Source organism: Embiotoca jacksoni, unplaced genomic scaffold (assembly GCF_022577435.1).
Source record: "Embiotoca jacksoni isolate LCO1_2020_lvr unplaced genomic scaffold, fEmbJac1.0.p SCAF_12, whole genome shotgun sequence".
Taxonomy (NCBI): Eukaryota; Metazoa; Chordata; class Actinopteri; family Embiotocidae; genus Embiotoca; species Embiotoca jacksoni.
The window spans coordinates 1,027,038-1,170,362 of record NW_027185252.1 but is presented as its reverse complement, the minus strand read 5'-3'; the positions used below and the strand labels follow the sequence as shown (position 1 = coordinate 1,170,362).

Sequence of the window (143,325 nt, the reverse complement as noted above, 5' to 3'; positions counted from 1 at the left end):
TCCCAGCAGGATCTTCAGTTTCTTCTCCAGTTTCGCTGCTCGCCGGGCCTCCGCTGTCATGTGACCGCGGTTCACCTGGAGGGTCCCACAGACACCACAAACTCTCAAGACAACATTTCATAAAGACGTAGCAAAATCAAAAAAAATACAGAAAAACGTTCTCACCTCTAGTTTTTTCTCCAGGCTTTCAATACGGTCTTTCTTTGAAGCCAGGTTGGCTCTGGTGTACCTGTTCTGAGCCGGTAGATACAACACCTGTGCAACGGGAGGGGCGGACAATATTATTATTATTATTATATACAGTTAAGAAGGACCAGACGGAGCAGAGGGTGGCCTGTAGAAAAACATGGCTGGTGTCTGTTTCCCGACAGGAAAATGAATAAATTAGTAGTTAAATCAAGAAAAATAATTCAGTCCTGCTTCGTGGCAGCAGAATTTTCTGCAAACAATTATCGAGGCGTGTTGGTGCTAATTGTGTTTTACGGGGAGATAAAAGTCTCTCGGGACTCGGACGCTCACCTGTCCGTAGCACTCCTCCCACACCTGGCTGTAGGCCTCCATGCTGAGGTCCCCGTGGCCCATTCCTCCCTTCACCACCTCCATTTCTGCAGCCAGCATCGCCTTCGCCTGTTCAACGGGTACGCAACGTCGTCAGCAAACACTTCAAATAACGTGTATTTGTGTGTGTGTGAGGTGGAAACAGCAGGTGATGTTGTACCTGATCCATGTCCTCCGTGCTGATTGGCTTGTAGCTGTGCGTCTCCAGGTAGGAGATGTGCGAGGCGTTGTTGGACGCGGAGGCGGGGCCTCGGGCCTTGAAGCGCTGCAGCTGGCTGGCCGCGTTGGCCGACGGGTGGTGCAGGCAGTCGTGGTGCAGCATGGTGATCATCTCCTGCTTGATGAGCTCCTCGGCCACCTGCAGGTCGGAGAGCGGCTCCATGGAGGCGGGACGGAGGACCGACTCGTTCACCTGCGGACGCACGACGCAAGTGGGGTGTTTTTAGAAAGAACTCTTTTCTACTTTAGTGCTCAACGTGACTTGTTTTAATCACTTGAAGTTGGTGAAACTCTTTAAATTCAGTCACAACATTAAACATCAGTTACTTGAAGGAACTCACTTTCTTTGAGGGTTTTATTTTCTAGGTTTTATTTTTTGGGGGGGATCAGCTCGACACAACGTTTAAAAAAAACAACTTTTAGACGCCGTGAACTCGTGTGTGTGTGTGTGTGTGTGTGTGTGTGTGTGTGTGCGTTACCTCGGTAGGTCTCGGCAGACTCCTCTGGACAGCAGTGTGTCGCAGCTTCAGCTCCTTCTCTCTTTCTGCGTCCCGCACAGCCTGAAACACACAAGAGACGTGTTGAACTTCGGCGAGTTTTATTTTGAAAGGCAAAGATTTCATGAATCCAGAAAACAACATTTTTAAGTAGAGTTTGTGTGTTCGTGTGTACTCGTGTGTGTGTTCGTGCGCTTACCTGCTTGCGAGCCTCCACGTCGGCCGAGTCCTCGATGAATCCCGTCTCCGTCTCCGTCTCTTCCAGTTCTTTCTCGGCGTTTTCGGGAAGAACGATCTCGAAGTCGTTCTTGGGAACAGGAAGTGACAACAGTCCCTGTCTCAGCTGCTGAAGGCTTTCCCTTTGCTGTGGAGGGGAAATAAGAGGGACGGCTTTAAATTAGAGCAGAAATAATTAAGTCAATTAACAAAACAAAAATTGCTATTCGGTTGATCAATTAATCGTTTTGAGTCATTTTATAATGAAAAAAAAACACATTAATTCTCAGATTTCAGCTCCTGAAATGTGAATATTTTCTGGTTGTATTAAAACGATGCTGAGCTGAATATCTCGTGGTGTTTGGACGTTTGGCGTTTACCATGTGTTTGGTGAACGCCGGGTCGGCCAGTTGCTCCTCGCTGTTAATATTCAGCTTGTCTCTCAGCGGCGTGCGGCCGGGGGTCAAACCCGGGGTCACCGCCCCGCGTGGGGTCATCACACCTCCGGCTTGAGGGGTCATGCCCTCTGAACCCTGACCTTGCCCAGGAGTTCTGAACGGCGTGCTGAGGACGGTGTTGGGCGTTTGGATCTGCTGCCCTTTCGGCGTCACGCCGCTGAAGTCGCTCTCGTGCAGCGGCGTGTTGAGGCCGCCCTTCAGAGGCGTGTCGATGTTGGTCAGAGCCATCAGGTTCTGGGCCTCCTGAAACACACACACACACACACACACACACACACACACACACACACACACACACACACACAGATGGTAAATATTACCAGCGGTAATTTCTTTTATGGCTAAATTACTTGGAACATGGAATCAATTCAATACAATGGTGAGTATCGGCTAATGAATTTCACAATTCATGGGTGTGATGGGTATTATTATTATTATTATTATTATTATTATTACTGTTCTGTCATCTATATTGAAATAATCAAATGAGCTTATCACCTACGAAAACACGCCTCATTATTTTTTGTGATATAAATATGTTAATAAGTAATTTGTATATTTGGTCCCCTGTTGTCCCTTTTAAATCAAATACTGTAAATGATGATTTTGTTTCATAATCTATATAAAATAATCACAGACAAAATAAAATGAGTATACACGTGTTTCCGTCTCACCTGAAGTATCCTGTCCTGGACGGTCGGGGTGCGCGGGGTGCGTTGTCCCAGCGCCTTGGTGTTGGCGACGCTGTACTCCGACAGGAGGGCGGAGGAGGCGGAGTTACCGCTTTCGCTCTCCTCGGCGGCTTGACGGGCGACCTCGCTGGCCACGCCCAGTTTGACGACTTCCTCTAACTCGGTGTCGCTGATCTGCGGACGAATCGGACCGATCAACCAAAATACGGCGTCCGAATACCAAAAGTTTGAAATCGTGCGTAGCGGGACGGACTCCGCCGGTCCGGCGGGTTTGTTACCTGCGGTGCCGGTAGGACCAGTTTGGAGCGTTTCTTGGTGAACTCGGCGACTCCGCTGGTCTGCAGGATGGCGGACGGCAGGTCGCTCTCCTTCTTCTTCTTGATCTTCTGTTTATCTTTCTTCCTGTCTCTCTCCTCGCGCTCGCTGCAAACAAACAGCAGGATTGACGGATGAAGACGGTGAGTTTTATCGGCCCGTCCAGGAGGGTTGGTTTTTTTTATGTGATCAGAAATGCTCGATTTTGCAGGTGATTTTCCTCATAAATTACAATTTAATTTGCATTTGAGGGTTTTATTTGCATAAAATTGCGGGAATTAGAAAAAGTTCAGAAAGAAAAATCTGATTTTAAAGGAATAAATATGGTAATCGCGACTTCCTTGAAGGGGGCTTATTCCTTATGATGTACATCGTTTTTATCCAACATGTATTCGTGTACATGAAGTGACCGTGTTTGACAGTATTACTGTAAACTGTGTAAATAAAACCGTGTTCGTCGTTACTGACTTGCGCAGTTCTCCCTCCAGGTGCTGCTGTCGGAGCCGTTTGAAGTTGGGCTCCAGAGCGTTGTACTGCTCCATGCTGGTGTCATAGAAACCCTGAAAACACACAAAAGGTTAATACTGTGACTTTGGATTCATTTTGAAACGCTTAAAAGGTGAATTTGTGCCAAGTTTTACTTACCGGTGTGGCTTTCTTTTCGAAGGGGATCTCGGCGTTGTAGTCCACTCCTCTCTTCTTCTTCCTCTTCTTCTGAACGTCGATTCCCGCCGCTCTCAGCTCTCTGCGTTTCTGCAGAGCCGCCAACCGTCTGCAGCAGAACACCAGTAAATACAAACCGTCCTGTTCTGATGAATACTTCCATCGTCCTCAGTTTGTGTGTGATTTTTAAAAGCATGAAATGAGTTTAACCTGGCTTCCTCCAGCTGCTTCTCTCTGGCCTTCCTCTTGGCCTTCTTGCCCTGGGTGTTGGCCAGACGAGCTCTGGCCTCCGACAGCATCTCCAACTCATCTTCAGACACAAAATAAAAATTCGCCCATTTTTATTACACGACTCGCTGCGTCACTAAATTCTCCCGAGGAGTGGATGAAAACTAAAACCAGTGAATGTAAAAAGTCAGTCGTGAGTTGCTCAAATGTATAAACTCTGTTTCTCCGTCAGTATTAAGTGTGCTGCTGTACCTTCGTCCATGTCCACCGGGTCGGGTCTGGCGGGTTTAGTTTCAGGATTGGGGTCGATTTCTCCCGGTTTTAACTTCCTGGGATCGTCTCCCACTTCCTCCTCGTTGTCTCTTTGTGCTGCTTTGTCTCTAAACAACCACAAAAACACATAATCACACTTACTATTTATCCTACAACGGTCAACGAGAGTCTGCTCTAATCTTATAATGAAACCATAACTCTAATGAACGTGTCATTTCAAACCGTACAGCAGGTATTCGTAGTGCTCCAGACACTGGGCGGCGGTGCGTCCTATGATGGGAGCGATGGTCCTCCACTGAGTGGGCATCAGCTTGGCCAAGTGAAGCAGCTTCTCCTCCTCTTCTCTGGACCATTCTGTCTTCTTGATGCTGGGGTCCAGCCACTCGTACCTGCGGGACAGAGGCGACGCCGACGGGATGTCAGCGGGTCATCTTAAATTTAACTCTCTTTTAGTTTTTGTCTCTCCGTACGGTTTCTGTTCTTTCTTTGTTGCAGATGTCCACCGGCCGTGGAGCTCCAACCGTCCACGTTTTGGTTCTCTACGCTGCCCTTTTCTCTCTCTGCTCTCCTCTCACCAGGCAGATCTTCTCGTTCCCTCCGAAGCTTACGTGGGAATAATCGAATTGTTGTGGTTTCTCTGCGCGATGCTGTAAAGTTCGGCTGTTGGGACTTTTTTTTTTTTTTAACGTGTTCAGTACCTTTAAATAACCCGCGCTGTGATTGTTGGCTCTACATAAACCAAATTAAATTAAACAGCAGCTTTGGATAAAGATAAAGATAAATATAAAGACTCACCATCTGGCTTTACACTGTTTGGCAGACTTGCGGTGCAGCAGGGAGGCGATACGGGACCACTGGTTCTTCCCATATTTCATCACCGCCGCCTTGAGGATCTCATCCTGGATGAAGGAGGACACGAGTATGACGTCACAAACCATCATTCAGTCAGACTTCATTATTCATCTATTTATTCACCGACAGGTTGATCTCTGAATCTTTTCTGTTCTCCATTTCAAACTTTTGTTTTAATTTCATTCTCTTGGAAAAGAAACTTGGGAGCTCGAACCGGTGTTTGTTTACTCATCACGTGACATTTACTCATCACGTTACATTTACTCATCACGTGACATTTACTCATCACGTTACATTTACTCATCACGTTACATTTGCTCATCACGTTACATTTGCTCATCGCGTTACATTAATTGCTCATTAACTATGTAAATATTCGACAGTAGCCGGCTGAGACTAAACTCTTTTCCTCACGACGACACAAATAAACAGAATAACTTCGCTGTGAATCCTGTAAACGAGCAGCTAGCTGAGATGCTAACTCGACCGCATCGGTTCACCGTGAGCAGTTAGCATCGTGCTAGCCCAGCTAGCCGTGTAAACACGTACCTCGGTGTTGCGCCACACGCCTCCTTTTATCATGATTCGCGGCATCTCGACGGCCCCGTTGGTGTCTCCTCCTTCACCGGATCCGTTCGCGAGTGACTCTCGGCCAGTTTCACGGAGCCGCGCGGTGGAAGTTCAGTCCGGGAACACTTTAAAAAAAACGGGCAGAAGAAAACCGCCGGAAGCTAGCGTCGCAGAATTCAATGGGTCCGCCGCAATGCATTGTGGGTGTACGTCAGGGGGGTTTTCTGACGTCATGCCGGTTTTCTGTTTCTTCGCCGCCGTCGTGTTTCCCCTTACCGGCCACCGTAATCCCGGTACCGATTACCGGAGATTCAGCCGTGCGTTTGAACTCAACACATTTATGTTCGCCGGAACACGTTAATAAGAAATATATCTTTGAGTCGTCGCCGTTTAGTGTCGACACGGATCGATGGTTTAGATATAAATATGACTAATTCAAAATAGTCCGCGTTTATCCTCCTTTGGTCGTTTCACAGATTAGTGTGTGTGGAGGAGGCTGATGGTCAAACAGCTGCTCCTCAAAACAAACCCTGAAGACTGAAGACACTTTTCATATTGGACACAGGAAGTTTGGACCTTTTTTATCATATTTTTAACGACATGATATAGTGTGACTTTTTTTTTAAAATTTTTAACGACTTGATATTGTCTGACTTTTTTATTTTTAACGACATGATATAGTATGACTTTTTTTTATTTTTAACATGATATAGTATAACTTTTTTTTTATTTTTAACGACATGATATAGTATGACTTTTCTATTTTTAACGACATGATATAGTTTAACTTTTTTTATTTTTAACATGATATAGTATAACTTTTTTTATTTTTAACGACATGATATAGTATGACTTTTCTATTTTTAACGACATGATATAGTATGACTTTTTTTTTATTTTTAACATGATATAGTATAACTTTTTTTTATTTTTAACGACTTGATATAGTATGACTTTTTTTTTATTTTTAACATGATATAGTATAACTTTTTTTTATTTTTAACGACATGATATAGTATGACTTTTCTATTTTTAACGACATGATATAGTATGACTTTTCTATTTTTAACGACATGATATAGTATGACTTTTTTTTATTTTTAACATGATATAGTATAACTTTTTTTATTTTTAACGACATGATATAGTATGACTTTTCTATTTTTAACGACATGATATAGTATGACTTTTCTATTTTTAACGACATGATATAGTATGACTTTTTTTTATTTTTAACATGATATAGTTTAACTTTTTTTTATTTTTAACGACTTGATATAGTATGACTTTTCTACTTTTAACGACATGATATAGTTTAACTTTTTTTATTTTTAACGACTTGATATAGTATGACTTTTTTTATCATATTTTAGACGACATGCTATAGTATGACTTTTTTTATCATATTTTAGACGACATGCTATAGTATGACTTTTTTATTTTTAACGACATGATATAGTATGACTTTTTTTAAATTTTTTAACGACATAATATAGTGTAACTTTTTTTTATTTTTAACGACATGATATAGTATGACTTTTTTTAAATTTTTAACGACATAATATAGTGTAACTTTTTTTATTTTTAACAACATGATATAGTATGACTTTTTTTTTAAAATTTTTAACGACATGCTATAGTACGATTTTTTTTATTTTTAACGACTTGCTATAGTATGACTTTTTTTTAAAATTTTTAACGACATGATATAGTATGACTTTTTTTTTATTTTTAACGACATGATATAGTGTAACTTTTTATTTTTAACGACATGCTATAGTATTACTTTTTTATCATATTTTAGACGACATGCTATAGTATGACTTTTTTATTTTTAACGACATGATATAGTATGACTTTTTTATTTTTAACGACATGATATAGTGTGACTTTTTTATTTTTAACGACATGATATAGTATAACTTTTTTTTATTTTTAACGACATGCTATAGTATGATTTTTTTTTAATTTTTAACGACATGCTATAGTATGACTTTTTTATTTTTAACGACATGATATAGTATAACTTTTTTTATTTTTAACGACATGATATAGTGTCACTTTTTTTATTTTTATCAACATGATATGGTATTACTTTTTTTTATGTTTAACGACATAATATAGTATAACTTTTTTATTTTTAACGATTTGACATAGTATGACTTTTTTATTTTTAACGCCATGATATAGTATAACTTTTTTTTTATTTTTAACGACATGATATAGTATGACTTTTTTTATTTTTAACATGATATAGTATAACTTTTTTTATTTTTAACGACTTGATATAGTATGACTTTTCTATTTTTAACGACATGATATAGTTTAACTTTTTTTTATTTTTAACGACTTGATATAGTATGACTTTTTCTTATCATATTTTAGACGACATGCTATAGTATGACTTTTTATTTTTAACGACATGATATAGTATGACTTTTCTATTTTTAACGACATGATATAGTTTAACTTTTTTTATTTTTAACGACTTGATATAGTATGACTTTTTTTTATCATATTTTAGACGACATGCTATAGTATGACTTTTTTTTTTATCATATTTTAGACGACATGCTATAGTATGACTTTTTTATTTTTAACGACATGATATAGTATGACTTTTCTATTTTTAACGACATGATATAGTATGACTTTTCTATTTTTAATGACATGATATAGTGTAACTTTTTTTTTATTTTTAACGACTTAATGTACTATGACTTTTTTTTATTTTTAACGACATGATATAGTATAACTTTTTTTTATTTTTAACGACATGCTATAGTATGATTTTTTTTTAATTTTTAACGACATGCTATAGTATGACTTTTTTATTTTTAACGACATGATATAGTATGACTTTTTTTATTTTTAACATGATATAGTATGACTTTTTTTAAATTTTTAACGACATAATATAGTGTAACTTTTTTTTTATTTTTAACGACATGATATAGTATGACTTTTTTTTAAATTTTTAACGACATAATATAGTGTAACTTTTTTTTATTTTTAACAACATGATATAGTATGACTTTTTTTTTTTATTTTTAACGACATGCTATAGTACGATTTTTTTTATTTTTAACGACATGCTATAGTATGACTTTTTTTTTAAATTTTTAACGACATGCTATAGTATGACTTTTTTTTTATTTTTAACGACATGATATAGTGTAACTTTTTATTTTTAACGACATGCTATAGTATTACTTTTTTATCATATTTTAGACGACATGCTATAGTATGACTTTTTTATTTTTAACGACATGATATAGTATGACTTTTTTATTTTTAACGACATGATATAGTATGACTTTTTTATTTTTAACGACATGATATAGTGTGACTTTTTTATTTTTAACGACATGATATAGTATAACTTTTTTTATTTTTAACGACTTGATATAGTGTGACTTTTTTATTTTTAACGCCATGATATAGTATGACTTTTTTTTTTATTTTTAACGACATGATATAATATAACTCTTTTTTATTTTTAACGACATGATATAGTACGACTTTTTTTTATTTTTAACGACATGATATAGTGTAACTTTTTTTTATTTTTAACGACTTAATATACTATGACTTTTTTATTTTTAACGACATGATATAGTATAACTTTTTTTATTTTTAACGACATGCTATAGTATGATTTTTTTTAATTTTTAACGACATGATATAGTATAAGTTTTTTTTATTTTTAACGACATGATATAGTATGACTTTTTTATTTTTAACGACATGATATAGTATGACTTTTTTTATTTTTAACGACATGATATAGTATGACTTTTTTATCATATTTTAGACGACATGCTATAGTATGACCTTTTTTTTATCATATTTTGGACGACATGCTATAGTATGACTTTTTTATTTTTAACGACATGCTGTAGTATGACTTTTTTATTTTTAATGACATGATATAGCATAACTTTTTTTTATTTTTAACGACTTGATATAGTATGACTTTTTTATTTTCAACATGCTATAGTATGACTTTTTTATTTTTAACGACATGATGTAGTATGACTTTTTTTTTTATTTTTAACGACATGCTATAGTATGACTTTTTTATTTTTAACGACATGCTATAGTATGACTTTTTTATTTTTAATGACATGATATAGCATAACTTTTTTTTATTTTTAACGACTTGATATAGTATGACTTTTTTATTTTCAACATGCTATAGTATGACTTTTTTATTTTTAACATGCTATAGTATGACTTTTTTATTTTTAACGACATGATGTAGTATGACTTTTTTTTTTATTTTTAACGACATGCTATAGTATGACTTTTTTTTAAATATTTAACGACATGCTATAGTACGACTTTTTTTTTATTTTTAACGACATGATATAGTATGACTTTTTTTTTATTTTTAACGACATGATATAGTATGACTTTTTTTATTTTTAACGACATGATATAGTGTCACTTTTTTATTTTTATCAACATGATATGATATTACTTTTTTTTATTTTTAACGACATAATATAGTATAACTTTTTTATTTTTAACGATTTGACATAGTATGACTTTTTTATTTTTAACATGGTATAGTATGACTTTTTTATTTTTAACGACATGATGTAGTATGACTTTTTTTAAATATTTAACGACATGCTATAGTACGACTTTTTTTTTATTTTTAACGACATGCTGTAGTATGACTTTTTTATTTTTACCATGCTATAGTATGACTTTTTTTATTTGTAACGACATGATATAGTATAACTTTTTTTATTTTTAACGACATGATATAGTGTAACTTTTTTTTATTTTTAACGACATGCTGTAGTATGACTTTTTTATTTTTAACAACATGATATAGTATGACTTTTTTTTATTTTTAACGACATGATATAGTATGACTTTTTATTTATAACGACATGATATAGTATAAGTTTTTTTATTTTTAACGACATGATATAGTATGACTTTTTTTTTATTTTTTAACGACATGCTATAGTATGACTTTTTTAAAATTTTTAACGACATGATATAATATGACTTTTTAAAATTTTTAACGACATGATATAGTATGACTTTTTTTTATTTTTAACGACATGCTATAGTATGATTTTTTTATTTATTTTTAACATGCTATAGTATGATTTTTTTTTTTATTTTTAACATGCTATAGTATGACCTTTTTTTTATCATATTTTGGACGACATGCTATAGTATGACTTTTTTATTTTTAACGACATGCTGTAGTATGACTTTTTTATTTTTAATGACATGATATAGCATAACTTTTTTTTATTTTTAACGACTTGATATAGTATGACTTTTTTATTTTCAACATGCTATAGTATGACTTTTTTATTTTTAACGACATGATGTAGTATGACTTTTTTTTTTATTTTTAACGACATGCTATAGTATGACTTTTTTATTTTTAACGACATGCTATAGTATGACTTTTTTATTTTTAATGACATGATATAGCATAACTTTTTTTTATTTTTAACGACTTGATATAGTATGACTTTTTTATTTTCAACATGCTATAGTATGACTTTTTTATTTTTAACATGCTATAGTATGACTTTTTTATTTTTAACGACATGATGTAGTATGACTTTTTTTTTTATTTTTAACGACATGCTATAGTATGACTTTTTTTTAAATATTTAACGACATGCTATAGTACGACTTTTTTTTTATTTTTAACGACATGATATAGTATGACTTTTTTTTTATTTTTAACGACATGATATAGTATGACTTTTTTTATTTTTAACGACATGATATAGTGTCACTTTTTTATTTTTATCAACATGATATGATATTACTTTTTTTTATTTTTAACGACATAATATAGTATAACTTTTTTATTTTTAACGATTTGACATAGTATGACTTTTTTATTTTTAACATGGTATAGTATGACTTTTTTATTTTTAACGACATGATGTAGTATGACTTTTTTTAAATATTTAACGACATGCTATAGTACGACTTTTTTTTTATTTTTAACGACATGCTGTAGTATGACTTTTTTATTTTTACCATGCTATAGTATGACTTTTTTTATTTGTAACGACATGATATAGTATAACTTTTTTTATTTTTAACGACATGATATAGTGTAACTTTTTTTTATTTTTAACGACATGCTGTAGTATGACTTTTTTATTTTTAACAACATGATATAGTATGACTTTTTTTTATTTTTAACGACATGATATAGTATGACTTTTTATTTATAACGACATGATATAGTATAAGTTTTTTTATTTTTAACGACATGATATAGTATGACTTTTTTTTTATTTTTTAACGACATGCTATAGTATGACTTTTTTAAAATTTTTAACGACATGATATAATATGACTTTTTTAAATTTGTAACGACATGATATAGTATGACTTTTTTTTATTTTTAACGACATGCTATAGTATGATTTTTTTATTTATTTTTAACATGCTATAGTATGAATTTTTTTTTTATTTTTAACATGCTATAGTATGACTTTTTTTTTATCATATTTTAGACGACATGCTATAGTATGACTTTTTTTTTATCATATTTTAGACGACATGCTATAGTATGACTTTTTTATTTTTAACGACATGATATAGTATAACTTTTTTTATTTTTAACGACATGATATAGTGTAACTTTTTTTATTTTTAACGACATGATATAGTATGACTTCTTTTTTATTTTTAACGACATGCTATAGTATGATTTTTTTTTAAATTTTTAACATGCTATAGTATGACTTTTTTTTATCATATTTTAGACGACATGCTATAGTATGACTTTTTTATTTTTAACGACATGATATAGTATGACTTTTTTTTATCATATTTTAGACGACATGCTATAGTATGACTTTTTTATTTTTAACGACATGATATAGTATGACTCTTTTTAAATTTTTAACGACATGATATGGTATGACTTTTTTTAAATTTTTAACGACATGATATAGTATGACTTTTTTATCATATTTTATACGACATGCTATAGTATGACTTTTTTTATCATATTTTAGACGACATGCTATAGTATGACTTTTTTTTATCATATTTTAGACGACATGCTATAGTATGACTTTTTTTTATCATATTTTAGACGACATGTTATAGTATAACTTTTTTCAGACATGCTATATTTCAGACATGCTATATATAGTATGACTTTTTTGTCATATTTCAGACGTGCTATAGCATGACTTTTTAGTCATATTTCGGATGACATGCTATAGTATGACTTCCGTTCAAGTTATGGAAGTTAACACGGTGGTGCAGCTGTCAGAGTTGATGCCTCTCAGTTGAAAGGTACCGGGTTCAACTCCTGCCTGTGACTTTCCAAGTGAATTCATTATTCCTGCAAGACTAATGACCAGAAAGTAAAGTTTGTTTTCCATAACATGGATGACTAACTTATGCATGTTGTCAATAATGTAAAACATTACATTCAAGCAATAACATGCAATCCTCCACAATAGGTTCCAGACCCCCCATCGAACCCAGAAGCTCCTGATTGTGAGATGACAACGCTGGATTGGAACTTCAACATTTTTGATGACTCTCTTGCATGCTTGTCTGACTTATATGACTTATATAACTTTTAAACATGTTAAGGAAGAGAGTTCTACGGTGCAGTGGTTGGTGTTGTTGCCTCCCATTCAGAAGGTTCCAGGTTCGAGACTCTCCGGGGAAAGGATGACATTAACATCCTAGATGAAAAGCCAGGGCAAGGGCAAGAATTGAACCTGCAACCTTCTGACTGGGAGGCAACAACACTAACCACTGCACCACCGTGCTTTCTTCAAGAAAATGATTAAAAGTCATATAAGTAATATAAGTCAGACGAACATGCAGTAGAGGCAGCACAACTTTGCAGTTGCTAGCGTTGTCATCTCACAGTCAGGAAGTACTCGGTTCGATCAGGGGCTTGGAACTCTGTCTGTGGAGGATTGCATGTTCTTGCTTGGAGTGTGACTTTGTCACAATTACGACTACATGATGTTTGTTTTACATCATGGACTATATGCATGATAACATGCATAAGTTAGTCATCCAAATTTTGGATGACATACTTAAATTTACTTATTACCTATGCAGGAACATGCAAATTCCACATAGAAAGTCCCAGGCGGGGATCGAACCACGGACCTTTAGACTGTAAGACAACAACGCTGACAACTGCACTGTTGTGTTGCCTGAAACAATTTAAACGGAAGTCATATTTATAGTACGTCGTTTAAAATATGACAAAAAGTCACACTATAGCATGTCATCCGAAAAATGACCAAAATGTAAAACTATGTCGTGTCCTCCGAAATATGACCGAAAAGTCAAGATTTCATTTTTCGGACGACATGTTATAGTATGACTTTTTTTTTTTATCATATTTTAGACGACATGCTATAGTATGACTTTTTTATCATATTTCGGACGACATGCTATAGTATGACTTTTTTTATTATATTTTAGACGACACGCTATAGTATGACTTTTTTATCATATTTTAGACGACATGCTATAGTATGACTTTTTTTTTATCATATTTTAGACGACATGCTATAGTATGACTTTTTTATCATATTTTAGACGACATGCTATAGTATGACTTTTTTATCATATTTTAGACGACATGCTATAGTATGACTTTTTTATCATATTTTAGACGACATGCTACAGTATGACTTTTTTTATCATATTTTAGACGACATGCTATAGTATGACTTTTTTATCATATTTTAGACGACATGCTACAGTATGACTTTTTTATCATATTTTAGACGACATGCTACAGTATGACTTTTTTTATCATATTTTAGACGACATGCTATAGTATGACTTTTTTATCATATTTTAGACGACATGTTATAGTATGACTTTTTTATCATATTTTAGACGACATGCTACAGTATGACTTTTTTATCATATTTTAGACGACATGCTACAGTATGACTTTTTTTATCATATTTTAGACGACATGCTATAGTATGACTTTTTTATCATATTTTAGACGACATGCTACAGTATGACTTGTTTATCATATTTTAGACGACATGCTACAGTATGACTTTTTTATCATATTTTAGACGACATGCTACAGTATGACTTTTTTATCATATTTTAGACGACATGCTATAGTATGACTTTTTTATCATATTTTAGACGACATGTTATAGTATGACTTTTTTATCATATTTTAAACGACATGCTATAGTATGACTTTTTTATCATATTTCAGACGACATGCTATAGTATGACTTTTTTATCATATTTTAGACGACATGCTATAGTATGACTTTTTTATCATATTTTAGACGACATGCTATAGTATGACTTTTTTATCATATTTTAGACGACACGCTTTAGTATGACTTTTTTATCACATTTTAGACGACATGTTATAGTATGACTTTTTTATCATATTTTAGACGACATGCTATAGTATGACTTTTTATCATATTTTAAACGACATGCTATAGTATGACTTTTTTATCATATTTTAGACGACATGCTATAGTATGACTTTTTTATCATATTTTAGACGACACGCTTTAGTATGACTTTTTTATCACATTTTAGACGACATGTTATAGTATGACTTTTTTATCATATTTTAGACGACATGCTATAGTATGACTTTTTTATCACATTTTAGACGACATGTTATAGTATGACTTTTTTATCATATTTTAAACGACATGCTATAGTATGACTTTTTTATCATATTTTGAATGACACGCTATAGTATGACTTTTTTATCATATTTTAAATGACACGCTATAGTATGACTTTTTTATCATATTTTAGACGACATGCTATAGTATGACTTTTTTTATCATATTTTAGACGACACGTTATAGTATGACTTTTTTATCATATTTTAGACGACATGCTATAGTATGACTTTTTTATCATATTTTAGACGACATGCTATAGTATGACTTTTTTTAATTTTTAACGACATGCTATAGTATGACTTTTTTATCATATTTTAGACGACATGCTATAGTATGACTTTTTGATCATATTTTAGACGACACGTTATAGTATGACTTTTTTATCATATTTTAGACGACATGCTATAGTATGACTTTTTTATCATATTTTAGACGACATGCTATAGTATGACTTTTTTTATCATATTTTAGACGACATGCTATAGTATGACTTTTTTATCATATTTTAAACGACATGCTATAGTATGACTTTTTTTATCATATTTTAGACGACATGCTATAGTATGACTTTTTTATCATATTTTAGACGACATGCTATAGTATGACTTTTTTATCATATTTTAGACGACATGTTATAGTATGACTTTTTTATCATATTTTAGACGACATGCTATAGTATGACTTTTTTATCATATTTTAGACGACATGCTATAGTATGACTTTTTTATCATATTTTAGACGACATGCTATAGTATGACTTTTTTATCATATTTTAAACGACATGTTATAGTATGACTTTTTTATCATATTTTAGACGACATGCTATAGTATGACTTTTTTATCATATTTTAGACGACATGTTATAGTATGACTTTTTTATCATATTTTAAACGACATGCTATAGTATGACTTTTTTATCATATTTTAGACGACATGTTATAGTATGACTTTTTTATCATATTTTAAACGACATGCTATAGTATGACTTTTTTATCATATTTTAGACGACATGCTATAGTATGACTTTTTTATCATATATTAAACGACATGTTATAGTATGACTTTTTTATCATATTTTAAACGACATGTTATAGTATGACTTTTTTATCATATTTTAGACGACATGCTATAGTATGACTTTTTATCATATTTTGGACGACATGTTATAGTATGACTTTTTATCATATTTTGGACGACATGCTATAGTATGACTTTTTTATCATATTTTAGACGACATGCTATAGTATGACTTTTTTATCATATTTTAGACGACATGTTATAGTATGACTTTTTATCATATTTTGGACGACATGTTATAGTATGACTTTTTTATCATATTTTAGACGACATGTTATAGTGTGACTTTTTTATCATATTTTAGACGACATGCTATAGTATGACTTTTTTATCATATTTTAAACGACATGCTATAGTATGACTTTTTTATCATATTTTAGACGACATGTTATAGTATGACTTTTTTATCATATTTTAGACGACATGCTATAGTATGACTTTTTTATCATATTTTAAACGACATGCTATAGTATGACTTTTTTATCATATTTTAGACGACATGCTATAGTATGACTTTTTTATCATATTTTAGACGACATGCTATAGTATGACTTTTTTATCATATTTTAAACGACATGCTATAGTATGACTTTTTTATCATATTTTAGACGACATGCTATAGTATGACTTTTTTATCATATTTTAGACGACATGCTATAGTATGACTTTTTTATCATATTTTAGACGACATGTTATAGTATGACTTTTTATCATATTTTAGACGACATGCTATAGTATGACTTTTTTATCATATTTTAGACGACATGCTATAGTATGACTTTTTATCATATTTTGGACGACATGTTATAGTATGACTTTTTATCATATTTTGGACGACATGCTATAGTATGACTTTTTTATCATATTTTAGACGACATGCTATAGTATGACTTTTTTATCATATTTTAGACGACATGTTATAGTATGACTTTTTATCATATTTTGGACGACATGTTATAGTATGACTTTTTTATCATATTTTAGACGACATGCTATAGTATGACTTTTTTATCATATTTTAGACGACATGCTATAGTATGACTTTTTTATCATATTTTAGACGACATGTTATAGTGTGACTTTTTTATCATATTTTAGACGACATGCTATAGTATGACTTTTTTATCATATTTTAAACGACATGCTATAGTATGACTTTTTTATCATATTTTAGACGACATGTTATAGTGTGACTTTTTTATCATATTTTAGACGACATGCTATAGTATGACTTTTTTATCATATTTTAAACGACATGCTATAGTATGACTTTTTTATCATATTTTAAACGACATGCTATAGTATGACTTTTTTATCATATTTTAGACGACATGTTATAGTATGACTTTTTTATCATATTTTGGACGACATGCTATAGTATGACTTTTTTATCATATTTTAAACGACATGCTATAGTATGACTTTTTTATCATATTTTAGACGACATGCTATAGTATGACTTTTTTATCATATTTTAGACGACATGTTATAGTATGACTTTTTTATCATATTTTAGACGACATGCTATAGTATGACTTTTTTATCATATTTTAGACGACATGCTATAGTATGACTTTTTTATCATATTTTGGACGACATGCTATAGTATGACTTTTTTATCATATTTTAAACGACATGCTACAGTATGACTTTTTTTTATCATATTTTAGACGACATGCTATAGTATGACTTTTTTAAATTTTTAACGACATGCTATAGTATGACTTTTTTATCATATTTTAGACGACATGTTATAGTATGACTTTTTTTTATTTTTAACGACATGATATAGTATGACTTTTTTTTAATCATATTTCAGACGACATGCTATAGAATGACTTTTTTATCATATTTTAGACGACACGCTATAGTATGACTTTTTTTATCATATTTTAGACGACATGTTATAGTATGACTTTTTTTTATTTTTAACGACATGATATAGTATGACTTTTTTTTAATCATATTTCAGACGACATGCTATAGAATGACTTTTTTATCATATTTTAGACGACACGCTATAGTATGACTTTTTTATCATATTTTAGACGACATGCTATAGTGTGACTTTTTGATCATATTTTAGACGACATGCTATAGTATGACTTTTTTATCATATTTTAGACGACATGCTATAGTGTGACTTTTTGATCATATTTTAGACGACATGCTATAGTGTGACTTTTTTATCATATTTTGGACGACATGCTATAGTATGACTTTTTTATCATATTTTAGACGACATGCTATAGTATGACTTTTTGTTATTTTTAACGACATGATATAGTATGACTTTTTTTTAATCATATTTCAGACGACATGCTATAGAATGACTTTTTTATCATATTTTAGACGACATGTTATAGAATGACTTTTTTTATCATATTTTAGACGACATGCTATAGAATGACTTTTTTATCATATTTTGGACGACATGCTATAGTATGACTTTTTTATCATATTTTAGACGACATGCTATAGTGTGACTTTTTTATCATATTTTGGACGACATGCTATAGTATGACTTTTTTATCATATTTTAGACGACATGCTATAGTGTGACTTTTTTATCATATTTTAGACGACATGCTATAGTATGACTTTTTTATCATATTTTGGACGACATGCTATAGTATGACTTTTTTATCATATTTTAGACGACATGCTATAGTATGACTTTTTTATCATATTTTGGACGACATGCTATAGTATGACTTTTTTATCATATTTTAGACGACATGCTATAGTATGACTTTTTTATCATATTTTAGACGACATGCTATAGTATGACTTTTTTATCATATTTTGGACGACATGCTATAGTATGACTTTTTATCATATTTTGGACGACATGCTATAGTATGACTTTTTTATCATATTTTGGACGACATGCTATAGTATGACTTTTTTATCATATTTTGGACGACATGCTATAGTATGACTTTTTATCATATTTTGGACGACATGCTATAGTATGACTTTTTTATCATATTTTAGACATGTTATAGTATGACTTTTTTATCATATTTTAGACGACATGCTATAGTATGACTTTTTTATCATATTTTGGACGACATGCTATAGTATGACTTTTTATCATATTTTGGACGACATGCTATAGTATGACTTTTTTATCATATTTTAGACATGTTATAGTATGACTTTTTTATCATATTTTAGACGACATGCTATAGTATGACTTTTTTATCATATTTTAAACGACATGCTATAGTATGACTTTTTTTAATTTTTAACGACATGTTATAGTATGACTTTTTTTAATTTTTAACGACATGCTATAGTATGACTTTTTTATCATATTTTAGACATGTTATAGTATGACTTTTTTATCATATTTTGGACGACATGCTATAGTATGACTTTTTTATCATATTTTAGACATGTTATAGTATGACTTTTTTATCATATTTTAGACGACATGCTATAGTATGACTTTTTATCATATTTTGGACGACATGCTATAGTATGACTTTTTTATCATATTTTAGACATGTTATAGTATGACTTTTTTATCATATTTTAGACGACATGCTATAGTATGACTTTTTTATCATATTTTAAACGACATGCTATAGTATGACTTTTTTATCATATTTTGGACGACATGCTATAGTATGACTTTTTTATCATATTTTAAACGACATGCTATAGTATGACTTTTTTATCATATTTCAGACGACATGCTATAGTATGACTTTTTTTTATTTTTAACGACATGATATAGTATGACTTTTTTTTTTATCATATTTCAGACGACATGCTATAGTATGACTTTTTTATCATATTTCAGACGACATGCTATAGTATGACTTTTTTTATTTTTAACGACATGATATAGTGTGACTTTTTTTTATCATATTTTAGACGACATGCTATAGTATGACTTTTTTGTCATATTTCAGACGTGCTATAGCATGACTTTTTAGTCATATTTCGGATGACATGCTATAGTATGACTTCCGTTCAAGTTATGGAAGTTAACACGGTGGTGCAGCTGTCAGAGTTGATGCCTCTCAGTTGAAAGGTACCGGGTTCAACTCCTGCCTGTGACTTTCCAAGTGAATTCATTATTCCTGCAAGACTAATGACCAGAAAGTAAAGTTTGTTTTCCATAACATGGATGACTAACTTATGCATGTTGTCAATAATGTAAAACATTACATTCAAGCAATAACATGCAATCCTCCACAATAGGTTCCAGACCCCCCATCGAACCCAGAAGCTCCTGATTGTGAGATGACAACGCTGGATTGGAACTTCAACATTTTTGATGACTCTCTTGCATGCTTGTCTGACTTATATGACTTATATAACTTTTAAACATGTTAAGGAAGAGAGTTCTACGGTGCAGTGGTTGGTGTTGTTGCCTCCCATTCAGAAGGTTCCAGGTTCGAGACTCTCCGGGGAAAGGATGACATTAACATCCTAGATGAAAAGCCAGGGCAAGGGCAAGAATTGAACCTGCAACCTTCTGACTGGGAGGCAACAACACTAACCACTGCACCACCGTGCTTTCTTCAAGAAAATGATTAAAAGTCATATAAGTAATATAAGTCAGACGAACATGCAGTAGAGGCAGCACAACTTTGCAGTTGCTAGCGTTGTCATCTCACAGTCAGGAAGTACTCGGTTCGATCAGGGGCTTGGAACTCTGTCTGTGGAGGATTGCATGTTCTTGCTTGGAGTGTGACTTTTTCACAATTACGACTACATGATGTTTGTTTTACATCATGGACTATATGCATGATAACATGCATAAGTTAGTCATCCAAATTTTGGATGACATACTTAAATTTACTTATTACCTATGCAGGAACATGCAAATTCCACATAGAAAGTCCCAGGCGGGGATCGAACCACGGACCTTTAGACTGTAAGACGACAACGCTGACAACTGCACTGTTGTGTTGCCTGAAACAATTTAAACGGAAGTCATATTTATAGTACGTCGTTTAAAATATGACAAAAAGTCACACTATAGCATGTCATCCGAAAAATGACCAAAATGTAAAACTATGTCGTGTCCTCCGAAATATGACCAAAAAGTCAAGATTTCATTTTTCGGACGACATGCTATAGTATGACTTTTTTTTTATCATATTTTGGACGACACGCTATAGAATGACTTTTTTATCATATTTTAGACGACACGCTATAGTATGACTTTTTTTTTATCATATTTTGGACGACACGCTATAGAATGACTTTTTTATCATATTTTAGACGACACGCTATAGTATGACTTTTTTATCATATTTTAGACGACATGCTATAGTATGACTTTTTTCATTTTTAACGACATGATATAGCATGACTTTTTTTTAAATTTTTAACGACATAATATAGTATAACTTTTTTTATTTTTAACGATTTGATATAGTATGACTTTTTTATTTTTAACGACATGATATAGTATGACGTTTTTTTTTATTTTTAACGACATGATATAGTATGACGTTTTTTTATTTTTAACGACATGATATAGTATGACTTTTTTTTATTTTTAACGACACGATATAGTATGACTTTTTTTTAAATTTTTAACGACATAATACAGTATAACTTTTTTTTATTTTTAACGATTTGATATAGTATGACTTTTTTTATTTTTAACGACATGATATAGTGTAACTTTTTTTTAATTTTTAATGACATGATATAGTATGACTTTTTTATTTTTAACGACATGCTACAGTATGACTTTTTTATTTTTAACGACATGATTTAGTATAACTTTTTATTTTTAACGACACGCTATAGTATGACTTTTGTATTTTTAACGACATGATATAGTATAACTTTTTCAAAAATTTTAACGACATGCTATAGTATGACTTTTTTTTAATTTTTAACGACATGCTATAGTATGACTTTTTTATTTTTAACGACATGATATAGTGTAACTTTTTCAAAAATTTTAACGACATGATATAGTATAACTTTTTTTATTTTTAACATGATATAGTATGACTTTTTTATTTTTAACGACATGATATAGTATAACTTTTTTTATTTTTAACATGATATAGTATGACTTTTTTTTATTATTTTTAACGACATGATATAGTATAACTTTTTATTTTTATTTTTAACGACATGATATAGTATAACTTTTTATTTTTAACGACATGATATAGTATAACTTTTTATTTTTATTTTTAATGACTTGATATACTATGACTTTTTTATTTTTAACGACATGATATAGCATGACTTTTTGTTATTTTTAACGACATGATATAGTATGACTTTTTTATTTTTAACGACATGCTATCGTATTTTTTTTTTATATTTTTAACGACATGCTATAGTATGACTTTTTTTAATTTTTAACGACATGCTATAGTATGACTTTTTTATTTTTAACGACATGATATAGTATAACTTTTTTATTTTTAACGACATGATATAGTATAACTTTTTTTATTTTTAACGACATGCTATAGTATAACTTTTTTATTTTTAACGACATGATATAGTATAACTTTTTTATTTTTAACGACATGATATAGTATAACTTGTTTTATTTTTAACATGATATAGTATGACTTTTTTATTTTTAACGACATGATATATTACAACTTTTTTTATTATTTTTAACGACATGATATATTATAACTTTTTTTTTATTTTTAACGACATGCTATAGTATGACTTTTTATTTTTATTTTTAACGACATGCTATAGTACGACTTTTTTTATTTTTAACGACATGATATATTATAACTTTTTTTTTTATTTTTAACGACATGCTATAGTATGATTTTTTTTATTTTTAACGACATGCTATAGTATGACTTTTTTTTAAATTTTAAACGACATGCTATAGTATGACTTTTTTTTATTTTTAACGACATGATATATAGTATAACTTTTTTTAAAAATTTTAACGACATGATATAGTATGACTTTTTTATTTTTAACGACATGATATAGTATAACTTTTTTTTTTTATTTTTAACGACTTGATATACTATGACCTTTTTTTATTTTTAACGACATGATATGGTATGACTTTTTTTATTATTTTTAACGACATGATATAGTATAAATTTTTATTTTTATTTTTAACGACATGATATAGTATAACTTTTTATTTTTAACGACATGATATAGTATAACTTTTTTTTAATTTTTAACGACATGATATAGTATAACTTTTTATTTTTAACGACATGATATAGTATAACTTTTTATTTTTATTTTTAACGACTTGATATACTATGACTTTTTTATTTTTAACGACATGATATAGTATGACTTTTTTTTAATTTTTAACGACATGCTATAGTATGACTTTTTTTTAATTTTTAACGACATGCTATAGTATGACTTTTTTATTTTTAACGACATGATATAGTATAACTTTTTTATTTTTAACGACATGATATAGTATAACTTTTTTTTATTTTTAACGACATGATATAGTATAACTTTTTTATTTTTAACGACATGATATAGTATAACTTGTTTTATTTTTAACATGATATTGTATGACTTTTTTATTTTTAACGACATGATATAGTATAACTTTTTTATAAATTTTAACGACATGATATAGTATAACTTTTTTTATTTTTAATGACTTGATATAGTATGACTTTTTTTTGTTTTTAACGACATGATATAGTCTAACATTTTTTTTTATTTTAAACGACATGCTACAGTATGACTTTTTTTTATTTTTAACGACATGCTATAGTATGATTTTTTTTATTTTTAACGACATGCTATAGTATAACTTTTTTTTAATTTTAAACGACATGCTATAGTATGACTTTTTTTTATTATTTTTAACGACATGATATAGTATAACTTTTTATTTTTATTTTTAACGACATGATATAGTATAACTTTTTATTTTTATTTTTAACGACATGATATAGTATAACTTTTTATTTTTATTTTTAACGACATGATATAGTATAACTTTTTTTTTATTTTTAACGACATGATATAGTATAACTTTTTTTAAATTTTTAACGACTTGATATACTATGACCTTTTTTTATTTTTAACTACATGATATAGTATAACTTTTTATTTTTATTTTTAACGACATGATATAGTATAACTTTTTATTTTTATTTTTAACGACATGATATAGTATAACTTTTTATTTTTATTTTTAACGACATGATATAGTATAACTTTTTTTTTATTTTTAACGACATGATATAGTATAACTTTTTATTGTTAACGACATGATATAGTATAACTTTTTATTTTTAACGACATGATATAGTATAACTTTTTATTTTTATTTTTAACGACTTGATATACTATGATTTTTTTTTTATTTTTAATGACATGATATAGTATAACTTTTTTATTTTTAACGACATGATATAATATAACTTTTTTATTTTTAACGACATGATATAGTATAACTTTTTTATTTTTAACGACATGCTATAGTATAACTTTTTTTTATTTTGGACGACATGTTATAAGATGACTGTTTTATTTTTAACGACATGATTTAGTATAACTTTTTTATTTTTAATGACATGATATAGTATAACTTTTTTTATTTTTAACATGATATAGTATGACTTTTTTTATTTTTAACGACATGATATAGTATAACTTTTTTATTTTTAACGACATGCTATAGTATAACTTTTTTTTATTTTGGACGACATGTTATAAGATGACTGTTTTATTTTTAACGACATGATTTAGTATAACTTTTTTATTTTTAACGACATGATATAGTATAACTTTTTTTATTTTTAACATGATATAGTATGACTTTTTTTATTTTTAACGACATGATATAGTATAACTTTTTTATTTTTAACGACATGATATAGTATAACTTTTTTTTTTTAACGACATGATATAGTATAACTTTTTTTATTTTTAATGACATGATATAGTATAACTTTTTTTATTTTTAACATGATATAGTATGACTTTTTTATTTTTAACGACATGATATAGTATAACTTTTTTTAAAATTTTAACGACATGATATAGTATAACTTTTTTTATTTTTAACGACATGCTATAGTACAACTTTTTTTTATTTTGGACGACATGTTATAGGATGACTGTTTTTTCATTTTCAACTGCTTGATAAACCTCCGTGACGCTTCAACAGCAGCAGGCGAGAGCCTCACATCACCTCTTTGTTTTTGAGTGACGTTTTGAAAGTATAAAACTGGTTGTTTTGGCGACTAAACAACAGAATAAACTGGGTTATAAATGATTGTTTTAACAGACAAAAACATAATTTGATTCACTGTAGTTACGTACAACTTGTATTCATAGTTTCCTGCTTCTGTACAACACAGAAAATAAACAAAAAGAAAACAAATTTCTATAAAACGGCTGAAATTTCTTCCACAAAAGCAAATGTTCAATCCATGACAGAATGTTTAACAAGAAGGATATTGTAAATAATAATAATAATAATAATAATAATAATAATAATACTCAGATTGAGCCAGTTTTCATAATTCTTAATCTCTCTTTATTGCATTAGAACATACATTTCTCATATATATCTATATATATATATATATATTTTATAAATGTGAATTTGTACACTACAATCTTTTATTGTAACATGTTAGAAAATACTCGTAACGCTCCAAAAACATAGCACTAAAAACAGTTACCAAACAATGATTATTACATTTCCTCGTTTTGTTTTGTGTTTTTGTTTTGGCCACCAAGGACAGAAAAACGTGACGGTGGAGATGAGGCTGTCGGTCGGTGTTCGGTCGGTCGGTCGGTCGGAGAGGAGGGGAGGAGGAGAGGAGGAGACGGGCGGAGACGGGCGGAGACGGGCGGCTGGGCTGTTGTGGGTTTTTAAAAAAAATATTTTTTAGTGGCAGCCATTTTGGAGCCAAACGGGGAAGGGGGGGGGGGGGGGGGCGACACAATATCTGCAGCTTTAATTATTTTACCCAGAAATCAAGGTGTTGTTTCTTTTGGAGGGTTTTGAGTGCATCGTCCTGGTACTTGTATGTTTCTGTACTCGACAGCTGTGAACGCACCGATGCGCTCAGAATAGTGAGAGTTAGTACACAAGTACAACATCTGGAACAGAAATACAACATCTGGAACGCAGCAGGTGGAAGAGCACTATTTGTTATTGCACTAAAGGGAAGTGTTGTCATTTGAAACGCAGCCTTTTTGGCTCGTACATCATTTTGGCTTCTTTGAAACAGAATTTTTAAACGGTTTCGTTTCAGCGAAAACGTCTCGTTTTCTTTAGATTTGTTTTTTTCCGACTGAAAACGACGACGATCTGGAAAATAACTCGGGAGCGACTAAAGAATCTAAACAGCAACCGAGTGCAGATGTTTTAGGGAAGGAAAGGCAAGCGAATGGAGATGGAGGCATGATGGGGGGACAAAGCAGAGACAGTAGGGGGTGGGGTCGGGGGAAGGGTCGGCGGGGGGGAGGGGGAGGGGGGGGGGTTACAACCATCTAACACACAAACACACACAGAGAGCGAGGCTGAGGTTTAAGAACTAGTGATACACACACAACTGACTGCAGGGACGCCGGCGGGACGGGGGACAGATTTAGGGGACAGACATGTTTGGAGCAGCAGGAGGAGGTGATGGAGGAGGAGGAGGAGGGGGAGAAAGAGGAGGAGGCGTCAAGGAAACATTTCAGATTTGGTCTCCCCTTTTTTTTTTTTATATATATATATACAAGCACAACAACAGTCGAACATCACAGAACGTCCCGTCTTCTTGAACGCACCTCAGCAACACTACTCTTCAAATTCACACACACACACACACACACACACACACACACACACACACACACACACACACACACACACACACACACACACACACACACACACACACACACACACAGCGGTCCGATGGCCGCACAAATTACAAAAAGCAATGCAGCCGTTTTAAAAATGTTTCCCACCGTCAGTCAAAGTGCAGAAAACTACACAGAAAACTTTATGAATCAATTAGTCGTAATTCAATCGTTGAAGTCATCCATAAATAAATTTTTTTAAAAATGCTGATATTTCTTTTTACTGTTTTAAACTTTAAAATTCAATATTTGGGGTTTTTAAATGAACATTTTCAGTTTTTCTGTCATTTTATAAACCGATCAATTCGTTGGTTCATTAAAACAAATCAATAATGGAAAAAAGAAAATATCATTCGTAGCACCTCATAAAAGAGAATTATTAAGTACATGCAATCTCATTTCCTCCTCCTCGATGAGCAGTATTGTGGTGATGATGATGATGATGATGATGATGTTAGGTTCCTAAGGCAGTAATCACAGTACAGTCCATAGAGAAACAACAGCAGTACAGAGGTACACGGTCCCGCCCAGAACCTTCACCTCCAGCGCAGCCGGGACGCTGACAACATCTGGATTATCTATTTTTTTTGTATTTATTTTTTTAAAGCCTCGGGTTTATTTGGTTCAAACTTTCCAAAAAACATTAGCAGGAATTTTTTTACTTGCTTCATTGTTGTTTAAAAAGATGAATGAATATATTAAAATTAAGAAGGAAAAAAAACACATTAAAATAGATTTTTAAATATTATCTCTAAGGCACATGCTGGTTTGAAACCGGCTCATGAACCAGTTTTTACGTTTCTCCTTCGGTCAAACTCCGACGTGAACAAAACGCCCGGCGAATAAAATCAGTGACTTTTATGACCGGCAAAGTTGAATATTAAACATTACAATATTAAATTAGACAGCAACCGTTGGGGTAAAACATGATCGCTTCGAGGTTGCTGTAAGTTAAAGGAGCAGATTTTATTGTGAGTTTGTGTGAGTCTCGCGTGCAGAATTTGATTTCCTGATATTAAACTTTTAGTTTTTGGTAATAAAAAGGTGATCAGGTCACGGCAGATTATAATCACAAATATTGTGTGCTTTCATTTGAAGCAGACTGTTTCCTCAAAGAGCTGCAGAGATCTGCACGGTTCAGTTTGGGTCGTCAGTGACTTGATGAAATCAAAAAGAAATGGTTGATTCTTCAGTGTGAAGATTTTCTGCTTCATATCTTTGTTTAACACTGTAAATTAAAATATTTTGGGGTTTTCTAGCATTTCTTGTTAAAAACATCAAACAGATTTGAAGACGTGACGTTGAGATCTGGGAAACGGTCACTAAAAGGCCATGTTTACGAATTCATGCGATTTTATTTTAAAAAAATAAAATAAAAATTTGATTAAAATAAAAAAAATAGATATTAATAACGCGGGGGGGGAGGTGGTGGGGGGACTTTTACGACTCTTCGAGGCCTCCAGTGAACTCAGCATCGCGGCTCTCTGATAGGAGGTTCTGGTTCGGCGTGATGTGTGGTTGGTTCTGGCATTGAGGGCGGAGCCGATATGTGATTGGTCAGAATCTTGCCCGTTTTTTTTTTTTTAAATTATTCCTTAAAGGTTTCAGGATGAGCGAGCGTCGTAATCTACACTTATGACTATCAAGACGGTTACTAACGACGACGACGAGCAAGCGAGAGAGAGAGAGAGAGAGAGAGACTGAAGCCCTCCATGGTGGGTGGGTGGCGAGGGGGGGAGGGGTTAAGTGGGGGGGGGGGGGGCACGACCAGCCTTGGAGATGTCTCTGGAGCGATGTGGTAGTGGGTCTATAGTACAGTAGCATCAACACGATGGTCCAATAGAAGATATCATACAGATGGTCCAATAACAGTTATAGTACAACATCTATACATCAACTATACATTGTGCGTTTTTTTTTTTTTTTCTTGTTATATTTTCAGGTCAGGGGGCGGGGTTTAGACTTGGTCACCATTACATCACTGCTGTAAGACAGGGGGGAGGGAGGGGGGGGGGAACTGCAGGTGGGAGGAGCCATAGATAAACAAGAGTTGGATCGTAAATAGAGGATGCGAGGCAGTAAGAGAGCGATAATGTAGGAAACTTTATATCTCATAATTTAAGAGGTAGTTTTGGGGAATTAATTCCGTAACAGTCAGCAGATTTTGTGTGAGCAAAGTTTTTGTGTTGAAAAGCGTCCAATGAGTGATTTTGTCGTGGTGGCGACACGCTGCGGTGTTTTATATACAAACACGTCACAGGTGAAGCAGATTAAAGATTGGGATTTGAGGTAATTATGTTTTAAAAACAAATTTAGGACACAGTTAAAAAAAAAGAAGTAATATTACAGAAAAATACCCTGTTATTGTAAAATATGACATCACTTCCTTTGTGTATTTGCTGCAACATTCGAGTTCATTTAACTGAACTCTGCGGAAAATAAAATTTAAAAAAAAATTGAAATCGTTACTTTTTTTTTGCGGAGAAGATTGAATATTTCTGTAAATATTTTGAAAAGTGAATTCAGGTCCTTTCTTTTGGTTTCTGCTCTTCTCACGACCACCACAGATTAAATAGTAATAAATATTCCTCATGGGACTCCAGAGACACACACACAAAGACGATTGTTTTTTGCAATAAAAAAAAAATATGACATCACCTTTTGCCCAAATCTGAATTTAAAAGCTCCAAATAAATTCTGCTGATGACTGAAAACCAAACGAGGTTTGTGATAAACACTCGTCAGCATAATTTGCGTCGTTTTATGAATCATGCTTCAGCAACAGAAGATCAGCTGTGATCTCTGCTCGTTAGAAGAGACGCCGTCTGATCCAACTGTCCGTCTACCCATGGCTCTGGATCCAGAACCGGGTCAAAGGGCACAGGGGGGGGGTTACAGGTTGAGGGGGTGGGTCAGGGGGGGGTTCAGGGTTATTACAATACTCAGGTGTTTCAGGAGTCTGGGTGATGAAGTGTTGAAGGTTTTACAGCGATGAGAGATTTTTTTTTACCGAGAGATTGATGGGTGAAGAGGACGAGGTTAGTATGAGTCTCATGGGTCGGTAATGTTAGGAAATGACCGTGGCCTCCGTAACTATAGCAGGGTCTTCTATGTCCGCTTTACTTTGAACCATCCTCAGCTCCAGCTGCGGCGGACTGGGCCTCCGACCGGGACCGGCCAACTCTGAGGGAGGGGGGGGGGGGAGAGAAAACGTAGGGATGAACTTTATTTTAAAGACTCGTGGACTCGCTGTGTTATTAATGCAGAACCGGGACCTCCTCGATAACCAATAAAGGAACAGCACCGGCAGTGACGACTCACAGGTGCCCCCTGCAGGCGACGATGGTAACAGCAACAGCTTTTATTTGTTTTACAATACAACATTTTAAATGGTTTGTGAACTAAAATATATGTCCTCCTAAATACCGAAGAGAAAACACATTTCATAGAGATGTTGTTTTGTGTATTAAAGTCAAAAAGATTGATGTCAAGGTTTTATTTTTCTCACCGTGAGCGTAAGATATGGTCCTCTGGATAACGTGGTGCATCACTGAAAAAGTCTTCTCGCAGGCCGTCTGAGACACAAGAGGGAAAACGTACTCATTATGTTTCGCTCCATGACAGATGTGTGTATCTTTGTCTTTTTAGCCACTTTTATAGAATCCACGGATAACTAACTATCGTCACGTTTGTCTTTTATTGTTGTTTTACATTTAGATTCCTGTTTGTAATCCTTTTCTAAATTGTGTCTTTCTTCTGTTGAAGCTGGAAAGAAGTTTTCTTTTCTTTTCTTTAATTATATTTTGTTGAATTGTTTATAAAGTACACACACACACATATATACAAGTGTTAAAATAGACAAAATTATATATTTTTTTTGAGAAAAAGTAAAAAGCAAAACAAAAAGAAAGTTAAAAAAAAATAAATAAAAAAATAAAGATGTGTGTGTGTGTGTACCTTTAGGTCGGTGGGGTAGTGATGTGTCCACGCCAGCAGCATAGCTGCAAACAAATCTCCGGTTCCTACGAAGACGGCGTCCACTTTGGGAACTTCTATTCGAACTCTCTGCGTCGTCCGGCTGCCGTCGGGACGAACTGAGCGACAGAACGGAGACACGAACGCGTTTCAGTCTCCGTCCGGTTTGTGTTTCTTACCGCGCGGACGTGGATTCATTCACGCGTCGCGTCGCGTCGTCACCCACCCTGACGCTGGCTGCCCAGCGACACCAGGAAGCGGTCCCCCAGTCTGGAGGGGAGATCGGAGGAGGTGATGACCACCGTGTCGGGGCCCATGGCGTGGAGGAGGTCCATCACCTGCAGAGAGTCAGGGAGGGGACACGCCATGAGGACGACGCCGCAGACATCCTGTCACTTAAAAGTCTCGTTGTGTAAACAACGACGGGAGGATGTGCGAAGCGTCACCTCGACGGCGTCTTTCTCCGTGCTGATGTTTTTCCCCGTCAACAACCTGAAACACAAACAAACAAATCATTGCATCAGCAGCACAGAAACATTGACATCTTTTTCTGTTTAATAACTTCATTTTCCTACAGAAGGCTGAATAGAAGATGCATTATTGAAAATAAAAGCCATCAGTATCCTGAAACACCAGCAGGTGGAGCAACTCGACGGTGAAGCTGGATTTGAAACATCAGAAATCCAAACATCTGCTTGTTTGTTTACGGGGTTCATCAACATGAAATCTAAAACGAAACTACTCAAATAAAAATAAAAAAATAACACCAAGGGGTCTATTATTACAAACAAATGCACACATGGTGGCAAGAATTAAATCTAAGGATGTTTATTTTCGAATTTCAAGATCCAAGAGTCAAGAAATTTAACCAGGAAAATATCCATTAAATAATCTGCTATATTTCCATTAGATGTAAAAAAAAAAAAAAAAACATCATCTTGCTGTCAATATAAACAAACATCATAAAGTGTTGGAACAAGCAGGTCAAATATATATTCTCGTGAAGTGAGAACAACTCCAACAAAGTGAAAGTTAAAAGGGAGAAGAGAGCAGGTGTATTTTTGGGTGAAGGGAGGTATTAGATAACAACATGAGTGGTATTACATAAAGATGATATTCTGCTTCTCACACAGAAACACACACAAGAAAGAAAAAATTAAAAACCACGAGAATAAAAGTTGAAAAACACTCACTCGGCCTCAAACTGGTTGGGAGTGATGATGTCACAGACGGGAACCACCTTGTTCTTATAGACCGGGTAGAGATTCTGGGGAACGTACTGAGGACGGACACACGGGTCAGTCACATGATAACACACACGCACACGCACACACACACACACACACACACACACACACACACACACACACACACACAGGACGAGTTCATTCACAGCTCGTCTCTTTGTTTTCACAGTTTTAAATTGACGGACAGAGTGTCATCTTAATCCCTGAGAACGCACAAGTCAGCACAATGTAATGTATATACACAACACACACACACACACACACACACACACACACACACACACACACACACACACACACACACACACACACACACACACACACTCACACACAGAGACGCACACTGAGTGATTCACTGTGTATATGATCGCAGTAATCCATCTGTTATAAACACTATCACACAAAAACACACACACAGAGGAATGAACATCAAACTCCTCCCACACACATCAAAGGCACAACAACAACAGACACACACACACACACACACACACACACACACACACACACACACACTCTCTGCAGCAGATAAGGGTGCACAAGTGTCAGTAATCTCACCATAGATCCGTGATCACCGAGGACGGGGTCACACACTGAAACGACACACACACACACACACACACACACACACACACACACACACACACACACACACACACACACAGTCAGCCGGCGAGCTGATCACCGCGTTACATAAAATAAAATCCTGCGACGATCGGAGGCGTGAAAGTGGATTTAGAGATGTGAACGCATCACAGCCGGCGTGTAGAGGAGAAACTGACGGGGGAAATTTAAAAAAAAAAACAACAAAAAAAAAAAACTCTTTTATGCATTTTAAAAAGTCTCAACGCTCCGAAAACAGAATATTAAAAAGGCCTCGGTCGAGGCTGCACCATTAAACACGATAATACGAAGGCGTCAGAGGGAACGAGCAAAGAAAACTATAAACGGGTCCTGAGGGAGGAGCGCGACAAAAACATGTGATTCAGCTTCTCACGTCACCGAGCCGTCGTCCAGATGTTCCTCCGACACTTCGTCACCTCACGGAGTTCAAAACATTTACCTTCAAAACTGGACTCAGCTTATTGGTTCGTTTTCTCTCCGCCGACTGATTAAAGTGGCGTTTCAGTGATTTTTCACTGTAAACGAGATTAATGAGGTCGAATCAACACAGATGACCAAAACAACCATCTGAAAGAGGCTTAAAAAAAAAAACACACAAAAAAAAAGGGACCTGCAGTGCCGATTCTCTTCAGGCCGACGTTTAAAGAATAAAATAATAAAATAAATACATAAATAATATTTGCTTACCATACACCAGGTTGGGGTTGGCTCTCTTTAGCTCCTGGACAATGTCCACCACCATCTCTAGGAAGGATGTGTCTCTGGTATACCCTGAACACAACACACACACACACACACCATTACAGTCACTATTTTTTTTAAAAGGTTCATCATTAAAGAAGCTCACGTGACTAAAGTGAAAGAGTAACCGTGGCAACGTGTGCATACGTAGTGCAGAGGTTTTGTTACGCAACAAGTTTGTTGACACCAATAAAAAAATCTGTTTCCTCCGGATTTACAGTTATCAAAGGGAAGATAATAACATTAATAACATTTAACCTGTAAAAAAAATAAAATAAAAAAATAAAACGTATCATCATCATCATCATCATCATCATCATCATCGTCGTCGTCGTCGTGCCGGAGCACTTTACGGCCGACGTGAAGTCGTTGTGAGCAGCGTGAGAGTGAAAACAAGCACGAAGCAGGAGAACCCACCTGTTAAAACATAGTCGTAGTGGTGCACGTTGTTCAGCTTGATCCCCTCGTAGAGGACGTGGAGCTCGTCCGCTGTCAACACCTGGCCTTTCCAATGGGAGTAACCTGCAGGGAGGAGGGGGGAGGAGGGGGGGGGAGGGGGGGGAGAGAGGAGGAGGAGGAGGAGGAGGAGGAGGAGGGGGGGGTCACTGTGTTTGCTGACTCCAACTCTTTCCATTGTGTGTGCGGCACATTAAAGAAGTCTATAAATGCACACAAAGCAGTTTACAGCGACGACTTTGATCTCAGAGGGAAGAAGGAAGTCGTTATTTGTTCCGATTCATCTTTTACAAAAACAAATTAAAGGCCATTATGAGAACTTTACTTTTTATTTTATTTTTATTTTTACAGAAGTAAAGATGTACCGTCCACTGCTTTGAACTTTGAACGTACGTGTGCTCGTATCCAGCTGTTCCACAGATGTTTCCTCACCGGCACAGAAAGGTAAAGCGCTGCAAAAAACAACCTCCAAAACCAAAGAGGAAGGACGACGACCGCTAACAAACACACACACACCGACACTGTGTGTGTGTGTGTGTGTGTGTGTGTGTGTGTGTGTGTGTGTGTGTGCGTTAAATACTGTATGTTTCCAACGTGGATGTTTGTGTGACGTGAATGCCGACGTGTGAGCGCGTGGAGAACACGTCTGTCTGCGTGTGACGCTGCAGGCTGATGATGTCGCAGCTCCAGGTGAGTCACAGCCAGGTCACGTGGTGGTGGGGGTTCTGGTTGCTAAGCAACAAGCCGGGAGAAAGCCAAAGGGGGCTAAGAAAGAGAGAGATGAGCAGTCAAGAGTGCTCTGTGTGTGTGTGTGTGAGAGTGTGTGTGTGTGTGTGTGTGTGTGAGAGTGTGTGTGTGTGTGTGTGTGTGTGTGTGTGAGAGTGTGTGTGTGTGTGTGTGTGTGAGAGTGTGTGAGAGAGAGAATGTGTGTGTGAGAGTGTGTGTGTGTGTGTGTGTGTGTGTGTGAGAGAGAATGTGAGTGTGTGTGTGAGAGAATGTGTGTGAGTGTGTGTGTGTGAGAGAATGTGTGTGTGTGTGTGAGAGAATGTGTGTGTGTGTGTGAGAGAGAATGTGAGTGTGTGTGTGTGAGAGAATGTGTGTGTGTGTGTGAGAGAATGTGTGTGTGTGTGTGAGAGAGAATGTGAGTGTGTGTGTGTGAGAGAATGTGTGTGTGTGTGTGAGAGAATGTGTGTGTGTGTGTGTGTGTGTGTGTGTGTGTGTGTGTGTGAGAGAATGTGTGTGAGTGTGTGTGTGTGTGTGTGTGTGTGTGAACAGGCCTACAGATAAGAGCTTCTTCTGTCGTCATCATACTCTGCTGTTGCAATTCCTCCTGCTGCTGTTTACTGCTGTGTTGGTCTCTGCTCCTTCTCTCTCTCTCCCTTTCTCCCTTTTTTCTCTCCCCCTTTCTCCCTCTCTCTCTCCCTTTCTCCCTCTCTCTCCCTTTTTCTCTCTCCCTTTCTCCCTCTCTCTCCCTTTTTCTCTCTCCCTTTCTCCCTCTCTCTCCCCCTTTCTCCCTCTCTATCCCTTTTTCTCTCTCCCTTTCTCCCTCTCTCTCCCTTTTTCTCTCTCCCTTTCTCCCTCTCTATCCCTTTTCTCTCTCCCTTTCTCCCTCTCTATCCCTTTTCTCTCTCCCTTTCTCCTTCTCTATCCTTTTCTCACTCCCTCTCTCTCTCCCTTTCTCCCTCTCTCTCCCTTTTTCTCTCCCTGGCTCTGTGACTCATTTCTGCTTCCTCCCTCCCTCCCTCCCTCCCTCCCTCTCTCCTCCTCCCTCCCTGTTCACCTTCTCTCTCCCTCTTCAATATCATCACACTCTCCTCCAAAGAAATTGAAAGTTAATTTTTTTTTTTTTCCTCCAACAGACAAGATCAGATTAAACCGACACGAGAGTCCGAAGCACTTTTCTGTTCAGGTCACTGAAAGCAATTCACACCACCGATGAACCAGCCTCGTACAAATCAAAGAACTACAACCTCCGCATGCTGCCAGCTTTAACTGAAGACCGAAGTGGGACGGTCAGACCTGAGTGAAGGTCGAGGACGTGAATCGAGATCCTGTCGAGACCTTCAGCAAACAGAACGTTTCCTCAAGACTATTCTGAAATCTGAAAGGCAACACGAGCACTTTATATTTCCTACGTTGGAAAAGAAACAACTTGTGGAAAAAAGAAAAGAGTACAAAAGGTTCCCGATTCTTTTTCAAAAAAGGTTGTCAAGGTAATTCACTTTGTACCAATTATCCAAAAACATAAAGAAAATGGTGGGAAAAGGACAAAAACAAAGAAATCTCTATATAACACATGATTAACTGATTAAATAGCAGAACTTTATTACTGTATTTAAAACGCGTGATCCTGTGAGGATTTCAAACTTTTGAAAAGTTTGAAATGAGTTTTTATTGTTAAAGTATGATGACAGAAAAAAAAAGAAACAAAACCTCTCGACGTGACTGAAAGATGAATAAATCAATCGGCAATAATCTACATTAAACATATTCAGAAGCTCCTTCAGCGCACGACAGCTGTTATTGTCCACAATGATAGAAAACATAAGAAGTTGAGCATCTTTTCTCCTCAATGAAAACTGAATTTATGGTTTTTAATCTTGCCACTTGTTCAGTATTTTCCGAGGTAACATGTCATATTTCAAAGAGGGTACTAACGATTTAGCAGTGGACTTTTTTCTTCTTCTTTTATTTTTATTTTATTAAAAAGTGACGTGAGAGGAGGATTAAAAAGAACGAAGCCGAGTCTTGACTTTCCGTCATTAAAATGGTTCGAGCCACAGAAATGCTGAATCCTCCACCGAGAGAGCGCCTTCGAACAGACTCCACAGTGACGCACGATTTCTCTGGTGAAGTCTGTCATCTCCAACTCCAACTCCAAGGACAAGACAGGGCAAGATTTATTAATCACCAGGTGGACGTGCCCTAAGAGTCAAACGGCATCTTTGCTTCGAGTTTCATCAGACAAGCAGCAGAGATTTGTCCTCGACACCGAGAGAGGAAGGCCCGGATGAAATGTGAATGAAGTTAATCTCCCTCCCTCCCTCCCTCCCTCCCCCCCGGCAGCTACGTCAGTCATCAGTCTTTACCTGTATGGTTGGAGAACTGGACGGAGTTGATGGAGTCCACCTCAAACCCTAAAACCTGGAAACAGAAGAAGAGACAGGAAACAGTTGAATGTACTTTTCATAGTTTGTGTTTGTTTATTATCACTCAACAAATCTTTTTTTGAGGACAGCAGAAATAAACTGTAAACACGACACAGAAGCATCTTCAGCATCCACCCGGTGTCCCGTTGGCGTCCACTTAATAAACGCGAGGACGACATTCGCTCTCCTTTTTTTCTTCCTTTCTTTCCCTCGCTCTATTTTTAGTCTGCTGACTGACCCTCGAGGGAAATGTCTGTCTCCTCTGGCTGCTCAACGCTTTCGCTGTGCTCACCGGCTGGCTGGGAAACTTTCGTTTGGTGTCACGAGGTGAACACACACCGGCCCGAGACAAACCCAACGGGACGGCGCGAGACAAAAAAAACAGTAAAGTTGCTCAATAATGAGAAAACACGACAACGCTGAATATCTGGAAGTTAAACTGCAAAAAAAACAACAACAAAAAAACATTAAATTTGACTTCTTTGAACTCCGGCTGTGATTTTGTTCACGGAGATGTAAACAACATCTTAGTTTAACTTCAGCTGAAGTCTGAACGGTAACAACAAAAAAACACAAAACAACTCTCGGCGTCTCCCGTCCTCAGGTTATTTTTAGTTTAATTACCGGAGCGACGCCACTCGTGTCTCCTCCACGTGTGGCGTCTCTCAATCGTTATCTGGAAGACTTTATTTAATTGGGCTAAAGCGAGCGGAGAGTGAACGAGTTCTTTGTTCCTTTCAGTCGACTGTGACTTTGAGATACAACGGTCCGCTTTCAGAGAGATGTTAACTTGGACCTTGGAGGGATTTGACGAAGCTTCCTGAAAAGGTGACAAACAAAATAAAGAAAAACCACAGTGCTGCATGAATACACCACTTTTCTATTGATATCCACGGGGGGTGGGGTTGGTGGGGTTGGTGGGGTCGGTGGGTGGGGGTGACTTTATTTACCCTCCTCGTAATGCGGCCGGTAGAAATTAAGACTCAAGAACACTTGAACGAGAGAGAGAGTTTAACAGAAGGTGATTGGTAAGTTGGAAACTCGTTTATACTCTTAATTAAACACAAATTCACCGACGACATAAGATAAATAGAAAAAAAAGGATCAAAGTAGGTACACATATCGAATAAAAGAGCTTTAACAAAAGACTGAACATTATAACCTTTGTGAAGATGAAAGATTTATTGCGTTTGTTTAGTGTACTTAATAAAGTGGTAACTCTGAGATGGTTTCATGAAAACCTTTAAGGATCTTTACAAACACCAGTTTGTAGACTCAAAACAAACATGGCTGACTGTTTGAAACCAGTTTCGTCACAGAAATGTTGCAGGGACACAAACTGCACGTTCACCGTGATTTCTTTTAATTACGCACAGGTAATAATGACGTAAAAGTTAGCTGTTGATTATTTAAATATTTTAGAAATAAAATTTGACGCGATGTCCTGTCCGACGTCGTGATTAAAGACGCTGCTACCGTACAAATACTTTTTGATAAATGACTATGACTCATATTCAACAATCAACATAGATTTAAAAATATTTAATTCATAATGAATCCCCCTGATTGTTTTCCTCTAAGCAACAGGACCTTGTGAAGTTAAAATATTAAAACATAAGCATCAAATGAAGGCTCGCCTGGTTATAAAGAATGAGTCATTTCCTCACGGGGCTTCAGTCTCCTTTTGAAGGACGTGTTTTTTGGCATCAGTATCTGAAACTAAATGAGCCGCCAGCTGAAAGGTTTGTGATTTGATGACACTAAAAAAAAAAAGTTCTTGACATTAAAAGATTCACTGAAGGCCGCCGGGTCGTAACATGAGCAACTGCAGAACGACTAATCGGCAACTATCTGAGCTGCTGAAGTGTCTTTGAGCAAAACACTTCCTCTCCCTTGCTGGTTTCAGGGGACGCTGAAGAAGACCGCTTCAACCTAAACGTTCAATAATAATTAGGACGTAGTCCCATTTTTTTTAATTGACTGATTCAGCTTTTATAGTTTTCTCTTCTGTCACCGCTCCGAAAAAGGTTTTTTTCAAAGAAAGAAAATCAAAACTTATAAAAACACATTCAATGACACTCCAAAATTTATTTCTCCCGTTTTTCCTCATTGCGCCACAGGACACCGCTCCCTCTTTAAATTTTGGTTTCTATGTGAAAGCCGAGTCTATGTGGCTCGGCTCTCCATCTTCAGTGATGTCATCAGGGAGGAATCCTGTGGCGGCCAATCAGAGCCCTGCTTTCCTCACACCGCCGTCTCCTCACAGCACAGGGGAGAGGGATGCCCGGCACACTCGCTGACGACATCATCATCATCATCATCATCATCATCATCATCATATCCCTTATCTCTAACACCAGCTGAATCATGGTTGTTACTCTGAACAGTGACAGCAGCTCCTTCGCCGACCTGTAGATTTTCTATTTTAGTGCCAATTTTTTTTTTTTTTTTGCATCCAGCAGTGGTTCATTCATTCATTCATTCATTCATTCATTCACACATCAGCCACATACTCTCACGGTACGACACTGTCAAGCTGGTGTCAGCTGATATTACGTCTCTGACCGAAATCCAACTGCACATTTACATCTTTTTTTTCCCCTCTTACAACATCTGATTGGAGTTAAAACATAGTGCCTGAAGGGGGTCGTCTCCTCACAGTTAAAACATTATTAATTGACATTATAAAAAAAAAAAAAAAAAGGCCAATATAATGTAAAATGCAGCAGGAGGACATTCTCACAATAAACCTCAGAATAGTTCATTTAAATGGTAAAATACTGTATTTAGCTGCATGTAGAAAGATGTACAAAGACTAAAATATAAAAAATAAAAGACCATTGAGGGCTTTGTTACTAATACAGTCTGCATAAAAAAACACTATAAAGTACATGTAGGTTACAAATAATATTTAGTGACTGTGAAACTTATATTTTTACAAATTAAGACGATGATATAAATTGCCATAAAGAGCCAGAATAAAAAAAAAAAATGTTTTTCAGGGTATCATGCGCAATTGTAATAATAACGATAGTGATTAAAAAGCTATAAAAAAAATAAAAAATCATAAAGTATCAAGAACACTTAACACAGGCTAAAAATAAACCCCGGTTACTTCTCACGACGTCTCTCAGGATGATGGGATGTTGCGCTGTCGGCCCACAGTCAGCCTCACCACCACCACCACCACCACCAACACCAACACCACCACCAACACCACCAACACCACCTCTACTGATGGTACAAAATATAAAACCATCATCATAAAGGAGGAGCTCTGTGTCTTCTCGCATAATTTCCAATCGATGTTTTGTTTTTGAATAAAATTAACTCTGCTGGTTAATTAATGTCCAGCACTCTGTAAACTCTCGCACTTCGGTGTGTATATATATATATATATATATATATATATATATATATATATATATATATATATATATATGACTCAGTTATTGAATGAGGGGTGGGAGTCAAATTATGAATAATAGCGATATAAATAAACATCTATTACTGAAGAAATCAAACATAATAACTGAAAATCATCGTCTATTTTTCACAATTTCCGCCAGCTACTGTTGTTCAGTTGTCAGATAGTTTATTGATTATTGAATTAAACATTGACATAAAGAGTAAAGCAGCAGAACCGGGTGACACCGCAGCTGAGGACAAAGCAGCAAGCGATTCAAACCGTGTTTCAGGAGACAGGCGACGTGTTTCCTTTTGGTTTTAATGCTCACAAGATGGATGGTATTTTGATAAAAGTTTTTTTTTTGTTTTGAATCTGCAAAAGGAATCTGTGTAAACAAAAAGAGGAAAACATCTACTTTAAAATAGACGACAGCAATTAGTACGGCGCGATGTTCAATTTCCGATTTGTTGTCTGTGAATCTTCTTTAAAAGCTTTAATATTCCACTTCAACACAAGTCGGTCTGAGAAAATGTGAAGTTTCAGAAGATGGAAAAGCTGCGTGTACGACAACCTCGACCTTCGTAAGTTCATCAGGAAACTTAAAAGTACCAAAGAGAGCTGTATTGATTATTTGTCCGTCCTTCGGCACCGACTGGCAGGTTATCAGCTGCGGGAGTCTGTCCAGATGTTCATACACCATCACAGCTGGATGTCCGCGAGCAAAAAAAAAACACGATGTCGCCGAAACTGTTGGTGACCGGTCGACAGGCCGAGAACAAGTTTTCCCCTTTGACCCCCCGAGATCATCAACTATCTTTTTATTTTTTAGTGTGCAACCTCCAGGTAGGAGGTGTTAGTGATGACCAACATGGACCTGTGACTTCCTCAGGTAGCAGGTAGACACGTCTTCCTCATCCAAGTTAGGGGTCATTTGATTAACACCGGTGAAGATCCATCATCAGACGCAACCTCTGCCACACTTGGCCAACGAGCAAGGCATTAACAACGTCCAAGCATTAAAACAAACAAACATCTGTTTTGTCGTCACGCACAATGAAACCATCACAGAAAGACCACCTCTGGCTCCATTATCGGACAACCCCTTCAATGACAGGTGTCGTCAGCGGATCATTTACGTTTATAATTTGTTTTTATAATTTGCTGTCGAATAAACAGGACGTGGGAGGAAAAGGGACAAACGTCAGCTGCGTGATATTCATATGTCACGGGGATGGTTTATGGGTGAGGACACGGGGGGAGGACGGGGGAGGAGGGGGGAGGCAGAGGGTTCGTCACGACACCTGTCGTCGCGGTTATTGGTGACAACACTACTATTATTATTATTATTATTATTATTTTTGTTTTCTCAGCACGTCCAACGCCGCCATCGTTCACGGCCTATCATTACGTTTAAAGCCGCCACAAAAAAAATAAAAATAAAATAAATAAAAACACATCCAGCGACGGTTTAGACGGATTTCTGTTAGCACAACTTTAATAATAAAATCGTACAAAAAATAAATAAATAATTGGTATTAACATGGTTTAAAGGCTGATGGAAAGCCGACATCTGATTTATTTATTTTTTTTTAATGGGCGAACGAAACGTGTCCGGACGGGGGGGTCGCTGTCCGATAACGGGTGTCTCGGCTGTCCGATAACGGGTGCACGCCGAGTCGCACTTACCTGTAACGGGAAAGAGGCGCTCTTGTTGCCGACGTAGCCCCGGACCACATGGCTCTGTATGGACAGAACACGGCACTCCATGGCGGCTCCCGGGAGAACCGAGGAGAGGTGCGAGATAATCCGTTTTCTAACTCAACGCGCGTCCGCGTCCTCCTCACATAACAAACACCGGAGGGGGGAAAAAACCGCGGGCTTAAAAACAAAGGCGGCGGCAGCGGCGGCAGCAGCAGCGCGCGCGTCGGTCAAAGGAGCGATGTCGGTTTAGCTCGCGAGCTAACGGCGGTGCGCGAGGAGGAGGAGGAGGAGGGGGGGGGGGGCGGGGCGGGGGAGGAGGGGGGGGGGGGTCGCGTGCTCGGTGGTTGTAGCGAGTGACGTGAGAAGTGAGAGAGGAGCGCGCGAGCGAGAGAGGAGAGGGACACTAGCGCGCGCACACACACACACACACACACACACACACAAGGAGCGTTTTTTTTTTTTTTTGTCACAACCGTTACCGGTTTTGTCAACGTTGTCGTTAACGTGCAGCTATCTCACATTACCGGGAAAGTGTCACGGCCCAGAGTTGGAGAAACCAAAGAGGGGGGGACGGGGGACGGGGGGGGGGGGCGAAATACACGCACGGGATTCTGCACAGGCGATCTGTGTGGCCGCCTAAAAAAAACAAAAAAAAAAAAACGCGGATGACGTCACCGCAGGGCCACAAAGCGCATCCTCATCAACACAGCTGGGATTTGAATGGATGTGAATGACAGCTCTTTTTTTCTACTTCAGTCAGTTTCCTCCACTTCGCACTATATTTTACATTCACGTGTCACTCAGACTAAAATAAACAATAAACCAGAGAAGAACCCATTTTAGCCTTTTTTTAAAAAAATTTTTTTTTAGTATGTAGTTTGGCGTGCGGGTGTTTCTGGGGGGTTTTGTGAGTCACACCATCTCCGTGACAGGAGTCGTGACTGAGGGAGGGGATTGGGTTCGGCAAAGACTGCCTTCGAGCGTGAGCAGACAAAAAAATATAAAATATACAGCTTGTAAATGCAGGTGAGGAAATGAGGGCGAGGAGATGAACGGAGCCAAAAACAGAAGGATGCTGTCCCGGCTGCTCCACCTGCTGTTCAATGAGGCGTAAACTGCTGCTGGGATTGCATGCTGAACATACAAATAAATAAATAAACAACAAAACGGGCTTACAAGTGCTGCTTTTTTTAATAAATACGTTATTTCACAATGCAAAAAAAAAAAAAAAAAAAAAAAATAACAGAGGAAAAGCATCATTTGGAGTTCTGGTCCAAATCAGGCTCTGAAGAGAGGAACCAAAAACAAACAGGGTCGTGTTACTGGAGCCGTCAGGAGGTAAAAATACAGTTCATAAGCTGCAGAGGGAATTGGATTATCAGACATGAGGTTATCCTTAGAGGAAGCCGGCGCTGATTCAGAGGTGCCTTTGTTTTAGTTTTGGCTTTTAATAAAAACATTTTTTCTTTTTTTTTTAAAAATTATCTATTTAAAGAAGACAGAAAAAAAACCTGCAAATGTTAACTGCATTATGGAGCCGACGTGTTGGTTGAAATGAATCCTTTGAACACCTTGTGGACTCACCTGTGAAGGTGAACTGAGGGAAACTTCTCAGGTCTCCTCCTCCGTAAAGTCTCTGGAGCTTCTCCGTCTCCTCGGACAGTCTTTTCTCCTGGTCTGGCTCCGCCGCCAACGGTCCTCCCTTCAACCTTAACAGAGAAAGATGAGACATTAAAACAGGAAAATGTCCAGGTGATGTCTTTGTCCAGTTTTATTTATTTCACACACAACTAAAAGGAGATTTATTCTTTATTTTTACAGATGTTGAGGACTCTCTGAATATATAAAATATATATATTTTCTCCAAACCTCAGAAGTAGTTTTCCTATTGAATATAATAGAGAACATTAGTGTCTCCTTACCTTTGCATGTTATTATATTCTCTGATCTTCTCCAGGAAAAGTCTCTGAACCGGATCTAAAGCTGGAAAAAAAAAACCACCACACTGTTAAATTTAAATTGAATATTCCACTTAAATATTTGAAACGACAGTATGATTAAGTTTAGGCAATAAAAAAAACAATAACTGCTGGTTTACCCGTGGTACCCTCCTCCTCCTCCTCCTCCTCCTCCTCCTCCACCTCCTCCTGCACCTCCTCCGTATCGACGGCAGCTTCTGTAACGACTACAGAAACAGACGAGAGCCGAATCCATTTCTGCACTTTAACTGAACACTTCCCTCGGCTGCAATCTTACTTTAATTCAGGTCATTTATTTCTCCAGTTTTCAGGAGAATCCTTTTAGAAAAAACACTCATTTGCTCTCAGCCTCGGGTCCTCTTCCACAGAGTGCATCGTGTTCATTTTTCTACAGTAGCCCAGAAGGGACAAATCAGACAGTGGCTCCACAGAAGGGCCTTTTCTCTTTAAATCCTGAACTCACCTTCCAGGACCTCCAGCTCACCTTCCAGGACCTCCTCTCTTCCAGCCTCCAGCCACATGGCCTCTGAAATGCTCCCTCGCTGCCGCCTGGACTCCGGTTCCCGACCGCCGGGCGGACTGTCGGCTGATGTCAGAGATGATTCTACTGTAGTTTCTATTGTGGTTTCTATTGTGGTTTCTACTGCTTTAACCTCCGAGACATCAACTGCTCCTCCGTCTGCGCTTTCGGCTTCTTGAGCCGCTCCGTCTGCCGTAGACTCGACCGGACCCTCGACAGCAGACGTCTCTACTGGTTCCACAGGATGAAGTCTGGACTCTACTGAGGGTTCTACTGTAGTGTTGACTGCTGGTTCTACTGTAGTGTTTACTGCTGGTTCTACTGTAGTGTTGACTGAGGGTTCTACTGTAGTGTTTACTGAGGGTTCTGCTGTAGTGTTTACTGAGGGTTCTACTGTAGTGTTTACTGCTGGTTCTGCTGTAGTGTTTACTGAGGGTTCTACTGTAGTGTTGACTGAGAGTTCTACTGTAGTGTTTACTGCTGGTTCTACTGTAGTGTTGACTGAGGGTTCTACTGTAGTGTTTACTGAGGGTTCTACTGTAGTGTTTACTGCTGGTTCTGCTGTAGTGTTTACTGAGGGTTCTACTGTAGTGTTGACTGAGGGTTCTACTGTAGTGTTTACTGAGGGTTCTACTGTAGTGTTTACTGAGGGTTCTGCTGTAGTGTTTACTGAGGGTTCTGCTGTAGTGTTGACTGAGGGTTCTGCTGTAGTGTTTACTGAGGGTTCTACTGTAGTGTTTACTGAGGGTTCTGCTGTAGTGTTTACTGAGGGTTCTACTGTAGTGTTGACTGAGGGTTCTACTGTAGTGTTTACTGAGGGTTCTACTGTAGTGTTTACTGCTGGTTCTACTGTAGTGTTTACTGAAGGTTCTGCTGTAGTGTTGACTGAGGGTTCTGCTGTAGTGTTTACTGAGGGTTCTACTGTAGTGTTTACTGAGGGTTCTACTGTAGTGTTTACTGAGGGTTCTACTGTAGTGTTTACTGCTGGTTCTACTGTAGTGTTTATTGCTGGTTCTACTGTAGTGTTTACTGAGGGTTCTACTGTAGTGTTTACTGCTGGTTCTACTGTAGTGTTTACTGAGGGTTCTACTGTAGTGTTTACTGCTGGTTCTACTGTAGTGTTTACTGCTGGTTCTACTGTAGTGTTTACTGAGGGTTCTACTGTAGTGTTTACTGCTGGTTCCACTGTGGCACCGTACAGGATGTCAACCGTTCCTGAGTCTGTTGGTGCTCGTTGAGCAGCTCCGTCTTTCGTCGGCTCGACAGGCTCTTCAACGGGAGCCGCTCTGATTTCTACTGTTTCCACTGTAAAAATGGAGGCGGCATCTACTGGTGCTTCTATTGTAGTTTCTAATAAAGGTCCTTCATTGGCAGAAATGTTTTTAGCTTGTGTTTCCTGAGCTGCCAAATCGACTGCGGAGTCGATCGAAGGCTCTACCGGACCCTCGAAAATGGATGTTTCTGCTGCTTCTACCGGAGGAAGAAGACCGGACTCTACTGCTGGTTCTACCGGAGGAAGACCGGACTCTACTGCTGGTTCTACCGGAGGAAGACCGGACTCTACTGCTGGTTCTACTGGAGGAAGAACAGACTCTACTGCTGGTTCTACCGGAGGAAGAAGACCGGACTCTACTGCTGGTTCTACCGGAGGAAGACCGGACTCTACTGCTGGTTCTACTGGAGGAAGACCGGACTCTACTGCTGGTTCTACCGGAGGAAGAAGACCGGACTCTACTGCTGGTTCTACCGGAGGAAGAAGACCGGACTCTACTGCTGGTTCTACCGGAGGAAGAACGGACTCTACTGCTGGTTCTACCGGAGGAAGAACGGACTCTACTGCTGGTTCTACTGGAGGAAGAACGGACTCTACTGCTGGTTCTACCGGAGGAAGAACGGACTCTACTGCTGGTTCTACTGGAGGAAGAACGGACTCTACTGCTGGTTCTACCGGAGGAAGAACGGACTCTACTGCTGGTTCTACTGGAGGAAGAACGGACTCTACTGCTGGTTCTACCGGAGGAAGAACGGACTCTACTGCTGGTTCTACCGGAGGAAGAAGACCGGACTCTACTGCTGGTTCTACTGTAGCTTCTATTAAGGGTTCTACTTTGGCAATTTGTGAGAAAACAACCCCAGGGTCAGCTGGGATGTCGACTGTCGGTTCTACTCGACCTTCAACGACGGACGCTCTACTTTCCAGTGTTTCTACCGGAGGAACTTCTACCGGAGATTCTACTGCAGTTCTTGTAAAAGTTTCTGCTGCAGAATCTGGAAAAGACGACGTTTCCACGTTCTTCTCCGTCACGGCTGACGAGGAAAGATCCTTTTCTACTTTGGTCTCTACCGTCTGGTGTTCAACCGCGGCCGCTTCCGGTCCCGACGACGCAGAAAGAGACGCCGAGGTCGTTCGAAGAAGAGTCGCATCGGAAAGACGGCCAGCCGGAGAAACACCGAGAGGAGTCAGAGGATGTGATTCGGAGGCTTGTTTGAAAGTAGAAGCGGCGGCTGACGTTGAGGAGGCGGTCGGAGGCCCGGGAGAAGTGGAGGAAAAAAAGGAAAGACGGGAAATGTGAAACCACCCCATAATAAGCAGAACAAATCAGCGTTTTTGAGGGATTCAACAAGTGTCCTTTAAAAATCCAAACTGAGCAAATTTGTGTCACCGTTTTTGTGTCGTGGAAGTTGCACTGACCTTTAGCAGCAGCAGGGGGCGCCGTGCCCGCCCTCCTCGCGGAGAAGAGTCTGTCCAGGAGTTCGTTGATGTCCATCGCAGGCTGAGGTTTGGCTTTCTCTGACAGAAAAAAAAAAATACTATAATATGTGACCTTTGACCTCCGAGAATAATAATAACTGATTCATCGTTTTTATCATTTTTTTAAAGCAAGACCAGAAAAAAGCCAAATATTTGCAGATTTCAGTGTTTCAAAAAAGAAATGCTGCCATTTGTAAACTGAACATTTTTAGTCAAACAAAACAAGACAACAACATTTTTGACCAACTTTTTTGATTATTTTAAAGGCAAATGTTTTTTTTTTTAAATAATATCACAATATATATATATATATATATATATATTACTATTATATTATACTATAAAATGACTGTTAAACACAAACCACCTCATCCCAACAATCCTTTTCTCTGTCTCTCGCTATCGGACGTTAAATTAAAGACAAACAAAAGCGGCTGGATTATTATAATTATATCAAACAACCGTGTTGGTCTTACTGATGTGCGTCCTGCGAGGAGGTTTTCTGTCTGGCGGTTTGGAGCTGAACAGAGCCGCCGCCTCCGGCCTCCACACGACTCTGGACACCTCCCTGTGAACACACTGGACACACACACACACACACACACACACACACAGATATTCAGGAAAGTTGAAACGGTTTATAAATCTAGACTCAAATTAGAAATAATAAGAAACATGAAAACTACATTGTCATTAATGATGTTTTCCAGCTTTTATTTTGAAATTAACTCATTGAGGGGGTGTTTCCTTTAAAAAAAAAAAAAAAAATGGTACTTTTACATTTTACAGCTGCAGACACAAAGAGTTTGAGCAAGTAAAAACGCAAATAGATGCAACTGATAAACATACGAAACATACAGTGTTCATTTTATTACAAACACACTCGCTGTCTTTTGCAAATTTGAATATTGTAACATCTTTTATGATGCCTATAAAGTTATGTTGTATGTGTTTACATTGAGGTCACAAGGTCATAGTGTGATTGGTGTTCTGCTGAACTCAATCATGGTTGTTTCTAATAAACAGACCTCATGTGCACTATGTAAAAAATAATGTTCAATATAATGTAATCACGTGCAAAAAAAAAAAAAGAAACTCGTACAGACATATAACTAAATTTAGACATTTCTAACAAACCAAAGTGAGCTTCTGATATTATTTCAGGACTCTTGTACTGGACTTAATGAGATCACACGGGTGTACCTAATAAAGTGGCCACTGAAAAAGTGGTGTACATTTAACTGAGAAGTTTAAACACAAGTCAAACAGCGTACTTACGCGCAGTCCTCGTCCTCCTCTGAACAACGCAGCACACATGACTGGTTCAGATTAAAGTGTCAGAAGTGAGCAGGATTACAGGTGACTTGTGTTTTTGGTGAAGTAACGTGGAGGAAATGTCCAGCAGGGACAGAGAGAACTAAATGTCCCGAGTGTCCTCCAGCATGGTGCCGTTATTCTAGTTTTTTATCACGACGGACTCAGACGAGGATTTTAACAGCTGATAAATAAACGCGTGTTAAAAGGAACGAGTCGTTTGTGTTGCATAAACGTCCCTGCAGACAACCTTTAAAAAAAAAATATAAATACATAAATAAATGGGATAGATGTGCTTCCGGTGGTGGTTATCAAAATAAAAGCTCCCACAGCCCGCTCTTCTTAACCCATTAATATTAGATAGATATTTATTTGGTTACAGCAGCATGGAAGATACAGCAAAAGCTATAAAAAAAAAATTACAGAATCAAAATAGAGGTAGTAAAAGTATAAATATATATATATTTTTAAAAGCACAGTATCTACAAATAAAATGGAATAAGATACAAATTTAATTTAATTAAAACCTGTGAAACTGTGTTAATGATGATTAATACTGTAGCTGCTTAATTGATGGCTGAATTAATTCACAAATCCATATAATAATACATTTAAATAACATGAAATAAATGACCTAATTTGAGAGCGGTTTCTCCCCATTGCTTGATTAAAGATGTTTCTGCGTGCAAGTTAGTTAATGCTGTTTTATTTTGAAAGCAAGACTTCCGGTGTTTTCGTATGTAAATTAATCTGTGCTGACTCGGCTCATTTTAAGCAAAGACCACGCCCCCTGTCAAGATAAGAGGCTTTTTAGCCACGAAGGCTGCAGATTACGTCAGTCCCATCTGTTGTAAAAACAAATTTACTTTCTCTTGACAGCTGAATTATTATTATATAATATATATATAATTTTTTTAATATATAAAATATATTGTAATATATAAAATATTAAATTTTTTAAAAATATATAATATATAAATATATATATATTATATATTTATAATATATATATTATATATAATATATTTATAATATATATTATAAAAACATATATAATATATAAAACAATATATTCTATTGTTTCTATATATATAACAGAATATAATTTTTTTATATATTTTTATATATTATATCTATATATATAACAATGTGCATTTGCTGCTCTGACAAAATTTCCAATTATTTCATTTTAGTAACATTTTATTTTGACACATTAAAGGCTTAAAAAAATAATGTTAAAAGCTACTTATGCTGTTAATTGTGTTTTAATACACAATTTATTACATCAGTCAGCGGTAATAAATAGAAAAAAAGAAAAAGCTTTAAATCACATAAAACAACATAAGAAATTTTTTTTTAAAAAGTATTTTTTCCAACATTTTTAGACAATATTTTATTAAGTTAAAATAATTCACTTTTTTTCCTGTTTAACAAACAATTTTAAGAAATCAGAAAGAAAAAATAAGGAAAAGCAAAGGTTTTTTTTTATTCACAAGTGTAATAAGTATTATTTTCTTACTGCACACATTAATTCTTAATTTGTTGTTAAATTTCTTATTCTTTAAATCATCTTTTTAATCTCCAACTCGTATATTTTTGAATTTTACCCTTGAATTACTTTTGTAGTCTCTTATTTTGTAAAGCTCTTCGTAAAACGGTTTAAAAAGTCGCCACAGGATGCTTTAACATCGACAACGGTCCTCATCGGGATTCGATGACGTCGCGTCGAAGAACCAAAAATGAAATTAAAAATGCTTTAAAGAACCAGAACAACACGGAGAGTCTTGGTCCAACTGAAGTTTATTCTGAACATTGAAAGACAACAACGTACATTATCTTCTACAGTGATAATTAACAGCAGGCTGTCTTTATCTTTATCTTCATCTTCATCGCCCCCCCCGTCATATATTAACTCTCAGATAACAGCAGTATTATACACAACCTGGAAGGTAGACGAACTGGATTCAGTTAAGTGTGAGGAGGAGGAAGAGGAGGAGGAAGAGGAGGAGGAAGAGGAGGTGTGGAGGGGGTGTAAGACGACTTCATCATCATTCAGTATCATCATCATCATCAGTCTGGGGGAGAAACACAATCATTTCGTTCACGCCTTCCTCCGAAGCTGGCTGAGCCCTCGCCGACTCCTGATTGGACAGTGGCTGGTCGCTAAGGTAACGGTTGTCTCGGCGGTAAATAAATTCAGTAGTTACTGTAACCGTGGCGTTAAAAATTAAAAACGACGAACTAGATTTACTAAATCGGCCAAAAGCAGCTCGCTAACAAACCCCCAAAATCTACGACAACCTTCGCCGAGCGAAACCGACTTGAGAAGTGTCGCCTGCGGCCGCCATTTTGAATCGTCAGGGCGGGAGAAATAGACGTCGTCAAAAAGAAAGAAGAAGAAGAAGAAGAAGTAACTCCTGAGTTTTCAAACGAGTTCACGATATACTTTAAAAACAAACAACGAAAGCGGTTAAACTTCCGACAATGAACCAAAAAAAACAAACAAAACAAAAAAAACTGTCTCGTCGTCTTATTTCTATTTTTTTTTTTGTAAAAGAAGTAAAAACTAACTTCGGTCTATAAATGTTTTTTTTTTAAATAATTAAAATTTCTAAACAAATTACAAACTATGATATAAAAAAAAAAAAAAAAAAAAAAAAAACTCCAGGAATTACTTCACGTCACTAATGTTGAAGATTTTTGCCATTTTAGCTGTTTTTTTTTTTTTTTTTTTTAAGCATCGCTTCCAAATAAAACGACTTTATACTCAAAATTAAACTTAAACTTATGGAACATTTTTATTTCCTTTTATTGAACAATTTTAGTTATTTTTTTTTGTTTTTAATTATATATCTTGTATATTTAGTTTATTTCTTCCCCGCTGCTCAAAATGTGGATTAATCCGCCACTGAAAATAATCCCTCACAAAACGCATCCGTTCATATTTCAGGTATTTTCTTCAAAACTACAATTTATCATTTGCTTTAAAAGATTTAACATTTTTACAGGCGGAGAGCAGAACAGAAGGAAGTCGTGAAAAAAGGTGAATTCAGACCAACTAGCTCGCCGTTTTGTTTTTGGTATTTTCACGATATCTATTGGCGATAAGAAAAACATCCTTTAAGCGTATTATTATTATTATTATTATTATTATTATTCCCTCTCTGATTACTCAAAATGGCCGCCGTGTGATATATAAAGTCAGTCTGCTCTGATTATCAGCGTTTCGTTTTTCAAAGTGCTGAAAGTGCCGACGTCCGTCCTCCGCTGAGCTCCCTCGGGGGGTCGGAGATACACGGGGCAGGTTTCAGGGGTTCAGTTCAGTCTAGTTGTTTTTGTTTTTTTTACCTCCCCTGCGTAGTGGCGCCCTCCTGTGGCAGCTCAACACAGCAGCGACGACACGTCAAGAGTTCGGGATGCGTGACGGAAATAAAATCTACGACTCCCGTGTGCATCCGGGAACAAAAAGAAAAAGAAAAGTTAAAGTTAAGACATTCTTTATTTTTACAGTTTAAAACCAGCCGTCACTGCAGGTCGACTCAGCTGTTTATTTTGTGTTTATCAGCATTTGCTAGAATTGACGCGCGTGAACGGGACGTCCGACATGTCCGTTAACGTCCGTTAATCTATTTACACCGGACATTTGTTTTTATTTTTATTTTAGCTTATTAGCATCGTTAGCATTTGCACGACAGACCAGAAAAAAACAACAACCCAGAAGCGTGTCGAGGTCCGTTTGACGCGTTTTGTACCTCGAAGCTGCTGAAAAGCCTGAAAGAGTCGATCGAAAGACTCCCTAAAAACAAATTAAATAAATAAATTAAAGAAAAACGGAGCCTTTAAGTAGCCGGTCCACCTCGACACACACACACACACACACACACACACACACACACACACACACACACACACACACACACACACACACACACACACACACACACACACACACACACACACAGGGTTCGGGTTTGCTCGGACAGAGGAGGAGGGCTGGGATTGTCACTGGAGTGTCTTGATGATGCAGGAGGGAGAGAACCCGGGCTGGTTCTCCGGGACCGGACCGGAAATACTGAGCCGGACCGGACTGGGGGAGGAGAACCGGCAGACTGGGACCGGACCGGACCGGATCGGAAACAGGATTTTTAATTTCCTGGGTCGTAGTACCACGTCATTCTCTCAGATTAAAATCTCCCATCTCGGCACCGACCCGGTTCACTGCTACGATTTCGGACCACGGAAGCACCACTTCGTGAAACTGAACACAGTTTAAAGACGAGTAAAACTAAATTTAAAGACGTTTGCGGGGGTTAAAAATTTCAGTGGTTTAAATCAGGACCTGCAGAGACGTGGTTTTACATTTATAGAATATTAATCTCAGAAAGCTGATATGTACGGAAACGATAAGCTCTTTATTTATGGTAATAAAACAATAAAAAGCTCAAAGACGTGTGCAAACTTGTTAAAACTGAATTTGTCAGGAGGAGATTTGGTCTCGTCGTGTAAATCCTTCTACTGATACTCAAGACATTAAAAACTCTTCATGATTTCAGTTCACTTAAGAAAGTAAAACGCAGCGGAGAGCCGACTTGTAATGTTTTTATTAAGAGTGTTTGTATATCGTCATAGATTGAAACCTACTTGGTGTTTTTTTTTTTTTGCAGACTGAAACTTCGGCGATAACTGTTATATTTAGATTTTGACACAAAAATGCAACTTAAAAAAAATTGTGTAATAAAAGTCAAGGAGGACAAATTTCTAAAACTACGGAGGCCCTCGGGGGTCATGTGGTAAAAAAATAAAATATTAAAAGGTGAGAATCTGAGGAACCCAGAACTTGAAATTCTGACGTAAACAACGAGGAGGTAACGTGTGAAACTGTGACGACGGACAGCTGACGAGAAGATCATTATTAATATTTAATAAAACTACAGATATGTTGCCGCTCTCGGCGTCTCTGCGGGTCCTTTTGAATTCACCTCTCTGGTTCTGATCGGCTCACTGATTTGTTCTTTTTAACTCCACGCTGACGTAAAACTGTCCCTCAACCTGCTGAGAAAACGGGAGAATCCAGCCCGGCCCAGCTGACGGGGGTCCCCCGGTCGTACCGGGTCCGGTCCGGCCCGGTCCGGCAACCAGTTGCGTCTCACGGTTCTTCGAAGAGCTGGAGGTCCAGCCTGACGACGATCTCTCCGGTGGGAACCTCGTGGAGCAGCAACCTCTTCGTGATTGGTCCTTTAGAGCCCTGGTCCTTCTTTATCTCGGCCAACCGGATCTCCGTCCTGCCCAGGAAGTCTGGAGGAGGAGGAGGAGGTGATGTAGGGAGGGAGGGGGGAGGAGGGAGGGGGAGGAGGGGTGTTAAACAAAAAGTGGTAAACGATGTAAAAGATCGTGTCTTAAAACGAGTGCGTGAGGATTTCTGACCGTCGGGTGAGAACTGGTCTCGTTCAAACACGGTGACACACAGGACGTCCTGCTCCAGGTCCTTAATAAAAAACTGACAATTGGAGTTCCACTTGGGATTCAACGTGTCCTGCAAAGAGAGAAAAAGGACAAATTGAACGATCGTCTGACACTAAAGTCGGATAAAAAATTAATACAGGTGCATTTCATGTTTCTAAATCATAAACTTCATTAATGGAACCTTTTAAATACAAGAAAAACGACACCGAAAAAGATATGAAGGAACATAAAAACATGTTAAAATGTAATTTAGGAGTAAAATGAAATTGATTAGAAAAGATCAAATTCAACACAAAGTAAAAAAATTTTTTTTTAATAAAACAAAAAACTCCTTTTAAAAAGTTCAGCTGGAAAACATTGAAAAAAAAGCAAAACGACATTCAGATTAACTGGACAGTCAGTCAGTAAATATTTTATAGTTTTAACTGTAAAATAAATAAATTATTGTCAGTAATTTTAAAACTTTAAGAAATGAATTGTCAAAATACAAAATACTGAACAGAAGCATCAACTTTTAACACCATTTTCGTCTTAAAATTTTCTTCAGAGACTCAAAAATGACAATAATGAACGCCGGCAAATTTCCTTTAAATAATAATCAATAATTTAGTAATTATTCCTACCTGTAATGTTTTTGTGATATGGCACTGGGAGCCCATGGTCACCTCACAGTACGGGTTACTCTTTCCTGGAAACACAGACGAGGACGACGGCGCTTAAAAAACATGAAAAACGAAGGAACATCGCTGGAAAACAGCAACATTAAATATATATATATATTTTAACTGAACAGAAAATAATTAAAACGTACTTTGAAATGGCTCCTAGTGACGATCGTGACTTTACACGGTTAAATAAATAAATAATTTACCGTGTGAGCGACAGGGTTTGAGCTCGATCCCCTCCACGATGTTCACCATCAGACGGCCGATACCGGTGGCCCTCTGAGAGCGCACTGACACACACACACACACACACACACACACACACACACACACACGGTTTATTAAGGATATAATCGAGTTTGATCCGTCCGGTTATGTGTATACGAGCGGGGCAGATACCTAAATACGCCTTCTCCCTCTTCTTCTTCTCCGTCTCGATGAAGAGCTCCGACGCCGCCTTGATTTTCTGAACCCACGCCGTCCTGCACAAACAAGTTTTAATTCAGATTTAAATTTACTCGTGTTGTTCTGGCTTCATGTTACTTTTTAGATTTCTGTCATTTTTAGTTTTTTAAAAAAAAAAAGTCTTATTGTCGATGTTGCGCAACACCTTTAATCTGTTTCAATGTGCGTTTCAATAGTCACCTCTCGTTGATGCTCTCGGCTCTGAGCGTGTAAACTCGGTCTATGTGCGAGATGTGGAACAGCGGCTCGTCTCCCGACGGGTCCGTCGGCAGCTTCACCAACACTTCGTTCAGGAAGATCGGCTGGAGGGCGACAGGAAACGCAGCCGTCACACAAACCGGACCGAAACCCTGGTTCATATCCAACACAATGATTCACCACGGTAACGGATAATACAAAGTTCAACTGAACTATTTTTGAAAGTTTTGAAACTAAAATTATGATGGAATAAAAAAAAATTAAAAAAAATGAAATAAACTGTCAAACTGCAATAAATTGATGAGTTTAATAACTAAAAAAAGTAAAAAACAAAACATGTTGCAGTTCAACGCAACGACAGGAAAAGAGGAAATACTTCAAACATCCGTCAACATCCTGGTCTTTCAGCAGGTAATAAGAGAGTGTGTGTGTGTGTGTGTGTGTGTGTGTGTGTGTGTGTGTGTGATTTTACCGTCTTGTACATGCGGTACTGCAGGTGGGTTTTTGAGGAGAACACTTTGTCGCATCCCGACCAGCCCAGAGGTTTGGTCACCTGCGAGATGGAAAGTTAGTGTTATTTTTTTATTATAGCCCCCTTTTCAAAATAAAAGTCACAGAGGACTTCACATTAAAAGGCCGATGGACTCGCCTGCGTCAGCAGCAGGAAGTCGTTGAACAGGAAGCCGTAGAGCTCCTTGCTGCTCTTGGCTTTGAACAGCTTCCCGCTGTGGAGGAACTTCCTGGGACCCAGACAGTTGGTCACCGAGTTGAACACCAGCTGCTGCTTGGACAAGAAAGAAAAAGAAGATTTATTAATTAACCTTCCTAAAAAAAACAACCAGACTTTAAGCTATAAAATGTCCCAAAAAAAGCAACAAGTTACCAGAGTGAAAAGTTGAATTGTTTGATTCAGATTTTTATGTTTGCAGCAGGTCAGTTGGGATCAGAAAGATGCAGCAGATGTGAGTTTAAGGGAAATTCAGCAGCTTTTCTCATCAGATTCGAACTAAAACAATCAAATTATTTCTGCAGGTTTGAATCATCGGTGAACAGCGAGGACAACCGGAGGGACGCGGCTCTTTCTGTGTTTTAGATGGGAAACTTTCTGCTGGTGTGACCGTTACCTCCGAGAGGCCTTCGCACTGAACATGAGCCTGAATCCACTCCAGACGATCGGAGTTCTCCTTCTCCCTGACGCCCTCGTTCACCTGCAAACACGAAACCAACACGCACAAATTAAAAAAATTAAAAAACACCTCATGCACATACGAGCAAATTTCCAGCCAGGTGCTCTCTGTGTGTGTGTGTGTGTGTGTGTGTGTGTGTGTGTGTGTGTGTGTGTGTGTGTGTGTGTTCACCTGTGAGCACAGCTCCTCCGCTTTCTCCAGAGCAGCTTTCAGGTGGCTGTGGTCCGGATGGGACTCGGGAGTGTTTTCCAAGATCTGCAGCCGATAAACAAGAAACATTCAGTACAAACAGAAACAATACAGATGTGGTAACATCTGTGTGTGTGTGTGTGTGCATTACATACATTTTTGATGATGAGAGGGTAGCGCGTGACTCTCTGCATGGGTTTGAGCAGGAAACTGGACAGAGGCATCCCCTTACACCTCGGGTCCATGGCCAACCTCTGACGGAGAGAAATAGAAAAAGATGTTCAATTAAAAGTCCGGGATTTTCATTTGTACATTTATTTATTTTTTTTGCACCTTTTCACTGAAGCACTTTTGGAGAAAGAGTCTTTCAAAAAGCAGCGTTTGTGACATTTTTCAGGAGTTTTTGCTCGCCGAAGCAGCAAAAATTCTAACTCTCCGCCATAAAAGTCGTATTTAATGCCGTGTGTGTTTGCAGCATTATATTAAATTATAATCTGGTGATACAGTGAGATTATTATTCATAGAGACGCTCAGCTGACGACGTTATCAGGAAACAGGAATAAAGGCAGTTAAAAATAAAGAAATATCACACAGTTCACTTTGTTGTGCTCAAGGACACTTCAGATCATCTTATACCTTCAGGAAGTCTTTGATCTCCGGGTTGTCGTCGGTTTTCTGCTGAATCAGCGTGGCTCCGTTCAGCTGACACGAACAGAATCTGAACACAGAAAGTAGATCAGAGAGTCAAAATGCGCATTTAATAATTCATCTACTTTTAAATCGATCGGTTTTAAAATCGTGACGGAGGCGTGTCAGACAGGACCTGATGTAGGGCTGCATGTGAGGCAGCTGATTGGTCAGGATGTCTCCGATCATCTTCACAGGCATCCGGTCGCCCGACATCTTCTTCCTCACTCTCAGAGCCCTGCGGGTGGGGGGGGGGGGGGGGTATGGGTCGGTCAGCGGTTTCCATGCCAACGCCAAACCTCAATGACATTCATGTACATTTTAAAGATATAATTTTGTTATTAATTCTGCCTTCAGGGTCGAGCGGTGAGAAGGAAAAAAAAAAATCAAAATAAAATAAGGAGGCAGTCATTGAAAACAGCTGTTCTGTGTTTGTTTATCTGCGAAAACGTTTGTGTTTACTTGAGCAGCTTGATGTTGCACATGATGAGCTCCTTCCAGTTGACGAAGATCATGGCCACCTCCTTCTCCGTCAGCAGCTCGCACTCCAGCAGAGGCTTGTGGAAGATCTACACACACACACACACACACACACACACACACACACACACACACAAAGTATGAATGAATACAATTTTCAAAGTAAATTAAATGTCACGTGATTTTGTAGGTACGAGTACTTTATGTTAATGACGTTGGATCAGAATTGTCAGCGTGAAAAAACAAAGTTAAAAGATTTTTTTTTAAACTTTTTTTACTGTGTAAAATATTAATTTAATATTTTAATAAAAATTTACTGTGTAAAATAAAAGCTGCTGTGCTTTTATTTTGAAGGACATACGTTTCCACATCATTTCATAAAATTTTATTTAGATTCTTGAAATTTTATGAACATCTGAACACCACATACTTCACTATACTTCTAAATACGTCTGCTTTTTAAAAAAAAATTATTTCAGAGTTTTTAAGTCCTATTTGCACCTTTTTATTTTTTTATTTCTCATTTTGAAATTGTTTATTACTTCACTCTTTTTCTGTGAAGAAAAATTTGAGTGGTATAAAATATAAAAAAAAGAAAAATGGTGTTACGACTTGTATGTGGGTCTCCAGCCCTTGTTCTGATCACGGTGTGTTCAAGCCCAGTTCCTGTGATTTTTCTTTAGTGCATGCGCACGTGTGTGTGTGTGTGTGTGTGCGTGTGTGTGTGCGTGTGCGTGTGTGTGTGTGTGCGTTCACCTCCGTGACGAGCTGCAGGTCGTTGACGTAGTTCTCCTCGGTGACGATGAGCTCGTGGATGTAGCCCTGCCTCTTCCTCTCCATCGGACTCAGCATGTCGAGCAGGTGGAGGTCGGCGCACCCTGAAACACACACACAAAAACACACAAACAAAAACACACACACACACACCGGCTGTCAGTCAAAACGTCCTCGGGCGCGCGAGGTGTAAACAAAGGAACGAATGGTACCTGTTGGACGTGTACTAATACATACATACCTGAGAGCAACACATGTGGAGTGAGGAGTGTTTACGGTCGAGAGTTTTGTCCGTTTGTTGTACCGAGTGTGAGTCTGTGTTGTGAAACCGTTGTTTGCAAATCTGTGTGTAAAAATCTGTCACTCAAACCTCCGAAATAAGACTTTTTTTTTTTTTTTTCACACATTTTTCTAAAGAAAGTTTCCTTTGTGGCTTCTGTTTATATTGCAGCTGTCAGAAAAGTAATCTTTATCCAGACTTTGTGCATTTATTAAGATATTTATGATGTTTGTAGCCTAAATTTATTAAAAGAATTTAAGGGTAAAAAACAAAAAAAAAAACAAAAAAAGGATTTGATAGATTCGGATTCAATTAATTTAGTTTGTGTGTCTTTTCCTTTGGGGGAAAATTGTGTGTTCAAAACATTTATTTGTTCCGAGCTGCATTAAAGTGTCATTTACTCCATTTTCTTGGCCAGCAGGGGGCAGAAGAACGACAAAACAAGAAATAGTCTGGCTTTCGAAAACGGCTGCAAAACAGCTGATGATAATTTTGTGTGTGTGTGTGTGTGTGTGTGTGTGTGTGTGTGTGTGTGAGTAACGAGGCCAGTCGACTGCGGTCTGTCTCAGAGCATTTAATCATCAGGACCAGTCAGATTCACCGCTTCATCAAAAAAAAAAAAAAAAACTAAACAAAAAAAATCTCCACCAATAAAAACCTTCGGGACGTTTTCTCTACTCTCGGCGCTACGCTGACATTCTGTACACGTCATCCATTCGTTCATTCAAGTATTCGTTTCATTCCTTTGTGAATCCATCCGACCACTCGCGTCCATAAAATTGCTCATTCACGCTTTATTCACACTCGTTCATTCATCCATTCATTCACGCTGACACCAAGTGCAGTCTGATTATATTTTGGCTTGGCTGTTAATCCATTCATTCATTCATCACAGTTGCTATTTAAATCCGTGTGAAGCGTCAGCCGTTACCGTTCATTAGATTATGTGTAGATCATATTTTTATCTTTTTTTTTAATTTATTTTTTTAAACAAACCAGACTGAACCAGAGCCACGCTTTCTGTTAAAAAAAAACAAAACACAGAAGTTTAAGTTTCTAGCTTGGGCTGCACCGTAAACCTGCAGCATCACGAGTCCTCAACATGATTTCACCTCAATGCTGACGGGGACATAAAAGAAGAAAAAAAAAAAACAAGTCTGTAGTGACGGAGAGAGACATCTCAGCCAGAGTCGTATGGACCCGGTGGAGGCGGCGGCTCCGGTCCAGCCGGCTTTGTTCTAATCTAAAATACTCCCTCTGACTGCGAGAAAAGTCTCGACCATCGGTTATCAAACTCTCATGAACTCTTGAACCCCCCCCCAAAAAAAAACAACAACCCAGATCTGTTATTTGATGGGAAAAAAAACTTCTCCCAAAAGCACCAATGGTCTCGACTCATCAACCAATCAGAGAGCTGCAACTCCAATACTGACACACCCGAGTAGCCAATGGGATCCAAGCAGGTTAATTAATATCATTAATGCTAGCTCTATTGCTCGTTGTGTGTGTATATATATATATATTTATATATATATATTTCAATAACCGTCTCATTCCTTTTGTTTTGCGTTTCTGAGGGTAAACATTTTAAAATCACAATACTGTCATCTGAACAAACCAAACAAAACAATACAAAATCTTGATATGGCAACCCCTATAATACTGGTCTGTTGCTATGCGAAACAAACGAGGGAAAGGCAAAGATACACTTGGGGGTGGTGGGTGTACGTCACCATGGTAACCGGTAATATACAGGATATAAATTGGTTTGAAAGTGAGGCTGTGCTGTTTGTATGCATGTTCCTCTACTGTCCCTTCAACACAGAGCTGCTAAATGACACGGTAAAATACCACCGATGATGTTTTCGACTGGGAACAAACGGTTTGGTTCGGATGTTTTAATTGGGTTGGGTTAAGTTGGTTTTTTTTTTTTTTTTTCCAGTTTTTTAGCGCCGGTACAAAACGTCACAACCCAGCGTCGACGGCCTTAAGATTTCGTAGGGGTGAAATGATCGACGGAGGTGGAAGGGGAAGCGTTAAAAAATAAATTAATTTTTTTGTTTTAAATTGGCCGTTTTTTAAATGGAGTCTGGTTGACAATGAGCTGAAAGACTTTTCAAAGGTGCATCACAGTGTGGAAAAATTCAGAGGTAAAGCTCAAATAAAATAAAATAAAATAAAAATAAAGATCGCGAGTTTGTGAAATTGAGCCACAACTTAAAAAAATAATAATAATTAAATTAAAAAAACAACAAAAAAAACAAAACAATGCAAATTAAAGGAGAAGTTTGATATTTTTTTGGGGGGTAAATATGCTTTTTCACAAGATCAGTAGGGCTAAAGTTCACAAACAGGGATCTCAACATGACATACCGTTCCTAAACAGTGAATTCCCCCCAAAAAATGTCAGACTGCTCCTTTAACTGGAATGATTCAGAGACGTGACGACGGCCGGTAGACGGCCTTTTCTTTTCTTTTTTTTTTTTTTTTGCGGGGACAAATCGTTCCACCCCTACACGTTTTTTTGTTGTTGTTGTTGTTTTTGTTTAGTACCACATCCGTGTCGTGTCAAGTGTCCATCATCTTGGTCTAACCCTCAACAGCGTGACAGCATCCCATCATCATAGCAACAGACATTAAACGTGTAAACCAAAACAAATAAGAACCATGAAACGGACCATTTAAAAGTTAACACATATTCTGAATGTTAAAACTACAACGGATAAAAACATTCTCACTGTGTGTGTGTGTGTGTGTGTTTACACTCCTCTGTACCATGTGTGTGTGTGTGTGTGTGTGTGTGTGTGTGTGTGTAATTTGGGTTAGCTGGTATGCTAAGCAGTTACAGCATGGCTTTTCATTTCCGGCTGAGTCCCACTCCAGCTGCTCGCTCCCTTCTATGCCTCCTCGTCTCCTTCCCTAGCGGAGAAAGACAGGAGGAGAACTAACTAACCAACTAACTAACAGACTGAGTGTGTAAAAACAAAACGACAAAAAAATAAAACACAGAAGGCCGAGCAGCAGTTGTGGGTTCAAACTCAGCCTTTTTTTTTTTTTTTTTTAAACTGCTGCAGGGACGCGTCTCAATACTGCCTGATTTTCCCTCTCCTCTCCTTTATCTCCTTCGGAGCGGACGAAAGGAGGGAACGTCTTTGGCTTTTGGAGGAGAGGAGAGTAAAAACAACAACAACATTGAGACCCGTCCTTTCCAGCAGATAGTGGGTCTTTCTGTGAAGCTGTGGGGAGGGGAGGGGTTAGTGAGAGGGAGGGGGCGGGGCCAGCGCTGTTTCCTTTGGTGGTGGTGGTGGTGGTGGTGGGGGGGGGGGGGTGACGGGTGAATGAAGCTGCTGCACCAATGGGTTATTTACTAAAAAAAAAAATATACAAAAATACAAAATAAAAAGGAGGAGGGAGGGGGGAGGGGGGGGATGAGCTGAGCGACTGATTTCTAATGAGAATCTCCCATAAAGCCACAAAATGACCCACTATCCACTTTACCACGCTAGCACAAGGGCTGTGTGTGTGTGTGTGTGTGTGTTAATGTGTGTGTGTGTTGTTGTTGTTGTTGTGTGTACAGTCACTGTGATCCAGTCAAAACATGTTCATGAGTCCAATCAGTGGAGAAAAAGGAGCTCCAATAGTCTTTGCTTCCCTCCTTGTCTACAGGTGGTGCGACAGATAAAAACAGAAAGAAGAAGAAGAGGGAAAGATGGAGAAGAAGAAGAGGTGGAGTCCTGACTATTGATCCCCCCCCAGTCAGAGCTGTGCATAGACAGAGTCCTAATGTTTACAGTCTGTCTGTGTGTCTGTCTCTTTCTGTGGCTTCTACTGGTGGAGAGTCGCCATTCCCAGGGTCATGTGACCTCGTGCTGCTGTCCCCATTGGTTGAGTGGCCTAGTGGGCGTGGCCTAGTGGGTCTCTTTGAGGGCTTTGAGGAGAAGGGGGGTTTCTGGGTAATGATATGATCCTAGAGAGAGGACGACAACAACAACATCAACAAAAACAACTAAACAAAACAACAACAACAACAACAACAACGACCAGTCGGGTGCTAGGTGGGTGGAGCGTGCAGCAAAAAGACAGAGAGTGTGGAGGTGTGGCCTAACCCTAGCATAGAAATAGAGGATCTAGAGCGGGCGGCGACGGAGATCAGATATGCAGACGGGAACAAAACGCTGCGATCGCCATCAGAGTCGAGACTTTTTTAATTTAACTCTGGCTGCCTTCAATTTCTAGTAATATTCAAAATAAAAATCTGGAGAATTTAAAAAAAATTGTTGGCACATTTTTGTTCCTCAAATAAAGACGAACGTCGTTTAAAAGTAGCAACGGTGTCACGACGACAGCTGCTGTCACGACGCATCGATGAGCTTCTGCTGTCGGTGTGTGTCTGCTCCGCTCTAGAAACTCTAGGTCTACGGTGGATCATGCTGGAGGGACGACATGCAGGGAGGAAGGAGGGGGAAACACACACACACACACACACACACACACACACACACACACACGTGCACGTACACACCATACAAACACACACAGACACCGACCCAGAGGCGGTGCATGACTGGGAGGTTATCAAAGAGGCCCAATGGCGTGTCAAGGTGAAAGGTGAAAGGTCAAACCAGCCTGGGTTGGGAAAGGTTTGGGGAGGGTCAAAGACTGAGAGAGGGACAGCATCTCCACACCTGGCTCTGGGGTGTGTGTGTGTGTGTGTGTGTGTGTGTGTGTGTGTGTGTGTGTGTGTGTGTGTGAGGGAGAGAGTGTGTCAGTGTGTAATGTTACACATTGAGAGTAAGTTAGTATGTTTAGTTTTCGTGTGCTCTGATGTGATGCACGCTACAGGTGAGGTTGTGCGTGCGTGCGTGTGTGTACTCACACTGCGTGCTCGGGTCGGTGTCCGTGGTGAGTTTCACGTAGTTGCTAGGAAACAGACCCTCCCTCCCGTTGAGCTCTCCTTTCCACCAGTCGCAGTCGTCCTTGTTGAGCACCGTGATCACCTGACCCTTCAGGAAGGCCAGCTCGTCGTCGTTCTGCGCCACGTAGTCGTACATGCCGATCACCTGACACACCGCTTCAGCACCACGGACAGAGCGGACGGACACGGGGGGGTCAACACGGAGACAATTCCCTCCGTTTCATATTGTCAACGACTACGTTAAAGATTGCGTTTCTTTTTCTAACTTCATATTCTACCAATTCGGATCCTCGTCAACATTTCGAGCACAAAATCCGAGTTGGATCAAAACTGTCAATTGAAACCATGAATTAAATATTATTACACTGGCTTTGTAGTAAGTCTGTGTATATAATTACAGCCCACCCTGAAAACAGCCTCGTGTGTGTGTGTGTGTGTGTGTGTGTGTGTGTGTGTGTGTGTGTGTGTGTGTGTGTGTGTGTGTGTGTGTGTGTGTGTACCTGTGCTGGCAGGAGCCATTTTAGGAGGGGTGGGCTCCGTGGGAGTCGTCTTGCTGGTGCTGGGACTGAGCAGCTTCACGTAATTGGCTGGAAACCAGCCTATCTGACGCTTTTTCCCCCGAGCCTGGAACCAATAGGAACACAGCGTCCCCTCAGTCAACAAAATGTCCTCAAATCTCGTAATTTATTGAGTCTGCTTGTGATGTGATGAAAGCACATAAATTTCATACAATGTATATTCGTACACTTTAGGATCGGGACAGTACCTGCAGCTCGCCCTCCCACCAGCCCCCCGGGTTCTTTTTCCTGATGAGGATGAGCTGTCCGGGAGCCAACGTCAGCTGCTCCGCTCCCGTGGCGCTGTAGGGGGCGATCACCTGAGCGATCTCTGAGGGGAGGGGGGGAGGAGGGGGGTTGTGGTTACTTCTTATGAACACATGAATCCCGATCTTTGCTTTTTAAAAAATTTGCATTCAATGTGCTCAAGCAAATAAATAAAAACGGGGCTTTACCTTTGAAATTGAACTCTTTAAAGGGAAGTGAAGGCTCACCTGGTTTCTTCCCGAGGCTGCCCGTCTTCCCTGCTGGTCCCAGTGCCTGAAAAACAGAAAGTTAGAGCAAACAAACCGTTAGAAAGTATTTCTCTCTTCCTGTTAAAAAACACAACAACAACTTTAAAACCTCCCAATGGAGTCTGAATTCTTTTATTCCCGACGAGCTCCCACCTCTGACGCCGAGTCCCGAGGTTTGACGTAGTTGGACGGGAAGACTCCGGTCTTCCCAGCGACCATGCCCGTCCACCAGTCCCCTTCTTTCCTGGTCACCATGACGACGTCTCCCTGCTGGAAACTCAGGTCGCCCTGTTCGCTGCTCTCGTAGGTGTACATGGCCACGTATTCTGTGCGGAAGTATGTAAACAGAGACAACGACCAATTATCCACCTAAGTTTAAAAATAAAAAGAAACATAAAACGTGCGTGTGCGTGTTTTTGGCGTTTGTTACCTTCTCCAGACTCGGAGGGTTTTGTTGGGGAAGGGGAGGGGCGCTTTCCATTGGGGGGGCTCTCTGATACTCCAGATTCACTGACCGAAACAAGAACAAAAAACATTTTTAAACCATAAACAACCATAACAATCAACTTTGGATTCTTTCCATGCAACTTATTTTTTTCTTTTTTAAGTATTACAAAAAATGTTGGTTCCTGTCTCATGATCTGTAGTTGCACCCCCCACTAATATATATTAAGCTAAAGAGAGGATTTAATCTAAGAAGTTGTCCAGTATGGAGACAGTAGAACATCCTGTATTTTTTTTTTATTTGTGTCAAATAACCTGCAAGAGGAATTTTTTTGTCTTTGGGAAGACATAATTTCCCCGCAGGAAAGTCAGAAACTGTAGATGAACCTACGTAGTTTAAACGTGGTGTAACCCACCTCGTGTTTTTACTGCGTGCGGCGACGGCGGCGGCGGCGACAGCAGGGGGCGCCGTCATGGTGGCGGAGATGAGCTTGACGTAACTTTTGGGGAACCAGCCTCTCTGTCCGGTCTGAAGTTCACCTAACCACCACATGTCCTGCTGCTCCAACACCGTTATTATCTGCATTTCACAAGAACATTATTAAAATCAGAAGAAAACAATGAAGAGATGTGAGCTTAAAAAAAAAACACGTTAGTAAGCTGTTGTTGTTGTTGTTGGTTTTTTTACCTCGTTTTTGTTGAAGTTGAGGTGGTTGTCCTTCTTGGCTCTCCAAGGATATAAAGCCTGAGCCTGAAGACCCTCCACCTTCTCCCCCTGACGGACAGACGAGACCATCACAGCTGACGTTACTACCAGCATAAAGTTAAAGAGGACGAGAAGCTTTCTTCCGAATGAAAGCGCGGCGTCACGAGCTCGCTTTTTTGTTACCTGTCCCAGTACGGGAGAAGGAGAGGAACCCGTCGTCATGGTGGCGGGCGTGAAGGCGGAGCGTTGCCGTAGCTGCGCCGAGGGAACGCTCAGAGACGGATTCTGACTGGCGGAAGAGGTCGGCCACGCGTCCCAGCCCTCGCTGTCTGATTGGCTGGCGGCGTTGGAGGGCCAACTGGAAATAAACACACACACACAATTGCATAATTAATTCAAGAGATCATCAGCAGTGGGCTGAGGGTGGAGGCGAGGGGGGTGGGGGGAGAGAGGGGTGGGGGGGAGAGAAGGGTGGGGGTGGTAAACTGTTTTTTTTTTCATGTCTTTTCCAGAAAACCAACATTCCTGAATCTTCATCAACATCGACCCGACTTACGTCGTGCTGAAGTCGGCCCAGTTGCTGTTGGCGGACGACGCGGAGGAGGAGGTGTGTCCGGGCGCCGGAGGGGGCGTGGTCATCGGCTGCTGGGCCGAGGGGGGCGTGACGGAGGCCGTGGCGCGCAGGCTGACGGGCGCTTCGCTGTCGGGGATCCGTTCCGCGTAATTGGCTGGAAACCAACCGGTCCGCCCTCGGAGCTCGCCACCCAGCCAACCGGGCTCACCGGTCTGTGACTCGTCCACCTATCGGAGCAGAGGGGCGGGGTCAGGACGCAGCTGACAGTCACAGTGTGTGTGTTTGTGTGTGTGTGTGGGCTCAGCATCGACATACACGACAACAAAAAGCCACATAAAGCTGGTTCAGAGGTGAGTTAGAAGTGAGAGGAAAAAGACTTCAATTTGATAATCTGACATCTGTTAATTCTTATAACAAATATAAAAAAATCTTTGTCAAATATCTATCCTTGAATTTAAAACCTGCCAAGTGCGGGGGGAGCGACTGGGATGTGGTAAAATGGAAAATAAAAATAAAAAATCATGGTATTTTGTGTAGAATTTTCATTCATAGAGACATTAATGGTGTTAAAAGTGTTTTTTTTGTTTCACAGTTCAACACAATCACAGCTTTCCACCACAAAACAAGCACAACGGCATTTTCCCACAGATCTGATTCCGGCGAACGGATGAACAACACGGAGATGAACAAATGAGATGAACCGATGACTCGTGATTGGTGGAGGCACGACACTGTGGGAGGGCGGGGGGCAGGTGGGTGGGTGGGGGGTCAAGAAAAACTTACCCATTCCCCCTTCACCTTCAGTTTGCACAGCAGAGGAGAGAGGACAGAGTTAATACACACACACACACACACACAGACAGACACACACACACACACACACACACTTCAGAGAGTCGGAGGACACGCAGGGGAGGCTTTAATGCAAACACACACACACACACGTAAATACAAAAGAGGCAATAAAATAACTGTCCGATTTCTTTGTGTTTTAACTTCCTGTTTGTGTGATAAACACTGCTACATACCATGATTATGTCTCCGGGCGTGATGCTGATCTCGTCGTGGCTGCGAGCGTCGAACGGATAAAGAGCCCTGTAGTACACCACCCTCACCGGCTGCTGCTGCTGCTGCTGCTGCTGCTGCTCGAAGCCGCCGGCTGAAACCTTCTGCTCGAACAGATTGGGAACCGGAGCTTTCTCTGCTGGACGTACACAGAAAAAGAAATATGAAAAAATACATACACATATTTAGGAAGTTTAAGGGTCCCGTGCTAACCCCCCCCCCCTCCACCTCCCCGAGTCGTCGCTCACCTGCGGAGCCCCAGGGGTCGGTCGGCTGGCTGAACAGCTTGCTGAGTTTATCCTGCATGTCCTTCTTGCCTCTTCCCTCTTCCTCCATCTCTTCTATCGAGCCCGCTCCCTTCCGGCTTCCCTCCTCCTCCTCGTCCTCCTCGTCCTCCTCCTCCTCCTCCTCATCCTCCATCCCTCTCCTCTTCCTCTCCTCCTCTTCCTGAGTGACCCTGTTCAGCCAGGCGTGGGGGGCGGAGACGGAGGCGGGGCTCGGAGCCGTCGGAGGGCAGCTTCCCGCTTCGTCCCTCCAGGAGATGCCGTCCTCCGAAGACAGCCTGCGGGGTGGGGTGGGGTGGGGTGGGGTGGGACGGGGCGGGGCGGGGCGACAGAGGCAAGTTTAAAGATGGCAACTTTCACTTTTTGTGGCTTCAATACTGAAAAAAAACAAACCCAAACAGTTTTTTATAGAAGTACAAACTGTAAAAACGGGTCCACCTGCTCTCCTGCAGCTCGGCCGACCTCCTCTCGCTCGGCGTGTGCATGTGCGCGTGTGTGTGCGTCAGTGTGTGCGCGTTGCCCTCCGGGTCCTTCTGCCTCTGCCGCTGCTGCCGGACGTGGATCTCCCGCAGCTCCTGCAAAGCACCGTGGGATACAAGGAAAGGAACAGCGATGAGGAGGAGGAAGTGGGATCACGGGGCTGGTTGCTACGGGTTACCATCGACGACAAACAACAACAACAACACCAGCGGCGGCAGCAGCGGCAACAGCGAGTCTGTATTAGTCAGGTGATCGAGGCAAGCTCCGCCCCGCTCCCCCCCCCTTCGACTGTGTCATTCGGGTGATGATGGATGTCCCTGCTGGTAACCACGGCAACCACTTGAATATTACTTTTTTTAATTATTTTTTTTAATTCCACTCAACCTGCTTCACTGCCATCCGATACGCCAACATTGTGCAGTCGATCAACACGACCGCTTGCTGAGTTTTTCCAGTTCAAGAACCAGCTGTTCTTTTTTTTTTTTTTGCTAAAGTAAAGTCAAAGTAAATTCAAGCCAAAAGTCTTCTGACAGATATGATTGCAAAAACAAAGAGGCAACTTTCAGGAAGATAATACTGCCACAAATCACAGCCGCTGTAAGATGAAGAAAAATAACTATTTTAAATATTTTATTTTATTTATTTTTCTGTGATTAGTAAATCCCTTTTTATAAACATATCCTAGTTACCAGATGTGGAGAAGTTCATCACATATTTGAACTGAAACAAAATGATATTATTCTGGATGGGTGGGGGCAGCGCCTTGTTTCACCTGTATGAATGTGACAGGCAGCCAATGAGAGACAAGGAATCAAACTTCCCCCCAGCAGTCAGTCACTCCTCCTCCTCCTCCTCTTCCTCCTCCTCCTCCTGTGTGTTCAGTGCAGCTCCTGTCTTTGTCTGATTGTGGTCGTGGATTTCTCCCACTGTGACTCTTGAGTTGCTCAAACTGACACCAGATAAACAGCAATTTAAAAGTCTTTTCCTCCAAATAAATAATAAACAATCTGTTTTTTAGGGATTAAAAATTACATGTAAAAACAACTGTTTTTTGTAGGATGGGATGTCACTGTTAGGTTTTTTTGTTGTTGTTGTTGTTGTTGTTGCTATTGGAGGTTTGTACAGACCCAGCCCCACAATACAGGGCTCCCGGGTCATGGCGGTGGGGGGGCGGAGCTTGCACTGGGCAAAGTATGTTTATGGGATGGGTTAGAAATAAACAAAAACAAAAATAAACAAAAAAACAAAACAAAAAAAAAGGGGGGGGGGGGAGGTGAAGTCAGGGGGATGCGATGGTGGAGGGAGGGGAAGGGAGCGGGAGTGGGGGGGGGGCAAGTTCTGTGTAGTCATGACAACCAGCTGTGCCATTAGAACACACTCTTGTTACTATGACGACACAAGGCAGCTCTCGGGTGTTTCAGCCAAACAACCAACGTTGAGAGAAAAATAAAAACCTTTCAGACAGAGAGACAAGCAAACCAATCAGCAGAGAGAGAGAGACGCAAAAACACCACATCACACACACACACACACACACACACACACACACACACACACACACACACACACACACACACACACACACAGTCTGGTTTATGGGATGTTGGCCCAGCACGACTTCGACTAGCTTTCTACTTGTCTGGCTGAAACATCATTTTGGTGTCATTTACAGAACAGCGTCTAGTGAAGTAGCCGATAGCGCAGCGACAGCGTAATCCAGTTCACCCGCTGACCCGGCGTACGAGTGTTAACTGTGGGAGCGTAGCCGAGTAGTGAGCGAACACCAGCTTGGGGCACAGGAAAACAAAAACAAAACAAAAAAAAGAAACAGGGGATCGCTAGAAGATACAGAAAGAGAGAGAGAGAGGGAGGAGAAAGAAGTGAGGAGAGAAGAAGATGAAGAGTAGAAGAAGAAAGGAGGAAGAGGAGGATGATGGGGAGGCTGGCTTGTCGCGTGGACCTTTATAACGTAGTCTAGCCGAGCCAGACACACTCTGGCGGCTGACACACACTCCTGTAGCTGTCCCTGCTCCTGGTGCTGAAACATACACATACAATGTATACGTGCACACGCACACACACACACACACACACACACATACAAGAGCTTCAATGGACACAGACACAAGAGTTTAGTGCATATTTAGACACCCTGACCAATCAAAAGGTGTTAAAAGTGAACTGATTTGTCATTAAATCTGATGGTGTCATTGGATATTAAAATAATTCAATACCAGACAAATGAGCAGTTTACTTTTTGATTTTGGAAATTTGATTTTTTTTTTTTCTTCCCCTTTCTGTGTCTCTTTTCTTGCTCGGGATTAGTATCGAGTGTTAAAGTTCCTCCTCGTGCTACAGACTCTGACACGTGAGATTATAGTAAAACGGCACACCAGATTCAGTACATCAGTGTGTGTGTGTGTGTGTGTGTGTGTGTGTGTGTGTGTGTGTGTGTGTGTGTGTGTCTCAGAGCTCCTCAGTGATCAAAACCACACTGTGACACCTCAACTGACTGCAATGCATCTTATCTGCCTGGTGGGGGCAGCACAGTGCAGTACACGCGTTATAGACTGAAACATCGACACAAATCAGGCTTCTTTTTTTTTTTTTTTTACAGAAATCTGGTTTGTAGGTGTTATAGTCAGCAAAACCTTCAAGAGTGAAGTTTGCGGGTTAGTCATGAGATAAGAGTTTACTTTTTTTTAAAAATTTGTAGCCCCTTCTCAGATAATTGGTCAAATCAGATCAGTGCAGATTCAATCAAAAATACTCCCAAGTGTGTCCGCCATTAACAGCAGATTCCTCATCGTGTAATTGGAATATTTGTCATATGTCACGAGCTGCAGTACCACCCCAGTCCAGCAGCGGCAGTGTGCTCTACCTGTCTCCCTCTCTGCTCCTCCTGAAGCTGGCGTCGCAGGGCTTCTATCCTGGCACAGTGGTTGGCATAGAACTCACACAGAGACTGGCATGGGGGCAAGGGAGCAAAAAACAAAACAAAAAAAAGGCCAAGTGTGGGAGATAACAAAAAAAAATATATATATATAAAGGAGTAGAAATATAGAAGGAAGGGTTTTAATTATGCCGATTAAACAGAGTAAAAAAAAAAAAAAAAAAAAATAGGGAGAAAATGAGCGCAGGGACGGGAATATAAAGACAAGGACGGCGAGTAGAAGCAGAAATAGAGTCCCAGTCGGGTAGAAGAGGACAGATGAGGCACAGCAGCGAGACGAGAAGAGTTTCAGGGAGAGGAAGTGGTGTAGAAAGGAAGGCGGAGGGAAGGATAGTCAAATATACAGTCGTTCCAACATCTCAGTGGTCTGAGTAAAACAAAAACGCTCATCCAAACTGCTGTTTTTATGTTTTGGTTTGTTGCTCGGCTGCTTTCGCTGACTGAAATCTACGACAGAGAAAACGGCTTCATTAGATTAGCCGTTAGAAAATCAGTTTATTGTGGTCTGTGTTGTCTCTGCCTTCCTCCTCATCCTCCTCATCCTCCTCATCCTCCTGGTTTGAACTGACTCTCCTCTCCTCTCCTCTCTCTGACCTGTCTCATTGGTCCCGTCTCAATTAGGAGAAAAAAAAAAATCATCCGAAGGTAATCTAAGAAACATCAAACTAACGGCTGTAATCCAATCCAAGAGGAATAAAAATAAAAAATAAAAAAAATCTCCTCCATCTTCCTCTCATTAAATAAAACTGTTGGCAAAAAAAAAAAAAGCGGCCTGAACTGAACTGAACGACACACGTGTTCCTAATCTCGCTCTGAAAAAACACAGCGAATCCACACCAGCACTCACAATAACACACCAACAGGAAAACAAAACAACAGAAGCATCAGTAAGATGTAAATATGAAAACTTTGAATCATGAATACTGGGACAATATTAAAGTACTAAGCTGTGAGAATGGGGGTGATGAAGGATGAGACGGGACAATTACTGTGTTAGCAAGTTACTTCATTCGTTAATAGATTAATAAAGCCCAACAGAAATGTGTAAAAAAAACTGCAAACATGTCACGACTTCTTTTTTTTTTTATTCTACATAAAAAAATAAACGTTTCCAGGAATGCTGAATCGTGTTTTCCCCCCCCGACTAATAGAATATATCAGGTTCTCTTTTCAACAGGTGTCAGCAAAAAAAAAAAAAAAAAAAATAGAGGAATGTGGTTATTTATGAAGAAGCAAGTTAATAAATATTAAGGTATATTATTGCCCTCCCATTTTTTGTGAAAATGCTATAAATGCACTCGCATTCATGGCAATTTCCTGACAAAAAAAACAAAAAACAAAACACAAACAGTACAAATATGACATTGTGTATCACACTTCTCGGAGCAAAATATTTTACAACCTTATCGGCGTCGTTAAACATGTTTTTCTTCTTAGCTCGATTACACATTTTAGAGATGAACACTGAATCTGTTTTGTTTATTCTATAAACTACACGATCACGTGACCATTTTTTAAAATTTTTTTTTACCTGGTACAGCCGAGTCTTTATTAATTTGAGGGTTAATTACCTTCAGTTGGGTGTTGAAAGCGTCTATTTCCAGCAGCTTGGCCCTCGTCTCTCGCTCCACGGCGTCCAGCTGCTCTCGGAGCTGCTGCCGGCTCGTCTCCTTCTGCTCGACGGCCTTCTGCAGCGACGACAGGCTGTCACCTGAACGCAGGGACGGGACGGGGGGACGGGGGGGACGGTCAGAGACACGCTCAAGACAAGACATTCGCGATGTTTACTGATTAACATTTCAGAGCTGCACAGCAATTGAAGTTAAAATGTTTTAATTGCGACTGTCTCTGAATTATTATTATGTTAAAGTAATTAACATTTTATCTTCAAAGCATCAACTTATCAGAAACTAGGCTGCTTTAAACTTGACATCTGGACTTTTTTTAATCCTTTCATTAAAATTAATATATATATATATATATATATATATATTTTTTTTTTATTAAATTTTTTATTCAGAAACAAAACTGAAACATTATCTTGGAAAACATGTTTACATGATGTTCCCATTTCAACAGGGCTGAAAAGGTAAAAGAATAAAGTAAAAAAACAACAACGTAAAAGTCCACTGTGTAAATAAAACATACAAAAAAAAAATTTGAGAAAAAGAGAAAATTTAAACAGCAAACATGCAAATTTTAACATTGAACAGAGGGAGTCGCTAAATGATCTAAATTAAAACCAGAATTTAAATTAAATTTACTGTGAACTTTTTGTATGAATTTATCAAAACAAGAAAACCTAAATCATTTTTAAAATTCACCAATTTCTGTATTATTGTTTCTGAGTGTCACGCATGCAATAACTGGTACAACCATTGAACCCCATGATGCATCTCAACTGTACCCAAATATACAATTAAGAAAAAGTGTGTTTCGAGTGTGTGTAACACTCACGGTGCAGACTGTTCTGTTGAACCTGCTTCAGCTGGTCGTTGAGAATCTGTTTATCGGGAATTAACCTCCCCAACCACTGCTGGGAGTCCTGCACACACACAAACACAGAAAAAAAAACAGAAGAAATAATTATTATAGAAGGAAATTGAGATCAATGTTTTGGCCTGATGTGAATAAAAACAGATTTCAGACAGAAGTGGTGGAGAGAAAAAGCAGCAGATGACCTCGAACTGCAGATTATTTTACAGCCAAATATAGAAAAACGTATCTTGTGAGGTTACAGAGGAGAGCAGAGACAGACATGTGAGACGTACGAAGGTGGCCGGGGACGACCTTCCTGAAAACGGATCAGCAGCTCGGATAATTAGATGTTTTTCTCGGAACCGCTGTCGTGATGACTCGGCGATATTTCAGATTTAACCCAATAACAAATCGCGTGCTTTACTCTGCAGATCATTTGCACTTGTCCATTCAAAGTGGATGTTTTTGTCTTCTTTCTTTCTCTTTAAGTTTATAAAAAAGTCAAGATTCCCAGTTTTCCCACATGATCAAATTTTGAGTTTGCTCCACGACTGCCTTTCGGCGATTTAAAAAAAAAAAAAAGAAGAAAAAGTGGCCCACTTCGGTGTGACACTTCGTCTCGTCTGCTCCACGGATGCTTCCTGCTCACCTGCAGCTGTTGTTGCAGCAGCGTGATTTCAGCGATGCGTATTTCTCGGGTCTGGTTGGTCAGCTCCACCTCCCTCCGCTGAGCCGACAGGCGAAACCGAACATCCTTCAGTTTACCCTCCAACTGGGTCTTCTTGTCATTCTGGAGAACACGGGACCCACAGAGATACGACATGTCATACATATATATATATATATATATATATATATATATATATATATATATATATATATATATATATATATACTATAATAGAGAGAGCTGAAGTCTTTTTTTTTATAGTAATGTTTCTTTAAACACTCTCTCTTGTGTTCTTTGGTTACTTCCCATACTTCAAGATTAATTGTCATTTATTAAAGCAGTTTTAATAAGAAATTAAGACCGTAGCGATTTTAATATAGAAAAAAACAACATCTTGCGTGACAAACTACAACCGCAGCAGTGCAGGCCTCCGTCCACATCCATAAAACTCCCCCACGCCGATGTCATTCTTTAACTTTCTAATTGTGATCGTGTGAAGTTTAATTACTCCCACAGTGTTGAAGATATACTTCTGATTGTGTTTAAGGCCACAAGCATAAATACTGAATGAACAAACAAGTTTTTAAAAGACGACCACCGTTACGGAGACGTATGGATTTAACATACTGTGGAGAAAAGCTCTCGTCCAAGGCTGAAGGTTTAGTTATTAGTGTCGTCACAAATGTAAATGAGGTTCTTACTTCTGGATCAGAACCAGGAAGTTCCGGTTTCACTCCGGTTTTTTATATATTATCAACATTTCTGGCCACTTACGGCAAAGTATTAAGAGAAACCGCCGTGTTTGGACGCTGGTTGGTCTTTTCTTATATATGTTTGACGTGCAGCATAAATTAATGCTGCATTGACAAAATGCAACACGTAACATATTCAGCTGTGACTTCCTTTCATCCATTTTTTTCACCATCTCCCGTATTGTGTGTGTGTGTGTGTGTGTGTGTGAGAGATCACGTGACTCGGCGTTTGGTTACCAGCGCCTCCAGTTCAAACTCCAGCGTCTTCTTCCTGGCTCTGAGCAGCACGATGCTCTCCTGCTCCCGGTTTCTTTGAGTCAGGAGCTCCTGGCGACGCTGACGCTCCCACTCCAACTGACGCTGGCGCTCCAGCTCCCGCTTCGCCGCCTGGAATCCGACACGAGGCGGTACGTCACATCATATCGTACTCGTATATTAGCTGGTAAAGTTTGTCTGCAGCGGTTTAAACTTCAGCCCCGATCGTAACTCTTCAGCTCGTGGTTTCCTCCCCCTCCCCCTCCGTACCTCTCTCCTCTCGATCTCCTTGCGTCGCTCCTCCTCCCGCTGCCTCTCCAGCTCTCTCTGCTTCTCCAGCTGTTTCTCCAGCTCATGCTGTCGCCTCCTCTCCTGCTCCAGACGCTCACGCTCCTAAAAACATACCAAACATTAAAAGATAAATAACTTAGAGATGGTGATATATATATATAAATATATACATACACACACACACAAATGAACGGTCACGGTACGGAAATGAGAAATCAATGCAGGTCGATGTGGTCTACCTTCCTCTCCTGCTCCTCTCTCTCCAGCGTCGCCAGCCTCTCCTGCTCTTTCCTCTGCAGCTCCTGCAGAGCCTGACGCCTCTTCTCCAACTCCAGGTTTCCCCGCTCGAAGTTCTCCCTTTTCTTATCCTCGAATGTCACTGTGGCGAGACGGGGAGGGAAGTGTTTTAAAAGTTGAATGAAAGTTGTTCAAGCATCTTTCATTCATCAAAAAAAAAACATTCTCGTTGTTTAGAGAAGCCATATTTAGTTACACATTAAAAAGTTGAATGCCTAAATTGACAGTAACAGCTGATAGTCCCAGTTTGATTAGTTAATATAATGTCACGTGCAGGCTGGCGAGGACAAATCACCTGGTAATTTCTTGTCTTGCTCTCGCTCCACCTCCTCCTCCACCTCCTCCTGGACGCTCTTCTGGTCCGACTGAACGCTATCGCTTCGTACACGCCTTCGACACACAGAAATAAAAACACCAACACACCTTCAACATGCTGAATCCACACATCTGAGACACACGTTGTATGACTGCAGTTTATGTTCACAAACTAAAACGACCGACACTAGTTTCAAACTGGATAAAAAAAAAACTCTTTGTATTTATCACGTTTGTAAAAACTGGTTTCGTGTAGTTTATTTCTACTTTAATCAAAAGCTCTTTAACAAACATGTGTTTGTCGCTTCTACTTACGTATTTAAAGGTGCAGCTGGAAGGTTAGTTGACGAGTACTGACCTGAATGTTGGTGGGAGGTAATCTGGTGGTAACACGGGCGGCAGCGGTAACCCTGACATCGCCATGTCGATGAGGTGCATAGCCAAGATAAACTCCTCCGCCGTCAGCTTCCCGTCCTGGTCGATGTCCGACAGACTCCTGTCCGGTGGGCGGTTGGGGGAGGGGGTAAAGGAGCAAAATTTAATATTTGAAGGACTAATATCTTCCATATTGATGTTGAATTTCAACGCGCTGACCATATCGTGGCCAGCTGGCCCTGAGGGAGACTGGACTGCATCAGGATGGTGCGAGCTTGAGGACCTGAACCAGACACACACATCAATCTTAGAAAAAACACCCACAAGCACAATTAAATACTGTGGAGAATATATTTACAAACAGTGTGTGTGTGTGTGTGTGTGTGTGTGTGTGTGTGTGTGTGTGTGTGTGTGTGTGTGTGTGTGTGTGTGTACCAGTGAGGTGTCCACTCATCATCTTGTCATGGGAGTTAAACAGCTGTCGGTACTTCAGCCTGGAGGACTGAGGAACCGCCCAATCACAGGGAGGCAGAGCACTGGGATGAGTAACAAAGAACAAAGTGAATAAAAAGACATTTGCAGCTTGTAAAGACACGGGCTGAAACAATATTAAAAAAAAAAGAAAAAAAAAGAAAAAGAAAGAAAAGATGCGTGTTTTTTTTGGGACAGAGCCGTGCGGACGTTTTGGATTATTGGACGTACCCGGCAGCATCGAAGGACGACACCTTCTGCAGCTTGGCGGTGGAACGGTTAAACGAAGACGACTTGTTGACAGAGGGAGCAGCTGGAGACGGAAAAGATAAGACGTACATTTCAGTCTCGAGTTTGTGGTCGCGTGTTCAGCTTCAGGAAGAGGACGCAAAAGAGTCTGTCCGCAGTGTAAACACGATCGTGGATGTTACGCGTCAACAGAAGCGAGACGCGACGCACAAACACGTGAGGGCGCCGCCGTCCTGCGCGTTCCGCCGCGTTTACCTGCGTGGGAGAAGGGTTGCATCATGCCGGTGGGAGGAGCTCCGTTGGCGATGGGCGGCGGGAGGGGAGGCGGCGCGGACGACACCAGCGGGGGGGACACCCCGACGGGAAGCGGGGGCATGGGGAGCGGGGGCACGCCGGACAGAGAAGCCGGGATGGAAGCCATGGGGGGCATTCCTGGAGGAACAGACATATTTCTACTTGTAAGTAAGTGTGTGTGTGTGTGTGTGTGTGTGTGTGTGTGTGAGCTGCAGCGCACATCTGAAGGAGGAAAAGGCCGTTATTACTTTACACTGTGTTTGCTTTATGACTTTATTGATCAGCACTGAAGGAACAACAGAAGAAGCCGAGCTGAGACAGAGTGAGCAAACATTTTCCATATGACCTTTAGAAAGCAGAATGACATCATCCTTTATCAGACACATCTGCAGTGTTTCACCAGAGCGCAGGTTCAACCGCTGCCTTTTTTTATTTATTTTTTTCAGGGCCGACGAGATGTCGAGAAAACGCAGACGAGAGGAAGGATTAAGAACCGCGAGAGATTATATCTGTGTTATTAAATTAAACTGTGCAGCGTTTCTGACGTATTAACGGCACACAAACTCATTTAAACCGCCGCGGAAGAAAAATGAAAACCAACATCGTCGCCGCCAACGTTCGTAGCTTTAAAAACAACCCGAAAAAAAAAAAGTGCTTTATTTAGATTTTTTTTCCCATTTACGTTACGCTCCGTGTTGCGAGTCTTGCGCGAGTCTTACCGAAGCCGGGGGGCGGGGCTAAAGGCAGCGGGGGTTGTTTCATACTGGGAGGAAGTGCCGGGGGCAGCGGGTGACCCTGCAGTTTCAGCTTGATGAGTTTCATGGCGATGGAGAACTCGTGGATGTCCATACGGCCGTCGCTGTTCATGTCGGCCAGAGCCCTGCAGGCACACGGGGGACATTATCACTTCATTTAAAGCTGAAGCAACGACACAACCAGTTTCTTTTTCAATGCAACTTTCTTTTCTTTTTTAAATACTGAAATGAATGAACTTGTCGGCCCGCGTGAAGCTCGCAGCACCTTCTCCCGGCTACGTGACTCACCATATTTGGGCGAGGATGGGCGGGGGCAGCCCTGATTGGAGGAAGAAGTTCCTGGCCTGGTCGCCTAACGGACAAAAACAGAAAGAGGATGTGACACCACGGCACAGATCTTACAAATAAAAAGGACAGTTAGGATTAAAGTAAATTAAAAACATCTTAATACAATAAAACATAAAATGTGAGTAATCGATCCTTTTTTTTGAGTCGGTGTGGTGTTGATGGAGAAAGTCCCGGTCACTTATAGTGAGGAATGTCTTTCATTTAAAAAATAATATTAAGATCTGGGACCACAAACTGTCTTTAAACATCATAGATATTTCTTCTGCTATAATATTATAGATTTGACTGAAATTTCAGATTTTTTTTTTTCCTCCCTAATTAAAGTCTAGTTTTCTTAACTCAGGTTTCATCAACGCACATCAAGCACACAGGACATCGTGACAACAATGTGACATTGGCCTTTTGCTGGTGTCCTTACATCACCTCCCCCTCCAACCCCTCCTCCCCCCATCACAGAGACACGGACTGTTACCTGTGATATAACCCCCGGCGGTCGGAGAAAGGCTGTGAAACTGCTGATCATGTTTGGCTCTCTCATCCGCTGAGATTAGAAACACATCTGGACCTAACACACCCAGGAAAACACACACACACACACACACACACACACACACACACACACACACACACACACACACACACACACACACACACACACACACACACACACACACACACACAGTTACAACCCCGAAAGCCGAAGACAAAGCCAGACGCAGGCGGAGGAAAAAGAGGGAGGCATGAGAAGAATGCGTTAGTCATGAGTTTCAGTTCCTGTTGGAGGATTCGTATTAAGTGACACTAAAGTCGGAGTTTCAACTCACAGAACGACGTGACGAGACGTTTTCACGATCCTCCATCTTTGTTGTGACAACGAGGGGGGGTTTAAATTAAAACTGACGAGTCCGTCCCGTACCGGTTACCGGTCAACGTTCAGTGAATCACCGTGACTCGTTTTCAGACGCGAAAACGATCGCGACAAAACAAGAAAGTTGTTTTTGTTTTACTCGTCTGGTAAACTTTAAAAAAAATTTTTTTTTAAAAAGGATGCTTTGTCAGCTGCTTCCAGCCTTCATGATAGACAAAGGCCCGAGTGGCTGGTCCTCAATCAGCACGTATGCAATATGTTCTGTGGAGTCAGTTATGAATCTGTTAATAGTCTGAGAAATCTCACACCGTGTGGTTCTTTAATAACGAGTCCGTCTTGCCTTCGTCTCGAGTGCTGTGATGGGAGCTACGTCTGCTAATATGTATTTATGTTTGACTATATTTTTGCAAAACGAATTCACGGAGATTACTGGTTTGGAGGAATTAAACTTGATGCTACGGGTTTGCAGCCGCAGCAGCGGCCTGCAAAAGAATATTTTTAACAGTGGAGTGAAGTTGGATGTTTTTGCAACTTTAAACAGGCTGAAAACGTGACGATGAGACAAAACCCGAGACCACGTTTAGTTTGTTTTTAACGCTATTTACATGCAAATAAAATACACAGTCTTATTATCATGTGACTTTATGCTGCATCTCCTCAGAGTGGATTTGAGAAGCTGTGTTTTGTGCACTAATGGAGAAATGATGGAGCAACGTGCTGCTTAAACTCGAGTCTCTTTACCGACAACACCGAAAGATAATAAATATATAAAACTTCACTTCTGCACAAGTACTGACCTGTGAATGTGGTTGGGAACTGTGCCATGGTTCACTCAGTCTTCTGCAGCTGCACAACACCTGAAACAGCACATCAAGAAAAAAAACAGATGAAGATTTTATAACATATTTGTTTAAGAAATAAAACCAGTTTACACGGAGCCACTAAAATGTTTTTTTTTTTTTTTTATCCTAAAGAAGCAAGTCTGAAGTTCATTTTCCACTCCGCTGTGTCTTCATGCTTTTTGTCGGGAGTTTCTGGGTCTCCGGCCCAGCGAGGCCGTACAGGGTTAACGCATGTTCTGGTGCACGCCAAGCCGATGTTTGCGCGAGTCACCGGGGCCGCAAACCTCCATTTCTGCAGGGCAGGCTGTCTGAGCAGTTTTCTAAACCGCTCGGCTTCACACTCACTCCTTTTACAAACCTTCTCGCTCGGGAGCTGACCGCAGTCAACACCAGTTTTCTACAGCTGGTCTGTGAAAAGCTTTTTTTTTCTTTCTTTTTTTTTAAGTCGCTGCTTCTTTCAGGCGAACTAGAAAGAGATGAACTAAGAGACACACAAAAAGGGGAATTACTGTTTTTAAGACGACAGGTTTTTTTACTTTCTGAAATCATCTTAGGAGTTTTAAAGTGTCGTTTTGTCTAAAATGTTCAAGAAATGTGACCTAAAAACTGTCCTCAGTGAGACATTACAGTATTTGTGCATGTGTAACATACCTCTGCCCGAGAAGAGGCATGTTAATCAGATCCAGACCTGCTCTCCCTTCCTCCCCCTGCAACGCTGTGGCCGGCAGCAGACAACCCACAATAATATTGTGACACATATTTCAAAAGACAAAGACTGAGTGAGGGTGTGTAAGTCTTTGTCTTTGGGTGTGTGTGTGTTGCTGACTTCTTTTTCCAGTGCAAGCTAAACAAAATTCTAGTTTAGAAATCCTGCTAAAGGGTCAGTTCCCCAAAAATGATGAAAAAGCCCTTTGAGTATCCGGCTACGCAGTTATATCCACTTATGAGACTCTTGCCGCCAATAAGATATAATAATAATAATAATAATGATCATAATAAAGGCTGGAATTTAGTTTATAGTCCTCAAACAAGTCAGAAAACTATTAGAAAATGTCTCTCTCCATAAACAGTCAGTCAGATGAGGCCATTCCTTCGGTATCAAACTGTCCTCGGCCTATTGAAGGGTGTATTGCAGAGTGTGTGTTTGTGTGTGTGTGTGTGTGTGTGTGTGTGTGTGTGTGTGTGTGTGCCATTATCATCAGAGTGGGAGGACAAAGTAACCAGCTTAACTAGGTCAGAGGAACAAAGCCCACCACACACACACACACACACACACACACACACACACACACACACACACACACACACACACACACACACAGCTGAAAGAATATTCAAGCAGCAGTGCCGGAACATTTTCTAACCGGGCCTGAACCGGGGGAAAGAAAACGAGTGTTTTAGAGCCTGTTGGTTTAGTCCAGACTACGATCTAAAACTGACGACAGAAAAATGACCAGAAATTACAAAGAGTTTACTGGAGACACTCAGCAGCTGGTCAAAGTTTGAAAAAAAAAAAAATTAAAATGACATGTTTGCCAAAAACTGGGTCCAGTAAATAAGCTGCTTGTGAAACAAACTGACTTTTTGCAAGTTTTACAAAGTAACTCCGACCAGAGCAAACCAACGATGTAGAAACTTCAAGGAAAGATTTAAAAAAAAAAAAAAAAAAAAGTGGCACAAGCTAGAAATCCAGCAGACGACTTGAAATGAAAAAAAAAAAAAGTCAACTGTCTGTTACAATTGTCAAACAAACAAACAAACAAAAAAAACAAAGATAAATTCAAAGCTCTTTGTCGTCCACCAGTGTACTGAGGGCTTAATGCTTGTTTTCCTGTGCATTTGCATTGTATTTGTGGGATTAGTCAGTATAATTAGAGCGTTGGGACGTAACTGGAGTGTCGGTCTGTTATCAAGGCTTGTGGCAGATGCCTCTTTAAGCCCCTCACACAAACACACACAAACACACACAAACACACACACACACAAACACACACACACACAAACTCAAAAGATATGGCTGTCAGAACATGAGATTAGGTTTTCAGACTCTCCTCTTCCTTTGTGCCTCCTCATTTTCCTGCTGACCTCCTCCAACATCCAGCACTCCTCGTTCCCTTCTTCTTCTCCATGAATAATTAATTAATGTAAAAGATAAACTGCACATCGACTGATGCTCCATCATTTTTTGTAATTTTTTTTTTTTTTTTTTTTATCATCGTTGATGTCCCGACTCCTGAGTTGCAAATTTAAGCTTTGCAATCTCCCCAAAAAGCATTCTTGTGTACTTCGGTCTTAAAGTAGCGTAAACACACTAAAGTTAAGTACTTTTATGGACCCTGCATGTTTAAAAATCACGAACAAAACTTCTGACACTGAATGCAGCACGGGAAATATGAAATTAATCGCCCAGACGAGATATTAATAGTCAATTTGAGATGTTTTCTTGACATGTAAAAGCTGAGAAATAAAAAAAAAAATCAGATGAAACAAAATGCATTAAGATTCATTGCGTGATCGGTTTATATCAAACTGGATCAAAACTGAATCAAAGAGAGAATTTCTTTCATTCTTATTCATTTGTGATTACACAGAATATTCCCGCCACTCTGCCCTGACTGTAAAAAAATAAATCCACATCATCTCTATTCTGTCAGACAGTCCGCTACAGAAATAAAAAATAAAATACAAACGCAAAAAAAATAATCTAAATGTGCCCCAAAAAAACAAGATATAAGACACAATAACTGTTCACTTGGTCTGCTGCGCTGAACTAAATCCTCTGATCCCCATTGTTCCCGTCGTAGCTGATCATCAATTAGATGATTGACAGAAAAAGGGAATTACTGACTGATTTGTCGAGAACAACCTGAACATTTGCTACGATAAATACATATAATACATCATTTCACTTGTTTTTTTGTGTGTTTGTGATCAATTCTAACGATCTTTCTTTATTATTCTTATATCGTATTTTGGGCCGAACAATAACATGGTATTTATTTGTCGATTGCATTTTGTATGGATGGCTGAACCATGACGGTGTTGGTATTAATACCCGCAGCCTCTTCACATCAGCATTCACACACACACACACACACACACACACACACACACACACACACACACACACACACACACACACACTCTCTGACACCGACCCCGAGCTCAGCATCCGTCTCACTCTCTCCAACACACGACCACTTCCTCCCCCCCCCCCCCAGCTCAACACCCCCCCCCCACCACACACACAGAGCTGAGCTAATCTTAACACCACTGTAATGTTAAAAACTGATATCAAGACCATGATCATCGGATGGTTCCCCCCCACTGGGAACATTTCAGCATCATGAAGAGATCTTTCTCTGGCTCACACTGCCCAAAAAAAAAAGGTAAATAAACCATAACTGCTCCACATCACGTCTTTGTTTGAAGCAGAGCAAAAACTAAACAGTCAAGTCAGGTCACGGAGACGAAAAGCAGACCAGAGCTGCTGATTTCTTATTCTCATGAGAGAAGAAAAGCTTCCTCCGCCAGTGAGCACGACATAAAATAGAATAATTAATAACTGCATAATAAAGTACTGTGGAGGGAATCTAAGGTCATACTGGGACATTTGTTTTTTCCCCCAATGTCATATTCTTCGACCGGCTTTAAATTACTGATGGATGTTAGGTTACAGGTTATAGTTTTCCTACAGTGTAATAAAAGTGTGTCTGTAATATTGATTTTTTTTTTTTTTTTTTTTTTTTTTTTTTAATCGATCAAATCATTTAGCTCCTCTGATCTATTTCGCCTGTTTAAAGATGTGTCAGCACTTTTAAACTGCCGGTAATATTATGAATTCAGGTCTTTACAGCTGTTTCGACTGGAAATGAACTAAACAACTCTCCGTGTTGAATGGAGTCTGTGGACGTGTTGAAACCAACAGCATCACATCGCTCTGATTTATAGGTCAATTGTGTGGAGAAAAACCAAGTCAGCTTCCGGCAAACAGCTTTACTCATTGAACTCTTGAACTTTCTCAAAAAGCTCTGGGTAAATATATTAATGTGGATTTCAAACCAAGAGAGATTAAACATCATTAATAAACAAAAGCCTGAAATTGTTAGCTAATTAAATTAAGTGTGTATAGACATTACCAGATATAAACCTCAAATTAAAGCCGGATGTGTAGGATTTGTTACACACACCTATGATGGACAGGTGTTTAGAGGGGTCCCATCAATAAAAGCCCAAAAGTCAGTCATTATCGAAGAAACTCTTCATGGATCTTTTCACTGAAACATGTCTTTCTCTGCAAGACAGATAAATGTAGATCAGGAAGGCAGATTCATCAAAGTTTTTAGACTTCTTGACATTTGAGGACGTCTCAAACTGCACTGTAACTTATTACTTGTCACCTATTTCTATAGCTTGCTTCATGTTTTAATTATTTGTTCTTAATCGTTTTCTTTTGATGCTTTTACACGTTGAATCGCCTCGTTGTTGAGACGTTTTATACAGAATAAACTTGCCTCGACTAACTTTTGAATAATTCGATTTTGTTAAATCCATCCATCATTTTGAGAGGCGAGGGTGACATTGACAGACATCTTGTTTTGTCCGAGTCATGGTGCCAAACCCAAAACACATTCAGTTTAAAATGATATACAACTAAAAAAAACAAATCCTCTGTGGTCTAATTAGTGCATAAAGTTACTGTTTTTAATTGTGAAATGAGCCCAGGATAAAAAATTAAAAAAAGCATTTCGTAATAACCAACTTGTGCCAACAATACACAAAGGAGGAGACGGTTCTGCCTATTTATGCTTTTAGTTAGCTCTTAATAGCCGTTCTTTATGTATAATGAAGCCGTTAATAGGAAACGTAATCACTGCAGATGCAGGGCTGCCTGAGTTCAGTACATGCGTAGCGTGAACAACAGGGATGTTTATACAAGTATTAGTTCAAGACAGAAATTAAAATGGAATAAAAGAAAATGAACTGCTGCTCTAAACTTGCAAATATAATGAATTTTGTTCTGGAGGTGATCACAGTTTTCATTCTTGGATTTCTTGGGGCACTTTTTATTTCTTTCCTTTTCTCAAATCTTTTTTTTTGCAAATATCATCTACCCAGAAAGAAGGACAGAGAGTTACATGACATCCAACCGTGTGTCGCTGGGAGGTCGTATAACTGTGACAAACTAGTGTTGTGAGGCGTTCAGGGTCAAGTTTAACACTTGGTGGAGGTGGTGGAGGAGGTGGAGGAGGAGGTGGAGGAGGAGGTGGTGGAGTCACTTTTGACCCCTTCAATTTCCTCCACTTCTCACAGGGTCGTTTTCACCTTCAACAGGACCTGTCAGCATCATCCACGTTACCATGGAAACCAGCCCTCACCAAAAAAAAAAAAAAAAAAAAAGGAGCTTAGTAACCCCCCCCCTCCCCCCACCCCCCCCCACGCCCTGCCCCCTGTCAATCAAAGTGCTTCCAGCGACACCTCCCATAATGCAGAGCGACTTCTCCTCGACCCTCAACTTCCTGCGTCGTCTCTCCAGTTGGACCCTCCAGCTGATGAAGTGTTCATCTCAACACCTCCCGGAGGCTTTGTTTTGTTTTGTTTTGTTTTGTGTTTTTTAATAAAAGACCATAAAGGTGCTCGGAGGTTGTTTTCAGCGGACAGCTGTGACTCACATCAGGATTTATGTTAGCATGAGCTAACAGGGAAGAAAAAAAAAAAACCCTCCACCCCTGACAGTGTCCTCTCCACCCTCTCCACCCCCCACCCCTCCACCCCCTCTCCACCCGTCTCTCCAGCACTGTCAGCAAACCCTTGTTTACTCGCCACCTTCCGGTCAAAGCTAACGTCAGGTCACAGATGCACTGATTTCACGTTAGCATCCCGGGCTAGCTGTTGGTAGCAGAAAAGGGGGCTGGGACGGCTTCGTCTGTCCAATTTCGCGCCCCTCGTCAAACACCTCCCGAACGGGTTTAATATCGCGGTTACCAGTAGATAAATAAACTAAAAATAAATACATAAATAAAACAAATAAAACGACTAAACTTAGCGGCTCCATGTCAGCGGAGTTAGCACGCGAGGCTAACCGATGAGGAGCTAACGTCGGGACATCGTTTCCCATCACCCGTGACAACGCTCCGCTCCTACCTCATACTTCACTTCCCCATCGCGTCGATCCGCGGAGAAAGCAGCGAGTCGCGTCTTCAGGTGGCCATGAAACGCGGCGTGTCGTCTCTCCGGCGGTTCTCCCGAGGTTTGAGGTCCCGACCGAGGGGACAGCTGGAAAATGGGGGGTAACGCGACTGACGCTATCGCGAGATGTGGCCGCGTTTAATAAGCGCACGGAAAGAAATCTCGCGAGAACTTTACGAGCCGTTTTCTTTTTTCCCCTCAAAGGTTCAAACGGATTAACTCCTGTCGGCTGCTGTTTCTTAGACATAAACATGATGGGAAATCACGTTTTACAGGATTAAATGCCAAAAACAACAACAACAACAACAACAGATGTTTACAATGTTATTTCTTTTCACAGAAATATAAATAAAATGCTAATTTAACGAAGGAACATGAAAAAAAACTCGAGTTTTATATTTATCTTTTTGGGAAACATCTTTGTTTAAAGGAAATACGACTAAAATCACAAGCATTAGGATTAAGATCACTATAAAAGAGCACAAGGCAAGTCATTTGTCAGACAAATTAAATTATACACACACACACAAAGAAAAACAGGCTTTCTGTTGTTGCCAAATATAGCAGACATATTACATAAAACATGTGACCGAATACACTTGCTGTAATTAGATAAACATTTATATATATATATTTTATGTATTAATCAATTTTAAAAATTTAAAAGGAAGTAGATGATTCCAAGAATTTTTTTTTTATTTTTTAAAAATCAAACAAAAGTATATTTATGGCAGCAAATGAAAATTATTCTCAATATCAGTTAATCTGTTGATTATTATTTGAAGTAGCTGTCTGGTCTTTAACATGTAAGTAAACGGTGAAAATAGTAGACATCCAAAAATGTCTTGTTTTATTCCGACCGACAGTTCGCAATCAAAATATATCACGGTAATTCTCCTGGAGGAGGAAAGGAAGCAGAATTTATTCAAATTTAATAAACTGGAATCAAACAATTCTTGTATTTAAACGTTAATAGATTATGAAAATAGTTGCTTAACAATTTTTCTGCCGATCACCTAATTAATTAATCGACTGATTGTTGCCACTCTGACTATATTAAAACATTATTGAATAAGGCATTTGATAACTTCATGTGATAAAGTGTTGAACCATTCATGTGAAATTTCTCTTTTTGAGTAAATCCTTCTTCCTTTTAGCAGTTTTGAATGAAACCAATAAATATATTTTTTTTGATTCTGTGGTTGGTGAATATTTCTAAACAATTTCAAAATGTACTCCTCTAAATTTCTAATGGCAGTTTTACTGTAAATATGTTGCAAAAAAAAAAAAAAAAAAAAAGAAGTTTTCCTTTACTTGTAGTCGTTGTTGGGGCGCTTTGAAGATCTTATAGCTTCCAGCAGGGGGCGACATTGCGATGATGTCATTACCAGCAGACAAACAAAACAAAAAGAAGAAAAACAACGAAGAAGAAAAAGGTCAGCTGATTCGAGCCAGTGAGTCCATGAGCGGCCGAAGACACGAAGACATTTCTAATACACGGAAAGGGTTGATGTCAGTCATAGTTTTAACATTTTAAAATCCTCAGGTGAATTTAAAGGCGGCGGTATGAAAGGTTTGTACTGCCGGGCCGCTGGGACCGACGCTGAGCCCAAGTTCGTGATTCAGGAAACGGTGAGTTTGACGCTGACTGCAGGATGTCAGAATAAACCAGGCAGGTTATCGTGATCAGAAAGAGATCAATCATTAAATCTGCACGTGTGAAACTGTGGCTCCACCTGCAGACATCCCAGCTGATAAGTTGCACGTTAAAGTAAATCAGAATTTAAATATAACACGTAAGTTGGTCGACAGCATTAAAAAAAAAATCTAGAGGCAGGAAAGTGTCAGTAGTATTCATAATGTAATGTCTTATTTTATATTTTAACTCTATTTGTGTTTAACTTGATTTGTTCTCATGCATCTCATTTATTTTTTATATTTTTAAATGTTCCTTTATATCTGTTTCTATGTGCTGTAAAGTGCTTTGAGCTGATGAAAAGTTCTATACAAATAAAGTTTAATATTATCAATATATTTGTTAATTTTTTTTTTTTTTTAATGAGGCTTTCTGTGCATTTTAACTTTGTAACCGCTAACGTGGGTTAAACTGTCCTTCCCTCCAGACCGTCCCAGATGTTTTAGGCAGCCATGAGGTCAGAGTTCAGGTGAAGGCGTGTGGACTCAGCCCGCTGGACCTGAAGGTACTGACGCCAGTTCAATCCGCACAAATAAACGAGGCCACGTTTGATGTAGAACACGAACGATTGTCTGCGTTGGTCCTTCGGTCCAAACAAAGGTGTAAATTCAAGTGTTTAATATAATACTTTTGAATAATTAAAGTAATTCACGAGTGCATGTTTACATTTCTAAAAGTCCAAATATATTCAAAATTCTTCAAATCACTTACAAAGTGCAGATGTCCGTCCATGCACATCTATCAGTATTTTTTAACCCTTATTTCTAGTGGAAAGCTTGTTTGTGTGACTGTGACTACAGTATTGTTGTGTCGGTGTTGTTTCTTAACTTTCATGTCACTGAATTGACTTCAAACTCGACTCGTCTCTTCTCGTGTGTCCGTTCAAAGTTGCTCGGTGACGTCGGGCTCCGAAGGGAATTCATTCCTGTCGGCAGAGAGGTGTCCGGTGTCGTCCTTCAAGGTTGTAAACAAACAAACAAACAAACGCACTCTTCACTCGTATAATAATAACAATAATAATAATAATAATAATAAAGACATGCGATCAGTTTTAGATTGGTGGTTTAAACTGGTCAATTTCTGTTTTGTCTCACAGTTGGAGCCAATGTCTCCTTCTTCCAGCCGGAGGACGAGGTTGTAGGTAGGACATATTTCTTTTAAAGCGATCCTGGACTCCAAACTGGAGACGTTTGATTTTGTGATCAGATCGGTTTGTGGAAGATTGAGCATGCGAGCAGGAATTTCCTTTAAACGTTTTTTTCATCATCTAATTCCTTAAAATAAATAAGAATATGTAATCAACCAGTGCCTTTCTATATTTTGCACCTGTGACATGATCTTCAAATCTACATATGCTCTTATGTCGAAATAAATCATGTTAAAATTTTTACCAAAATCTTTAATATTTGTAGATCTTTGGACACAATAACACAGTCAACAATATCAGTTAAACATTTTTAATCATATGGTCTTGAATTCTTGATGTTGTGTCGTATGTGTTGTTGCAGGTATTAATTGTGTCCGTATTGCCTCTCCAGGTATTCTCCCCCTGGACTCCCCCTTCTCTGGACTCTGTGATGTCATCGATGTAGATGAACACCATTTAGGTGAGATGCACACACACACACACACACTGCAACAGGAGATGTGACGTATGAAAAGTGTCTAAATCACAGCGAACCTTCGTTAAAATGTAAATAATTACTACTGATAAAAAAAAAAAAAAAGTTTTTATCTGATTGTTCTCTAGAGAAAAGTGACAAAAACGATTTCGCTCTCCTTTTCAGGTGGATAGAAAATCATCCAAAATATATATATATATATTTTTTTATATATATATAAAAGGAGAATTCCACCATTAAAAAAAATCCTCCAACAGCTGTTGAAATAAACACACGTGTGTCTTTCCGATGTTCTCCAGTTCAGAAGCCAGAGAAGCTGAGCTCGCTGTGCGTCGCGGGAGCGCTGCGTGACGGCCTCCGCGCTTACACTGCGCTGCACACGCACGCTCGCGTGGCGGCCGGACACACACTCCTGGTCATGGACGGAGCCAGCGTACGTTAAAAAAAATAAAAATAAAATAAAAATAATAATAATCTGGTCACTTATCGTGGTAAAAAGCTGACATAACGAGTAACGATCTCACCTGCTCTCTCTTCCCAGTCTTTCGGCCTGATGTGCATCCAGCTGGCTTGTTACCACGGAGTCAAGGTCCTGACCACGTCGCACTCGTCACAAAAACACACGTTTCTGGAGCAGCTTCGGCCCAGCGTGGGTACGTGACACCCGACGCGGTGAAAGTCTGCAGCCTCCCCTTCGAAAAAAAGCCGGTTTTCATGATTTGTTTGTAAAATGTCTTCAAATTCCCCCCCAAAAAATCACAGCAGTTATTCTGAAGAACTGCGATTTTTCTTACTCGTGCTCCACTTTTCAACCTTTTTATCTTCGCTTCCCCCTCCTCCTCCTCCTCCTCCTCCTCCTCCTCCACTTGTTTCCCTCCAGGGGTTCAGGATCCTTTAGTAGGTGAGGTCTTTTTTTTTCTGTCATTCCAACTCACTCACTCGCTTCCTTGCTGGATTTCTAATTCCTGATTTAAACAGTGATTGTATGTCGTTGCCATTTAAACTGTAGTTGTATTATTTATTTATTTTCCGTGTCCCTCTGCTGTCTCGATGATTCTACATTCATATTTTTTTCCCATATTTATATGCAGTTCTGCAACCCAAACATTAGCCCTTGCTGTTTTCATATAGGTAAATAAAGACTGCATGGAAACATGTCGTCATCTGAACCCTGCTGCCACCGTGTGGACAATATGAAGAGTTACAAGCAGTTCAACTTCCATGAGCTTGTGACGTCTCAGTCATGTCAATTTCTTCAGTTTTAAATGTATTATGAGCCGGAGTGACTCGTTATATTCTGTGTCTGTGTCTCAGCCAGAGTTATTCCAGTGTACAGCAGCTCATCGGACCTGCTGCCCGTGGTTCTGGAGGAGACGGGAGGACTGGGGGTGGATATAGTCGTTGACTCTGGAGGTAAAAACAAAAACAGACTTTCAGTAATGCACTAATATGTATAAAAAGTAGTAAAAATGTAAGAGCCCTCAAGCTTCTCCTTGTGTTCAGTCCATCTGCACGAGAAGGAGGAGGAGCACGAGGAGAAGAAATTCCTCCCACACAAACATGACATCATCAGTGTGCTGGGAGCGGGGGGGCACTGGGTCACATCCCATCAAGACCTGCAGGTCAGTGGTGGATGTAAAAAAAAAAAAAAAAGATTAAAAAAAAGTATTTTATACAGATTATTCCTTTTTTTTTTTAACTTTCATGCAGCTCAGTTGAAAAGTAAATACAAAAAAAAGGCACTTCAATTTGAATAATTAAATAAAAATGTACAATTCATTTGGCTTCTTAAGTGCCTGAATGTTCAGAGTTAATTTATACCTGCTCTTTCTTTAATGTCACTTTTATGTGTTTTTTTGCAGTTGGATCCTCCAGACTGCAGATTATTATATTTAAAATCCGCCTCTCTGTCGTTCCTGAACCCTGAAGTCTGGACAGCTTCATCAGCTCAGCAGGGCAGATACCTCCGTATCCTCGCTCAGTCTTTAATCTGGGAAAAAAAAAAACATGCTCGGGCCTCTTTGAGGTCTTTATGAGTCCTTAACAGCTTTTTTTGTGCAGATATTCTAAAGGATATTGTAGAGAAGATGTCGACTGGAGTTCTCAGGTAACTCAAACTCTTGTAACACCGTTAACCAGCTGAGTTTAAAAGTTTTAAAAACCATCACCGCCGCCAACGTTGTCCCGTCTGTCATCTCCCAGACCTCAGCCAGAGCAAGGGGTTCCTCTCTACGAAGCCACGGTTGCCATGGAGACGGTGCAGCGTCACCCGCAGAAAAAGGCCGTCGTTCAACTCTGACCCCCCCCCCCCCCCCAAAAAAAATAGAGACCCGAGACGACGCAGCCGGATCAGTTAGTTCAACGTGTTAAAAGGTTTCAGAGGCGGATGAAAACTGTCACGGCTGTCGGGTTAACAGCAAAACACGCATGTTCACAACCTTTGGTTCCTACAACCATCACGTAAGCACGTGTGGCCATTGTTTGAGAATCCACAGTTTCATTTGACCCCAATAAATACACATTTTTATCATAAAATACGACTGCAGTTCTGGTTACTTGCTGACACATTTTTCTGTTATTGCAAATACAGAAAAGTTTTATGTCCAAATTACAACCAAAACAGGAAACTGCAATTTAAGCTGCCGTCATAAAACGTGTTGTGTAATGTTGCAGTTATTGTCCTCTGAACTTTGTAATAACCTGAAAAAAACAAAACAACAACTACAGAATTAAAATGTTTAGAAACTGTTTTGTTTTTTTAATTAAAAAAATAAAATAAATACATTAAACGACATAACTCGGAGCTCGAAATGCATCTTCACACTCTGCTGCTGTGCAACTATTTCCCCACAGTTTTGTCTTGCAGAAGTCCTGAAGAGTATTTTGTTTACAGTATTTGTTTTTGAGAGCAGATGTTCTTCCAGAACATCCCGGTCATCGGGCGGGGCAGAAAAACAGCTCGGCCAATAACCCGGCTCCATTCGGAAACAAGAGGGCCAATCGGCTGTCAGCTCACGGCGCCGACGTCGACGTCTGGTTGGCATGACGACACGTCGTCAGTCTGTCTGAGTGAAGCTTCCAGTGCCTGAAGACAGCTTCCCAGGATGCACCTCTCCTCCTGCCGCAGCGACGAGACCACACGGAGCTGCTCTCTGATTGGCTGCTCACACTGTCGGTGGAGGAGGGAGATCTGAACACAGCACATTAAAAACAAATTATAAAAACATTAGGTTGTGTGTTGCATTACTGAAAAACAGCCACACACACACACACACACACACACACACACACCTTCTCCACAGCAGTGTGTGTGTCCTGTAGAAGTCGCTGACAAACAGTCTCGGCCGTCTGAATGCTCCACTCCTCCCTCTCCTCACACACCGCCTGGCCGAGCAACACCGCCTTCCAGTGGTGACTGAAAACACACACACACACACACGCACACACACACACACACACACACACACGTCCCATAATTCATAATTCATTCAAGACAAACAAAGTGATCAAGTCAAAGGATGCACATGTTGGTTTTAGAGCAGAATAACATGGTGCAGCTTTTCTTTGATGCAGATGTGTGTGTGTGTGTGTGTGTGTGTGTGTGTGTGTGTGTGCAGCCTCACTACAGTGTCTGTGGCAGAGACATCAGTCTGAGAGCCGTCATCAGCCTCCAACCGGGACCTCCACTGGACACGGTGAGATTACTGAGGTAGAGATGTGAGAGTCATTTTAAATATCTGCAGTCATTTTAATGCATAAAATAATGCCTATCAGAAATATTACCTTTGTTCACAGACAAATCACTCAATACATGAAAAGAAAAAAAGTCTTACTGAAGGAAATTGTTCTCTCTGAGGAACTTGATCTTCTGTTCCAAACTTCTGTCGCCTTTTAAAACCTCACAGAGGAGATCTGGAGGAGCAGTCAGACGTACAGTTTGAAGTAATTTTGGAGGTAAAATAAGGGCACACATTACAAAATGTACCCAACAATAGTTTTTATGGTGAAATGTATTTTTTTTTTTTAAATACTTATTTACTTTTATTCAGCAGGTGTTTTTTAAGTTGTTTTTTTTTACCTGCGTCCACGTAGACCACGCTGTGCGGGTTGGAGGTGGCGACGAAGCCGTACTCCAACAGCAGGCGCTGGTTGTCGTGGGAACCGTAGTTAATGAAGGCCTGCTGGTGGCGCGGCGTCCCGGAAACACTCCTGATTTCGTAACATCTCGTCGCGTCGTTGAAACGGGCTTCTACCTGGGGACAAAAAAAAAGATGTGTGAATCTTCTCCAACTCAGGAAGCACAACATTCAGGTCCGAATAGTTACTTTGAGGAAAATAAACAGGAAGTAGGATTACAGGATCTAACGGGTGTTTACCTGCACGTCAGGCCGGTGGTTGAGGAGGTCCAGAAACGGAGCTAAAGCGTAATTATCCTGTCCAGACAGGAAGTCGTTGGACGGATGGGACATGAAGACGGAGCGTGTGTTGACACTACACCAGGCCCACCTGGAGGAGGAGGAGGAGGAGGAGCAGGAGTACAGCAACAGTTATTGTCACATTTTCATTGTTATACGCAACTGTTGTGAAGTGAACTGATAATTTGGTCAAAGAAATTTGAATTTAAATCGTATGTTTTTGTACCTCAGCGCCTCGAACGTGAACACGTCTTCTGCCGGCTGGCTCAGGATTGGCTGCAGGGACCTGAACCAATGAACCAATCACAGCTCGAGACGTTATTCACGTATAAAGACTGATGGGACGCTTCTTTAATGCCTTTTAAATATTTATTTAGATGCAACAGGAAAAGGTGCCAAAAAAAAAACCAAAAACAGTTTCAAAATGCACAGAAGACTAAATACCCAAAACAAAGCTAATCAAACACTGTTTTTTATCACATAGTTTAAACAATAGTTCAGAGGTTAAATTGGATTTTGCCATGTAATTCTAATCTGAGTTATCCGTCACCTGAAAAACTCCTGATTGGAGGAGTGGATCTCCAGCACCGCCTCCTTCTGCTCTAAGGCCCGCCTCCGCACACTGGCGGGCAGCGCGGACGTGACATCATCGCTGAAGTAGGCGGGGCAGGTGTACGTTTTAGGCAGCGCGTCGACGTAAGGGAACCAATCGGAGGCTTCCCCTCGGTGCCGCTCGCACACCAGGAAGACGCAGAGCGCCAGGAGGGGCGAGACTCGGGGCGTCCAGCTGGCACAAAATGAAAATAAAATAACGACAGTTTTTGATTAATGTCATCGTGCCGAGAGCTTTTTCACCCCAGCAGGAGGAAGGAGGATCTGACTGAAAGATATTTCACTGTTTTTACCTCCTGACATAGAGTCCCAGGTAACTTCCCAGGACAGTCGAGGTTGTGAGGAGACAAGATTCAGGAAGAGAAATGATCAGCTCACCGGGCTGAAACAGACAAAAGAGGTTTTTAATAAACGGCTCACACACTCACGTCCACACACTCCTGAAGCAGAAGACTTTATGCCGTTTATTAACTGTCTATTAATCAATAAATCAACCTTCTGCCAGTCAAAGTTAAGAGTGAACAACTTGAGAAATGTACTTGTTAAACATAATCCTACAAACCATGACTGTAAAAAAGGAGGAACATTATTTTTATTATGAACACACACAAGCTATATAAGCAAAATAAATAAATACATGCATAACTAATGAGCAGGAAGGAATGACAAACTCAACTTTAGATTTCCAAAAGAAGATTGTCTCTCACGTTGCAGTATTTACGAGGGCAAAACTGTAAAATCTTTTTTTTTAATCTAATCCAGCGTGAGATTGGCTGGATTACCTTTATAGTTTTGAGAGTCTGCAGTCCTCGGCCGGTGTCTGCATGAAGAAGAGCAGGACAAACACAAAACTGCTGTCACATTCAAAAGAAGCTGAATGTCACATTTAAACACACACACACACACACACACACACACACACACACACACACTGTCTATCACTGACTGTGTGCATTTTGTGTAGTTGGTGTTTGCTGATGATGCAAAATACTCCTAATAGAATCTAACAGGTAAATAAATTGAGGTTGAATAATTCTCCCGAGACGTTTGAAGTCGTACCGGTGAAGTCGGCCGGCTGCAGCCGAGTCGATGTGAATCCTCGTCGGTGGAGAAACTTCATCAGCCTCACGTACTGCTGCTGATGACACAGAGAGGCTGAAACACACAGAGAGGGAGAAACAACCCGTCTGACCTGAAACACATCAACAGCACTGAAACTTTGAAGGATAAACAACAAAAGCAGTAAAAAATAAATTAAAAAAAACATAATAAAAACGTCTTCTTACCTGATTGGACGGTGCTTTCGCGTTTCTGCCTCCTCGTCCTCGCAGCTCGTCCGGCTCTCCGGCCGCGACCTCTCATGACCTCTGAAACCTGTGAATAAACACACGTAAAAAAAAAAGAAAGATCATTTTAAACACAACATCTGGAGGCTCTCTGAAGTCGCACAGCTGGAATGTATTCATCACTATCGACAGCCATAAATAACACGTATATCTTCAGATGTGGAAAAAGTATTCAGATAAAAGCACCACTGCAGAATGTTTTATAAGTATATAATAATAATAATAATAATAAAAATAAACTTTATTTGCAAAGTGCTTCACAACAAGATAATTGCATGCAGTGTTTCACATATAAACAAATATAAAGGAACGTGTATAAATATGGAAAAGAAAGAAAGCTATAGTGGATTATAAAGTACAATATTTCCCTCTAAATTAAATGGAAACACTCAAGTAAAGTATTACAAAATATAAAACTGTACTTAAGCATCAGTCCCCCTTTAACAGCTATTTTCATACACCTTCCTTTATTAAAAATGTCTCTGCACTCCTGTTAATCATGTTTTGTAAACACGTTCACGAGGTTTTGCAGCAACACGTCAAATCACTGTTTTAATGTGGAATCAAAAAGCCAAATATTGGACAAACCTCAGCTGTCAGTGAATCAGCCGAAACCCTCCTTCACACGGTGTTAAACAAACAAACAAACAAACAAACAAACAAACAAACAAACACATCGTGTTCAACTAAAGGCACGTATGAGCCATAAAATCCAAATAAAATACCGATGAACTGTCCTCAAACTCGATTTTCTGGCTCAGCGTTTCACGGCTGTCTCTCAAACCCACGTGTTCAACTTGTTTTTCTTCCGGGTATGCGCACTGGCGCTGCGCATAACTCCACCCACCTTCGTTCCCGTCCCATTTTTTATTTTTTGGTCCACCATAAATTCACTGCATTTTATTTTTCTCCTCTGCAGAGCTGTCAGTCCTCTTTGAAACTTCACCACCACCACCAGCTTCAAGTAAGAAAGCTCCGTTTCAATTCCTGGTTGGTTAGTCAGTTAGTTAGCAGCTGGTTTTACGTTTACTAGTTACACTAGAAGATGCCTCAGGCTGATAAGCGAGCAGAAACGTTACGTAACGTAAAAAAAGAAAAAAGGTACGTTAGTGTAACATAAAGCTCCATTTAAACTAAAATTATATGATTCAACAGGCACTTTAAATCGTGTGATACGGGTTATCTTTAATTCCTTGCATGTAAATATATAAACTTCATTTCATAGCCTGGTTGCAATAGTCATTCTGCAAAAGTCTCCTAAAAGTTTGAATCAGGGTTAAAGGTCATTACTATGCTGGTGTCATGAATGCACTATTTTTTTTGTTGAATAAATTATTATTCAAATTTAAAGCTGTTTTAACTCTTACGTTTTCCACATTTAATGTTTTATATCACCAGTTCACGAATCTCCTGATACCTTATTCCTGTTTTTCTGCATTAATAGACTAATAAATATCTGACTTTCTTGTGCAGAAATTGTCACCGTGACTCAGCAAAATCCTGCGTTCATAAAACCAGTTGACCGACCTCATCGCTGAGTGATGGTCGATCTGTACACAAATCAAAGCGCCCACATGAAAGCAGGGTGTGTGTGTGTGTGTGTGTGTGTGTGTGTGTGTGTGCTTCACGCGTGACTCGTGCTGTAAAGACTTTTGTGCGTTTTTGTGTGCAGACATGTCAACCAGGGTTGCCGTGGTAACGGGCAGTAACAAGGGCATCGGTCTGGCCATCGTCCGCGCGCTCTGCAAGCAGTTCCAAGGAGCGGTTTACATCACCGCCAGAGATGTGTAGGTAGTTCACCTGGGAACACCCTCGAAAGGCCTAAAAGTCTCTCAATAGTCACAATATGTATTTAATAGACTTATTATTATATATTGATATATTTGTGATCACTTTTTGCCTCCTCGTAGTACAAAAAGTGAGAGTTTGTTTTTTGTACCTTTGTTGTTGTTGTTGTTGTTGTTGCAGCGGTCGCGGTCAGGAAGCAGCAGAGTCTCTGAGCTCCGAGGGACTGAAGGCCATGTTTCACCAGCTGGACATCAACGACCCGAACAGCATCACCGCCGCCGCCGCTTACTTCAAAGAGAAGTACGGAGGAGTGGACGTCCTCGTCAATAACGCCGGGATCGCATTCAAAAGTATGTATATACATATATATTTATATATTTACAAATATTCCAATCAAAATGTTCTATTTAAATTCAAATAACTACAAAAAAAAAGTTGGTTATTAGATTTTCTTTTAAACATTTAATGCATAACTGAGACCAAAAATAAATAAACTGCTGATGTTCAGCGCTGTAACTACAGACTGAAGGAGGTGACTCTGACATCACGTTAACAAATCTCTCTCCTCAGATGCAGACACGACTCCGTTCGACGTCCAGGCCGAAGTGACGCTCAAAACCAACTACTTCGCCACCGGAGACATGTTGACTCACTTCCTGCCGCTCATCAAAAAAGGAGGTACGAAACCAGAGCTGGACCAAACAAAGTCTACCGATAAACAGCTCAGTGCACAATAATGGCACAAAATTTACTGTGGATTCAGAAAGTATTTAGATCACTTCACTTTTTTCCACGCTTTATGTTGATGTAGATTTAATATGACCAATTATTTTTTCAAATCGATTAAATATTACAAAATTAAAATCTTTCATTTACAGAGTTATATGGACGCTCTGCTCTGACATCCTGTTTTCTTTAATTGTGCTTGTTTCTAGAACTTGATTCAGGTTGAACAATTAAAGTGATCAGAAAAGCACGCGAGTGTGTAGAAACGAGCCCACAAGTTAGACTGCAGGTCAACACACAAAAAATACAAATACAAATAATAATCTTCGGGGCCCCGTCCTCATAGTGAGGCACGGCGGTGGTAGTATCATGATCTGACCGGAGAAAAACAGGCGCACCAGTCAGAAACTGAAGGAAGGACGAATTACAAAGAAACAGCCTTTTAAGAAAAGCTGAACACGACCCGAATATTCACCTCTCAGCAGGACAATGACACTTTCTGAATCTGCTGTATTACTTTGGTGTGTTTCAGGTCGTTTGGTCAACGTCTCGAGCTTCGTGGGCTCCCGGACTCTGAACCAGTGCAGCCCGGCGCTGCAGCAGCGTTTCCGCAGCGAGGACATCACGGAGGAGGAGCTGTCGGGGCTGATGCAGCGATTCGTCGACGCCACCAAGAAGGGCGAGCACAAGCAGGACGGCTGGCCGGAGACGGCGTACGGAGTCTCTAAAACCGGACTGACGGTAACGATTGATCGGTTCTCTCGTTTCTTAAAAATGTGTAAAAAAAAAATGGAGTCAGATTTATATCAACCTCTGCATTCACTGCTCAAAACCAGCGGGCCTTAAAGATTAGATCAACTTAATGAAATTGCTCTTCTAATGCCGTATTTATAGGAACAATGATTTTTTAAATCTGCGTCTTCAGGTCCTGTCCATGATCCATGCTCGCCGTCTGTCCAAGGAGCGACCGAATGACGGGGTAAAACCAAGCACAAATAACACCTTTATTTTTCTAGTTTGTGTTCCAGTAAAGCTTCACCACTCACAAATTTTGTCATTATTATTATTATTTATTTGTTTTAGATCTTGCTGAATGCTTGCTGCCCCGGTTGGGTGCGCACCGACATGGCCGGCCCGAAGGCCCCCAAGTCACCAGACGAGGGCGCCGTCACGCCGGTGTACCTGGCCCTGCTGCCGGCCGGAGCCACCGCGCCGCACGGGAAGTTCGTGTCCGACAAGGAAGTTCAGCCGTGGTGAAAAGTGGGTTAAACAAAAAAAGGAGCTCAGGGGGAGTGAGTGAATGAGCGAGTTTAAAAACTTGCCAAAATATTCATACAGATTTTATGTTTTGTTTTTCTCAACATGAAATACTGTTCGTCTATCATTTGGAAAAATTTGACGCAAGCATCAGGAAAACGAGCAAAACACCAACATGTAAAATACATCAGTCTGAAGATCATGGCGGCTCTTTTCTCCGAATTAAAGCCAAAAAGATTATGTGTGTGTGTGTGTGTGTTTGTCTGCTGGATTATATACAAACAATACTCATGCTTGCATCTTTTTCTAAGTGCTGACTCATGTTTTAGTTAAAAAACATTTTCACTTTGCCTTCTGTAGTTTAAACAGTTATAAAAAAATACAGTAAACACGCCTTAATTGGATGAAACATTAAACCTGAGAAAATAAAAAGCTTTTCTACAACACAACGTCTGGTCATTAAGAAAAAGGGTCAAAAAAGATGAATGAACTTTAAAAATCAAAAAGGTTTTCGTCCAAAATGTTGATAAACTGGGATGAAATTAGAGAAAGGACGATAAAAAAAATACTTAAAACTGGTTAAATGGTTTTCTCATTCACAGGTTTTGTTATATTTTCCAGCTCAAATACAGAAGGAGGAAAAAAAAAAAATCACTTAGAAGCAGTTTCACTGAAACTGACTTTCTCTGAGATGTTTTTTTTTTTGTTTTTATCATCCATCTCCAGAAGGAGTTTAGATACATGAGTAAACATGGATTTTTTTTTGTGGATATCTTTCTCCACCACTGAATGAAATCCATTTCCATTACAGCTTTTTTTACGTTTACTAGCTACACTTGAAGGTGCCTCAGGCTGATGAGCAAACGGAAACGTTACATAACGTAAAAAAAAGGTACGTTAGTGTAACATAAAGCTCCATTTAAGCTAAAATTATATTACTAAACACAATTTAAATCTTGTGTGATACGGTTTATCTTCAATTTCTTTATATATATGTAAATATATATGTAAATATAAATATATAAACTTCATTTCATAGCCTGGTTGCAATAGTCATTCTGCAAAAGTCTTACAAAAGTTTGTATCAGGGTTAAAGGTCATTACTATGCTGGTATCATGACTGTGCACTATTTATGAGCTGTTTTAACTCATACGTTTTCTACATTTAATGTTTTATATCACCGGACAAGCCTGTTAAGGTGCCAGTTCACGAATCTCCTGATGCTTTATTCCTGTTTTTCTACATTAATAGACTAATAAATATCTGACTTTCTCGAGCAGAAATTGTCACCGTGACTCAGCAAAATCCTGCGTTCATAAAACCTGTCGACCGAGCACATAGCCGAGTCATGGTTGATCTGTACAGAAATAAAGCGCCCGTCTGAAAGCAGGGTGTGTGTGTGTGTGTGTGTGTGTGTGTGTGTGGGCGTGTGGGTGTGTCGGACTGTTATCACACATGTAATGTTTGGAGAAGGTTGATCCATGTACATAAGATTTACAGCAACTTGTAGTTTCATGCCGAGACACTCAAAATGGCCGCCACACCACGGGCACACCGATCGACGAAAACAAATTCTTTTAACAACTTTTCATCTCCCAGGTGTTAAGATAGGACAGAGGAAATTTCAGGTCGGTGCGTCAAAATCTGTAGGAGGAGTTCGTTAAAATGAAACACGTGCAAATACCCAAAAAAGGCTGTTATCAAACATGTAGCGTTTGGAGATGGTCGGTCCATTTACATAAGATTTACAGCAACTTGTAGTTTCATGACGAGACACTCAAAATGGCCGCCACGCCCATTGATTAAAACAAATTCTTTTAAAACTTTTAATCCCACACGTTTAAGAGTGCAAAAAAAAAAAATTCAAGTCGGTCCGACAGAATCTCCAGGAGAAGTTCGTTAAAGTACAACACGTGCAAATCGCCAAAAATGGCGACTAAATTAAAAATGGCGGACTTCCTATTGAGTTGACGTAACGGTGCATTGTAACTTTTTTGTACGTCTACGTGTGATACACGTGTCCACCGAATTTCGTGCATGTAGGTAAATGTAACCGCCGGGGCCATTTGGCCACGCCCACTCGTGTCTCCACTATAATATCAAATTTTGTTGTTGAACATGATAAAGCCTCCAAAAAGGCAAATCATTTGTAAGAATAAGGAACGAGATAATTAATTCCTTGAAGAACTAATAAAATACCTACAAACTGTCCTCAATCTTGATTTTCTGGCTCAGCGTTTCACAGGTGCGTCTCAAACCCACGTGTTCAACTTGTGTTTAACTTGTGTTTTTTTCCATGGATGCATAACTCCACCCACCTTTTCCTCCCCTTTGTTCCCATCCACCATAAATTCACTGCATTTCTCCTCTGCAGAGCTGTCAGTCCTCTTTGAAACTTCACCACCACCACCAGCTTCAAGTAAGAAACCTCCGTTTCAATTCCTGGTTGGTTAGTTAGTTAGTTAGTTAGCAGCTGGTTTTACGTTCACTAGTTACACTTTATTTAAACTACATTTAAAGATTTAAATCTCGAGTGATACGGTTTATCTTTAATTTATTTTTTATATATCTATATATATAGATATAAATATATAAACTTCATTTCATAGCCTGGTTGCAATAGTCATTCTGCAAAAGTCTCATAAAAGTTTGAATCAGGGTTAAAGGTCATTACTATGCTGGTATCATGAATGCACTATTTTTTTGTTGAATAAATTATTATTCAAATTTAAAGCTGTTTTAACTCTTACGTTTTCCACATTTAATGTTTTATATCACCAGTTCACGAATCTCCTGATACTTTATTCCTGTTTTTCTGCATTAATAGACTAATAAATATCTGACTTTCTTGTGCAGAAATTGTCACCGTGACTCAGCAAAATCCTGCGTTCATAAAACGTGTTGACCGACCTCATCGCTGAGTGATGGTCGATCTGTACACAAATCAAAGCGCCCACATGAAAGCAGGGTGTGTGTGTGTGTGTGTGTGTGTGTGTGTGTGTGTGTGTGTGTGTCTGTGTGTGTGTCTGGTTGTGTGTGTGTGTGTGTGTGTGTGTGTGTGTGTGTGTGTGTGTGTGTGTGTCTGTGTCTGTGTGTGTGTCTGGTTGTGTGTGTGTGTGTGTGTGTGTGTGTGTGTGTGTGTGTGTGTGTGTGTGTGTGTGCTTCACGCGTGACTCGTGCTGTAAAGACTTTTGTGCGTTTTTGTGTGCAGACATGTCAACCAGGGTTGCCGTGGTAACGGGCAGTAACAAGGGCATCGGTCTGGCCATCGTCCGCGCGCTCTGCAAGCAGTTCCAAGGAGCGGTTTACATCACCGCCAGAGATGTGTAGGTAGTTCACCTGGGAACACCCTCGAAAGGCCTAAAAGTCTCTCAATAGTCACAATATGTATTTAATAGACTTATTATTGTATATTGATATATTTGTGATCACTTTTTGCCTCCTCGTAGTACAAAAAGTGAGAGTTTGTTTTTTTGTACCTTTGTTGTTGTTGTTGTTGTTGCAGCGGTCGCGGTCAGGAAGCAGCAGAGTCTCTGAGCTCCGAGGGACTGAAGGCCATGTTTCACCAGCTGGACATCAACGACCCGAACAGCATCACCGCCGCCGCCGCTTACTTCAAAGAGAAGTACGGAGGAGTGGATGTCCTCGTCAATAACGCCGGGGTCGCATTCAACGGTAGGAGGATACAAAATATCTTCCATTTTAGTATTCAAAATATAAAGTAGTGTAATCCGAGCCATCATTATTATTAGCAGGACTCTTACTAGTGTTACTGGTACGGTTGCACAATCATATATTTACAAATATTCCAATCAAAATGTTCTATTGAAATTCAAATAACTACAAAAAAAAAGTTGGTAAGTAGGATTTTTTAAATGCAAATCATGAATGATGCAATCAGTGCTGCTAATGATAGATTTTTGATTTTTTTTTTCTGGGGCCATTTTTTCCTCCCTGTTTAACTGACTTATTTAAAACTTACACATTTAATGAATAAACTGAGAGTATTGCTGACGTTCGGCGCTGTAACTACAGACTGAAGGAGGTGACTCTGACATCACGTTAACAAATCTCTTTCCTCAGATGCAGACACGACTCCGTTCGACGTCCAGGCCGAAGTGACGCTCAAAACCAACTACTTCGCCACCGGAGACATGTTGACTCACTTCCTGCCGCTCATCAAAAAAGGAGGTACGAAACCAGAGCTGGACCAAACAAAGTCTACCGATAAACAGCTCAGTGCACAATAATGGCACAAAATGTACTGTGGATTCAGAAACGAGCCCACAAGTTAGACTGCAGGTCAAGACACACACACAAAAAAAGGCCGCGAAATCTAAGGAACTCTTTGTAAAAAAATGGTGCAGGTATAAAACTATTTCTCAAGAATTGAGTGCTTCTCAGGAGCCTCAACAGTTTGTGACGTTAAAGAAGTTTGCCAACTATCAGGGACTTTTTCCTGGAGTCAAACTGCAATTAAAGGACTCCAATGAGGAAAAACATGCTCTGGGCTGGACCTCTTTGGGGCCCCGTCCTCATAGTGAGGCACGGCGGTGGTAGTATCATGATCTGACCGGAGAAAAACAGGCGCACCAGTCAGAAACTGAAGGAAGGACGACTTACAAAGAAACAGCCTTTTAAGAAAAGCTGAACACGGCCCGAATATTCACCTCTCAGCAGGACAATGACACTTTCTGAATCTGCTGTATTACTTTGGTGTGTTTCAGGTCGTTTGGTCAACATCTCGAGCTTCGTGGGCTCCCGGACTCTGAACCAGTGCAGCCCGGCGCTGCAGCAGCGTTTCCGCAGTGAGGACATCACGGAGGAGGAGCTGTCGGGGCTGATGCAGCGATTCGTCGACGCCACCAAGAAGGGCGAGCACAAGCAGGACGGCTGGCCGGAGACGGCGTACGGAGTCTCTAAAACCGGACTGACGGTAACGATTGATCGGTTCTCTCGTTTCTTAAAAATGTGTAAAAAAAAAAAATGGAGTCAGATTTATATCAACCTCTGCATTCACTGCTCAAAACCAGCGGGCCTTAAAGATTAGATCAACTTAATGAAATTGCTCTTCTAATGCCGTATTTATAGGAACAATGATTTTTTTAAATCTGCGTCTTCAGGTCCTGTCCATGATCCATGCTCGCCGTCTGTCCAAGGAGCGACCGAATGACGGGGTAAAACCAAGCACAAATAACACCTTTATTTTTCTGGTTTGTGTTCCAGTAAAGCTTCACCACTCACAAATTTTGTAATTATTATTATTATTATTTATTTGTTTTAGATCTTGCTGAATGCTTGCTGCCCCGGTTGGGTGCGCACCGACATGGCCGGCCCGAAGGCCCCCAAGTCACCAGACGAGGGCGCCGCCACGCCGGTGTACCTGGCCCTGCTGCCGGCCGGAGCCACCGCGCCGCACGGGAAGTTCGTGTCCGACAAGGAAGTTCAGCCGTGGTGAAAAGTGGGTTAAACACTAACATCATGGCGGCTCTTTTCTCCAATCTAAAGCCAAAAAGTGTGTGTGTGTGTGTGTCTGCTGGATTATATACAAACAATTGTCTTGTATCTTTTCTAAAAAACTAATGTTTTAGTTCACTTTGCTTTCTATAGTTTAAAGTTATACAAAAAAATTATATAACTTCAACATGGAAAGATACAGTAACAGTAAACATGCCTTAACTGGATGAAACAATAATGTAATTAAACCTGAGAAAATAAAAATGCTTTTCTACAACACAACGTCTGGTCATTAAGAAAAAAGGTCAAAAAAGATGAATGAACTTTAAAAATCAAAAAAGTTGTATGTTGATAAACTGGGATGAAATTAGAGAAAGGATGATAAAAAAAATACTTAAAACTGGTTAAATGACACGTTCAAAAAGAATGTACATAATAATAATTTCATTTTGTAATTAAATAGATTATAAAAATTGTGTTCAGCTTGCTGAAAGTTTTAATAATTTCGATTTATTATGAGTTTAAAGATCCAATTTTTGATATGCAGGTCTGGTAGTGATGAATGTAGATTTGTGAGAGATGCAACCTGCAGATGGAGATGAAGCCATTTAAATAGGCCAACCATATAAGACATCAAAACTATCATGTAAATATACGTTTTCAGATTGTTTAAAGCTTTCAAAGAGTATCTCATCATTGCTGTATTTCCATCCTGAGATATGAGACAACCAATCAGGTTGAAGCTTCAACAAAACGAGACTTCAGCAAATAAATAAGTGGTTTTAAAGGATTAAATATATAGTGAAGATTGTATGATAAAATTCTCAATACAAGATGAAAACTAGCAACGTTAAGAGGCAGATTCATGGAGCTGCAGTGACCCCTGCTGGTGATACTACAGATTTTGAGTTATCCAAAGACATCCAGTGTGATGTCATATATGTGAACCAGGGTGAATCAGAAGAGTTCAGTTTCCATCAGTACAGCGCAGATATACTCCACGGTAACGGGTCGAGTCAAAAATGAAGGCTGCCTTTGACACGCAATAAATGACAACCTCCCTGAAGAGATGTTAATTCATCTGACGCTCAGTGATCCTGATGCAGCTGCACAGTTGGCAAAAGCTCACACGAAGTCCAGCCTAAAGTTCTTCTTAATGTATTACAGCCTGTTAAAACAAGCTGGAATAAAAACTCTAAATGTTTTCAAACAATCTTGCAATATTTGAATAAACGGCAAATATTTTTCTAAATCTGCATCATAAATTAACTCCAAAAAAGATATCAAAATTAATTTACATTGTGACAATGACCATAAATGTCTTAGATTATTATGTGATGTACAAACAGCATCTTTATGAGACTATAAAAATTATATATATATATATATATATATATATATATATATATATATATATATATATATATATATATATATATGAATATTAATATAAAAATACTATGACAAATCATAATAATATAAACATTTTGAAAACATTTCAGCTGTGATTTCTTTCCATTTTTATAATCCAAAATTTGACATTTTGGTGAATATTTAAACTTTTTCCTGCAATAATATAACACACATTTGCTATATTTGCTTAAGTCCAACATTAAAACCTTGTTAAACTAAAAATGTTTTAATAGCCACCCACCAAAGCCAATAAAAGGGTTATTGTTATGTACATATTTAAAAATATTGACAATATTTTGCAATAATACCTCCTAAAAGTACAATATACGTGTTTAAATTCAATATATTTTGCCTAAAAAGCCCAATTTTAAGATTTCTTTTCATCTAAAAACATTCATCCTGGTGCAGAATATTCAATATCTGTAATATGTGTGTGTATAATCCTAAAAGGTTTCCTCATCCACAGCTTTTGTTATATTTTTCAGCTCAAATACAGAAGGAGGGGAAAAAAAAAAAAAAAAATCACTTATAAGCAGTTTCACTGAAACTGAATTTCTCCAAGATGTTTTTATTTTATTTTTTTTTTTTTTATCATCCATCTCCAGAAGGAGTTTAGATGTACACATGGATTTTTTTTGGGGGGGGATCTCTTTCTCCACCACTGAATGAAATCCATTTGTTAACCCCGAAGAAAGTCAAGACAGGAAAAAGAAAGAAAATAAACCTCCTTCAGGTAGTTTCATATTGTTTGTGCAGCGATAAGAACACATTTTGAACAAAGTAATTCTCGCGGAAATCCTGACTTTTTGTTTCCCCTCCAGCTTTTATCTCTTCCCTCTCTATCTTGTTTTAAGACTTTGAGTCAATACCACAGTGGACTGCGGTGAAAAGGCTGCTGATGTGTGGGAGTTGTAGTCCTGTCAGACGACAGTAAAACCCTGATTACCTTGTAGATTAAAAACTAATCCACGGAGCGAGAGCGATGGAGAGATGGCCGGAGACGGAGGCCGAGATAATCCTCTGAACCTCTCGCTGTCTGCTCACTTTGATAATCATAACGACCACGACTGTCACTGCTTGTAATTGCCGCGGGGACCGTTATAATTACTTTATCGATCGTGCGGTTTGGGAATTCCCTCAACCCTGAAAACCAAAAACAACAACAACCTCAACAAGTGATGGAATAAACCCAAGAATCGATACCAGCACTGATCACATGCGGTAATGAGCTCTGACAGGACTCGGAGGGAATTTATCTGAAGTGGACATTTAATATACAGCAACTGATGATGTTTGATATCAACTTGACTCCTTTTAAGAGCCAAAATAAGACAATGACGTCATTGATATTGTAGTAAAAAAATAGGCAGTAAAATGGCAGCACGTGTCTGGGACACATTAAAACTCTTTAAATCTAGAAATGCCTTTTCTTATTAATATGGCTGCAGCAGATGCATCAATCAAAGTCCAATCGATAAAATTCAGTTTCAGTTTCAAATTACATGAGTTGTTTTGTCCAACTTTCAGGGGTATTTTAAATCAAAACTTAAACCTTTGTTTTTGTATTTAATCAGAACATTTTTACATTATGATTTGTATAAATATCATATTAATTAGTGATATTTAATGTTGATGTGGATTTTGTTACAGAGCTTGAAGCCCAGAAGCAAAAATGATAGTTTAAGTTCAGGTTTTGACTTTGACTTTAACTTTATCCAACAGAGATGGAGAAAAGAAGAAGTTAGTTTGTTTTTGCCAATAACTGACGTCCTTAAAGTAAGAAAACCTGATTTCCAGACAAATAAAGTGTTCATCAAACATTTATACCTGGAAGTCTGTCAGATGCATTGAGTTCATTTCCAAAACATAAAGTAGGACTGCCTTGATGACATTTTAAAAGTACATTTTTTTTACCTGTTTGTTTTTTAACTTGAAGTTTCTACACTCAGATTTGTATAAAAAAAAATAAATAAATCAGGAATTCGTGATATTTAAAGTTTCTGACGTGAGAGATTTGGTTCCAGAAGCCTATTAGTCTTTGTGGAAAGGATTCGCTCACTCGGGCTTCAGAACATTTTGCCACTTGGACACGAGAAGTGGCATCAATCGTGTCATCTAAGTCTTGGCAGGAGAAAAATAAAACACCTCTTTAAGTGACGCCTCGGATCTCTAATTGGCTGCCTCGTTCCTCGCTGCTTCATCAGCGAGCCCCGCTGCATCTTCAAAGAGCAGCCGAGGCCTCGTCTTACATGCCTCCTTTTAAAAACAAAATCCTTAATCTGGGTACTTCTTTTTCTAAAGGAAAGTGATGGCTTTGGGTTTATAACCTCCGATCCCCCTCCTCCTTTACGCTGAAATAATAATAATAAAAAAAAAAAGCCTGTGCAGCTTGTTGCGCGTAGATTTGAGCTGCAGGCCGCAGCTCGAGGTAAAAACGCTGTGAGCTGAACACTCCCGAGTCCCTCCACCCTTGTCTGACTGTTTGCATTGCTCGAGCTCCTCTACAATTTAAATTACCAGTAAAACTATCATTATAAGCTGTCAGGTGGTATTGCGATTCACGCTGGGCACCACTAGGTGTCAGTAAAGCAGCGCATGACGCCTCCTTCCTTCCAGGAGCTGAAGCCGAGAGACAACCTGAGCAGCATTTCAATGCCTCTGTCCCTGCTGCATCTGGTCTCTCCACAGGATCTTCCTGCTCGCTCCCGTTCTCTCTCTCTCTCTCTCTTTTGCTGTTAACTGAAGTTGCATTTTCACAAATAAAAACAGACTCGAGGCAGCGAGCGACTCCGAGTACGAGAAGCAACCTCAGCTGTTTGTTCTTGAATGACCTTTAGAGGAAAGTGAAGGTGGGAAAATGTAGGAATTAAGAGTCGGTTTTTTTTGTTGTTGTTGTTTTTTTTTTGTTTTAGTTCAGCTGCCATTTATAGGTAGAAGATTTTGCTGGTTCATGTTTGAATTTAGCTCCTGCCAGGTTAAGGCTAAGGGTTCGTGATTGAATGTCAGATTAAATGTCACGTGTAAATGTCAGGGAAGAAATTCCGGCCTCTGAAAATGCAAGACAACAAAAGTTTAAATCTTTGCTTTGTTGCCCTTTTTTTTTTTTCCCCGGCTCCTCTCAAATGTGCACATGAAGTCAGTTTTTTTTTTTGTGTGCTCTCTTGCAGGGACATAAACATAACATCAAAGTCAGGAGCTGCAGCATGGGGTAGGAGGTTGGACGGGGCGGGACGGGGGGGGGGGGGGGGGGGGGGGGTGTAGATGTAGATGTTGAACCGAAATGATCTGTCAGCTCGACGGGAAGCCTGCGTGTCCACTCCAGAGATCTGCACTTTACAGGACCTGCTTCCTTCTTCTGCTGCTTTGTAATGGAGAGGACGCCGTGCTGACATCAGATAAAAGCTGAAGATCTTTTGAGCCCATCGAAATGTGGGGGGAATACAAAAAAACAATTACAACATCAGCAGGGGACACACTTCAGTGTAAAACAGACGGCAGGGAGGAGGCCTATTTTTAAATTTTTTTTTTAAGAGCTGGAGTTGTTTGAACGTGACTAAAGTTGTGGGGAAATACCATCACCTAGTGGACGAACCTGGGAACTGCATGTTTATATATGAGCTCTGAAGTGCCTTAAAAATACATGAGCAGATAAAGTGCTGGAATGAAAATGTTTTTTAGGACCGCAGTCCATCACTTCAGTGACAACACTTGCATATATTGCGTTAATTTAAAAATGTGCATGATATTTATATGCAACAATACTTAAAGTAAATACTTCCACTAATCTGGGGTTATTACAAGGACGGCATTTGTTCTTGGTAACATTTAAATTTTCTGCTGTTAATCCTAAATTTGTAATTATTGTTGGTCAAAATTATGCTTTAATTCAGCCACAGGTATTTAAAATGTGACATTTACCCTCAGCGCCAAGTAGCACATTAAAACAAATATGAGAGGTACTTTGCGAGATTTAATTTATCTACTATACAGAACAACAGCAAAACACTGCTGCTGACAAGACTTTTAAACCTGGAATTTTTTGTATTCCATGGTTAACAGATATAGAAGTGAAAATCCAGAGAGATGCAGGCGTTATATGAAAGCTATTGTATACTTTCAGCTCTACGAAGCATTTCAGCATCTTCCAATTTATTGCTTTTCTGTTCAACTCTCACCACTGAGACACCACTTAGTGTCACATAGCATTTGCTAACAATGTCGACATACCGACCTTTAAAGGTGATGATTTGTCTTTGAAATACCTTTACAGCTTGTTTCTTCTACCCTCAAAGGGCTAAAAAATAATAATAATAAAAAAAATTCCCTTTATTGGAGCTTTAAGTTCAAGTGATAGTAGTTCTACAGTCAATATTGAAAGAGTAAAAACCGCCATCAGTCAACCCTCCCAGCTCTCCAACGAAGCGTCTCCAAGGAGCCGCCGCAGTGTTACGGCATGCATATTTTCATATATTATTAAAATGTGCACATTTTATTAAGCACCATTATGTCGTTGGAGTGCGAGCGTATCAGACGTAACCCTGAAAACATCCTCTCGGGGCCTGTAAAAACCTATTAAAGCACGAATTCGGGGCAAACACTTTCATCTTGTGACGAGTCTATTTCTGGGCTTTTGGAAAGATTTTAAAGTACGACTCCTGCTGAGAAATTCATTCTCACCTGACGTGAAGTCCGACTGCTTTAGATGAAGTGATTACTTGCGAACGCAACTTTTTCTTGGGCTCACCTCAGAAGAAAAATATATTTGGCTTCTTGGATGTTTGGATAATTCATACTGAACAGTGGTCATCTTACCTGAGATGCATCTAGAAAGACTGATGCTGTTGTATAATCTGATCTAAAGGAGGTCAGGTGTTGTTTGTTGGTCTGCAAAGATATCTCTTCTGGTAAATGTTCTTTAAAAAAGCGGAGTATGTTTTATGAGAGAATAAGACGAGTGGAGGAGAAATGTAAGAGATCAGAGGCTTTCTTCAAGGAAGACTGTGACATAATCGTGCGCTAAGCGATCAGGGGTGAAAGGTTTACTCCTTTGACGTAAGATTTGTTTACAAAAAAAAAAAAATAAGCCTTAAAAGGTGAAGTCAGTGATTCTGATTCGGTACTTTTGTCAAATTAAGCACATATTTTCCCGCACGGACTGCTAGCTGTCCGTTATATGTGTGCAGGGTCAGATTAGTTTGTGGTTTTATATTTTTAAGCCACATTTTAACGTGTTTTTATGCCTCTTTATATCTGTATTTATGTGAAACACCACTAAAGATAGAGAAATATATCAAAAACCTTCACCGATACGTGCATAATCTACACATATCTGAAATATGCCATCGTGTGCAGTGGCGCCGTGCATGATCTGTTTAGATGTCTAATTTCTTGGGGAACTATCTGCACTACGCCTCCTCTTCACGCCTGAGGCAGAAGTCTGGGAGCCCCTTGAGAATCTGAAAAAGTAAAACATTCATGGTAATTTGAGATAAAAAAAAAAGAAAAAAGAAAATTGTAATCTCAGACTAAACAATCTCCATCACAACATATTGTGAATATACCCTGTGATGTCAGGGCTTCCCTCCCACCCAAGACCCTTGATGTTTGCTGCTTTAGTAGCACATTTAAATACATTTTGCTTTCCCCATGTGTAATTAGTCTTTTGAAGAAAGTCTGTTTCGAGATAGTGAAGTGCTGCCGCCGCCGCCGCGGTCATCGTGTCGGTAACTACACAGCGGGAAAAAAAAAAATTCTCTGCCGATAATAAGTTGTGATACTTGAGTGACTGATTATTTATTCTTCAAAAGTGCTGATTAGGCGGTTGTTTGTTCCCTCAAGTAGCTGCCATGCCTCCGGGGCAGCTAAATTAACTCTGATGAGGGTGAACTTAGAAACACACGTGTTTCTTTTTTTTAACTTCAATGAACAATTTTGATTTTTGCTGCATAGAGATAAAAACTATGTTGGATATCAGTGTGGCAGAGCTCCAAATCAACATGCCCAGTGAAATTGTACGGTTCGAGGAGGATTGTGCTGAGGCCGCAGAGCATGTCTAAGCAGCGCAACGTGCAGCTGACATCTCATACTGTCAAGGAAAATGCCCTCGGAGCCACAATGTCCTAATGGAAAAACATCAGCCCACGTTGCACGGTATGGGGTCTTTAAAACGAGATATTTAGGTCGGAGACGAAGGTTTCTGTCTTCCCACTTCGACGTGTCCGCCGCTGCCCTTCTCTTTGGGAGATAAAAGAGGAGCAACATGAAAACTTTAAACAGCAGGGGAGAGAAAAAATAAAATAAAATATGGTCAAATTTAATGAAAGGAAACCATAAGAAATAAAAGTTGGTACACGGACACTCAAACTGAAAAAAACATAGACTGGATATAAAAGTGTTCGTAGCTTCCGGATCTGAAAAATGAGGACGATGCAGAAGTGCCTTCAGCTGCAATACCACAGAGCGCCACTAGAGGTCGGCTCCAAAAAGCCTCCGGCTCCATAGACTCCCATTCAACTTCTCTCATCAAATCCAAAGTGAATAAAATGTGTCCATCAGTTATCTCGGTGTTGTTAGCTAAAGTCACTCCTTCTTATTAGTTTTCTGGAGGTCCATCTGAAAATAATCCCTCATTCATTAGAAAAGAAGATTCAAGAAGACCTGTTTTTTGGAGACGTGTCTGTTTGATTGACAGGCCTGTGGTGCAGTCAGGAATCGGTGGGCGGGACGTAGTATCATCGGGTTTCCAATCAGATCAGTCAGATCCACCAATGTAGTCTTCGTGTCTGACAAGTCAATGGGGAAGTGCCTTAAAATGTAATACCACTGAGGGCCACTAGGGGCTGGCTCCAAAAAAATACCTCTGGCTTCAACAGACTGCCATCCAAAAAACGTTAACTTCTTTAGGTCATTATGGTGTTGAGATAAATTCCCTCCTTCTGAAAATTAGTCCATTATTACTTAGATATAAGGCCTCGAACAAATCTTTATGGGGGCCTGTGTGGTTTGATTGACATACATGGGGTGCAGTCAGCTTTTCTGTCATGGGTGGGCGGGGCTTAAAGTCCTCAGTTTACTCCTAACTCCTCCCCAGCTCGTATAAATATGGTCACTTCTGGCTCCAAGAAAGCGAGATGGCGACGGCCAAAATGTCCGACTGGAGGCTTCGAAACAGCATCTTACAAACCAAAGGGTGAAACTAACTTAATTAGTTGTGTTTAAATATTAAGATAATGCCCAAAATGTTGGAAGTATCGTCTTAAGTAAAAAAACAAAAAAAACAACCCTGTATTTGTGTCTTTGCTCTGATACAAACCCAGAAAGCAGCTGAGATTTGCATGAAGGTTTGTTTTTCCTTTATTAATTTCTTAACTGGTGCCATTTAAACACTTAATTGGATTTGACTGCAGTAATAACATTTAAAATGTGGATCATTTAGAACCTCCAAAAACCACAGGCAATAATAATCAGACATAAACTAAACCCACACGCTCAAAAAAAAAAAAAGGTGGACAAAATGGAGTCGGACAAAAGTAAAGCTGTGGGGCTGTGGGGACACCCGTCGACCCGGCAGGATATCATTTGAAAGACGCTACAATGACATACAGCGGCTTTAACTTCCGAATAACACAATGCAAATGCCTCAATTAAACGGGCATCAAATACGACACAATATAAGACATCAAACTCTGTACGCAGTGTGTGATCCACTATTTTTAAAAGTCATGTATCCGAGGCAGCGATGCAGCCAAATGAGGCTGAACGCTACAGCGGATTTGTCAGCCGGCGTCTTATTTGCAGAACGATGATGGGCAGAAAATGACCCGTTTTGCACACCTCCACTATTTATTTAGGCTGCTATTACCCCTCCGGAGAGCGAGAGGGAGGGGAGGGGAGGGGAAAGATGATGCACGAGTGTCTGTCATGCGGATAGTTGAGACGTGCAGAGTTGCTTTTATGCAAAGCTCCCGTTTAGCCTGCAGCTCTTATATATATACATATAGGCACACACACACACACACACACACACACACACACACACACACACACACACAACATCTCACCTGGAAACTCTGAGCAGATTCAGGTTTAAAAAAAAAAAAAAAAAAAAAAAGGCCTTTATTGAATTTTTCTTTTTCCGCCCACTTGAAGTCTTCTGCAAACTTTCTAATAAGTTGTCGTATTTTAAAAAGAAATATGGCTCCAGTTAAATGGTATTTTTACTGCTTTAAATACAATAATTCATATAACATCCACTGGATCGATAGACTGTGTGTTTGTAGCTTAGGCTTAAGCTGCAATACCAGCGAGTGCCACTAGAGGTCGGCTCCAAAAAGCCTCCGGCTCCATAGACTCCCATTCAACTTCTCTCATCAAATCCAAAGTGAATAAAATGTGTCCATCAGTTATCTCGGTGTTGTTAGCTAAAGTCACTCCTTCTTATTAGTTTTCTGGAGGTCCATCTGAAAATAACCCCTCATTCATTAGAAAAGAAGATTCAAGAAGACCTGTTTTTGGGGGCGTGTCTGTTTGATTGACAGGCCTGCGGTGCAGTCAGGTTACAGCTATCGATGGGCGGGACGTGGTATCGTCAGGTTTCCAATCAGATCGAGTCAGATCCCCCAGCTCGTCCAAATACGATCACTTCCTGCTCCAAATGGAAGCAAATCCGAACTGGAGGTTTCGTGACGGCCGTTCACAAACCGACGGGTGACGTCACTGCTGGTCGCCGCTCGACTGGGATGTAAAGGAATGACTCATAAAGAAATTCTCCAAGTAATTAGGTCAGTCATGGTGAAGTCTTCAGATCATTGTCAGTTCGAGACTCCCTCTGAGGAGAGAAGCAACACCCATCAGACCGGGGAGAGATTGCCAGCTCTCATTATAGTCTAAGTAGGTCGATGGCAGTCGAGGAGCATTAGTGAGAAACAGTAATGACTGCTGCTGACCTCTACGACGGGACTTACACTGTACATGTTACACAAATTCGAAGACGGAGGATGTCTCAGCGCTTGAAGGGGAGTCGAGATAAAAGTTTAATGAGTCTGGGCTGTTCGGGAACAATAACGGAGGTATTAAGATTCAGGTTAGGAGAAAAATGAAAGTTCAACATGCTGATGATGCTCTTTGATCAACGTCAGATCTAATGTGTGAGAAAACCTTTCTTCCTCAGGAGAGCACCGGGTCTTTAGTGTGTGAACACCTCGGGGGGGGGGGGGGGGGGGGCAAAAGGTAACCTGCTTTAGAGACATTTGTGGGTATAAAAAAAACAACCAAAACATGCAATTTATCCAACAGCATTTCTGCAAACTGACCATCAGTTTGATTGACAGCAAAAAAGAAAACCATCAGGTGGGTGATTCAATACAAATTCCTTCTCTAATGGATGAAAGTGAGCATGAAGTGAGTCTTCAAACGTTAGAGCCATCGACCGACCTGGGATTGATCTGACCGAGCCGCGCCGGCTCTCGCCAGCAATTATCTTTCATATCTTTACCTGCTCGCCATTTGATTACTTGCAAACAAACCTGCAGTCCACCTTTTTTCTTAATTAGATTAGATACAACATTTGAAAAAAACACTTAAACATATGAAATTGTAAAAATAGAGTGAAGAAACTTTCTGTTTTCGTTTAAAATGAAGCTGAAGGATTTTGTTGTGATAAATATCCATAAAGAGGCCTGTCAATGTTTTTTACTTTTTTATTATTTATTCATTTTTATTTCATTTTAAGAGGAATCGAAGTTTCCACTACTTTTGGAGACCTGCATGCCGGGTTTTGGTGATTTACAGGTAAAAATATATTGAGGCTTCTATTAAATTTGGTCTATAACTTATGAGTTAAAAGCACATATTTGCTGGTTTAACAAAATTTTCCGAATTTATTTATTCAGTCTGTCTGAATCACCGACGATTCCTGCTTGTCCGAACCAAGCGGCGACCAGTTGGTTTGTTAACAGCCGTTACGAAGCCTCCAGTTCAGATTCTGTCCGTCACCATCTTTGCCAGTTCGGAGCAGGAAGTGACCATATTTGGACGAGCTGGGGGAGGAGCCAGCGGTGGACCTGACTGATCTGATTTAAAACCCGAAGATACAACGTCCCGCCCATCGAAAGCTGTAACCTGACGGCACCACAGGCCTGTCAATCGAACATACACCCCCCCACACACACACACACACACACACTTTTCAGATCCGGAAGCTACAAACACTTTTATATATAGTCTGTGTGTCCAAACGGTTTTCTGGACCTTTTTCCTCCCAAAGCAAAACAAAAAGCAGCTTAAAAAAACAAAAACAAGCAGATGTTAAGAATTGAGTTCCTTTTACCCGGACTACAGAGTTCTGGAGGTCGCCGTCGTCGTAATGGAGGCGGGTTCAGCCTCACCGAGTCGATCAGCGTCAAACCAGCAGAACTGCATTGTGGGCACGAACGCCGCGTCGACATTTACCGCAGGGTTGAAAAGAGTCACGATTTCTTACTTCGCATGTTTTTAAGAGAGACGTGTCTGTGTGTGTGTGTGTGTTTGTTTGTGTGTGTGTGTGTGTTTGTGTGTGTGTTTGTGTTGTGGAGTCAAGCAGATTCGGTTACCCCGCTCCTTAAAGCTTCACTGCCCTGTGGGAGCTCAGGCACGGAGCCGTGACACGTACTCATAGTCCCGCTGTCAGAAAGATGCATAGACCTCAGTAGGAAAGGCGTTTCAACTCGGTTACGGCTAACTGGGGGAAAAACATCCACCGTCAGGTGACACGGCGCTCGGTGTCATGAACACTCCTCGCAGAACAACAGGCAGCATCTCGGCACGTCCTAAATACCAAAAATTACAGTAATTAGAGGCCATTAATTAGCCTTAATCGGGAGCCCATTATATCTTAAATTCAACAAAAACAGTCAATCTGATGCATTTTTTGGAAGGGTAAATAGTCTCAAGTTAATTGGTGTGTTGTTTTAGCTTTAAAAAGGTCTCAGATTATTTTGATCAACATTATCAACACAGTCTCAATTTGATATAGTTTCTACTTCATTTTAGTTTTTAATAACTATGTTCAGTCAACTTATTTGGCATTATTGCTGACTGATGCACTGTTGTCTAATTTTATTCATATATACAGTACATTTTTACTACCTCTATTTTTTTCTGTCAATTTTCCATCCATCCATCTTATACTTTTTTGGAACAAAACTTTTTTTGTATTTATTTATTTTTTATAAATGCTGACACTTCTTCTGTTCCATAAATCAGAATTACAGCTAACATGTTCAACACGGCCTGTTGAGTATCGACAGCCAAAAAAAGATGCGACTATTACTGACGATCGGTTTTGCGAGTCAGGACAGACAGATGCTGTCAAAACAGTTTATCATCAATTACAAGTGAACGCGGCACAAAGATACACATCTGCTTTTTTTTTTTTTTTTTAACGCAGTCTCAAAGCTCCTCTGCTCTCTCCTGGTCCTCGGGCCTCACTCGACATCCCCGGTGTTCAAATACTCCCCGATTAGATCACTGGAAGGAAAACCAGCAGGACCACGAAAATCAATAACCTCTGATCTATATTTATACACACACACACACACACACACACACACACACACACACACACACACACACACACACATTATTTTTGTTAGGACCCTAATTGATTGCGTTAATTTCCCGCTCACCCCTAATCTTCACCCCCCACTGCTCGGTGTCACTCTCTAATCCGTACCACAATCTAAATGTAATCCTAATTAAATCTTTAAAGGACTATTCCCACTGAGTTTAGTGTAAACCACATATGTTGCATCACGGAAAATGTATTGCAGGCGGCCGTTTGTTTCCATTCGTGTCAAAAAAGAAGAAAAAAAAAAGGATTTTTCAGGGTTGAAACTTGCTTACGAAGCTGTAACATTTTAAAACTCATCTCCAACATAAGTAGATGATTCTCAACCTTTGGTGTGACGAAATATACTCAACTCAAAAGGTCAATTTACTGGCTTTTGTTTTCCAGATCTATTAGATGCTAATGACAAAAGACAACATCAGCTGTCTGCACACAAGACAAGCCTCGCAAAATTCTCTACTTATATAAATATAAGATCATAATATTGTTTTATTTTATTAAAAATAATGTAAATGTTGACAGGTGCTCAAATCTTGCATGTATACGGCTCCTGGATCACTCTGATACCATCATTTAATCGACAATTTAATCAGTTAACACTTGTATTCTTCATAAATATTTGAAGTATAGTGACTTGAGCTTGTAAAGTTGCCATATTTTTTTGGGCTTTGGGAGGGCTTAGGGATGAAATCAATAAATTACGAGCAGCGTAAAAAAAAAAGCCCTTACGATCCATCACTTATACAGCAACACTGACACGCAGGAATCACTGGCAAATCGCTGCCTGATCACTCTCATCTCTTTCAGCACACACACACCCCCACATGTCCACACAGGCAGTCGGCCTTGTACAAAAAATAAAAAATATATATCTCCTTCTGCGAGGATAGCCTTCCCACGGTCTTCATGCTTCAGCTCCACCGACACAGAGGAGCTGGAATGAATAAGAACTAGAGGAAATGTGACGGCTAATGATCCGAGATATACATACTGTACGGGGGTAACAGGTCTCTTCATTGCATATCAAACGGACGCAGATCCCTCGCTCTCGTAATGCCATGCGAACATCGCCCTTCACGTTGGGAGGGTACGTCGGGGGAGATTATGCCGTGGAAATGAAGTGCAGTCGAGTTCAGACCGAATCTTTCAGCGCTACGAGGATTCATCCGGCGCCAGAAGGGAAAAGTGGTAAAGTTCAACACTTCCAGTCGGCGGGGTCGGCCGGCTCTTAACTTCAGTGCAGTGCGCACATTTTTTGGAGATGCTGCTGCTGCTTAAAAGACACGCAGATAATCTGGTATGTTTTTGTACGGTTCACCAAAAAACATAAATGATGTGCTTCAAGCGCACACAAATACATTGCACTGCTAAACCTGGGTGAGTTGGGCCAAATCGTAAGTGGAGAACTGCAAATTGCCTGCAAATTGACATTAGCACTGACATTCCTCTGGATGAATATTTGTATGGTGGTGGGTCTATATATACATATATATATATATATATATATATATATATTTCTGCTATAAAAGTTGAAGATTTGGGGATATATTTGATTTTGGAGCCCCAAGTGGCCACTCAAGGAACTGCAGTTTGTGGCACCTTTGCATTCATTTTTCAGTCAGCAGATTTGCCCTCTCGCTTTGAGGTCAAACTTTTTGTTTGGCTATGAATTTAACAAGTTCTCCACCCGCGTACATTTTGATAAATATACAATAAATTTTGTCCAACTAAATGTTTAATATAAAAATTCCAACGAAGAGTCTGCTCATTTAAAATAATCTCCTTAGTTGCTTTAAAAACAACCCCACAGATATTATCATCCACGAGGGCTCTGCTCACAATTTTAGAAATGTCATTTTGCTTGTTTATTTGCCAACACGTGTGAAATAGACCATCGTCACAAGTTTAAACGCGTTACAGAGACGACTTAATTGTTTTAAAGTCTAAATGTCGACACGCTGTAAAATGTAAAACCTGAAAATGTGAAACCGTGGCGGACCGTCCTGCAGCCCACAGATGCCTCCGCAGCTACAACCTGACCCCGGTTCACGTGAATCTCCGGGGATCTCATTGGCTGTCACATCCCATCTCATCACAACCTGTTTGGCCCATATGTTCCTGCGGCTGGTGTCCTCCTCTCCGTCACCTGTGTGCTCCCCCACCCTCCCATCGAACCTGGAAACCTGAGTTTATTCCTTACGGGATGTACACACCCAGCAGAGGCAGAGGCTATTTATGTGGGGGGAAAAAAAAATAAAAAAAAAAATCACATGTTTTTGTTTATTTAAGCGCATTCATGGGACGGAGGCATCGCTGTTAGCCTGCTGCGAGGTAAACAATTTACATACATTATTTCTTTACATTTCAACAGCAATTTTAGTCTGTACAAATGATATTTATTTCATTTTTTATAGTGTAAATCTGCAGAGCGCTATTATAGAAAGAAACACAGAACTGAGTCTCAACCACTGGATCTATTTTTCTTCTTTTGCTTTTTAAGTTATGTCAGATGCAAGTTGTATTTTCATGGCTCCTTGGCATCTCTCCTCCTGCCTCTGTTTTTTGTTCTTGCCGTCGGCTGATGAATTGAAAGGCTGGCGAGGCCTGAGCCAAATGGATTTCTGTTCTGGGCCGAGATGGTTTATTGAGTGGAATTTTCTACCTGCTGGGAAGCTGTCAATATGCCAAACTCCGAAAGACTGCCTTTGATTTGTTACTCTATTCTATTCAACCTGTTAGCAAACAAAAGGTCACGTATGTGTGTTGTGTAGTTTGTCGGTGGAGTTGTAACACGTGTGGAGTTTTTTTTTTTTTTGGTGCAGCGGAGACACAGAGAAAAAAACAATTCAATATTAAGCTTATAGTTCATTGTTTTGGACAAAAAAAAAAAAATGGAAGGTTTTGCTCAACTGGATGAGTAATATGTCACTAATTAATTATTTTAAGCAATTTTCATTATGTTTTATAAAATAAAACGAGTCTCAACAGAAAAATTTAATCGCAAACGCGTCCTCCTTCTTGGCATTTCGAGAGGCCGAAGGTGGGACAGAAGTTAAAGAAGGATTTTTGAGTCTAGACGCGGCTCAGATATCGATTATCCACGTGTGCCATTTAAAAGACGGAAATGGTGAGGACAAAAGATTTAAAAGCTTTTGGCAGCAGCGGTGCCGTGCTGGTTTTATATAATGCACTGGTTTGTTTTGTTTTGTTTTAGATGCAAAAGTGCCCTTTTCAAATGGCAAATTAGAACTTTTTTTTCCTCCCGTTGCACATTTTCTAAACACTGTTGCCTCATCAAGAACGAGAGAAATGCCCAAAGTGCTCCCAGTTTGGATCTTTATGCAAAACTTTTGTTTGTGATTTTACTGCTCCGGTTGGTTTGGGATTTTTTTTTGATTCATCACTAAAAAGCACAGTTTTTTTTGTTTTATTTTTTAAGATTTTTTTTTTTATTTGTAGTCAATTCTCAGTTTTTTTTTGTTTTGCTCCATTGTCTTTTATCTTGTGTGTTAATATCTTTCATTTAGAAATACACTGCGTATGAACTAAGCCCAACAAAATACAGTTGCTTTGTTACGAAAACAGATGACTGCATGCGTAAGAACGAGGCAACACCCAACGGACAAACAGAGACAATGAGAATAATAAAAAATGCAAATTGTTCAGTGAAGGAAAAAAAAAAAAAGTCCAACAGAGCTTCTAGTTTATCACAACAACAACAAAAAAAAAAAGAGGAAAAGAAAGTGAAGTCATTGATCCAGAAGTCAGTTTGTGTGATCCAACAAAAACAGTGAAGTGTGAATCCTTTTACGATTGGAAACGTCGGCCGGTCTAATGAATCGTGGCTGCCGTTATTTCACACTGATGGGAACACGGGGGAAATGGATTCACACACAGAATAGTGCTTTGAGGCTTTGTTAATCACAGTAGGAGTTGTTTTTCCTCAATCCCCTCCTCTCCGTTATTACCCACTCCTACCGACACGCCTCGAGATGCTCCATGAAAAAAAAAAAAGAAGAAAGTCCTGCAGTCGAGTGTTTGTGATGCAAAAACATTTCAGACAAAAAAAACCGACAAAAATATTTCTGTTTGTGCAAAAAAAAATGTGTCCTTCGCCTTGTATTACTTCAATATATGCACAGTAAAGGGCCTTGAAATGCATTGATTATTTAACGTATTTTGAGTTTATGTGAATGTTTAATAGTATTTAAACAAAAAATCCACCAATTTGTATGCATGTTGCTATAATTAGAGCCGCAGGAATATTAAAAAGCCTGTAGATGATTTGTAATAACCAATTCGGTCCATTTTGAGCTTTCATGTAAAGATCTTCTTTGGGAATTTGGACTTGATCCTACAGGGAAGTGTGGAAAGCCTGCCTTATAACTCGACACGGGTGAATTACTTATATCATATATGCTTATTATTTACAGTGAATACCGTCAGCACGAGAGCGCGTATGAAAGTCATAACTTTAAACTAAACATTAAAAGTCTTCGAGAACATTTAATAAAAATAAAGCGGGTAGAGCAGGTTACACAAAAGCAAGTTATTACAGACTATTTTCAAATGAAGGTAGAAAAATACCAGAAAGAAACATGAACTTCGTTTACAAAGGAACACGCACACAAATAAAGACTCAGAAAATAACATCCAAGACCGACATGCCTTGTTTTTTGTGATACTTAAGTCTATAAATCTTGTTGCTCATATTGTAATTACACCATTTTGTTCAACTCTAGCGCCCCCACTTTGTCCTTTTTGAAGTCTTTACTCCATAACAATCCTTTTAATACTTCTTAGACAGACAACAGGGTTGTGTTTAGTCTTTTTTTTTTTTTTTTGTATTTGTGAAGTGGTTTGCCACAGTGCTGATATAAGACTAGAAATACTAAACTGATGGAGAAGCTGCACATCGCTCCTGTTTTTGCTGACATCTGTGCAGCTGTAGTGATGCTGTATGATCACAGCTAAAGACTAAAACGTACGTTTTTTTTTTCCAAGCTCAGTAATAGATTTTCGGAAGCTGAGAAATCAAAACCATTTGTCAACGTCAACAGTTGTGCCGGGAGTAAAAACAGGGAACCTCCTGACACTCGCAGCCGACTTATGACCTGCCGGGCCTTTTTTTTGTGGGTCTGGGTCTAACGCAGTCCGTTACTGTTCCCCCATCAGTTTAGACTAAAATGATTCGTAAATATTAATTTGTCTGAAAAGCCTCATTTGCATACCGAGTTTTCAAAGTCAGCGGCGAAACAGAAAGTGAAATCTACAACGCGGTGGATTGATTTCTGTTTAACTCCCGAAAGTCGAAGCTGGGAGCCGCCGTTCCAGTACGACAGCTCGGAAAACAAGATGACAGCCGTTGATAACGACACCAATTAATAACCGAGTATCACGCTCCCATGTTGCACATACAAATACTGCAGCAACACGTCCGTAGACGCTCGTTTAAAAGGCCTTGAGGTTAGAAATGACACGAGATAACATCCATCTCCACTCACGGTACCGACTCGACTCGACCCCGCTTTTTGGTAGCGGATACTTTCCCTGGGATTTAGTTTTTCCACTGCACATGGTTCCTCCTCAAGGCTGAAACGTCACCATGGCGATGCTTCATGAAACAGTCATTTAAAAAAAAAAAAAAAATTCAAAAATGACAAAAAGTTTTTGTGACTTTTTTTTTTTTTTTTTTTAGGACTTCCAGTCGTGTGAGCAGCCTCGGGGCGAGTTTTGGTTTATCCACTTCCTTGTTATGGGGGGGGGGGGGGGGGGGGGGGGCGGGGAAGAAAAAAAGTTTGACACATTAAAAACTCACTGGGTGCAAAACTTTCATACTGTTTGAAGAAACATGGATCGAGGACAAACTACTGCAGCGAAGGAGGGACCGGAAACAAACTTCAAGGAGTCGGCGCCTCTAAAGAGAGACTGGAAGCTCCTGTGTGTTCATGTCCCCTTTCAGCATCGACTGAGCTTTGCTTAGAAACCCAACAGAGGCTAAATAAAAACAGTACTTGGTACCAGATGCCCCCCCCCCCCCCCCCCCCCCCCCCCAAAAAAAAAGGCCAGTGTGAGTTGCAGAGGTGAAGGAACAACAAGCTTCTGGAATAAGTCGGCACCTCTCTGATTTAGTTACTGTGAATGGTGGGAAAAGAAAACACCGAAGAGAACAAACCAGTGTGAAAAATGTTCTGAACTCGTTGTTTTGGTTCCTAAAATGTTGCATCTTCCTAAATTAATTAGCATTTAATCAAATTTCACACAAAACCTAGAAGAAAGTGGCCACCGTGTATTTGAGTTCTTGAAAGGCGACACGATGTACTGAAGGTGGTCAGCAGGAGCCCAAAGATCATTTTTCACCTCCCAGAGCCACTGCAGAGTTAATACAGTAATGTGTGTGGTGTGTGTGGTGTGTGTGTGTATGTGTGTATGTGTGTGTGTACTTCTACAGAGTTTGTTAACAGCTTGTAGTTCCAGGTAACACGAGCGAAGCTGCTTCCCGCTCACAATGCATCTCCATTCAAAGCCTCCATGTCAAGGTTATCCTCAGCTGCATCGCTCCGCTCTCCCCGGAGGAGGAGGAGGAGGAGGTGGTGGTTGTTATGTCTCGAAGTGCAGTTTCACCTGTTTGCAGTCCCGGAGGAGGAGGAGGAGGAGGACCTGAGATCGCATGATGCATGCGGTTTTGAACCTCAATGTTAAATGTGCTGCTGCTAGAAGAAAATAATCTGTCGTGCTTAGATCTAACTTTTTTTCTTATTTTTTACGTCAGCATTTTCACGATTCAACAGATTTATAAATGTGCAGACCGGGTAACTACTCGTGCGGCAGGTAAACAAGGTGTCTTAGATACAGGTCAATGAAACGGGATCATTAGTATGTGCAGAAAGGCGTTCCTGGCAACAACAAGAGAGCTGGAAGAAAAACAAAAAACCCAGAGCGGTCCCCCTGCCACTTCACAGCTGCACCAAATGGCTGCGAGAAAAATAATGACTCTTTAATCGTTCAATGTGATGCTTCACAGAACACGTCCAAATTGTGCTCAATAGCTTTCATTTTGTGGAGTTCAACTATGAAGAATAACTGTTTTTACAGAGCTCTCAGTACATGCAGCCGAATTCAAACGACATACGCACTTTTTTTTTATAATGACTTTATGTTGTTAATGTATGTAATCGTGAATGTTTTACCGATGTTTGATGCACGGTCAACTAATGGAAACCATTATTCTCCAAGATTACCAATCTTGCAACGCAACTGAGAGCTTGTAAGCGATCTACATCATCATTAAAACCATCACAAATATTCGAAGAGCTCCGAACTAAGATTTCTTATAAGGAGTCTTAAGCTCAGGAGGGATTTAGGGAACTTCCCACAGCAGCTCTAACAAAGGAAGGAACAGGAGCCGTTATCTTCGTGAGGAGGCGTGGTCGACCCCGTCGCTAGGTGTGAAGCTGCAATACCACCGAGTGCCACTAGAGGGCGGCTCCGAACAGCCTCCGTAGACTCCCATTCAACTTCTCATTAAATTCTGAGGTGATAAAATTTCTCCAGGAGTTATTTGGGTTTTTCATGCTGAAGTCTCTCCTTATTAGTTTTCTGGAGGTCCATCAGAAAATAATCCCGTCATCAATAAGAAAATAATCTTTTGAAAAGTTGTGTTTTCAACACGCAGTCACAAATTCTTACAAAGTCCTTCAAAATGTTTTTCACTCCTTGAGGGTTCAGATGTTTTCTGGATGACTTGTAAGATCTACTCGTAACTTTTCAGGGGAAATTTCTGAAAAAAAGTCACAATTCTGCAGAATGTTCTTAGAATATCATCAGATGAACTTTTATTCTTTTAAATCTTTATGAATATGACTCGCTTGTCTCCAGCATCCTATACTCCTGCATTTTGAATAAAAACGTACAAGTTTCCTAAGATCATTAATTGTCGTTTTCCGTCGGGTATGGTTGCCTTGAGAGGAAATATTTTATCCAGAGAACAAATCCCAGTGAGCAGGTGAAACAGAAAATTGAATAAACCTTTTAAAAACTGAAATACGTTAATTTAAAAGCTATATAAGAAAGTATTCGATGTATTGTCAGCGTAAAAAATACGACTTCGTGGTGAATGTTTTCTTTTGGGCCGACATCTTCAAACATCTGAGCTGCTGTCTGCTTTTATATCAGGCCATTAATGCTTCAGAACCAGCAGAAAGTAGTCCAAAATAAATCAATTAAAAAACAGTCAACACCTGCTAAAAGCATGAAGCCTTTTGAGGAAGAAAATCACTCGCTTCATTTCATCATTAACTCTTATTGGAGTCCAGACTTCCCAGTTAAAAGTGCTCCTGGGACGACTGCTCGAACATTTTGTTCCCTGCGCAGAACAAGTTTCTGATTTGTTTAGAAAGTTGAATAAAGTAATACATTTGGTAAAAAGTTAGGTGCCGCTGTAACCGTGCATCACCGTTGAATCCAATAAACGAGGACACACGCTGCTACATTATGGCGCGCATTCGTCTGTCTGGTCAATCTGTTTATTCAACATTTTTTAATATTTTTTTTGTGGTTATGGTGGAAAAAAATATCCAATTACAGCAGCAGGACATTGTGATGATACATTTTGTTCCTCTTTAGACTATTAAGAAGAAGAAAATCCAATTGTAATACAGAATATGGACTTTATTGCTACGAATTAAATGAGAAATGTTTAAATGCTGTGTGGTTGAAAGATGCTGGATTGAGATCACTACGTTTGTGAAAACACACCTCAACATCCTGAAAAACTATTTCTTTCAAAATGTGTTTATTTATTACCACGAACAAAGTAATTTAAATAAAAATGTGTATATTTGGATGTAAACTTAAAGGTCCTTTCGTTAATCTTTTGATTTGCTCGGATGTTTGTGGGATCTCAGTTTAAACGTGGTGTCACACGCTGCTGATTCGGAGGATCTCGGCGCTCGTCTTTACATGACGTCGTCTGACGAGGCCTCCCCGCCAGCGAGGAAGTCACCATCTTCTTTTCTTTTTCTTTTTTTTTTTTTTTAAAGTACGTGGACAGCTTCCTGTCGGCGCGGCGTTGACGGAGCGGCTCTCCGGCGTGTTTACGCCACAGGAGCTGTTGGCATCGCGAAGCTGTCACCGACATCTGCCGCGGCCTGTATGTCTCCTGCCTCTGCTTGGACGTCTTAATGATGTGGCAGGGATGGGAAAAAAATAAAAAAATAAAAAGTGCCGAGGCAGACGAAAAAAACAACAACAACAACAACAAAGTCCTCTCGCAGCATGAGGTCTGTCACGCTGTATGCTTACAACACACCCTGCGAGCTGATCCAAACAATTGTGTCTGGAAGTGTGCAGTCGCTGTCATTTGTCTTGACTGTTTGGAGAAGTAGTGAAGTGAGTAAAAGATGTTTTCGCTCCGCTGGTCTCCACCTCATCTGAAAACACAGACGAGCTCCCGAGGCGATGATCCGATGACGGCGCCCGTGGGCTCTGTTCACGTCAACGCCGCGCCTTTCATTTCTCTCCTCGTTCCCTTCTTTTATGAACATTATTATATGGTATGGAGCGGTTTAAATAATGCTGACTATCAGTCTGAACAAATATCTAACGTCCAGTGTTTTACATGTTGTTGTCCCCCCCTCCCCCCCCACTAAAACACACATGCCTTAAATATTATAAACATAAAAAAGGGCGACAAAAGCTGCTGAGGGGAAAGTGTGCATTCATTAGATGTGAGTTGTGTGTGTGTGTGTGTGTGTGTGTGTGTGTGTGTGTGTGTGTGTGTGTGTGTGTGTGTGAAACAGATGCAGTCAGAAAAAAAAAAAAAGTAAACAAAAGAGCAGTGAAAGTGAAGAAGAGAGAAGAGTTCTCTAAAGTGATATTGACTGGATTCAATAGTGGAAGGTGTTTTCTTTCAGGACTCGGCCTGCAGCGCCGTTTTCTAATTCTCCTTTAAACATTGTGTAACGTGACTCGGCCGAACATCGAGGTTTTTTTTGGTTTTTTTTTTATCACGACGTCGTGTTTTTAGCCTCTCGGTGCAAATTGCATCTCCTCAACCAGCAGTGTAATATTAAACATTGATTTTTGATTTTTTTTTTTTTTTTTTTTTTTTTTTCCTACGCGCCCCGTCAGCCAGAAGTTCCTCGCGATGATTTAGGATTTTCCAGCTTTTCTTTTGAACCTCCAGAACCCGTAACGAAACTCTTTCAGACTGTTATTAGCCCGGCGATCCCGCGGCGTGGAATCCCGGCGGTGGCTGCTGCAGCATATTGAAACCACGTCTCACACACACACACACACACACACACACACACACACACACACACACACACACACACACACACACACACACACACACACACACACACACACTCCCCGTTCCCCAAAGCACTTTGCCAAACAAGAAGAAGAGGCGAGGGTACATTTTCAAGAGAGGTGATCAGAGGACATGTGAGGGAATATGGAAGAGCCCAAGAGGATGGGGGGGGGGGGGGGGGGGGGGGGGAGGAGGGGGGGAGGAGGAGGGTGGGAGGGGGAGGATGGGGTGAGGAGACACAAGGAAGGAGATCGATGAGCTGCGAGGAGGAAGGAAACGCGAGCGGAGGAAAGGAGGAATCAAAGACACCCAAGAGGTCATGATGCTAATCCGCTCGGATGCCCCCGGAGACTCGCGCCAATGTCACCGCCGGCTCGCCGGAGCAGAGCGGCGGCCTCGGAGGAGGAGACGCCGCGTCGAGGCTGCAGCAGCCACAAACTCAAAGACACTTCAGACCGAGTCTGTCACTTATATGAAAAATGGATAAAGTGGAGCGGGCACTCAATTTATTAAGGGAAGAAAACAAAGTCTTCCCACATCACTCAACTTCTCAACAACCAGAAAAACAAAACAAATCACGATGAATCAGGAGGTTTTTTTTTCTTGAGGGCCAAAAAAAAAAAAAAAAATATCTTTCGCTCCGAAACCACGTTTGATGCATTGGTTTGTTGTAAACTTTGTCCCCAAATTTAAACAGATGCCATTAAACGGAGAGTCTCCTGCGGGATGACCAGCCGTCGTAACGATCCATCAGTCCTGACAAGGTCCAGCTGATAGACACCAACACCAAGTCATTCAGGTTTCTTTTGTCCTCTAACGACGCTTTCTCAACATGTAAACGGGATTATTGCAAAATTCCCAGCTGATTCTTTTGCTTCACTCGTGTCCCGAGGGACAAAAAAAAAGTTTGCAACTTGCAAACATTTCCAAAGTCCAGCAGTAACGACACTTGAACACTAATGAACTGGCAGCAGATTAAAGAGTCACACCAACAGCTGGGTGAAGCTGTATTTCAGCAGGGTGGTGTGAATATACCTGCCAACACTGTTTCACTGAGTTTTCCCCAAAGACAAAATGAAAATGGTGTGAAAAGTCTGAAAAAGTACCAGAGTGCATTATCACCGTCGGCTGCTGGGGGTTTAAAAAAAAAAAAAAATAAATCTCTGGCTCCACTAGACTTCTATTCACAAAGAGAAATATAAAGTCATTACGGTGTCATTTGCTTAGTTCTCTCGAAACCCATCTGAAAATAACTCCATAATAATTTCAATATTAGGCCTCAAAAAGTGGTATATTTGGGGGGGGGGGGGGGGGTCTACTTTGATTGACAGGCCTGTGGTGCAGTCAGGTTTCCATTTACAGAGGCTAACAATTTATCACGCTAACAGGGTGGGTAACGTAATGCAGGAAATGCAAAGACAAAGAAAAGATGAAGCCGTTTGGGCCAATCGACATTATAAAGTTATGAGGATAAACGCCACATGACTAAAATTATAATATATACACTGAACATCCAACCAAACGTGAACTTCCACGACCTCCGACCTTTCTGTAAACGTCAGCAAACAACGTCACAACTCGGGAACTCGAGACTTGTTGAAAATTGAGAGTTCAGACGTGGTTAACACCACAAGAGGGCGCCGTTCATACGGCCTCTTCTCCTGGACGCGGTGAATACGACCACGTTTGAATCTAATTCTAATTAGTTAGAAGCAACCAGCTGAATAAACGTCACACAACGCATGGACTTTATTACTAGTATATAATATGCAAATTCAAAATACGAGGAGGAGCATCATCAGAAAGAGAAAAGAGGAGAATAAAATGTCAAAACAATGAAGGAAGAAGTAAAGAAAATAAATAACGGGAGCAGATGTGACAGAAAGCGGTAAAGCGATAACGAGCAGATATTCACGATGTGCACTTAGCGTAATATTTTATATGTATTTGATTGGACTGCGAGCTCTTTAACAAACTGCCTCATTGAGATAAATGAGAGAAAAGAAAACGACCATGAGGAGAATAAAAGTGTTCAGAGGAGAGCTGCAGACGCCTTCTATGATTCGAGGGCAGGACAAAAGTCTCCTCTGAGGTTTGAAATGGAGGAAAGATGCTCTGACAGACATGGTGTGTGTGTGTGTGTGTGTGTGTGTGTGTGTGTGTGTGTGTGTGTGTGTGTGTGTGTGTGTGTTCATCTTGTGTGTATCTGTGGAGCTGCTTTAATTTCACTACTGTGCTTGAAGGCTTTTAGCTTTTAAGAACACAGAATGTTTCGCCTGAAGCTGCACACGTCCAAATAATTCCGCTCCATCAGCTTAATTTGCAGCGCTGTGTTGGAGAAGAATGTCTCTTCCCCCGAATTAAAAAATAAATAAAAAGGCATCCAAAAAAGACTTATTAGCACCTTAATCCGCATCACATTACTGCTGGCTGGTAAAAAAGACCTTTAAAATGGAGACGAGCTCTCTTCTAAACAAACTCCCTCATTAAAACTGATGTATGGCTCCTGTGAGAGTGAATGCATGTTTTATATATGTGTATATATATATATATATATATATATATATATATACTGCAGGAATGGGCTGGAACATGGATAACAGGGATTATGAAGTTGTGTGTCCGTGTGGAAACGGTTGCACAAAGGTGAAATAGACAGTGTGACTTTCCTCTGTGTCAAAAACCAGTAAAAACGTGTTAAACTGCAGTAAAAAGTGCATCTTCAGAATTAATTAAAACTGCTGCCACAGCACGAGGTGTTTACTCCCGTTAATGAAATGACATCATGAAGTCTATTTCAGGACGGAGGATTTTCAACACCATCAGGACGACGGGCAGTTCACAGACATCATGTTAAACTGATTACTGGGTTCTGAAGTTCATAACTCTGTAATGATGCCAAGCTGCCAAAGTAATAAGTTTCCATATGGAGCTTTAAATAAGCACTCGTATCTTTGTGTCACTTTCACCAAAAAGTACGGCTCTGAAATTTCAGTTTTTCTTCCCGGCAGCCTCATTAGCCGACATCATTACAGTCATTCAGAGGAGAAGGAGATTCAGGTGAGACGCTTCCGTCTCGGCTCCACTTTCACTGAGAGTCTAAACTGTCTTCACCGGGGATTATTTCCATCTCCTCGGAAACCAGAAAGAATCAGTGACATGGATCCATTTCTGAACTCCTGTTCGGTGGAAGATATTAAAGACCCCCCTCCAATGAAAATGTGGTGTTTAAAAAAAAAAAAAATTATAACGTAAAGTCTAAAAGACATAACGCGAGAGAAACTTTGAAACGAGACGAGGTCACGACCTGCAGCAGGACATTTTTTTTTTTTTTGCCATTTTTCAAGTGACATCAAACCGACTTCTCAAACCTCCTACTTTCCTTTAACTTTTTTTTCTCCATTTCGACAGACATTACCTGAGCTGTGTTTAAATATCCACACCACCACACTATGCCAGAAAAAAACCCAAAGACATTATGTAAAATGCTGTTCTGACCCACAATCCTTTGATGATACCTCACATTGACTGAGCTGAAGAGAGAGTTGGCAGATTTTTCACACATTCGTAGAATAAAATTCATAAACGAATGACGCACGGCGGTGTAGAGTGACTTCCGAGCCACTTTAAAGGACTTTTTTTTTCCTTCAAAAAAATAAAACCTGATCAGAGATGAGTATTTTAGGGTTTAATGAACGCCGGGAGACAGACTCTAAAAGTAGAAGCGATTATTTGGTTATTCACGCAATACAAAAGCTCTTTTGTATATTTGTGTATTTCAGAAAAAAAAAAACCAACCCTCAGGAAAGTTGATTAAATAATTTTCTTATCGGTGGCTCTCCAGAGCGCCGGCCGCCTGGAGGTGTCTGGTGGGTGATGAGATTCTCCCTCCATTAGACTCACTCGCCCAAGAATATTATTATTGATTTTGATTTTGAGCTACGGCCTACTGAACGCACCGACTTGTTTCTTCAACGGCAGAAACAGCAGCATAGTGGGAGCTATCGTTCAGCGCTAATGACATCATTTTGCAAGGACGCCTTCTCTCTCCTGAGCGGCTGCTGTAAAATATATTTATTTATCTCTTTTCGCGGGCGAGTTCGCGAGCTGAAGAGGAGATTACCTGTCGAGATTATGCCCGATGATTAATGTTTGTTTGGCCGCGGAGAGATAATGCGCATTTGATTTAATGACTAAAATGAATCGCTTCTTTTGCAACTTCAAATAGCTTTTTCTCTGGAGGGAGGGAGGAGAGGGGGGGGGAGGTTTGGTGGGAGGTGTGGGGAGGGGGAGGGGGGTTAATGTCTGAATTTCTAAACAACAGGACGATTAAAAAAAAAAAACAAACGGGCGAAAGAGACTTATACTTCATGTAATATTGACATTAATGTCTCGTTCGCGGTCGTGCACGTGGATAAATAAAAATATGCACGCGATTCACGCGCATGAAACCGACTCCTGAACGATATGAATTAAACATACAATGTGTGTTATGGACACACGCAGATTGTTTTGGATGGCGGTCGGCGTCCGGTTGAAGTTCTCATGGCTAAAACAAAATAAAAAAATAAAAAAAAAGGATCCCGAGTTGAAACTATCAAAGCACAGCTTGTAAAACGCATTTAGAGGCGACCACATACCTGCATTCAAACAATTGGTCCGTGTGCTCAGCAACATCCAGCTCAAACCAAGACTTTCTTGTTGGAGTCCTCCACTTCCTGCAGTGGTTATTTCTTCTCCTTACGAAAAAAAAAATGTCGGGCTCTCCGCATCCGATGTAATCCACAGAAAAGAAACACAATTTCTCACCAACGATAAATGAAATCAAAGCTCACAGTTCATCTAAACTAAAAATGGAGGGTTGCAAAGACCAATTGAGGAAGGAAGAAGCAGGTAGCAGCCCTGGACTCCAGGAAGTGAGGTCAAAGGCTGGCACTTCCTGCTTTTGGCCACACCCTCCAGGTAGCCTCACCTGCCCTGATCTCCCATTGGCCCATTCACAACTTCTTCTTCTATTATGTATTTTTTGGCGGTTGGCAGACCCAACTTAAAGGTGCATTACCGCCACCTGCTGGACTGGAGTGGTGAGCAAAAGATTCACTGCAGCCACTGGATGGGGCTCTCAAACAAAATGATGATTCTTCTGGCCTCTAACATGAAAAGGGAAGACCATAATAATAATAACAAAAGAAAAGAGGGGGGGGGACGGAGGACAGTTTTCATACAAATAGGAAACTGTTTCTTTGTTCCTGCAGCAGAGCCTGAAGCTAATATCTGTCAGCACCTCCACGTTCTTCCTCTGTGGTGTGTTTGTGGCCCATTTACTGTATATTAAGTGAGCCAAAGAGGCTGCAGTTATAGCTCAGACAAGCAGAAGTGATGGACCTCGGCCCTGCATCAGTCCTGCAGTTAGCACCCCGCCTCCCCTCCCTTCCCCTCCCCCATGAGAGGTAAACTAGTGATAAATGAGTCGCTCCAGCTGGTTTAACTCCACGCTGGCTGTGCAGCAGCGAGTTGAAGAGCTTCTGTTACAGCAACACAAACAAATCTGTGAAATCGCTTTTCAACAATCAAAGGTTTTTAATCTCTCCTGTAGGATTTAGATGGCATGTGTTTGAGCATTAGCAAAATCCATTTTGAGCTAAACACTCTGTCACTCCAGCTAATATTTTCACACCAGATGGACCATTCGTATTATATGTATTTAATGGATAGAAATAAACACATCAAGGTCAACTACCTCGTTGTGTCAGGTATTTTTTAATTTTTTTTATGGTTGGATGCTTCCAATCAAAATGACTCATACAAATAAAAGAAGTTGCTGCACAAAACCTTTACAGCAGCTTCATGACCCTTATAACTGCGGAGATTTTGTATTTTAAGTTTTAATTCAACTTTAGTGCAACTGCAACTCGTAACAACTCAAGCATGGTTAACAGAAGAGCGGGTATATGAAACCTTAAGGGGAAGAAAATGAGACTATTTTTTTTCTCTTACATCTCTTTTGCTATTTGAAATAGTTGTATATAAATGTAAATTGAACAACACTGTGTACAAAATGGGTTTAGATTCACATTAAAATCCACATTTTGTCACTTGCCAATGAGTTTATGTTACAAAACTGTCCAACTGGATAAAAATATGGAATGAAAGGGATGTTTTTTTAATTAAAAATTTTCAACCAGAGTCGTGTACTGATCAAAGCAGTGGAATAAAAACATATTTTGGCTCTATGTCGTACTGTGGTGTTGCCAACACAGTCGCAAATGACACTTTTGTTTGTTTGGTGGTTTGAAAACCAGTTTCAGTTTCAGTTAAAGTCAGACAGTCTCTCTGCTTCAGTTCCTGTGAGGTGAAAAGCAGCTCAAAGTTACTCTTCATTCATTTTCTGGGGGACACGTGCTAATTGCTTTGACGTTATGGGAGTTCAGGCCATGCGGGACGGACCAGTGTTGCAAAAGGGGATGAAAAATTTCAACTTCATGCAAATTAGGGTCAAATTTGCCTCTCGTCTACCGACAGCGGTGTTTGAGAGTTTGTGAACCTCTTAGAATTTTCTATATTTTTGCATAAATATGACTAAAAACATCATCAGATTTTCACATAAGTTCAAGAAGTAAGTTAAGAAAAACTAATTAAAAAAGTGAGGTACAAATATTATGTTATTTATGTGAGTCCATTTATTGTACCTTAAAGTGCATTACCAGTGAGGTCCACTAGGGGCGGGTTCCAGAAAAACATCTGCTTCCAGTTCGAAAAGCACCCACTTCTCTCGTGAAATAAAAAGGAAACACATTTTTTTCCACAAGTCTTTATGGTGTCATTACCTACATTTACTCCCCCTGAGTATTGTCCTGATGGTGCTTCTGAAAATATTTCCATCATTGATTAGATATTAGGCCTCAAAGAGAGATATGTTTGGGTGGGCGTGGCTGGTATATGTGGGCGGGGCATAGCGTTAAATCCACCTCTAATTCCTCCCCTGATCATCTAAATATGGTCCCTTTTGGCTCTAAAAACCAAGCTACAGACTCCACATGTTAAACTTAAGTCTTCAAAACTGGCAGCAAGCATGCGATGCTTTGAGTGGGCCAAGAACATTTGTATAATGTCTGCGAAGGAGAAGATCATTGTCGTAGTTTGTTCCTCGTTCTTAATGGCTTTCTTTTTACCGTGAGTCGGGACGTATTTGTACGTTTGATCACATCTGGTCGACACCTCACATCTGCTTCGTCAACACTTCACCCGCAGAATTTAATCATCCTAATTTTCACCACCTTCCGTTATACGTGTGGATAATTGGATACGAGCACTCCTCAAATCCCGGCAGTCACCACGGTCTAAAAAAAGATGGTGTTTAATGTCGTGCAGGTGAAGTGTTAAAGACTGACGCACGTGATGAAGATACCCCAACTTGTGCACATTTGCAAAACACCAGAAGCTGGATTATAAAAGTTAGTGTTTTATAGTCAAACCTGCCTGAATGAATAAGTTCAGTTTGTTAAATGAAGCTCTTTACTGCTCTTTTGCCTGCATTTTAGTTTTGTCATGCTGAAGATGGTAATGCAGAATTCAGTGAAATCCAGGAGCACATAGTCATGTTTGTGTCAGCTGGATCAAGGGCAGTCCTTTAAAAATGCATCCTTTCTGCCATTTGTAGGTCTAAATAGCCATGATGCACTAGAAGATATGAACTTAAGGGGCATTTGAAAATCTCCCCAGATATCTCGAGAGATCTAAACGTCACATCGAACCAAATCCAAGTCCATAAGTCAGTACCACCACAAGGCAAGGGTCATACAGTGCAGATGCATCCATGAACTTTTTTAACATCTCACATATGGCCTTTGGCATTATTGTACATTTCTATTCCCCGTGCACCAACAAGGCATCGACGTCTTGAACCGGTGAGGCTTTTTACAGCTGCAGCTAAATACAGAACCAGCAGTTTATTTACACTTCTCTTTATCCAGCAATATGTTTACACACAAAACCAGCTAGGCAGTGCAATCCAAGGACTTTTACTTCTGGCCTATAAAAAGTTGTTGAAGGATAAATGCAATCCCCTCTCAGTTTTTCAAGGTGGTTCATGTTGAGTTTGGGCTTTATTTTGCTAAATATTTAAACCACACAAATAATATCAGAATAATAAAGAAATATCGAATTAATTTCAAAAGAACCATCACAACACTCATCGAAAGAATTAGTAAATACAAATTGACTTTGCATTTCATGAGAGAAGCTGATGCTTTATGAATGGGAGAGGTGTTTTAGAAGCCAGCCCCTGGTGGCGCTCAGCGGTATTGCAATTTGAGACACTTCCTGCGTCTGTGTGTGGCCGCGTTACCCACCGGCCTCCAAAGAAAAGATGCGGCAGCACGACAATCGATTTCTTCTGTATTTAATTCAGAGGTAAGTGGAGCTCATGAGTGATGCCTCACTCGCGGGTTGTTTACAGTCACTGCCGACTTTAATTGGCTTCAATCAGACGTTTCGATGCAGATTTGCCGAATTGAAGTATCACTGTAGCTTTTTAGCTCTGCTCAGGGTAGGAAATCTAAATTCTGTCAGCCCCCATTTATTTATTCTGCTGTCTCAGTGAGAATAAAAATATCTTTGAATCACTGAACCAGAATGGAGGAGAATATGATCACTTACTGTATTCGTCCGCTGCCAACTGTCAAGCTGTTTTGGATGCATCTGCCCTCCTGAAAGAAAACTGGATCTCGATTTAAAAAAAAAATCCCATCTTGCCCTCTGGATGTTATTCCAACGCGCACACACACACACACACACACACACACACACACACACACACACACACACACACACACACACACACACACACACACACACAAACAAAAACAGCAGCTCCTTGGAACAGATGGTTAAAGTGTGTAATCAATCATTAATCGGCAGTTGGCATTTTGAACATGTTGTTCTTAAAACTCCCTAAAAAAAAAAAAAAAAAAAAAAAAAGAGTATGAAAAGAAGTTGGATTTGCCTGCAGCAATCACAGACCCATCTTCAGCACTCCCTTATTTATCTGCAGGTTTTTCCTGTCAACGGCCATATTTTATTAATAATAAGCGCAACTTTGAGAGATTGGAGGCTTTTGGAGCACTTGCACAGGAGCTGAGTTATTTCTCTCTCCCTCTTACTGCTGCTGCTCGAACACTTTTGGTCTCAGGGCGCCATTTTTACACCACAGACCGCGGAATTCGACTTAATATCCCGGGCGGTGATTTGTTACCACAGACTGCGCTCTCAAATGGCTCAGATAGCACCTGGCTGTTAGGTCACTCTGCGTCGTCTCAGGGACTCCATCATCTCCTGCAGTCAGTCTGCGGTTTCCCCCTGTGGGCGGATGGTGGAGACAGGACAAAACTTTTCTTTTATGTTTTGTTGCTCCTCGAAAGATGAAGTAGCAGCCGGCACCGATGCTTGAAATCATACATCAGCTTTTCCATCACAGTAAAAGAAAATTGCAAAACATAAAATATAGTAATAGTAAAAAGCAGTGTGTGTGCATCCTGAATTACTGGGTGATCTCTATTTGGATAACATGGCTCCTCGCTTCCTCTGCTCACACCTCTTCCTTGTGTCTGAGCGGGAGGGGGAGTGGGAGGGGGGGGTCCCAGTCAGTCTGAGTACAGCTGTGGTTAATACCTGAAGGCAGCGGTTAATGAGGACTGTCTGACACCATCTCCTTTAATGTCAGTCCTTCAAACTCATCCCGGAGCGCGTCAAGTGCGCAGCCGATTTCTATCAGCCCAAACCCGAGGTTGTGCGCTAACATTTCCACGGATTACGACTCACTGTCAACGCAGCTCAGACGGTGTGACGCGAAGGCAGCGAAACACTTAACACAACAATTTACTGAACCACACGGTGAGCTGTGGATTTAGCGGACGGATGCCAGCTACAGGAGACTGAGAAGGGTCATTCAGAGGCTTTTTACAACCACAATGATCCATGTTGATTACCCTGCAAAGCCGGGTGATATATCCAATACTACCGTACTATGTAGTACGCCAGGAAAACGACTTAGTATGTCCCAATACAGAGTATGTTAAATGTAGTGTGCCAAAAGTACCAGGATGTTCCAGTCTGCAGGCCGGCGTCCTACTCCGGCTGCTCTGACCCACAATCCTCTGCAGCGGGAGACACGTCACATCGACTGAGCCGCCGAGACAGTTGGTGGCGCTGAAGCCCCGCCCACGAAAGGAAGAAGAAGAGGAAGAAAAGGCATTAAGAGGAAGCGTACTTGTTCCAAATCGCATCCTTTTTCTTTTTACTTCAGTTGTTGCGCCACAGTTTGTGACTGATGTGACCGGGAGGGTCAAAGTTCAAGGCGCAATATTATGATGAAGAAGTATTCCCCAATTGTATACATACCACATGCAACAGTACATCATTTTTAAGGGTAGCTGCAGTAAAAGTAAAAAAAAAAAATAGAAAAAGGGGGTCCCAAAGCGAACCAAACCACGTCCAGCTTCAAATGTATGGCGGTTAAAAAAAGGAAAACAACAACCTCACATTTCGACGGTTGTCGCTGCGTTTGAACTCCCGATGCTGCCGGTGCAGCGGACACCAGCAGTTGGATGTCAGCATCCGTGCCAGGAGGTGCAATGGCTGCCGCTAATTGGACTGATGAACAGGTGGTGATTGTTAATTCTCCCTCTCATTCGGTGAGGAGAGAAGAACTTTCAGGGCTCCCTCGATTGGACGTCGGGAACCAGAGGGGAGTTGCTTTCTCAGATCTTAAATTTAAAGGTTAATAGAGGGAAGCGGGAGAATAAATGAATGGACAGGAGCCAAGGGGCGTGGCACGCAGGGCATAATGAATGGAGAAATAGAGGAGCAATAATAAAGTGGCCCTCCTGATTAAACTTTGGCTGAGCTCCATTTATTTTGTTACGTTGCGGACACGCAGGATATACGACCATAAAAACAGCAGCGCTGGCAGCTGAACTGATTTAAATTAATGCTGCAAAAAAAAGAGAGAAGCTGAAAGCAGAGAACTTGTTTTCTTATCTGGCTCACAAAGAAAGCTATTTTCCTGCGTTAAGCCGTTTCCTGAAAATGTGATGATGTAAATCTCACTCTGTATGTAAATAGAACTGATTAATTCAGACGAAATACTGATAAAGAAACACACCGTTTTGTAGATTGTGCTGACTTTTTTGGTTTTCAACAATTGGTCAAAGTGAGGATGACTCAAACTTTCAGTTTTAGAAGTTTCCCTTTATTCTGTGAACAAAACTTCAAAGTCTCAAAATAATTGTCCTCGAAACATTTTATTGCAGCTGAACACCGTCTGCAACCCCCCCCCCCCCCCTCCTTCACCTCCCTCCCCCATACATTCAAGTATTTGTGTTCACCTTTCTTGCACACTGTGTTGAGCTGCAGGAAATGTTGTGAAGAGGATTTTCTTTTTTGCCTCTCGGTGTGCAGGTCTCGTTTCCTGTCGCTCATCGTTATGAAGAACAGAACAATAGTTTCAGCAGAGGTTAATTCAATATTCTAGATTACACTTTTCTATTCTCCGAGATTTCCTTTCAAATTTCTCATGAATAATATACACACAAACACACACACACACAAACACACACACACACACACAAACACACACACACACACACCCACCCACCCACACACACACACACACACACACACACACACACACAAATGAGACTCCTCGTTGGAAAGCTGCGTAACCAGTGTGGCTGCGTGTGCGTCGTTACCATAGCGACCCATGCACGATGATATCTGGACACGCCAAATCTAATCAGCTCGCTTTGCACAGAGCGGTGCGGACGGTCTGTCCTTCGATATGATTTGCCCGCGGTGTGAACAACGCCTCGGAGCTTCTCCTTCCCACCGGAGGGATCCAGGTGAGGCGGTCCGGTGATGCTGGATCCTCGGGTGATTTCCTCTGGATGTCTTCCAAGGCTTTTTGAATTAGGAAAGAAAGAAAGAAAGAAAGAAAAAAACCCCGACGGACCCGGAGATGCGATGTGCTGGAGGACTTCGTCCTCAGCTGGAAATGCGTTCAGACCTCCAGGAAGAGCTGGAGGATGCGGCTGGGGAGAGGAACATCTGGGCTACCTTCCTCAGCCTGCTGTCGTCCCAACCCGGAGGTGGCTGATTAGTGGGAATGGATGGATGCGGCCTGCACACTGAATATGCCAGAACAGTGTTGCTCCAACAATACCTGTTGCTGCGCGTAAGAGAAAGATCGATCAACACGGGCTGGTATTACCAGACCTTAACTCACCATGTCAACTATTGTAACAGACTTTAACCAATCAGCATTGGCCACCACATGATGGATGTTGTGCCCCGAAAACTCCCCAACATGTAGACAACAGAAATCCTCCCCCAGTGAGAAAAGAGTTCACCATGTCAGTAAATGACCAGTTCAGATTTTGCTGACTGCGGCTTAATTTCCTCGATACTTCCTAGCGTTGCTTCAACAAAACGCTTCATCGAGCTCCACCCAACGATGCTGGAAGTACATTTTGTAAAAAAAACTAAAACGCTTGACTTCAGCGTGTTTGGCCACACCCACTGGTCGCTGATTGGTTCGCCCTTCAGAGTGGCTGAGCGAACCTTAATGCGAACAGAGTTTCCAGACTACAATCACAGCGAAAACTGAAGCTTAATGTTTGAGTGAGATTTGGATTTGAAGTCTTTTTTGCAGAGATTAGTGAATTGTTGTCTTGTTTTCTGAATTTCAGGTTGCAGGGACATTCAATGTTGAGTTCAGTGGTACATTTACGCAGTTGTTGCTATGCAAAACAATTTCACTTTATGTTTTGTTTTTTCGATGAAATTTGCAGTTTGGTCCAAAAAAAATGTTGATTCACCTTTAATCTTTCTCCACTTTATTACCTACTGATGTGCTAAAAGACACATACATGATAATAGTATACTGATGAGGGCATTAAAAATGATATATGGGAGGAAAGGTGTAATCATTTTTGATTTTGAATACTTTTTGGTTGTTCATCACACTTCCACCAGCTGATCAAGAACAACTGATCTCCACAGGCTCATGAAAGTTTTTCTGACGTAATTAAGTAGCTCTTGATGTGAGTCTGCAGCTCTTGTATCAGCCTCACCAACTTTCCCGTCTTTGCCGGGAGGAATAAAAATCCTCACTGCTCGAGGGCTGCATGTTTGAAGTACAAAGCTTTGCAAAGAATTTCAAAAATGTTGTAGCGTGTAACAAAATCTCAGACGGTGAACTGATAAAAAAAACAAGAAGAAGTATTTCGGTCAAACAAATAAGAAGCCGGCACGACGGCATTCAGCCGAACAAGAAGAAGAAGACGAAAGAGAAGAAGAAGAAGAAGATGAAAAAGAAGACAAAGAAAAAGAAGACGGAGAAGAAGAAGAAGAAAAAGAAGAAAAAGAAAAAGAAGAAGACGAAAAAGACGAAGAAGACGAAAAAGAAGACAAAGAAGAAGAAGACGGAGAAGAAGACGAAGAAGAAGAAGATGAAGACGAAGAACAAGAAGAAGAAGAAGACGAAGAAGATGAAGAAGACGAAGAAGACGAAAAAGAAGACAGAGAAGAAGAAGACGGAGAAGAAGACGAAGAAGAAGAAAATGAAGACGAAGACGAAGAACAAGAAGAAGAAGAAGACGAAGAAGAAGAAGAAGAAGAAGACGAAGAAGATGAAGATGAAGACGAAGAAGATGAAGATGAAGACGAAGAAGACGAAGAACAAGAAGGAGAAGAAGAAGAAGAAGAC

General features: G+C 39.8%; 8 protein-coding genes across 17 annotated transcripts in view; 3 read left to right on the top strand and 5 right to left on the bottom strand.

Annotated features, from left to right (window-relative positions):
* cdc5l (CDC5 cell division cycle 5-like (S. pombe)) overlaps positions 1-5,723 on the bottom strand; it is a 6,935-nt gene extending 1,212 nt beyond the window's left edge. Inside the window, exons 1-16 of the mRNA XM_069144166.1 lie at positions 5,521-5,723; positions 4,915-5,018; positions 4,347-4,508; positions 4,099-4,226; positions 3,829-3,928; positions 3,601-3,727; positions 3,424-3,515; positions 2,919-3,063; positions 2,623-2,814; positions 1,871-2,191; positions 1,474-1,638; positions 1,257-1,337; positions 719-970; positions 520-627; positions 166-255; positions 1-75 (exon numbers count right to left, since the gene is read on the bottom strand). The exon at positions 1-75 is cut by the window's left edge and continues 57 nt beyond it. Of these exons, the coding sequence (XP_069000267.1) occupies positions 1-75; positions 166-255; positions 520-627; positions 719-970; positions 1,257-1,337; positions 1,474-1,638; positions 1,871-2,191; positions 2,623-2,814; positions 2,919-3,063; positions 3,424-3,515; positions 3,601-3,727; positions 3,829-3,928; positions 4,099-4,226; positions 4,347-4,508; positions 4,915-5,018; positions 5,521-5,565 (2,187 nt within the window). The 5' untranslated portion in view covers positions 5,566-5,723. The remainder of the gene's footprint in view (positions 76-165; positions 256-519; positions 628-718; positions 971-1,256; positions 1,338-1,473; positions 1,639-1,870; positions 2,192-2,622; positions 2,815-2,918; positions 3,064-3,423; positions 3,516-3,600; positions 3,728-3,828; positions 3,929-4,098; positions 4,227-4,346; positions 4,509-4,914; positions 5,019-5,520) is intronic.
* A 20,045-nt stretch (positions 5,724-25,768) lies between these two features.
* LOC138195090 (pyridoxal kinase-like) lies at positions 25,769-42,687 on the bottom strand. The gene is made up of 11 exons (XM_069144165.1): positions 42,401-42,687; positions 37,246-37,300; positions 34,118-34,222; positions 33,647-33,730; positions 32,894-32,928; positions 32,282-32,367; positions 31,535-31,580; positions 31,315-31,426; positions 31,071-31,207; positions 30,622-30,688; positions 25,769-30,296 (listed from the first exon to the last, which is right to left on the bottom strand). The coding sequence occupies exons 1-11, from the start codon at positions 42,479-42,481 to the stop codon at positions 30,181-30,183; spliced, it is 924 nt and encodes a 307-aa protein (XP_069000266.1). The 5' UTR covers positions 42,482-42,687; the 3' UTR covers positions 25,769-30,180.
* A 900-nt stretch (positions 42,688-43,587) lies between these two features.
* On the bottom strand, positions 43,588-49,224 carry LOC138195089 (calphotin-like). 2 transcript variants are annotated; one of them, XM_069144163.1, is made up of 8 exons: positions 48,945-49,224; positions 48,143-48,245; positions 47,607-47,705; positions 44,858-47,419; positions 44,514-44,600; positions 44,338-44,398; positions 44,000-44,124; positions 43,588-43,700 (listed from the first exon to the last, which is right to left on the bottom strand). In XM_069144163.1, the coding sequence occupies exons 1-8, from the start codon at positions 48,981-48,983 to the stop codon at positions 43,672-43,674; spliced, it is 3,105 nt and encodes a 1,034-aa protein (XP_069000264.1). In that variant the 5' UTR covers positions 48,984-49,224; the 3' UTR covers positions 43,588-43,671. The 2 variants fall into 2 exon arrangements, with proteins under 2 accessions (XP_069000264.1, XP_069000265.1); XM_069144164.1 differs by having other exon boundaries at positions 44,879-47,419.
* A 1,538-nt stretch (positions 49,225-50,762) lies between these two features.
* On the bottom strand, positions 50,763-87,410 carry itsn1 (intersectin 1 (SH3 domain protein)). 7 transcript variants are annotated; one of them, XM_069144155.1, is made up of 48 exons: positions 87,266-87,410; positions 81,077-81,136; positions 79,884-79,976; positions 79,352-79,415; positions 79,028-79,188; positions 78,270-78,446; positions 77,997-78,078; positions 77,730-77,830; positions 77,514-77,577; positions 77,278-77,415; positions 76,900-76,994; positions 76,547-76,686; positions 76,287-76,409; positions 75,999-76,148; positions 74,989-75,129; positions 74,319-74,406; positions 73,433-73,572; positions 71,790-71,873; positions 70,869-70,946; positions 68,867-69,003; positions 68,393-68,706; positions 68,108-68,283; positions 67,863-67,877; positions 67,062-67,306; positions 66,689-66,863; positions 66,488-66,574; positions 66,216-66,379; positions 65,786-65,865; positions 65,509-65,681; positions 65,335-65,380; positions 65,050-65,171; positions 64,784-64,907; positions 64,245-64,439; positions 59,071-59,192; positions 58,297-58,403; positions 57,971-58,072; positions 57,784-57,865; positions 57,303-57,401; positions 57,130-57,213; positions 56,896-56,979; positions 56,421-56,555; positions 56,244-56,324; positions 55,754-55,875; positions 55,508-55,590; positions 55,315-55,398; positions 55,067-55,131; positions 54,405-54,513; positions 50,763-54,275 (listed from the first exon to the last, which is right to left on the bottom strand). In XM_069144155.1, the coding sequence occupies exons 2-48, from the start codon at positions 81,102-81,104 to the stop codon at positions 54,127-54,129; spliced, it is 5,508 nt and encodes a 1,835-aa protein (XP_069000256.1). In that variant the 5' UTR covers positions 81,105-81,136; positions 87,266-87,410; the 3' UTR covers positions 50,763-54,126. The 7 variants fall into 7 exon arrangements, with proteins under 7 accessions (XP_069000256.1, XP_069000257.1, XP_069000258.1 ...); XM_069144156.1 differs by lacking the exon at positions 67,863-67,877 and having other exon boundaries at positions 56,421-56,552; XM_069144157.1 differs by lacking the exon at positions 70,869-70,946 and having other exon boundaries at positions 65,296-65,380; positions 65,509-65,693.
* A 1,308-nt stretch (positions 87,411-88,718) lies between these two features.
* cryzl1 (crystallin, zeta (quinone reductase)-like 1) lies at positions 88,719-93,825 on the top strand. Of its 2 annotated transcripts, XM_069144153.1 has the most exons (13): positions 88,719-88,942; positions 89,434-89,511; positions 89,895-89,967; positions 90,103-90,147; positions 90,545-90,613; positions 90,928-91,061; positions 91,170-91,281; positions 91,509-91,529; positions 91,943-92,041; positions 92,132-92,250; positions 92,491-92,596; positions 92,690-92,735; positions 92,831-93,825. In XM_069144153.1, the coding sequence occupies exons 1-13, from the start codon at positions 88,877-88,879 to the stop codon at positions 92,925-92,927; spliced, it is 1,065 nt and encodes a 354-aa protein (XP_069000254.1). In that variant the 5' UTR covers positions 88,719-88,876; the 3' UTR covers positions 92,928-93,825. The 2 variants fall into 2 exon arrangements, with proteins under 2 accessions (XP_069000254.1, XP_069000255.1); XM_069144154.1 differs by lacking the exon at positions 91,509-91,529.
* setd4 (SET domain containing 4) lies at positions 93,358-97,783 on the bottom strand. The gene is made up of 13 exons (XM_069144151.1): positions 97,590-97,783; positions 96,942-97,029; positions 96,715-96,810; positions 96,438-96,475; positions 95,949-96,037; positions 95,594-95,830; positions 95,270-95,329; positions 95,005-95,134; positions 94,707-94,881; positions 94,462-94,540; positions 94,252-94,332; positions 93,920-94,043; positions 93,358-93,818 (listed from the first exon to the last, which is right to left on the bottom strand). The coding sequence occupies exons 2-13, from the start codon at positions 97,015-97,017 to the stop codon at positions 93,636-93,638; spliced, it is 1,368 nt and encodes a 455-aa protein (XP_069000252.1). The 5' UTR covers positions 97,018-97,029; positions 97,590-97,783; the 3' UTR covers positions 93,358-93,635.
* Positions 97,784-97,849: 66 nt separating this feature from the next.
* Positions 97,850-101,012, top strand: LOC138195084 (carbonyl reductase [NADPH] 1-like). The gene is made up of 7 exons (XM_069144148.1): positions 97,850-97,965; positions 98,674-98,788; positions 98,970-99,139; positions 99,360-99,467; positions 100,048-100,256; positions 100,441-100,494; positions 100,599-101,012. Exons 2-7 carry the CDS (start codon positions 98,676-98,678, stop codon positions 100,770-100,772), a joined length of 828 nt encoding a protein of 275 aa, XP_069000249.1. The 5' UTR covers positions 97,850-97,965; positions 98,674-98,675; the 3' UTR covers positions 100,773-101,012.
* Positions 101,013-103,066: 2,054 nt separating this feature from the next.
* Positions 103,067-106,498, top strand: LOC138195085 (carbonyl reductase [NADPH] 1-like). 2 transcript variants are annotated; one of them, XM_069144149.1, is made up of 7 exons: positions 103,067-103,192; positions 103,985-104,099; positions 104,279-104,448; positions 104,857-104,964; positions 105,501-105,709; positions 105,897-105,950; positions 106,058-106,498. In XM_069144149.1, the coding sequence occupies exons 2-7, from the start codon at positions 103,987-103,989 to the stop codon at positions 106,229-106,231; spliced, it is 828 nt and encodes a 275-aa protein (XP_069000250.1). In that variant the 5' UTR covers positions 103,067-103,192; positions 103,985-103,986; the 3' UTR covers positions 106,232-106,498. The 2 variants fall into 2 exon arrangements, with proteins under 2 accessions (XP_069000250.1, XP_069000251.1); XM_069144150.1 differs by lacking the exon at positions 103,067-103,192 and adding an exon at positions 103,649-103,741.
* The last annotated feature ends 36,827 nt before the right edge of the window (positions 106,499-143,325 follow it).

Excerpts from the sequence above, each read along its gene's own strand:
- setd4 (XM_069144151.1), bottom strand. The coding sequence starts at position 97,017 with ATGAGAGGTCGCGGCCGGAGAGCCGGACGAGCTGCGAGGACGAGGAGG. Across the intron at positions 95,330-95,593 it reads TCCAATCAGGAGTTTTTCAG|GTCCCTGCAGCCAATCCTGA; the intron begins GTGACGGATAAC and ends TCATTGGTTCAG. Across the intron at positions 94,882-95,004 it reads ACCACCGGCCTGACGTGCAG|GTAGAAGCCCGTTTCAACGA; the intron begins GTAAACACCCGT and ends TTTTGTCCCCAG.
- LOC138195090 (XM_069144165.1), bottom strand. The coding sequence starts at position 42,481 with ATGGAGTGCCGTGTTCTGTCCATACAGAGCCATGTGGTCCGGGGCTAC. Across the intron at positions 33,731-34,117 it reads CTACGACTATGTTTTAACAG|GGTATACCAGAGACACATCC; the intron begins GTGGGTTCTCCT and ends TGTTGTGTTCAG. Across the intron at positions 31,427-31,534 it reads CGGAGAAAGACGCCGTCGAG|GTGATGGACCTCCTCCACGC; the intron begins GTGACGCTTCGC and ends GACTCTCTGCAG.
- LOC138195089 (XM_069144163.1), bottom strand. The coding sequence starts at position 48,983 with ATGTGTGCTGCGTTGTTCAGAGGAGGACGAGGACTGCGC. Across the intron at positions 47,706-48,142 it reads TCCTCGCAGGACGCACATCA|AGAAAGCCAAACCTCAGCCT; the intron begins GTAAGACCAACA and ends TTTTTCTGTCAG. Across the intron at positions 44,125-44,337 it reads GAATATAATAACATGCAAAG|GTTGAAGGGAGGACCGTTGG; the intron begins GTAAGGAGACAC and ends TTCTCTGTTAAG.
- LOC138195084 (XM_069144148.1), top strand. The coding sequence starts at position 98,676 with ATGTCAACCAGGGTTGCCGTGGTAACGGGCAGTAACAAGGGCATCGGT. Across the intron at positions 99,140-99,359 it reads CGCCGGGATCGCATTCAAAA|ATGCAGACACGACTCCGTTC; the intron begins GTATGTATATAC and ends CTCTCTCCTCAG. Across the intron at positions 99,468-100,047 it reads GCCGCTCATCAAAAAAGGAG|GTCGTTTGGTCAACGTCTCG; the intron begins GTACGAAACCAG and ends GGTGTGTTTCAG.
- LOC138195085 (XM_069144149.1), top strand. The coding sequence starts at position 103,987 with ATGTCAACCAGGGTTGCCGTGGTAACGGGCAGTAACAAGGGCATCGGT. Across the intron at positions 104,449-104,856 it reads CGCCGGGGTCGCATTCAACG|ATGCAGACACGACTCCGTTC; the intron begins GTAGGAGGATAC and ends CTCTTTCCTCAG. Across the intron at positions 105,951-106,057 it reads AGGAGCGACCGAATGACGGG|ATCTTGCTGAATGCTTGCTG; the intron begins GTAAAACCAAGC and ends TATTTGTTTTAG.
- itsn1 (XM_069144155.1), bottom strand. The coding sequence starts at position 81,104 with ATGGCACAGTTCCCAACCACATTCACAG. Across the intron at positions 74,407-74,988 it reads TGCTGCAACAACAGCTGCAG|GACTCCCAGCAGTGGTTGGG; the intron begins GTGAGCAGGAAG and ends GTGTGTGTGCAG. Across the intron at positions 68,284-68,392 it reads CGACCCCTGGGGCTCCGCAG|CAGAGAAAGCTCCGGTTCCC; the intron begins GTGAGCGACGAC and ends GTGTACGTCCAG.
- cryzl1 (XM_069144153.1), top strand. The coding sequence starts at position 88,877 with ATGAAAGGTTTGTACTGCCGGGCCGCTGGGACCGACGCTGAGCCCAAG. Across the intron at positions 88,943-89,433 it reads AGTTCGTGATTCAGGAAACG|ACCGTCCCAGATGTTTTAGG; the intron begins GTGAGTTTGACG and ends CCTTCCCTCCAG. Across the intron at positions 89,968-90,102 it reads GTCCGGTGTCGTCCTTCAAG|TTGGAGCCAATGTCTCCTTC; the intron begins GTTGTAAACAAA and ends TTTGTCTCACAG.